Raw genomic sequence first — 144,179 nt, 5'->3', positions numbered from 1 at the left:
ACTACTTTTTCTTTGGAATGCTTTAGAAACCTCAAATGCATCCTTGTATTCCCTACTACTTGCATTATTTTGTTAGATATCTAATGTTTACCCAATCAATTATTAGCTTTTGTATTACATAATGTTTATATCCTTGAGGTTTCAAAATACACCAACAATTTTAATATACTAATGAGTAGCTGCTGATGAGGCTCAGAACACCACCACCCCAAACTATGACTGTAGATCTGAATAATCTGAATGGCGCACTCCAAATATGCCTTTTTCACCTAAGGCTTATTTTGAGCTGGTTACATTCAGAAAGTAGGCAGACACAGGCATAGCTCTTTAAAGTTACCTTTTTGTAAATGAAATTTATATCTGTAAAGTAAGTGTCCATTTGTAAGGGTATCTTCCTCTCTACACCAAGAAGAGAAGGAAGACTAAATCACTAGAGACTCCAGAATCAATGGAGAAGGCACCTGCATAACAAACCTTACCTTTCACTTCTCTTGCTCATCTTACCTTAGCTGGGCCTTTCCCCACACCCTTCGTTGTTTCAGAATATGGTGATATTTACGTCTGAAGTTTAAAATGCCTTCTTTGAGCTACATTCTTGAGACTTCTCATTTCAGTGGTTTTTCCCCAATGTATACATGAGGAATACATGTTAACTAACTTCTATTTTTTTTTCCTCTTTTTAATCTGTCTTTTGTTAGGAGGAGTCCCAGTTAAGAACTATGAAAGAGAGAGAGAAAATTATTTTTCTTCCCCTACACTGTATATTCTCTTAAAAAGAAATTTACAAATCTCTTGGCATATTCACATTATATCTGTGTCCTTGGTTCTGCCTATTGTTTGTCCCATTGGTGATGTAATGCCCTCAAACTGTAAATATGAGATTTTTTATATGGTGAGAGCTGCAAAAAGATAGATAAAAATTTACATAAAGCATTGTCCAAAGCAATCTTCTCTGAACAGAACACCCTGACTAAAGTGACAATGGAACTCATGTGGAAGAATGCTTCATTAGAAACACGAGAAGCCCAGGGCATATTTAGAGTACTCTTTAGAGTAACCTGAGGGAGTGGATGAAAACACAGGAGAAGATGAAGGGGCTAGAGGCATTGACATTCCATTTGAGTTTTCATTTATTCTGACTAATCTTTTGTTGTCTAGTTATTTATGTTGTATGAAAGTAATTTTATTGAACTCAATGCATTCACTGATTCAAAAAGCATAAAATACAAAGCAGTCTGCCCATATAACCCGAAGTTTATAATAATGCAACCTAATGGGGAAAATATCTGGAAAGGAAAAGATAAGTGTATTACATGGCATAAATAAGAAAAGGGAAAGACCAACAAATGAATCCTATTTGATTCATCCATACTGCAATCAATGAAAAGCCCTGGTCCACATCACTTTTCAGGATGCTTTACAGAAAAGGCAGAGTACATTTTCCACTTGGTAATGTATTACTGTATACTAATGAATGTTCACAACCCACCACTTCCTAGTCTTCTGGTTCATTAGAGAATGAACAGATGTCATTTTATGTCAGGGAAAATGCTAAATGTAAGAGTATTATCTGCTACAAAGCCTTTTATTGTATAACAGGGCTTGGAAAAAGTTTTCTATTAAGAGCCAGATAGTAAACACAAGATCAGGACTAAAGTGAGGCAAGTGAGGTATCTCAGTCACAAAATTTAAGGAAGCTGTCACTAATCCTGACCATAAGTAAATACTTTAGGCTTTGCAATAGAGTTAGTCTCTTACAACTACTCAGTTCTGCCATCGTAGCACTAAAGTAGCTAGAGATTATACTAACTGAATAGGTATGGCTATGTTCTAACAAAACTTTATTTACAACAATAGGCAAAGGGCCAGATTTGGCCTGAGGGTCATGGTTTACTGACCCTCGTTTTGTGACAATATGTAAAATAAATATAAATGTTTTATTATTTAATTTGTGCATAAAATGTCTTCAGTATGTAGAGAGTGTTTAGTGATGCCACCAAGCGATGTCGATATATATTTTTTAAAGTTTCTAGAACACTACTTAAACTTATATAACACTAGAAAGAAGCTTCCAGATTTGGGATCCAAAATGTCACTGATTCCTTTGATACTCTATGCATATATATGTTCACACCTTTTAAAAAATGTTTTCTTTCCTCACCCACCTACTTTCTAGTTCACCAGTCAAAAATACTACTCATTCTCGCAGTGGCTTCTGCCGGTAATCCCAGCACTTTGGGAGACTGAGGTGGGTGAATCACCTGAGGTCAGGAGTTTGAGACCAGCCTGGCCAACATTGTGAAACCCCCTCTTTACTAAAAATACAAAAATTACCCAGGCATGGTGGTGCGCTTCTATAGTCCCAGCTACTCAGAAGGCCGAGGCAGGAGAATTGCTTGAACCTGAGGTTGCAGTGAGCCGAGAACGCGCCACTGTACTCCAGCCTAGGTGACAGAGCAAGACTCTGTCTCAAAAAAAAAAGAAAAATTGCTCTCTCTAAAAAACTCTCTCTCTTTGCCTCATCTCCCCAAACACAAAATGACTCACACTTCCTCTTGATGATAGAGCCTTTGGTTCGGAATTCTATACTAAAAGTCTTCAAATTGTCTTGGGTTATAACTAACTATACATGTGTCTCTCTCCATATGGGACTATAAGGGCAGGGCTATCTTGCACTCACCTATTTTTTCTCAAATAATAAAGTATATTGGATTCTTGATGGTCTTTAAATATGTATTGAAATAAAATGAATTGACTTTTTTGGCAATGATTTTTTCTTTAGGTTTTATAAGGTGCCATTCTTAAATATCTTGCTCACACCACTGCACTTGAAAAAGAAGTGCCCTGAAGCCATGTGCGAAGCATGTGTGGCAGACTCTTGGCTCTAGACCATGATCACAGCTCATACTTTGTGTTTTAACAAGCTGATATACCACCCACCAGTTAATAATTACACTCTAATTTTCTGATGCTATGTAATTCATAATAAGAAACTCTAAGAGTCGAAACATGCTATCCTTTATTAGAAAAATATTCATTGCAAACTATTTTTCAAAGTTATTAAACCAAATACTATGATGTCTGGAATTTTCTTAATAATAAGCTAGTGGAGCAGGGGAAGAAGGAGCATAAATGAAATGAGAATAGTCATGAGCTGATTATTGCTATACTTAGGTGCTGAATACACTGGGGCTCATTTTACAATTCCCACCAGTTTGTGTATGTTCAAAATTTTCCAATAAAAATTAATAATAGTAATTACACTAAAACGTAGAATATTTTGAATTCTTCCTTTGCCTTTAGTGTGTACACACACACACACACACACACAAAAGGCCTTTGCCTTTAGTGTGTATGTATATATGTTTATATATATGTTTATATACACATACACTATATATAAACACCCACACATACATATACACACATATGCACACACACACACTAAAGGCAAAGGAAGAATTCTATATATAATTATATTTATATGTAATATAATTATATATCATATTTACTACCTTTATATATAATTATTTTATATGTACATATATTAAACAGGCCAATCCACAGGAAAATAAAAGGTTGGATAAACAGGCAAAACATTTTTCTTCTTTCTTTCTTTTTTTTTTTTTTTTTTTTGGAGAAGGAGTCTCCCTCTGTCGCCCAAGCTGGAGTGCAGTCATGCAATCTTGGCTCACTATGACCTCCAACTCCTGAGTTCAAGCCATTCTCCTGCCTCAGCCTCCCTAGTAATTGGGATTACAGGTGCACACCACCAAACTCAGCTAATTTTTTAGTTTTTTTTAGTAGAGACAGGGTTTCACTCGTTGGCCAGGCCCCTGACCTTAAAGTGATCCACCCACCTAGGCCTCCCAAAGTACTGGGATTACAGGCATGAGCCACCACGCCCAACCAAACATTTTTCATTTTTATACTTTTTCTAACTTTTGTCTTGCCTCAATTTTTTCTAGCCCTTCATTCATTGGTCAGGATTTATGTTTACAGCTCTGGTAATTTTCTCATTGTCTAGGGAAAGCCCAAAGCATAGTATTTTGGGATAATGGGGGTGAAAAAAAGAATTCTCTCATTAATAGTAACTAGCATTTATTCAGTGTGTGATATAGACCAAGCCCTCAAGTGCTAGGTGTTGATACACTTTATCCTCCTTGTACACCAGCTAATGAGTACACAGTCCTATTTATTACCCTGTTTTAGAGAAGACTTCATGTAACTTGACCAAGGACAAAAATTTGCCAATGGAAGATTGAGAATTAGAACCTATGTGTCTGGTCTCAAGAGCCCCTACTTATAACCACTTTGCTGTATAATATAAAAGACAACATTTGGCAAAATTTAAAGAATTTACCCAACCAAATTCATGTTCCCATTCTTTAGTGCCTGATCCTACTTCCCAGCTTCTAGTCACAATTCCTTTCTTAGATTATCATTTTTGCACTTTTGCAACTTTCTTCTTGGACTGCTTCTTGTCAATGAGTTGTTGGATCCTCTTTGTATGAATTTGCTGCAGTAACTAAATCTCTAAATTCTTACTGGCTTACAACAAAGGCATATTCCTTGCTCATGTTATGTTTCAGCTGCGGATTGACTGCACCCAAGCTGTAGGTCTGTTTCACATGTCTTCTCATTCAATGAAATAGATGAGAGAGGAAGCTTGATGGCACAGGAGAAGAGCAAGGGCTCTGTTGAAAATTTACGATGCTTCATAAGGTTTCTATGTGAAATTCATATTCCATTGGCCAAAGCACATTCCATGGTCAGGCTCAAAGTTGATAAGGTAGAATATTCACTCTTCTCCCAGGAAGCAAAGCAAGACATATGGGAATAGGAAGGAGTAATTGTTCTCTGATAAGAAAAAGATAATAAAAGTGTGAAAAGTGATTTAGTCTATCACCCTGTCTTTAATATCCATCTATTTCTCACATTATTTACTCCATACTCTTTGATCATTAGGTAATGATTTAACATGCCTCTACATTCTATCATTCTCCATTCCCTAGTTTAAGGTTTTCCTTGAATCGTACAAATACATGTCTTCAGGGTTCTTAAGTCCAACCTTCTCATCGTAGAGAAAATGGAACTTCTTGTCCATTCTTATTGTAAGAACACAGGTCTCCCAAAGTGTTATCTAGTGTACTGTCCATAGTTCTCGTCAGAATGGAGAAATAAAAGTCTACCAGCTCCCAGAACTTCGGTGACCAAGGTTACATTTGGAACTAAAAAAATATTGTTTAGGGTTTCATGCAAAACAAAGAACATAAACCCTATCTCATGGCCTTAAACATCTAAGGGCTCCGTTTTCCTCACATGATTAAAAACCCCCGTGTAGATTGTCCTGGACTAGTACAGTCAAGAACCCAAGTTCCTTCTAATTTTCTATATCACCTACTTAGGCAATGTTCTACTTCATACTTGTATGAAATAAACTACATCTCTGGCCCCATGTCTATGTTGTACACAGGAAAAAAGGTAAAAGAATGGAGGGTAATGCAATAGTCTGCCCTTCTTAAGTAAGATAAAGTGGCTCACCCAGGATCACCACCTGCTTATATCTCATTGGTCAAAATTAGTTTGCTAGGGAATCCTTACTTCCAAGGAATTCTCAGGTCAATATCTTTATTTTGTTTAAGTTTCTATGTTGAAATAATTACAGATTCACAAGAAGTTGCAAAAATTATACCAAAGATCCTATGTAGCCACGATGTTGCATCCCTCAAAGGTAACATCTTACGTAACTAGAGTACATCATCAAAATTAAATTTCCATCAATAGATCACAGTTAATTAGTCTGGATGACAGACCCTCCTAAGATTTCACCAGTTCTTGTGTACATTCAGTTTTCAGGTTCTTATATGTTCATGTATATAGTTCTGTGATGTTTTATCACCCGTATAGATCTCTATAACTGTGGTCACAGTAAAGATACAAAACAGTTATATTCTCACAAAGGAACTCCAGGCAATGGGTCTTTTTAACTACAAACATTACAGTCCTGAACATAATCAGAGATCCTGCTAGGAAGGAAGAAGGAGAAATGGATTTGGGATAGGCAACAAGCAGTAACTGCCACAAAGGACAGCTATTTTTAAGAGAAGGAGTTTTCCATGATCTTGGATGTATAAACAGAGTCCATCCACCCCCATCCTTCCTCCTGACACATACACTCCTTTTGTTCTTTAGAAACCTCTCAAACAAATGCCATACGATTTAACTTATCTCATGCTGTAAGGCTGTAATGACTCCAGTGAGATGTGGAATTCAAGATTTCAAGAAACAGTAAATATATGTCTGAGTTCGATACCACTAAAAACACCCAAGAGACCAATGAAGGAACAAAGGGTTTTTGTTGTTATTGTTCTAATGAGAATAATTCCTTGACACAGGACCAAAAATCAACAAGTGGAGGGAAATGGAAAACCCAGAGTGTGTCAAATTGCATCATGTTTGGGCAGGGGGTTGGGGGTAAGAATGACCTCTTAAACAGAGGTTCAACCATTATTTGCAGTCCAATTCCAGAATTGCCTGAATAAGATCCAGCAGTTTGCTTACCATAGGACCTGAGGAACATTCCATGTTGTTCTTGAACAAGAAGGTTCTTAAAGTGGCAATAATGAGGAGAAATGAATATGAAGGTACACATAGAGAATGTTCACATTCCTAGTGGTATAAATATATTTTCCAAAAGGTACAAACATATGTAAGAAAATAGAGTCATTTACTAAGTGGTCTTTGCTTAAATGTTGGACAGAACAAATGTTCTGTCAAAACAAGGGCAAGCTTGATCTGATTTGATTGATTTGACTGGTGACTAATAAAGGCAATCTCATGATGTTCTAATACTTTATACAAGATTTTTTTCTCCCTACAATTGTTAGCTATTAGTGAGTCTACTGCAAGCCCTGCTAATATAATCAGCAATAGGCTGATTCGACTGTGGGAAAAATGGCCCCAGCTCAAGTAATGAAATAGCTACAGAGAAAGCAGCTTGCCTTTTTGAGCACATCTTTTAAAACACTGCATTTTTCACCACACTTGAGGTAGTCTTCAGGATAATGATGCTCAAGATGAATGACATAAGACACCAGAGTAAGCAGTGTAAAAATAAGAGTCTGGGCCAGGCCCAGAGGCTCACGCGTGTAATCTCAGCATTTTGGAAGACTGAGGCAGGTGGATCACCTGAGGTCAGGATTTCAAGACCAGCCTGGCCAACCTGGTGAGACCCTGTCTCTACTAAAAATACAAAACTTAGCCAGGCATGGTGGTGGGCACCTGTAATCTCAGCTACTTGGGAGGCTGAGGCAGGAGAATCGCTTGAACCCAGGAGGCGGAGGCCACAGTGAGCCGAGATCATGCCACTGCACTCCAGCCTGGGTGACACAATGAGATTCCATCCCAAAAATAAAATAAAATAAAATAAAATAAGAGTCTGGATCGAAACCCTAGTGGTCAGACATCAAGACAGCCAGCAAAAGTAACCAGATGGTGACACACATTGTTATATTCCAGCTCTCCCACCATTGAGAGATGCGTACATCATTTCTCTCTTCCTTCAACTCACTGTGGCCCTAGTTCTAGAACCTACCCTCGAGAGCTAAGAGTGATACATTTTTTAACGCACTCATTTCCTTTTATGTTGGAGGTTAGCTTCTGAGCTCAAAGATGCTAAAGATCAGAGAAGGCCATAGAGCTAATGAGGCCTTCTCAAGTTCCAGGAGGTGGCTAAGCAAGCAATATACAAAAGCAAAGCAGATCAGTGTATCACAATAAGGAGTGGTAAGGACTATGCCTGAGTATCATGAATGCTGTACGCAAATACTTAAAACTCACAATAAAAACATAATACAGAAAACATCAACAAACCACAACAATGTGTTTGCTGGATATTCTGAGGGGCAAATTCAATCTGGGATCCTCCACTATGTGACTTCTACCAGGTATAAGGCAAATATGAGACCCATTGCATTCTCCCAAAACTTCTCACTTTTTCTTTATTGAATAGCTTAAATCCAATTTTCTGCCTTTCTCATAGTTCCTTCCAGTCATAAGCATTTTTGCAGTAGGTTTCAATGTTAATATTTTATTATCGGTCTCTAATACAGGTTATTCACATTTCAGTTGACATACAAAGCCTGAAAGTCAACATGCTAATTAATCTTACAGTTTGGATACTGAACTGTGATGACCGGAATCATCAAATGGCTTCTGGTAAGTAAGTAATTCTGCCTAAGCACAGAATTGTCAAGTTCTGAGGGCTTGAGTTTTCTTATGATCCAATTCTCAGAAGAGAAAATAGAGATTGCTGATCTTAAAAAGAAATCCTGTGTTTCACGATACAAAATAGGTTTTATTGATACTAAGAAAATATGAAATGATTAGTAGTACAGTGCTTTTTGTGATCAAAAGTCTTCAAATACAATTTTCTTCTAAAAGAATTTAAATTGTGTGCATCCTCATATTGAAGAGCTTCATCTAGCATCTCTATGTCACTGAAGAAGGAATACATACGATGATGCATATGATGATGTAGTGACCCATGTCTCAGACTGGACCAGGAAGGTATATTCTTGATATGGTAGATTAAAGATGGTTGCAAGTTCTTTATTCTCTTTCCATTGGGATGTGGAGTTTAATTCTTCCCCCTTTGAATCTGCATTGACCTTTATGTCTTGCTTGAACAATAGAATGCAGTGGAAGCTACATTCTGGAACTTCTAAGACCCGGTCTGAAAACACTTTGCTACTTCTACCTGGATCTCTGGGAATATCAACTCCCTAAGAAACTTGAGCCACTATATGAGGAGTCTAATTGCACTGAGGCTGCCCGGCTGGATAGGTCATGTGTAGGCACTTTCTTTTATAGTCTTAGCTGAGCCCAGACTTCAGACCAGACCAGCCACCAGATTAATACCACTGAGTGACCCTAGTCAGTGCTTTGAGCAGCAGAAAAATTGTTCATAGGAGGCCTGCCAAAGTTTTGACCTACACAATCATGAGTAGAAGTGCTTGCTTTTCAAAGCCACTAAATGTTAGACTAACTTTTATGGGGAATTGATGACTAGAACCCAGAATGATTTATAACATGGTTTAGTTCAAAGCTCACGGTAGAGCTACCTCTAAATAAGATAATGGCAATCACTAACATAATACTTATCATGTCCCTGGCACTGTGTTAAGCAGCACATTTGCTCCTCACAAAACTTCATAACTAAGTAGTAGTATAATTCATATGAGGAAACTGAGATACAGAGGATTATGTAGCATGTCCACAGTCACTCAGATAATAGGCAGCAAGGGTGAGATTCAAAGCCAGGCAACTTGGCTTCAGAATCTATGTTCTTAACACTTACATTGTAATTACAACACTCTTTTTAAGAAGTTAGTTTCCATTTACTCAACCCAAGCAAAGTTGTCCTAGTGTGCCCCATGAATCCTTTTTAAGAAGTCTGTTTAGGTTGACTCTTTGCTTTCTTTGCTTCACTTTGGACTATGCAATAAGCTTCATGAGTCAGCTGTGGTGGCTCTTGCCTATAACCCCAGTGCTTTGGCAGGCTAAGGCAGAAGGATCGCTTGAGGCCAGAAGTTTGAAACCAGCCAGGGCAACATAGCGAGACACCATTCCTGCAAAAAAAAAAAAAAAAAAAAAAAAAAAAAAAAAAAAATTCGCCAGGCATAATGGTGTGCACCATTATGCACACCATTATGGTACCAGCTACTTGGGAGGCTAAGGTGGGAGGATCACTTGAGCTTAGGAGTTCCAGGCTGCAGTGAGCTATGATTGTACTACGGCACTCCAGCCTGGGTGACAGAGAGAGACCGTGTTTCAAAAAAAAAGAAACAAAAACAAAAAACAAAAAACACCTTCACAAAGGGCCAGGCACCCTGGTGTGATGATGGAGGCAAAGGTCCCAGGATACCATACCACAGAGCCTGACTACACCACACAATACTCTATTTATAAGAATTCTCAGGGAAAAAAATTCCTTCCTGACATTTGGATCAGGAATAGTTACAATTGTTTCAAACAATTGGTTTGCTTCAAATAACTACTGGTACTTGGTTTAAAAATAAATATATGGTCTCACCGTATAGCATCTCAGATTATGGTTTTTTTTTTTTTTTTATTTCTCTTTACCTAGGCTCTGTATCATGACTCAACTCTTGCTTCCATTTTGATTTTGCTCTAAGTCTTTCTATGTAATATTCTAAGTCTATAATTTGTGAATAGTTATAAGTTTTTCTAAACACATTTTGGAGGAAAACAAGGTATATATATATAAAAAAATCAATGTTTTAAATGATGACTAACAAGATAGTTTTGAGTGCTTGTGCAAGTTGCAGAATTTACCTCTGGGTATTCTGATTTTGAATCTGAACTAGAAATGTGTGTGTGTGTGTACACATTATACCATTAGTCACCCAGCTAGAAATGCTTTCAAGTTTTAATATTAGATTACTTCAAAAAGTTCCTGGGAAAATATTCCACTAAGAGAAGATGACCCAGTGGAGAAGAAAAATGTTATAAACAACATTAGTTAGAATGCTCTTAGGTAAAAGAAACAAAAATACAACTAAGGAGGCCTATAATTCAAGGATATTAATTTTTATAAAACAAGAAAGTTGGAGGTAGACCCTTCTGGCGTTCACTCATCAGCTGCACCATGGTAGGGTAGAAACACATGTCTCTATCATTCTCCTGGCCGTTCCTTGGGATGACGAGGCAGCTGCTACCATTTCTGACAGAACTTCGTGTGACTGCTTCCAAGGGCAAAAAGCAGAGGGCAGCCAAAATGTCAAGAAAGCTCTCTTTAGTACCCTGCTGCTTTTATCACCAAAATATCATTTTTTATACTGGCTCCAGAAGACTGCCTCTTACTTATGTTTGTTCGAAACTGGGTTGCATGGCCGCTCTTGGCTGCAAGGGAAGCCAAGGAGGTCAGCACTGGCTTTTTCATACTCTTTGCATCCTTTAGTGGAAAACAAAAAAAGCCCAAATGAGGATGGAAATGGTTGTTAGGCAGCCAAATATTGCTTTCTTACACAATAATTCAATCAAAAACACAGGTGATATAAAACAGTTAAAAATGGGTTTGCCAGGGAAATAGCTCATCAGAATCAAGGTAACCTTGAACATCTGGTTAGACTGTCTTGGGGATGACCTGTTATATGTTAGTCTGGATTAGAAAACACATCCCCCCAAAATGTTAGTAAAATTCTCACAAGAATGTTCATGTTAACTTTTTAGTTCTTCCCAAGAGGAGATAGAAAAGCTATTGTTTAATCAAGTTTTGAGGACAGAGGAGTACTGGTTGTCAATAGTCCACAGGAATGGGTTACCTCTTAAGGTTGAAGGGCAGGCCAAGTACGCCAGTCTTGAGACTGACAACCTGTCTTTGTCAGAACAGCTCTGTTTTCTTCCCATGCTGGGTTTAAAAAAGCATTTAGCTGCTAGTGAAATATCTAATAAACATGAATAATTTGTTACAGCTCTAGTGTAGCGTTTCCCAAAGTGTCATTTGCATCAGAATCTCCTAAAATCTAAAATTCAGTTTCCTAGATCCTGCACCAGGCCCATAAACTAGATATTCTGATTCCTAGATTTTTGCTAGGGCCCACGTTTCTACATTTCAAGTAAGATTGCAAGGTTCGGCCGGGCAGGGTGACTCATGCCTGTAATTCCAGCACTCTAGGAGGCCGAGGCGGATGGATCAGGAGGTCAGGAGATGGAGACCATCCTGGCTAACACGATGAAACCCCGTCTCTACTAAAAAAATACAAAAAAATTAGCCGGGTGTGGTGGCGGGAGCCTGTAGTCTCAGCTACCGGGGAGGCTGAGGCAGGAGAATGGTGTGAACCCGGGAGGCGGAGCTTGCAGTGAGCCAAGATCACGCCACTGCACTCCAGCCTGGGCAACAGAGCAAGACTCCGTCTCAAAAAAAAAGATTGCAAGATTTCTCATAACCCATACTGCCCTAAAAAGACACCTCTTTAAATAATTAGGGATGTGTACAAAGATTAAGATATAAAGATGATTGGTTGTTTTAAATTATATGTTTTTTATTCTTCTTTTCCTCTAAATTCTTGTGTTTGACATTTGGCATTGAAATTCTCTTAGAGATTCTGAAATTACATTTCTGGTTTCTTGTTGCTTGTGTCTATATAAAGGGTAAAATATTCATTGAAAATGTTATGTATAATTCACTTCTTGGCCTTTGCCAGAAATATTTTATTCCTTTCAGCAATGAGGCAATATTTTAGAATAATTGTTTTAAATGCCTGATGTGGTTATTTTCCCCCAGGAATTTAATAAAAACAGGCAAGCACAGACAAATGCAAATGTTTTGTAAATGGCTGAAATTCAGGTACTCCTTTATTAGATCACAGCACTGTTAAACAGATTAAATTTCAAGCATGGAGACTTTCAACATTGTTCTTGTGATTGCAAAGCGTTCAAATGCATTCCTTTGCACTAATAATGACTCTCTCCATTAATGCAATTGTTCTAGAAATTCAACAGACAGATCCTAAGTAAATTATAGTTTCTTTTTGTTTCTCACAGTAGTCGAGAATAAACTGAAGATTAAACTCTCTCGCATTAGTTTTTATATGGTATTGATTTTCAATTCAGAGGTAAAACTTATCCTCTCATACTAAAAAGCCTGTTTATAAGATCATTTTAATCTTCTTCTGAAAAGGTTTAATTTATAATTGTGTGCTCCAGTTTAATTGATCATAACAAACGATGCAAATGCATAAGTTATGCTTCAAAAATGCCCTTCATTACATGAAAAATTGGGACTGAGAGAATTCTCATACATTGACTTTCGGTATGTTTCCATAAGTCTTCTGGAAATGGTATTATATTTGAATAAGTACCCTCTCCCATTACAATGGAAGCATTAAACAAAAGAATGTGAGTATGGATTTCTGTCACTGAGGAAAGTCCACTAGACTCAACATGACAATCAAGAGCAGCAGCTTTGATTAATGATGGACAATGATAATTCTGTTCAGGCTTCCTTTCCCCAGTCTTTGCCTTCTTCTGATCCCCTGCCTTTCTTTCCTCCTTTTCATTCCAATTACTTTTAATCTCTTGTCAATCTTTAGAATTCCTTATACTTTGTGAATTTTAGGAAAATATCAGATAAATAAGGGAAAAATAAAACTTGAAATGGGTAGTGAGTTGCAGTGCATTGCAAGTAAAACAAAACAAAACAAAACAAAAGTATCCCTAACTTACCAAACCAATTAACACCAAATGTTAGCAGCAAAAAAAAAAAAAAAGAGTATGTAAAGAAAAAGCAGTAAAGATAGTTCTTATCTTAATTCATTCTTTCACCATTAAAATAGAAGAGGCTCATTAACATGTAGAGATTCTGTACTTTAATTTTGTGTGTTCAGTTTGGGAATTTTCATTTGTTTCATTTTCATTTCCATTTGTATTTATATCCTAATAGAAAAAGCCAACATAATCCCAAATGGACCTGAAAGTCATGATGTAGAATGGAAACCATTGACAAAAGATAATCCTCCTTTTCTCCCAGCCTAGCGGGTACAAGCTGTGTGGATTAAACAGATTTAGACCAAACCAACAATGGTTTATAAAAGGTCAAACTGTGAGCTTGGCATCAGATCAGAAACCATTTTTTGGATGTTCTCCCCAAGGAATAAAGTCAAGCTTCTCTTTTCTAGCATGATTGAATCACTAAGGAAACCCAAGAATAAGAAATCTCACAAAATTCAGAGACCATAAACTGGCCTGTAGATATGTATTTGTCTCATGAAGATTTTAATTTTCAAAAATTCATTTCCAGCATTCGAAAGCATAAGATTGAACATTTAAAAAAGAAGGTAATTGATCTTTCTGGAGAAGTAAACATATCTGGCAACACCAAACCTGCATGTGGCATTGATTGGTGAATATGGAGCAGGTGCTACCTGCTTGGGACAGAATGTGGGCTGTCTGGTTTTTGCAGTCTCTACTCCTCCCTTTTGCTCAGCCTTTGCCATCTTCAGTCACAGTTATTACCTCCTGGCTTCTGTAGGGATGTTTGTGTCTTCTGATGTAGTCTAACATCTGCACTTTTTCATATGAGGAGATGCAGTTGTAAGAAACAAAAGCCTTGACTAAAGTTGCAAACCTACATTGGAATCAGCTGATCCCTCAGTGGGTAAAGGAAATTGTAACACAGTAAGTCAAACTGCTTTCCGCTGAAAAGATGATGTGGTAGCATTCCAGACACAAGTGAGCGAGAATCTCAGAGGGCAGGATGTGTGGACAGAATTCCTTACCTGGATATGCTTCTGCTTTCTTCCCAATAGACTTAAGAATTTCATACTGAAACTGAAGGTTAACCTGATTAGGCCTGCCAAACTTAACTTGCTTCATTTGTTTTTAGTCACTTGCTTTTAGTTGATTTTGAAACTCATATACCTAAAAGTCACACAGTTAAACAATATATATCTAAACTCCCACTAACTTTCTTATAGATAACATCACCAATGTTTGGGTCACCATGGTAACAATTGCTTAAGTTATTTTTCAGGGACTTGGGGTCAGTTCTTGTCCAGTTCGTATCAGCTAAGACCATTGACCCTTCAACTGGGCCTATGTGAATGTTTGATAGGTGACCTTTTGACTTCAAAGGGCAAATAACTCCACCTTCCAATCATGCTAACCACACCATTGTGTGAACATGAGTCCTGTGAAGAGCTATAAAACTTGACTACATTAGTGCAGATCACCAGTTGACTAATTTTTCTTTACCTCCAATCACTTTTCTCCATACCTTGGACCACTTTGCTCATCTATGCAATAAACATCCTTAAAACTCGTCTTTGGGCTGTGGATTTGTGATCTGTTCTCTTATCTCTTTACTTAGCTTCCCGGTGAATAAACCCTTTCTTTGCTACATAACTTGTCATCTTAGTGATTGGCACACCGAATGACAAGTAGAATAGGCCTGATTCAGTATCAATACTTAGGGATTTGAGATTTACTGTTACTATTATTAACAACAATATTAACCTTAATAAAAAGACAAAGCCTATTTCCCAGTTCCTGATTAGAGATGATTTAGCTCTACCCTCTAACTCAGATTTTCCAAGAATAGTGGCATTCCAAGGGTGGGGCTGCCAAAGTTGTCAACCTCACATGTAGCCAATAAGACAGACATAGTGCATATAGCAAATGATAAAGCAATAATAAAACTAACTAAAAGTCAGTCTACTTTATTAACCCTATGCATTAGTGGGGAGGCAGAGCAAGATGGAATAGAGAGCTCACCTGATTGCTCCCCTCAACCCCAGACATTAACACTAAGTTAACAATTTACCTTCACAGAAAAACACTTTCATAAGAACCAAAAATTAGATGAGCACTCATAGTACCTGGTTTAAAATTTATATCGTGGAAGAAGCACTGAAGAGATACAAAAAACAGTCCTGAATCACCAAGGCCACCTCTCCCCTATCCCCCTACAGCAGCAGCGTAATATAAAGAGCATCTCTGGGCACTGAGGGAAGGAGAACACAGCAATGTTGAGACAGTGAACTCAGTGCTGTCCTGTTAGAGCAGAGAGAAAAACCAGATCAAACTCAGCTGACGCCCACCCATGGAGGGAGCATTTAAAGCAGCCCAGGCCAGAGAGGAATTGTGGATCCTAGCAGTCTGAACTTGAGTGACCAAAAACCTCAACACTGATGGCCAAAGTGCTCTCAGTCTCCAAGTAAACTTGAAAGGTAGTCTCAGTTACAAGGATTGCAACTCATAGGCAACTACTAGGGCTGAAACAGACCCAAAGACAGGGCACTGGGGAGGCATGTGACATACTGAGACACCACCAGTTGGGCAGTCAAGAGAGAACTGGCATCACCCCTCCCCTAGCCCCAGGCTGCACGTTTCATGGCTCCCAAAGAAATCCCTTTCTTCTACTTCGGGAGAAGAGAGAGAAGAGTGAAGATAAATTTGTTTTACATCTTGATACCAGGTCTGCCACAGCAGGATAGGACACTCCCAGCTTTAGGTGGCTCAGAACAGAGAAAGAGAGACTTCATATGTTTGAGAGAAACTAAAGAATGAGACCAAGAGTCTCTGCCTGGGTAATGGAGAGAATTTTACCAGATTTTGTCCGAGACCATCAAGGCGATAGCTCTACAAGTCTGCAAGAACCACAGTGTTATTTGGCTTGGGATGGCCCCCAAAACAGAAACAGCTTAGGTCACAACACTCAAGTCCTTTCAAATATCTGGAAATCCTTCCCAAGAAGGGATGGCTACAAATAAGCCCAGACAGTGAAAACTATTATAAATATGTAACTCTTCAATGCCCCGACACCAGAGAACATCTACTAGCATCATCATCATCCAGAAAAACATGACCTCATCAAATGAACTAAATAAGGTACCAAGGACCAATCCTAGAGAAACAGACATATGTGAACTTTCAGAAAGGGAATTTAAAATAGCTGTGTTGAGGAAACTCAAAGAAATTCGAGATAGTACAGAAAAGGAATTCAGAATCCTATCAGATAAATTTAACAAAGAGATTGAAATAATTTAAAAGAATCAAGCAGAAACTCTGGAGCTCTAAAATGCAATTAGTATACTAAAAAATACATCAGAGTTCTTTAACAACAGAATGGAGCAAGCAGAAGAAATAATTAGTAAGCTTAAATACAGGCTATTTGAAAATACACAGAGGAGACAAAAGAAAAAAGTGTGATTTAACCCTGGGATGCAAGATAGTTCCTAGGCAAATCCATCAGTGTGATACATTATATCAACAGAATGAAAGACAAAAACCACACGATCATTTCAATTGATACTGAAAAAAGCATTTGACAAAAGTTAGCATCCTTCATGAAAAGAAAAAACCCTAAAAAACTGTGGATAGAAGAAACATACCTCAACATAATAAAAGCCATATACAACAGACCCACAGCTAGTATCATACTGAATGAGGAAAAACTGAAAGTCTTTTCTCTAAGATCTGGAACATGACAAGGACTCCCACTGTCATTACTGCTATTCAATATGGTACTAGAAGTCCTAATTAGAGCAATCAGACAGTAGAAAGATGTAAAGGGCATCCAAATTGAAAAGGAAGAAGTCAAATTATCCTCATTTACAGATTATATGATCCTATATTTGAAAAAACCTAAAGACTCCACAAGAAAACTACTAGAATTGACAAACGAATTCAGTAAAGTTGCAAGATACAAAATCAACATACAGAAATGAATAGCATTTCTATATGCCAACAGTGAACAATGTAAAAAAGAAATTTAAAAAATAATTTCATTTACAATAATCACACATAAAATTTAATACACAGGAATTAACTGAATAAGTGAAAGTTCTCTATAATGAAAACTATAAAACACTGATGAAGGAACTTGAAGAAGACACCAAAAAATGGAAATATATTCCATGTTCATGGATTGGAAGAATCAATATCGTTAACTTGTCCATACCACTCAAAGCAATCGACAGATTCAATGTAATTCCTATCAAAATATCAATGACATTCTTCACAGAAATAGAAAAAACAATTCTAAAATGTATAAATAGATTACAAAATACTCAGTATAGTTAAAGCTATCCTAAGCAAAAAGAACAAAACTAGAGGAATCACATTGCCTGACTTCAAACTATACTATAGAGCTATACTAACCAAAACAGCATAGTACTGGCATAAAAACAGATGCATAGACCAATGGATTAAAATAAAGAATCCAGAGACAAATCCACACACTTACAGTAAACTCATTTTTGACAAAGATGCCAAGAACATAGACTGAGGAAAAGACAGTCTCTTCAACAAATAGTGCTGGGAAAACTGGACAGACATATGAAAATAGAATGAAATTAGATTTCTGTCTCTTGCCATATACAAAAATCAAATCAAATGGGTTAAATACTTAAATGTAATACTTCAAATTATGGAACTACTACAGGCAAACTTTGGGGAAAGTCTCCAGGACAATGGTACTGTAGACTGGTCCTGACAATGGGCAAAGATTTTTTGAGCAATATCCCACAAACACAAGCAATCAAAGCAAAATTAGACAAATGAGATCACATCAAGTTAAAAATCTTTTTCACAGAAAAGGATAAAATCAACAAAGTGAAGAGATAACCCATAGAATGAGAGAAAATATTTGCAAATCACCCCTCTGACAAACAGTCAATAACTAGAATATATAAGGAGCTCAAATAATTCTGTAGAAAAAAAAAATCTAATAATCGATCAAAAAATAGGCAAAATATTTAAATAGACATTTCTCATAAGAAGATGTACAAATAGCAAACACGTGTATGAAAAGGTGCTCAACATCCTTGGTCATCAGACAAATGCAAATCAAAACTATAATGAGATACCATCCCACTCCAGTTGCATATGCACAAAGTAAAAATGGCTTATATTCAAAAGACAGGCAATAATAAACACTAGTGAGGATGTGGAGGAAAGGAAACCCTTGTACACTGTTAGTGGGAATGTGAATTAGTGCAACCACTATGAAGAACAGTTTGGAAGTTTCTCAAAAAACTAAAAATAAACCTACTATATGATCCAGCAATCCTACTGCTGGGTGGGTATATACCCAAAAGAAAGGAAGTCAGTGTATCAAAGAGATATCTGCCCTCTTATGTTTGTTGCAGCCTGTTTACAATAGCTAACATTGGGAAGCAACCTAAATGTCCATCAATAGATGAATGGATAAAAAAAAATGAACATATACATGATGGAGCACTATTCAGCCATAAAAATAATGAGATCTTGTCATTACAACAACACGAATGGAACTGGAAATCATCATGTTAAGTGGAATAAGCCAGGCACAGAAAGACAAACATCACATGTTCTCTCTTATTGGTGTGATCTAAAAATAAAATCAATTGAACTCATGGACATAGAGAGTAGAAGAATGGTTACCAGAGGCTGGGAAGTATAGTAGAGGGTTGAGGAGGAGGTGGTGATGGTTAATGTATACCAAAAGATAGAAAGAAAGAATAAGACATACCATTTGAAAGCACAATAGGGTGACTATAATCAATAATAATGTAATTATATATTTGAAAGTAACTTAAAGAAGATAGTGGATTGTTTGTAACTCAAAGAATAAATGCTTGAGAAGATGGATACTCCATTCTCCATGATGTGCTTATTTCACATTGCATGCCTGTATCAAAACATCTCATATACCCCATAAATATGTATACCTACTATGCACCCACAAAAATGTTTTAAAATAATAATTTAAAAAATACTATACACTAGCAAATCTGAATAATGTCAGTGACATAAAGATGTTCCTCTGTAAAAATCAAAATATGTTGTTAGTTTAAGCTCTAAACAATTGCTGTGGTTATAGTTGAATTTTAACCATATATATCTGTGTGTGTGTGTGTGTGTGTGTGTGTGTGTGTGTGTCTGTGTGTATCTGTGTGTGTGTGTGTCATTTTTTGTGCTGCTGAAAAGGACACCACAGACTGGGTAATTTATATTGAACAGAAACATATTGGCTCACAGTTTTGAAGGCTGGGCAGTCCGAGATCAAGGGGCTGGCATCTTGCAAAAGCCTTCATGCTATATTGTCCCATGGCAAAAGGGCAAAGAGAGGGCGAGAGAGAGAGAGAGTAAAAGGGTACCAAACTCTTCCTTCTATAACAAACCCATTCTCACGATAGTGAACTCACTTTTGCCATAATGGTATTAATCTATTTAATTTCCCCTTATGGCCTAATCATTCCTTATTAGGACCCACATTTCAACACTATTACATTGGAAATTAAACTTGGTGCCTGTGGCATAAGAGGCAGTACCATTAATCTCCAAAGTGGCTTCAGGGTCATTCTTCCAGTGTCTCATGACTAGCCTCTGACTTCATTCTATCTATACTAATCTCCTTATCAAATGGTCTCTTGGCTATACCCTTGGTTTCCCCTCCTGAAAATGTTCTTTCATTTTCTACCACAGGACCAGACTGAAAATCATTTAAATCCTAAACTAATGTCTAAAAACTTTCATACTTTTACTACAGTTCTCTTCTGAAACCTCACCAGAATCACTCTTTATGCCCTGTTTATGGCAATACAGCGTTTTTCTTGCCTGTTCCCCCAAATTCTTTCAACAGCTGCCCATTACCAATTCCAAAGAGGCTTCCACATTTTCAGGTATTTGATATGGTAACACCACACTTCACTAGTACCAACTTTCTTTGTCCATTTTGTGATGCTATAACAGAATACCACAGACTGGGTAATGTATAATGAACAAAAAGTTACTGGCTCATGGTTCTGTAGGCTGGAAAATCCAAGATCAAGGGGCCAGTATCTTGCAAGGACCTTCTTGCTATGTCATTTCATAGCAGAAGGGCAAAGAGAGGGTGAGAGAAAGAGTAAAAGGGGGCCAAATTCTCACTTTTATAATGAATGCACTTATATGATAATAAATGCACTCTTGTAATAATATGGGTTTTAATCCATTCACTCTACCCTCATGGCCTAATCACCTCTCATTAGGCCCGACCTCCTAACACTGTTGCATTGGGGATTAAGTTTCCAGCACATAATTTTGGGAGGAACACATTCAAGCCAACATAATATATAAGTAGCAAGTTAGCATATTTTATAATTTCTACATTAATACATTTTATATTCTACATGAAAATTGAGAGAATCTTTGGTGAGACAGCTTGACCCAGAATACCTAGGCTCAGCTATATAAACTCACTTTGAAAGGAAGTCTGTAACACTTTGAAATCCTTTGAGCTTGCTTCAGGCTAAAGTTCTGTTTCTGACTCCTACTGCATTACATATTCCTGTGTTTAGCAGTAGCTTTGAAGTAAACAATGACAGCACAGTGATTGCAAAGACAAGAAACATAATTTACGTGACTTTAATATGTCATTCTATGGTGTTATAATTTCTGTTTACAATTCTTCAAGAGCAGAAATATTTAGAGGTTTAAAATCAATTACCCTATCGAAGAAGAAACAAAGATATGGGTAGTGGCATTTTCTGAAATTTATTATAAAATGGAATTTTTATCATCTCTGCCAAACTTATCCTTATGTTTAAGACTTTACATAACTATTTTGTATATCTTGCTTCATGTTAAAGAAGTTGTCTGAAATGAAAGTTAATAAAATGTATTATTGGATCAACTGTGAATGAAATAGGTTAAAAGCCCTAACTAGACTATTTTTTCTGCAGGAGTATGATGAAGAAGATTAATTTTGATGAAGTCATCAACAATGACAGAAGTTAAGACTCAAAACCAAACTAATGTAATTATTCATTAGTATAAGTGACCAGTATAATGGTATACATATTCCCCTTTGTTCAAAGAATTCATTAAAATAATTAAAAATATTAATCTAATTATACTGTATTTCCTTTCTGGCCAGTTTTATTGTTATTTCTTTTACTTCAGGGTTAATATTGATAATGATTTTATCTTATAAAGAAGTGTGCTGTTAAGTAAGATAGAATCAGCTCTGGGTATCAATTACGCTAGATATTTTTTTGAGATGGAGTTTCGCTCTTGTTGCCCAGGTTGGAGTGCAGTGGCATGATTTCAGCTCACTGCCACCTCCGCCTCCCGGGTTCAAGTGATTCCCCAGCCTCAGCCTCCCGAGTAGCTGGGATTACAGGCATGCACCACCACTCCTGGTTGTTTTGTATTTTTAGTAGAAACAGGGTTTCTACATGTTGGTCAGGCTGGTCTTGAACTCCTGACCTCAACTGATTCCCCTGCCTTGGCCTCCCAAAGTGCTGGGATTACAGGCATGAGCCACCGCATCTGGCATGCTAGATCTTTTATAATGTTAAGCACTATCTTAACCCCAAACTATAATCCCATGATTTGTCAGATGCAGGTAGCAGATTTTCAACTGTGCTGGATCCGGACTGAATTCAGTGCCAGCTTATTATCTAAAATAAAATTCTTTGCACTGTGTTGTTTCCCCAGAGATCCCATTCCTAGAGAGGTAAAGAGTAATTCTCTCCTTGGTAGATCCCATAGCACTTTGTCCACAAATAACTATGTCATGAATAAATGTTTAGATGATTGACTTTCTTAGAAGACGTGAGCCCCTACAAAACATGGGATGTGTGTAATTAATTTCTACTACATTTCAGATACTCAATAAATTTCACTGAATAGATGAATAAATGCATGAATAAAAGAAGAGTGCTTTCATCTGTGATCATGAATACATGCAATTTACATACCTACTAAATTAAACAGATACATTTGAAAGGAATGGTACCTTTTCTTTCTTTCTTTTTTTTTTTTTTTTGAGACGGAGTCTCGCTCTGTCGCCCAGGCTGGAGTGCAGTGGCCAGATCTCAGCTCACTGCAAGCTCTGCCTCCCGGGTTTATGCCATTCTCCTGCCTCAGCCTCCCGAGTAGCTGGGACTACAGGCGCCCGCCACCTCGCCCAGCTAATTTTTTGTATTTTTTATTAGAGACGGGGTTTCACTGTGTTAGCCAGGATGGTCTCGATCTCCTGACCTCGTGATCCGCCCGTCTCGGCCTCCCAAAGTGCTGGGATTACAGGCTTGAGCCACCGCGCCCAGCCACCTTTTCTTTAAGAGCATATTCTAACCTAATATTATTGATATCACTGTAAAATCAAAACTTAACTTGTGTTTTATCAGTAAATCTGAACAAATTCTTTCAAAATTCTCAAATAACCAATCAATGAAATGAGGAGAGCCCAGAATAGTCTAGTTCCCCAAACATTAATCACTTCATGCCACTTCGCTTTTTAATTTCTATATGATTATTTAGTAAATATTTTTGCTCTAGCTATTTCTATTTAAAAAAACTTAAATACATACCTTATCCATGTTGTAAGAAAGAATATTCATGAATATTAAGGTTTTATGTGCCAATTACATTTTTTAATGCACACTAAAATAAGCACATAAATATTGGAATATATCATGTCTACTAAAAGCATGTTGTATATACCGTGAGAAATACCGGCAAAGTGGAATAAACATAGACTTGGGGGTAAGATGGACAGGTATTCATCTTTGCCACTTCCAAGGTAATATAACCTCTTTAAAAGTCAATGCTTCATATAAATATACAGATAAGAAGACTGGCCTCAGAGAGTTTTTGTGAAGGTTAAATATGTAAATCACCGAATGGAAGTCCTGCATAGATTATTCAGGTACTTGATAGTTACACCTGCTAAGATGATACATATGTCTCACCTTTTGAACAGACTGCATTCCCTCTTTCTCCACTTCTCACTTTCTCTAATAATCTGTTGGCCACTCTTATTCTAAATATAGCCTCACAGAAACAAGTGACCAGATCTTATGCTACACAGATATTACTCACAGCAGTTGCATAGGATAAAAATAAATAGGGACAATATAGTGTGAAAGCAACAGACAGAATGGAGGCTTCTTCTCCAGGCGCTGCCTCCATAAGTTATCCGCCACCTCAAATATAGCACTCTGGGCCTGTCCCTTTATTTAATAAAATTAAGGGAGAAAATTCCTTTTCTGTTTACAAAGTTGATGAAATATTCAATATTTGACATCCTTTTGCTTCTTGTTTTCTCTCTCTTACATTTTATTTTTCTTATTCTTACTGTGATAGTACATGTGGAGCAAGGTTCACTGTGAAATGAAAGGCCTTCTCCTGGAGTTTCAAAAAAGGGTTTTACAAGTTCAAACAAGTTTTAACTTCAGTTCTCTTAATCCTTCTCCTATTGAACCATCAACTCAGACCCTTATCAGGGTGTTCTAACCCCCTCCTCCTCTATCACCCAGGTGGCACTGACTTGCTCTTATTTATTCTTCTCTTGTTGGGGGACTTGCACTCTCAGAGAGAAAGTAAGTTAAAAATGAGCAGAAATCAATAGCTGGAATCTTAACAGTGGACAGGAATTTTAGTTTACTTTTTTTTTTCCCATAGGGAGAAGAGTGCTTAGAGTTTTGATTGTATGGTAGAGGCCTCTAAAGCATTTAATTAAGATGTCTGAAGCAGATAATAACAAATTCAGAGGTCTTCCTGGATGATCATCCAGCAGACATCCTGGAGACAAACACACACCAAAGCAAAAACACGTTTCTCCTTCTGCCTCTTCATCCTGTGGACTCAGCAGGCTGACCATGCATGTCCCCCAGAGGTCGGTCCCACTGTGGTTAGAAAAACATAGATTCTGCCTTAAGGCAGACCTGAGTAACTATCCTGGATCTACCATTATCAATAGTAAGACTAAAAGTTACTCAAGCTCTCTCCCTCCCAGTTTCCATCTATAAAAATTGAGATGAGAAATAAAAATAAGATCCCCGACCCCCCAGTCCACTGATCTGACTCCCTCTTGGCCAAGGCAATTCCATACACGAAAGCAAAAACATGTTTCTCCTTCTGCTCTTCATCCTGTGGACTCAGCAGGCTGACCATGCATGTCCCCCAGAGGTCAGTCCCACTGTGGTTAGAAAAACATAGATTCTGCCTTAAGGCAGACCTGAGTTACTATCCTGGATCTACCATTATCAATAGTAAGACTAAAAGTTACTTAAGCTCTCTCCCTCCCGGTTCCCATCTATAAAAATTGAGATGAGAAATAAAAATAAGATCCCCCACCCCCCAACCCACTAAACAGACTCTCTCTTGGCCAAGGTAACTCAAGAAACCTTCAAAACTGTGTTCCTGGCCATAACAGGACCAGAGGTTGGATATGCCTCAGTGTGCCCCTTCCTTGTTAAACTTTAACCAGAATTCTTTCCTAAGAAGTAAGCAGAAACAAACTCTGGAAAACTACCAATAAAGGATTCATTCCTTTATTGCCTTTAGTTAGTCATCTGAGGCTGCAACTGGACTCCCTCTCCCTCTTTGTGGTTTCAACAGGACAGCTCACCAGTTTCACAATGCATCCCTTCCTAAAAACTGACCGCCATCTTCAGACTGGTCTTGGCTGGCTCACAGAGAATGGACAGTGATGGTGTTCCTGTCCTCTGCTTCACCTTTTGCTGTCAGAGGGCCAACCCCACCACACCCTGGCCTGTGGATCATGCTAAGGCTGCTGTTTTTTGAACATGCAACCCATGAAGAGGCAGGAAGCTCAGTTGTGCGTGCCCTTGTTTCTCCTTTCGTGAAATACTCATGACTCCTCCTACAGGTTATTGACTGTGTAAATTCAGCCACTATGCTCGGCATAAATTCCTGTTCCCTTTAACCCTCCCTCAAAGTGCTTGTTCTCATATTTTGCCGGAAGTGAGGCTTCCCTGTAAGATGGCTAGCCTGCAGACTGCAAACCTTTACGAGAAATAATGCTCTCCTTTCCAAATTTATGAACGTCATCATTCTTCAGTTGACAGAGATGATGCAGAGTTTTATGGTTTACTAATCGAAACACTTTACTAATAAACTGTTTTGGTTATTTATTACTGCATAACAAACCACTTGGTGGTTTGTTATGAGTATGGTGTAACTTGGTGTAACAATGAGAATGTTATTATGCTCATGAATTTTGTGTGTGTCAGGAGTTCAGATGACATGGCCAACATGACTTGACTATACTCCACAATGTCTGGAACCTCAGCTTGGAAAACTCGAATGGCTGAGGTTGACTTGAATGGCTGGAGGCTAGAATTCTCCGGAGACTTCTTCACTTTCAGGTCTGATATCTGGGCCAGAGTGACTCATGGCTAAAGCTCATTGGCATCTCTCTCAAAGTAGTCTCAGGGCTTCTCTCGGTGATTTCTCCTCCAGGCCTCTCCATCATGGAGACATCAGGCTGCTCACACTTCTTATATAGAGCTCAGAATGCCTACAATGAGTGTTTCAGCAAAGAAGGTGGAAGCTGAACAGTCTTTAATAACCTAGCCTTGAAAATCACATGGCATCATTTTTACCATGCTCTCTGGGTCAGTGCATGTTCTGGCCCTGAGATTCAAGAGGGCACATAGATACTATATTTGAAAGCATCAGGCCCAATACAGACCTGGAATATTATTGGAGTTCCAGAAATGTTATAGATCATATTGCCATAAATCAATTCCCCATGGTAATAATACTGTAATAAATAAATCATAAAATATGTGAACACATACTTTGTAAGGCACTTTTACATTCACCAACTCATTGTGTCACAGTATCCTTCTCTAAGCCGGATAAATCTTTTTCCTTATTTTGGAAATAAAAAAAGTGAAATTCAGAGAGGTTAAATCAGTTTAGTAGAATCACAACAGCTAGTAAGTGGTACAGCTGAGTACAAAACCTAGGATTTCTGTGGCAGGGTGTGGTGACTCTTGCCTGTATGTGCAACAGTTTGGGAGGCCAAGGCAGGAGTACTGCTTGAGGCCAAGAGTTCGAGACTGGTCTGGGCAACATAGTCCGGAAACATTTTGTTTTTTTTTTTTTTTTTTTTTTTTTGAGACGGAGTCTTGCTCTGTCACCCAGGCTGGAGTGCAGTGGCCGGATCTCAGCTCACTGCAAGCTCCGCCTCCCGGGTTTACGTCATTCTCCTGCCTCAGCCTACCGAGTAGCTGGGACTACAGGCGCCCGCCACCTCGCCTGGCTATTTTTTTGTATTTTTTAGTAGAGACGGGGTTTCACCGTGTTAGCCGGGATCGTCTCTCGATCTCCTGACCTCGTGATCCGCCCATCTCGGCCTCCCAAAGTGCTGGGATTACAGGCTTGAGCCACCGCGCCCGGCCAGTCCGGAAACATTTTTAAAAACTTAGCCAGGCCTGGTGGCACACACCTGTAGTCCTAGCTACTTAGGAGGCAGAGGTGGGAGGATTGCTTGAACCCAGGAGTTTGAGGTTGCAGTGAGCTATGATCCTGCTACTGCAATCCAGCCTAGGCAACAGAATGAGATCCTACGTTAAAAATACCACCACCAAACACAACAACAACAACAACAACAACAACAAAAACAGGATTTCTAATTCATGATGCAATCTGCTTCACTTTATAGAGTGGATGGAAAATAAAAATACACGCAGATATCTAAGTATACACTTTCTTATATTAAGAGGATCTGGTAAGCTTTGACAATTTCAGCTCATCAACTATAAAACTTGTTCATATCTATGTGTGTGTATACTTACACATAATTCAACTCCTTTTTATTTATGTTTCTTTTTACTTAGTTGTTAGAAAAATAAAGAGGTAACAACTCACATTTGTTCTGTGTGACAATATTCTTTGGCTAAATCCTCTCCTTTTTGTATTATGAGAGATAAAAATTCCTGACAGACAGCCTTCCCAGAAACCATTAACGATAGTTTATATCTCAACGCAAATTAGTTTCTCAGACTTTCTCTGGCTGTGAGTTGTGTACCTTGAGGCTGACACCATATTCCACTTCTCCCTTGGTAAGAGCTGATCTTACACGAAGGTGTGAAACTGATGGGTCAACATTTAATCCCATCCTCCTTATTAAAGAAAGCTTCGGGAATGATGATATGACCACATTTTGGCCCAGAAGCAAGAGGAAGTTTGTTGGGGGCTTCTAAGAAGGTTTTCCTAACTCTTTTGAGAGACTCATAGGAATTTTTGTTTTCATTTTTTGAGACGAGTCACCCTGGCTGGAGTGCGGTGATGGATCTCAGCTCACTGCAACTTCCGCTTCTCAGGTTCAGGGGAATTCTCCTGCCTCAGCCTCCCAAGTAGCTAGGACTACAGGTGGGTACCACTACGTTCAGCTAATTTTTGTATTTTTAGTACAGATGGGGTTTCGCCATGTTGGCCAGGCTGGCCTCTAACTCCTGGCTTCATGTGATCTGCCCGCCTTGACTCCCAAAGTGCTGGGATTAGAGGAGTGAGCCACTGAGCCCCTGTGGACTCATAGGAAATTTAACACTTTGACTCCCCCAGGATCTGCATAAGAAAAGCAGGTTTTCCAGGGGAGAGGGGAAATGCTGAAGATAAAATCCATACACAGAGGAGGACATGTCCAAGAGAACCACAGAAAAAATGCAGCTGTATTGGATCCTGCGGGTGCCTTGCCCTGATCTCCTAATCAACTAAAGCATGCCACTGCTAATAGCTGTCCTTTCCTCCTAAGAATTTCTCCCTTCAGATGAGAAGCCCGACTCCCCTCTGCTGGAAGTTATGCACCTCTTTCATCCCTGAAGTAACCCTCAGCAAATGACTGACTGCCACAGGGGTACAGAAGACCACCTTCCTGCTTCAAGGCAGGACTGATTTTGTGGCGTAATTTCTGCCCAGAGTTCCCTGTGGGATTAGGCAGAAGCCAGTTCCAGCTGAAATCACATCTCTGCGTCGCTCCTCATCTGCCCCATCCTATTTTCCTCACTTCCTTTCTCCTGAAGGTTTTTCCTCCACAAACTACGTAGACCCAAATCCCTGTCCCAGATTCTACTTCTTGGGAACCCCAACCTAAGACAGTGCCTGAAACCATTATTAAGCCATGACCCCTGACCTGTCTGTGTTCTTCTAGTTGTGTGCATTAGCACAATTTATTGTGTTTGAATACACTACGTGTAAGGTTTTTCTGTTACTTGTAGCCTGAAGTTTCCTAAGGAATGATATAGAAGCTACTGGTCTTTGATTGGGAAATCTGAGTCAGAAAAGGTACATGGCATGAGCTAGGTATACAGGAAAGGAGTAGACGTTTAGTATAAGACAGAACAAAGGAATGTTGCACTCAGTGAAGGACAAGAGATGTTTCTGGGTTAAATATTATTGAAGATGTGCAAAGTTTGTGTGTCTGTGAGGTAGTATTTGCATATACACCTTAGGAATTCTAGGAAGTCAAGCCAAGTCATATTGACTAATAAAATTGTAAGACCACTGAGAGAAATGGAGGGGGAGGAGTTGAGTCAAATTACCAAATATCATTGCCACTATCACACATTACAATGAAGAAACAACTTAATCCCTAAAGGGGTTATTTGGGATATGGAATTTTACGAACTGATCTTGAGTCACGAGACCCATGTCCCCATCTTCAGGGCATAGATAGATATGGTAAGATCTGGGCCTGTGCTGACCAATACCATTGCCATTTCATCACAGGTAGCTATTGAGTACTTCAAACGTGACTTGTCTGAATTAACATGTACTGTAAATGTAAAATATAAAATGAAAATCAAAGACAGTACAAGAAAATTAAAATGTCTCTAAATGTTTTATTGATTTTGTTTTGAAATTTTTGGATATATTAGGCTAGATATTATTAAAAATAATCTTATGTTTCTTTTTATATTTTTTAATGTGGCGCTAGAAAATTTTAAATTACAACCATAGTTTACATTAAATGGCTATTAAACAGAACTGATTTGAATAGTTTAAGGCACAGGTCTGTGTCATGTCACTAACATGAAGTTCAGGTCCGCAGCAAGATACTAAAATTTCCTACAAAGAAGTCGGTTGAATTTATAGGTGATATTAGTATGAAGACATCATGATTATCTAGATAACTAAAAGCCAAACATCCAGGAAATCTAGTGAAGGTTAAATCATAATATGCTCAATTGAATACTTTACAAAATGACATGCAATAATTATAAATGGTTTTTTCCCATGGCATAGTAAAAATGGCTGAAATAACATCAAGGTACAATGTAGCAACAAATTAAAAAGCATTTGTCAGTAAACTTACTCAAAAATGCATAGAAGACATTGCTGGAGATATAAAAGAGACAAATGTTAGAGCAAATCACATAATGTAGAAAGGTGATTTATCAGCTGAATAAACATATAAATGTGTTAACTCATCTCAGCTTATGTTATTCGTTACATTTCCTTTGTGATGAAGCAATGACTGAAGAAATACATTTTGGAGATTGTTAAAATGAAAGATGTGCATAGAGGAAATAATATATTCTTAAGGATATTTTAGCAAAGAATTGTGGCTGCTTTGATGATTAATAGAAAAAACAAGATTCTGAAGCAAAATGGCAGAAACAGCATTCTCTTCTTCTGTGATATTTGTTGGGTGTGGTAGTGCGCCCAGCTAAAAGATTATATTCCCCAGTCTTCTTTACAATTGTGTTATGGTAAAGTGATTAGATTCTGAACAATTAGAAGTTATTGGATGGAACCTCTGGGAAGTCTCCTTAAAATGAGAAAACAATAGGATCCTTCTTGTTTTCCCTTCTTGGACCCAGATGTGATGATCAGGACTCCGGTTGCCATCTTCTCACTTAGAAGGTAGAAGCCACATGAGAGATATGGGGACAGAAAGATATAAGGAGCTTATGATATCATGGAGTCACCATATTGGCCATAACAGTCTCATTTTATATGAGAGAAAAATTTTTGTATTTTCCCTTTTTTTTTTTAATTGATAAAGGCATACAACCAAAAATCTTTGGAGATCCCTGGCCTGTGAGAAAGCATGGAGCACCCATGATTGGTGGTAAGGACTGGATACATATCCCAGCACTTTGGGAGGCCGAGACGGGCGGATCACAAGGTCAGCAGATCGAGACCATCCTGGCGAACCCGGTGAAACCCCGTCTCTACTAAAAAATACAAAAAACTAGCCTGGCGAGGTGGCGGGCGCCTGTAGTCCCAGCTACTCGGGAGGCTGAGGCAGGAGAATGGCGTGAACCCGGGAGGCGGAGCTTGCAGTGAGCTGAGATCCGGCCACTGCACTCCAGCCTGGGTGACAGAGCGAGACCCCGTCTCAAAAAAAAAAAAAAAAAAAAAAAAAAAAAAAAGACTAGGTACAGCAAAGAATGAGTAAACTAGGCCATATGGGAATAAGGAGAAGTTTAGGGAGGAAATCTCTTTTAGGACTGCACCAGGCTCCACTAAGGGAATAATTAAACCTGAAAACCAAGGAGCTCTCCTTTGCTTAGGTTCCATCAGAGGCACACTAGAGCTTTCTTGATAGAATAAACTTCTTTATTATCAGCCTTGGCTACACTCTATTCTCATTTCCTACCACTCCCCTTCCTCTCTTTTGCCCCACCATTTCTTTTGAAGACTTGTTCAAACATTAATTCTTTATCAAAAGGGCAAAGTCCAGCGGAAGAATCAGAGAGATAAAAGTAGATAGGCAGCATTAAAGTCATTAAACTACAAGTTATGAACAAGACCAAGTAGTCATTATTGCCTGATGGTTAAGTTTTTATTGTAGAAGGTTGTAAAACTCTCTTAAGAATCAAGGCAAGTTTTTATAAAGACAAATAGAAGAGTCTACTTGTTTCAAAGCATTGTGACGCTCACTTCAATAGCAGTCTCATGGCTATTGAACTCACTTTCAACATCATAGTCAAAGAATGAGTTTTTGCACCTTTCTCTCTATTCCTTGCCTGTTAATATATGGCATACGGATTTCAATTTTTGAACCAGAATATTTAAGTTGCATCTCCACTTCTTCATCTCCAATAAATAAATTTTTCCAAAAGCAGATTCTCCATGTAACAGTTTGACTTTGAGGTCTTTTTGAACTCCTTATGAAATCTTACCAAAAATCTTTGCCATATTTATTCATTCAACAAATGTAATGTCAAGATCTTAAAAGCTCAGACTTGTGTCTTCATAAAGAAAACACAAATTTCATAATCAGAAATATATATATATATAATACACACATAAATCATTTCACAAAAATACTTCATTGAAGGAAACTGAGCTCCAAGGACTATATGATTTAAGTTTACATAATGAATAGGAGTGTCATGAATGAAACACTGGCAATGAAACACTGATCTTGTTTCTTTTTAATACAAAGGATATGTATTTATACTCAAATCATGATTTGACTGACACCTAAAGACAAATGAATTATACATAGACCAAATTTTCTTTTTTCTTTTTTTTTAAGTTAATATTCACATTTGACCACTTCCTAAAATTCTTAAATGGTTTATACCAAGCAATGTAATATTAGGTATACAATTGTAATGCTTCAAGAATATAACTAAAAAGGTATATATGTAATAAGTGCTATTATTATTGCTAGATAATACAGACTGGAGTTTATATTTACATTATTTGCCAGTGTGATATTTTATCTAAAATAGATTTTAAGAAGTAATTAAGATTGTGTCAGTAAGGACTCCTTATATGCATGTTATAGAAAGCCCTATTCAGATTGATTAATATAAGGAAATGTATTGACTCATGAGGTTGAAAAGTTCAGAATTAGGGCAGGTTTTAAGTTTGATTCAAAGGTCCACAATGTCATCAGGTCTCATTTTCCTGCAATTCTCTTAGCTTTACTTCCTCTGTGTGTTTTCTTCATCCTTAAGCTGGCTTCCCTCCTGTAGGAATGATAAGAAGAAAGTTACCAGTGATTTCTACGACTCCGGACCTTCTTCTTCACTTCTAGGTGGAGGAGATTACTTTCATCTCAACCATTAATTAGAAATTCACATTGATTATATCATCCTTCGTCATATTATGATCTTCAAACTAAAAATGTCAGAAAAAAGGATGGAATTATCTTGATTGACTTGGGCCAATTGTGACTGCTAGAGCTAGGGGTTTAGTCAATCTCATACAAACCTTATGTCTGTTATTTGGGGTAAAGAGTGAAACAAATCCATAAGGGACCAGCAGAATGTTCCCTGCTAAGGGAGATAAAGCAGTATTTCTTTTTTTTTTTTTTCTTTTTTATTATACTTTAAGTTCTAGGGTACATGTGCACAACGTGCAGGTTTGTTACATATGTATACATGTGCCATGTTGGTTTGCTGCACCCATTAACTCGTCATTTACATTAGGTATATCTCCTAATGCTATCCTTCCCCACTCGCCCCACCCCACAACAGGCCCCAGTGTGTGATGTTCCCCTTCCTATGTCCAAGTGTTCTCATTGTTCAATTCCCACCTATGAGTGAGAACATGTGGTGTTTGATTTTCTGTTCTTGTGATAGTTTGCTGAGAATGATGGTTTCCAGCTGCATCCATGTCCCTACAAAGGACATGAATTCATCCTTTTTTATGGCTGCATAGTATTCCGTGGTGTATATGTACCACATTTTCTTAATCCAGTCTGTAATTAATGGACATTTGGGCTGGTTCCAAGTATTTGTTATTGTGAATAGTGCTGCAATAAACATACTTGTGCATGTGTCTTTATAGCAGCATGATTTATAATCCTTTGGGTTTATGTCCAGTAATGGGATGGCTGGGTCAAATGGTATTTCTAGTTCTAGATCCTTGAGGAATCGCCACACTGTCTTCCACAATGGTTGAACTAGTTTACAGTCCCACCAACAGTGTAAAAGTGTTCCTATGTCTCCACATCCTTTCCCACACCTGTTGTTTCCTGTATTTTTAATGATCACCATTCTAACTGGTGTGAGATGTTATCTCATTGTGGTTTTGATTCACATTTCTCTGATGGCTAGTGATGATGAGCATGTTTTCATGTGTCTGTTGGCTGCATAAATGTCTCCTTTTGAGAAGTGTCTGTTCAGATCCTTTGCCCACTTTTTGATGGGGTTGTTTGTTTTTTTCCTGTAAATTTGTTTGACTTCTTTGTAGGTTCTGGATATTAGCCCTTTGTCAGATGAGTAGATTGCAAAAATTTTTTGCCATTCTGTAGGTTGCCTGTTCACTGTGATGGTAGTTTCTTTTGCTGTGCAGAAGCTCTTTAGTTTAATTAGATCCCCTTTGTCAATTTTGGCTTTTGTTGCCATTGCTTTTGGTGTTTTAGACATGAAGTCCTTGCCCATGCATATGTCCTGAATGGTATTGCCTAGGTTTTCTTCTAGAGTTTTTATGGTTTTAGGTCTAACATTTAAGTCTCTAATTCATCTTGAATTAATTTTTGTATAAGGTTTAAGGAAGGGATCCAGTTTCAGCTTTCTACTTATGGCTAGCCAGGTTAAGCATACTGTTTACTTGCCCTAATATTATGTCCAGCCATATGAAAATATATGGTTCTTGTACTGGAAGAAATCACACATTAGACTGTATAAAATTTACCTATATGGCAATTATAGTCTAGGAAAGGAGATAGTGATGTGATGAATAAATGCAATATTGTGTGATAAGAATTGCATAATCAAAACATAATCTTGGAATTACATAGGGCTTGAATTCAAGCTCTGCTATACCGTACTTGTGAGGTCATAAACACATTCCTTGTGCTATGTTGGTGTTTGCCCTCAGTGTTACCTTCATGTTTGCTAGATGGCTACAGGGGATCCATCCATCTCCTCATACAGCCATGTCAGCAGACCTCAAAGGGAAAGTAAAGATGTTAATTATAGGGGACAGTGTGTGGGAGGTATATGGGAACTCTTTGTACTGTCTTTCCATTTTTCTATAAATCTATAACTGTTCTAAGCAATCAAGTATATTTTTGAAAAAAAAAAAAAAGAAAGTCATGCATCTCTTGTTAAGAGCAACAAAATTCTGTCAGAATCCACTCTTCTCCCATCTACCCACTATCAGCAAACTTCCTCTTATTTGGCCTGAATTGCCATGTCTTAACCTCTAGATGTGAAAGCTAGTAAAATGGCATGATTGGCCCAAACTAATTAATATTTATCCTCTGAAATGTTCAGGGAAGAGGCTCTTTTTCTAGGATATGTGGTTTTACAGTGAAAAAACACTTGAACAAAATATGGAAGGAAATCCAGAAAGGAAAATTATGTGAGGTTAAGGACAGGGGTGGGAATGGGTTAGATTCACTTGGGAAGGCAATCAAAATACCTTGTAAACCACCCTCACAGTTAGTGTATGAAAGGAGCTTAGTATAGTATATAGTAATGCAAGAGCTCAACAAATGGTTATTAATGTTATCTTAAAAATATTTAATTTGATCTGATCAGGACAGCTTTCCACAAGATGAGTCACTCTGACTGTTGAAGATAGAGGCAATGTGAAATTTCCCATTGAGAAATGACAAAGGAAGGAAGCCAGAGTTAGTGAGGGTGGGGAAGGTGGACAATTAAGGAGATGCTAAGTGCTCAATTTCCAGTTTGACACTGGGTATGGAAGAGCAGTCTAGAAAGACCTCAAGCTTGCTGGCATGATGGAACTAATGTCGGTAGATGTTCGCGTCATTTGTTAAGAAATGAATGCCAGAGAAATGTCTGATTTGATTGCAGAGGCAAAGATGCCAGTTCTGGGAGAAACATGATAAATTTGAGGTGTCTGCAGGACATTCTAGTGCAGATTTAATTGCAGTGCAAACTGCTATCACTTACTTAGTAGTATGGCATTCATTCAGTCAACAGATATTTGTTGTATACCTACTATGTACTTGGCACTAAGTTTAATCATTTATAAGCCTTCTCTTACGTAATCTTTGCTATAGTTGGTCAGTGATCTCCAGCCATCACTTTTGAGGCCAATTTTGGAATCCATTCGCTGCTGCATCATTGATAGTTAATTATCTTGTTGGCAGCAACATCCTCAAACACAAAGGCCATATTGTGTGTGTTAACCCAAGAGTGTTCTTATCTATTTCTCATTATAATTAGAATGAGGCCTGCACCCTCATTAACTATTTCTCTTTCCATGGACATTGCAGAACTCGGCAAACAAATGCTTGAAAATGCATTGAGTCCAATTGAATAATGAAATATCAGTTTCAAATACCTATAAAGAAAAAGTTTAATGTTATATATATATAAAACATATATATAAAACCTTTATGTTATATATATGTGCATGTATATATAACAACATGTATCTGTGCTTTATAAGTTATAGTTTTCATAGATATGATCACATTTGATTTTCAAGAAAACATTGACAGACAAGATTTTTAAATTAAACTTTTATTTTGAGATAGTCGTAGGTTCACATATAGTTATAAGAAACAATGCAGAGAGAGTCCATGTACCCCAATTGAGTTTTCCCTCAGTGATAACACTGCAAAAATGCAGCGCCATAGCACGCAGTGCCGAGATATTGGCATCGATACAGTCAAGATACGGAACACATCTGTCACCCCCAGCTTCCACACGTTGCCTCTTCATAGTCACACCTACTCCCTACTGCCTTGTCTCCTCCTTAACCCTTGACAACCACTAATGTGTTCTCTATTTCCATCATTTTGTAATTTCAAGAGTATTATAAATAGAAACATATAGCATGTAAGTTTTTGCCATCAACTTTATTCATTGGCGTATTTCTCTGGATATGTATCTGGGCTGCTGCATGTATCCAGGTAGTTCATTTTCTTTTATTGCTGAGTACCATTCCCATGGCATAAATGTATCACAGTTTGTTTAATCATTCACTAGTTGAATGACATCTGTGTTATTTCCAACTTGAGGCTATTAGAATTTATCTGGTATAAACATTCGTGTTCATTTTTTTGTGGGCACACACATCTTCATTTTTCTGGAATATGTATCCAGGGGTGAAATTGTTGGGTTACATGGAAATTGCATGTTTATTTTTAAAACTGCCAAACTGTTTTCTAAAATGGCTGTATTGTTTTACGTTTCCACCAACGATGTCTGAGTGAATCGATTTCTCTTTATTCTCTCTAGAATTTGATGTTATCATTACTTTTTTCAGATTTATTGAGGCATAATTGACAAATAAAAATTGTATACGTTTAAAGTATGCAACATGATGTTTTGGTATATGTACCACTACCAAGCTAATGAACATATTCATTACCTCACATAATTCCATTTGTGTGTGTGTGGTTGTGGTGAGAACATTTAAGATCTAGTCTCCTAGCAAATTTCAATATAAAATGCATTATTATTTCTTATAAACACCATGCTATACATTAGATCTCTAGAATTTATTTATCCTGCATAACTGAAACATTGTGCCTTTGACCAATATTTCTCCATTTCCCCCACTTTCAACCCCTGGCAATCACGATTGTACTCTCTGCTTCTATGAGTCCAAGTTTTTTAGATTTTACATAGAAGTGAGATTTACTGTAAGATCCAACAGTCCCACTTTTGGGTATATATCCAAAGGAAAGATGAAATCAGTATTCCAAAAAGATATTTTCACTCCTATGTTCATTACAGCATTATTCATAGTAGAAAAAAATATGACATCAGCCTAAATGTCCATTGACAGATGAATGGATGAATGGATAAACACATGCACACACACACACACACACACACATTTATGTGCACAATGAAATATTCTTCAGCTTTTAAAAAGAAGAAAATCCTGTTATATGTAACAACATGAATGAAACTGGAAGACACTCTACTAAGTGAAAAAAATCTAAGTACAGAAAGACAATGTTGTTACGTTTTATTTTAGCCATACTTGTAGGTATTTAGTGATACTTCATCATGGTTATAATTTGCAATTCTTTAAAGGCTAAAGATGTTGAACATCTTTTTATGTGCTTATTTGCTATTTGTATGTATTCTTTGGTGAAATGTACTCTTGTGTTTTTGGCCTATGTTTTAGTTTCATTATTTGCTTTGTACTACTGAGTTTTGAGAGTTCTTTTTATATTATAGATACTAGTCCTATATCACATATGTGGTTTGCAAATGTTTTCTCACATTCTATAGCTTGTCTTTTTTTTTCTTCTTAACAAGGTCTTCACAGAGCAAACTTTTAAATTATGAAATTTAATTTATTAATTTTTTTCTATTATGAATGTGCCTTTCTTCTCAAGACTATAAACTCTTTGCCTAAAGCTAGATTCCAAAGATTTATCCTCCTATGTTTATTTTCCTAAAACTCTAATAGCTGTACTTTCTACATTAAGTCTGTAATTCATTTTGAGTTAATTTTTGTATAAAATATGAGTTAGGTTGAGGGTTTGTGTGTGTGCATGTGTGTGTATGTGTGTGGGGTTTTTTGCATATGGAAATCCAAAGTCCAAATGGTCCAGCACCATTTGTTGAAAAGGCTATCTTTCCTCAATTAAATTGCTTTTGTATGTTAGTAAAAAACTATTTGGGCATATTTATGTGAGTCTACTTCTGGGCTTTATTTCTGGTCTTGATTACTGTAGCTTGAAGACTGATTTCTTTACCTCTATTATTTTCTTTCAAAATTGTTTTAGCTAATTTCTTTGCCTTTCCATATAAATTTTGGAATTCAATTTCTATTAATATTTTATATCTATAAAAATATTGCTGATATTTTGATAGGAAACACACTAAAGATGTCAATTCTTAAATTGACATCTTTAAGAACTGGCATCTTTTAAGAATTGACATCTTTACTATTTTGAGTATTACAATCTGTGGACATGACATATCTCTCCATTTATGATCTTTCTTAATTTCTTTCAGCAATGTTGTCTGGTTTTTAGCACACAAGTTCTATATGTTGTTCAATTTACACCCCAGTATTTCAGTTCATTTTTGAGGCACCTATTATTTCTTGGAGTTGTTTTTATTTTGTAGCTTGTCAATAACAAATTAGAACAGTTTTCACTTTTCCTTTCTGATCTGTATGCCATTTATTTATTTATTTATTTATTTATTTATTTATTTATTTATTTTTGCCTTTTTGCACTGGCTAAAAATCTAGCACTATGTTGAATAAGAATGGTGACAGTGGACACTCTTCCTTGTTTTTACAAGTTTTTTATGGATGCTCTTTATAAAGTTAAATAAGTTCTCCTACATTGCTATTTTTGAGAGTTTTTTAAAAATCAGAAGTGGATATTTACTTTTGTCAAATGCTTTTTCTATGTGAATTGATGTAATTATATAATTTCTATTTTGTAGCCTATTGATTTGATGGATTACATTAATCGATTTATGATATTGAACCATTTTGTGTTCATACATTTGGTCATGGTATTTCACTCATTTACTATGTTGTTGAATGACATTTGCTAATATTGCATTAAGGATTTTTGCATCTATATTCATAAGTGTATTAACCTTTAATTTTTTTGTACTGTCTTTGTCTGGTTTTTGTATTAGGACAATACCAGCTACAGTAAATGAACTGGAAAGTGCTCCCTCCTTTTCTGTTTTCCAGAATGGAGTGCATAGAATTGGTGTTAATTGTTTAAACTCTTGGTAGAATCCTTCAGTGAAACCATCTGGGACAGAAAATTCCTTTTTGGAGTTTTAAAATTACAAATTCACTTTGCTTAATAGTTATAGATCTATTCACATTATCTATTTTATGGTTAGTGGGTTGGGGCAGTTGATGCTTTTCAAGGAATTGATCCCTATTATCTAAGTTGTCAAATTATATGGGTAGAATTGTCCGTAGTGTTCCAATATCCTTTGATGTCTGCAGAGTCTGTGGTGGCATCCCCATTTCATCCTGATATTGGTAATTTGTGTTTTCACTCCATTTTTCTTTGTCAAGCTTGCTAGAGTTTTGTCAATTTTATCTATCTTTTCCAATAAACTGTTCTCTGTTTCACTGATTTTTTTCTATAGTTTTCTATTTTCAATTTTATTGATTTCTGTTGTTATCTTTATTGCATCATTTATTCTGCTTGCTCTGTATTTATTTGGTTTCTGTTTTTCAAGGTTCTTGAGGTGAAAGCTTAGATTATTTATTGGAGAATTTTCCTTTTTTCTAATTTATGTGTTTAGTACTATAAGTTTTCCTCTCAGCACTACTTTAACCGTGTCTCACAATTTTAACATGTTGTATTTTTACTTTTCTTCAGTTTAATGTATTATTTCATTTCCTTTTAGACTTCTTCTTTGATCTAATATAATTCAGAAGTATGTCATTTGGTTTCCAAGTGTTTGAAGATTTCTCTATTATCATTCTGTTATTGATATCTATTTGATTCTATTGTAGTCTCAAAATATACTTTGTATGATTTTGGATCTTTTAAATTTGTTGAGGTTTGTCTCATGACCCAGGATATTCTATCTTGGAAGAGGTTCTGTGGGCACTTCAAAAGAATCTATATCCTGCTGTTGTTTGGGGAAGTATTCTATAAATGTCTATTCATTCCTGTCAGTCAATGGCATTATTGTATTCTTCTCTATCCTTGCTGATTTTGTCTAGTTTTTCAATCAGTTAGTGAAAGAGATGTGTTAAAGTCTCTAACTATAATTATTGACTTATCTATTTCTCTTTTCAGTTCTATCCATTTTGGTTAACATACTTTGCAGATCTGTTGTTTGGTACATATACATTTAGGAGTGCTATGTCTTCTTGGTGAATTGATGGTATATTGTTATTTAATGTCTCTCTTTGTCTTTGGTAATTTTCTTTGCTCTGAAATCTACTTTATCAACTATTGGTATAACCACTCCTCCTTTTCTTTAATTAATATTTGCATGATACCTACATTTCTATAATTTTAGCTTCACCTGCCCATATCATTATATTGAAGTAGGTTTATTGTAGATAGGATGTAGTATGGTCATTTTTAACACACTCTTTCCAATATCTGTTTTTAAATTAGTATATTTAGACTATTTATATTCAATGTGATTATTGATAAGCTAGTACTTAAGTCTACTTTTGTTTTCCTATTTATTTCTTCTGATTATTGTTTTTTTGTTTACATTTTTCTGCCTTACTCAAACATTTTTTCCAAAAATTCTATTTTGCTTGGCCTATAGCATTTTGAGTACATTTCTTTGTACAGCTTATTTGTGGTTTTACTGGATATATACATAACTTATTGCAGTCTACTGGTGCCAATATTTTATCAATTTGAATTATATGCTGAACTATCACCTGTATTTTCATCTTTAACCCTCCTCCATTTATAATAATTATCTTAAATATTTCCTCTATATAGATTTAGAGCCACATCAGATGGTGCTATATAATAAAACATGATTTAGAAAATTCAAAAAGAGAAGGAAAATTTACTGTGTTCACTCATATTTTTACTCTTTGTATTGTACTTTTTCGCTTTCTGATTTCCGAGATTCTTTTATCATTCTCTTCCTGTTTAAAAAACATCTTTTAGGATAGGTCTTTGGGCAACAAATTCTCTTAATTATATTTCATCTGTGAATGACTTGAATTTCTTTTTTTTCTAAAGGATATTTTGTGTTAAATATAGGATTCTGGCTTTGCAGGGTTTTTTTTTTTTTTTTTCAGTGCCTGAACATATTATGCCACTTCATTTTTACCTTCGTAGTTAGGAAGATAAATTTGCCATCATCCTTATTTTTCATCTATAAGTAAAGTGTTTTACTCAGGCTGCTTCAATATTTTCTCTGTCATTAGCTTTGAAAATTTTAATTATCATGTATCTTGACATCAATTTATTTAGCCTTATTATTTTCAGGCTTTGTTCAGCCTCTTGAATCTATAAGTTTATGTCTTTTCCAAAATTGGGGAGTTTTCAGCCATTATTTCTTCAAGTATGTTTTCAGTTCTTCCCTCTTTCTCTCCTTTCAAGACTCTGGTATCATAAGTACTAGATATATTGTTATAGTCTCACAGATCCCTAAGACTGTGCTCTTTTTATCTGCCTATTTCTCTTTTTTGCTCAGATTGGACAATTTATATTGTGCTATCTTCCAGTTCCTTTATTCTTTCCTCAATCCTCTTCTACCTGTTTTTTATTCCATCAACTGAGATTCTTATTTCAGTTATTATATTTTTCATTTTAAATCTCCATGTGTTTCTTTTTTATACTTTCTATTTCTTTGCTGAGATTTTCTATTTCTTGGTTGAGACTTTGTAATTTTGTTCCTGGCATTGGTCCTAGTTGCTTGTTCAAACATTTTAATCATAGGTGCTTTAAAATTTTTAGCAGATAATTTTAACATTTCTGTTTTCTTGGTGTTGGCATTTATTGACTATCTTTTTTTCATTAAGTTTGAGATATTCCTGGTTCATGGCATGATGAATCATATTCTATTGAAACGTGGACATTTTTGCATCATGTTACATGATTTACAATCTTATTACAAAGCATTTGTTTTAACATTTTTGACCCTGCTTCACTGAGATGGTAGGCACCACCTTGTTACTGCTAGTAGTTACCACCTTGTTACTGCCAGAAGAGGTCTGGGTTCCCTCCTTTACCTCCAATGACACTTGTGTGGTAGAGGCAGTGGGGAGGGAAGCATCTCATTATTGCTGGGTGCAGGTTGGAGTTCCAGCTCCCCACGTGGTCTCCACTGATGTAGTAGTGGTCTCATTACTCTAGGCAATAAAGTCCTAAATTTCCAATAGGTCTCTTCTGATACCACCACAGTGAGGAAGGTTAGAGACACCTTGTTACTGCTGGATGTGGTCCAAGCTGCTCATGTGGTCTGCATTGCCATCACGAAAGCAGAGGGGAACAGAGTGGGGATATCATTACTGGCCAGCAGGGATGAAAATTCTTTCTTCTGACTTGGCCTTCTTTGAAGCTATCCTAGTAGAAGTGTTAGGGTTCCTCATTACAGACTCACAAGGGTGGAAATCTAGGCTCCACGTTCATCTTTTACTGGCATAGATAGGTCTGGGGCCACAGTATTTCATGTGGTATTTTGTTGGAGAACTTATTGTGTAAAATGTTTCTGTCTTGATAGGTTGCCTATTTCCTAATGTTCGGCTAGAGAGAAGAAGCTTTTGTTGGAGCTTAAATTTTATTTTCTCTTGCCTATTAGTGTTCATAGGTTTCCGGTTTCTTCAGCTTCCTGTCTGAGATATGTGAACCAAAAAGAAAGCCCATGACAATTACTGCCATGTGATTTCCCTAGGTCTAGGCATCCCGAACTGGCTTGTCTTTATCTTTTCTCCTTTTATAGTCTTCTTACATTTGCTTAATACATAATGTCTGGGGCGTTTATTGTACTTATCAATAGGAATAGGAAAACTGTGCCTAAGCCATATTCGTGGAAATGGAAGTCTGGAATGACTGTCAAAAATAAATTGGACTCAGGAATGTTGAATAAATTGTTCAGGGTCATCCAGTTAGAAAGTGAAAAATCAAGAAAGAACTGAGTCATAAGCACTTTAGAGTGAAATGGCCTGAGTCTGGTTTCTAGATCTATCACTCACTCTAAATATTATTAGAAAATTTTTATTTTATTTATTTATTTATTGTAACCACAGGCCCCTTTGAGAATATGATAAAAGCTAAAATCTTCTCTTCTGAAAAACACACTTATGTTTTTCATAGGCTGGGCACGGTGGCTCATGCCTATAATCCCAGCAGTTTGGGAGGCCAAGGTGGGTGAATCATGTGAGGTCAGGAGTTCGAGACCAGACTGGTCAACATGTTGAAACCCCTTCTCTACTAAAAATACAAAAATTAGCCGGGTGTGGTGGTGGGTGCCTGTAATCCCAGCTACTGGGGAGGCTGAGGCAGAAGAATCACTTGAACCCAGGAGGCGGAGGTTGCAGTGAGCTGAGATTGTGCCACTGCACCCCAGCCTAGGCAACAGGGTGTGACACTGTCTAAAAAAAGAAAAACAAAAAAAGAAGGGAAGAAAAGAAAAGAAAAACATACTTATGTAGATACATACAACAGTTTGTACTTCATTTGAGTTAATTCCATGAATTCTAGGTCAGGATCTCTTGTTGTGAAAAAAAGCATGTTGTAGGCTTGTATGTAGGGAAGAGAGAAGCCACATTTATAAGAACAGAGCAGAGAGTCACATTCTGAAAGGGAGTTTGCTGGTTCAAGCGTGGCTCTCAGAATGAAGAGGCTCTGAGGCCTTGAATGAGTAGAGGACAACCATAGGGGCATCATGGAGTGCCAAGAGCAGTGGTTTTACTAGAAGATGCCCATCCCCATCCCCACTCCCCTTAGGGATGACTCACTTGTGCAGGCAGCTCCTCCGGGCTCCTCTGTGTGTGAAGATACCGTCTGCTAACTGATGATCACCGTGCTGGATGTGCTATAGCAATGCCCTCAGGGCACTCTGGCTCCAGAGCACTTCTGGACCCTTTCTGGATTGAAAGCAAATGATATTGCTTGGACTTTGCAAATGGACTTAAGTACACCAGTGTACCCTGAGCTGGGGACAGAGGTAAAAGACAAGCATAGAGTCTGACATATAGGACAACAGAAAAGAAAGTTTAAGAAGGCTATAAGGGATACAGGAAAGAACAGTCAGATAATAAATTTGTATTTTGGCATTTACTAGCTAGGTAGCCTTGGATAAGTCACTAATGCCTTTGAATATCCGTGTCTTCATCTGTAAAATATTGACAATAACATAAACAATAATTATATATTAATAATTTCACATCATATTGTTTTTATGTATAGTGAAGAAGATCATACATGCAGAGACTCTTTGTGAATTGGAAAATACTGTACAAATATTATTTTCTAGGTCTAGCTAGAGATTGTATACTTCATCCAGGAGTAGAATTTTTATGTACATAATTGTTACCTTTTGTAAGATAATTATGTAAAGGATTAATATGAAAACATATAACAATTGTATGGTAAAACCATGATCTAGTTTTCTCTACTTGGAGAAAAATGTCCTAGGAAACATGGGTGCTCCCCATAGAGAAAAAATATGTTTCATTGGAGCTGATGGCTGAGGAGAAAAAAAAGTAGAGCATAATAAAAGGTATCTATAAAATTAGTCAAATAAAACACTAAGTGTTACAAAAATTGTTCAATGTTTTAACTGTCTTTTAGGGGTTTGTTTTACACGTGGAGGCAAAATTATAATGATAAATATCAAAGGCAACCTCCCTGAACTATTTTTTTCTGGAATTCTAAAGAACTGGTAGCATTCTGATAGCCTTTAGGTGAGGAATGACTAAGTGAGAAACAGATGGTCCAGTTTTTTATAACTTGGAGATAAGCATTTACCATGGCAATTCTAAACAATAACCAATGAGTCTATTGTCAGGTTCAGGAAGGAGGCAACCCTTTGAAATGCCTGAAGGCAAAAGTGGCACAGGGTGTTCAAATGATTCTGTGGGTTAATAATTAATATCCTCTGAAGACTTGCGCAAACGATTATGCAAGAGCACATAACACACTGTGCATTCCTAACCTCTGATACACTAAAGCATAAGTGTTTTGTTACCAAGTATTCTCTGCAATCTTTCTTAGCCATTAATCTGAAGTTTCTGCATTTACAGAGCTGTTGTGAATTGACCAAAGTCAATTTGTCATTGACAAATATTTAGTTAGGTTTGGTAGATGGGAGGAGTTAGAAATGGAGAAGAAATTCAAGGTCTCCCCACATCCTTGCTACCCAGGTAACACTTAACAATAAAAATAAATCTCAGATTGAATTCTTCTACATGTACAAATTTGTATTAGCCAACCCGCATGGAACTCTTCTGTAAACTAAGTGAAGACTTTGCTTTTGATCCTTCAGCATGCTGTGACAGCCTTTTGCAGGAAATTACCACTTTTAGAAAACTGTGAAAATGTTTGAGCAGTAGTATACAGTTAGTCTGAGATCAAATGGCAGAATATTACAAAAATGGCTTCAGACAGGACTGGATACGTAGGCCTAGGGCTCTACTCCAAAGGATGTAAGATTTTATGTCCTATTCATGTCACAGGAGGCATACCTGTAAAATCCCGCAAGCCAGTCTATATATTTTGAGCACAAATAATGGCCAAAATGAAAATGTATTTCTCACCTCCATTATGCGAATTCACAAAGCTTCTGGAGTTGAAAGAAGAAGAGGACGGGCTGAAGCAATTCCAGAAGCTTTCCAGGGGAGCAGTGTTTTAAGAAGACCTTCCCAAATGCTACAATATGTTTGAAATATTTGTTTTTTTATTAAGTTACAAAATTATTCTAGTAAATCTCAAGTATTTATTGAATATAATTAATGCACATACATTGTATATGTTTTAAGATGTGTAATACCATAAATTTGAAGTATATGCCCATGAAACATAACTCTTAAAATTGCTATTATCATCTTTTTTGTGATAGCAACTAAATAAATCCACCTTAAGGTAAATATTTTTAAGTCAATTAACCTGTATTGGTAAGTGGCTTTGTACTTTTGAGAAATGAATAATTGAAACAATTTGTTGTAATTAAAGAAATTAACTATGTTTGATGAGGTGTCTAGCTTCCAAGGTTTGTAGTATAGTCTGTTTAATAACTATTAAACAAAGTGATCGTGGCACTTGAAATATAATGGCCAAATAGAAGTGTCATCTAGTATTTTTAAGAAAGCACATATTGAGTTTGACAAAAAGATTTAAAACTGTTTAATTTTCCTTCTTAAAAAATAAAGAATTTGAGATGAATGTTTTACCAGGATGAAATTTATTAATGTAACTATAAAGGATATAAAGTCTCTCTCTGGAAATGAAATCTGTCTTCATTTGTTTGTACCATTTTCACTTTTACAAAGCATTTTTCATCATTTTAAGAGGAAGCTTTATGCAGGTGTTTAAATTCTATGATGAGCATTATGAACCTCATTTTGTGGTCAGGCGTGGTGGGAAATGCAGATTTTATTTCCTAAATTCACAACTTTCAAAGTTCCAGTTCTTAAATATTACAAATTACAGGGTTTATCCATTGAACCATCCTCTTATTCACTAGTATTCATTGAGCAAAAACTATGGATCAGGCACAAGAAACTAAAGATGCTAAAGACACAGTCCCTGCCTCAGCAAATCACAGTCTAGTGGGGAAGACTGAGAGGTGGCTGGTGTCATGCAGCAGATGACAGAGTGGCTTAGAGCCTGGGTTCTGCAGCCAGTCGTATTGAGCCAGAATTCCAACTCTGCCATCTCTTAACCTCTCTCTGGTTCAGTTTTCCTACCTATAAAATGACTATGTGTGATGCTATCATAGGATTGTTGTGAGGAGTAACATCATTTATTCACACAAACACTCTGAATGTTGTATGGCACGTAGAGATAAATATGCCAGATAATACATGTTGTCTAGAATTATCATGTTAAGTGTAGGTTGCTTTGAGAGCTGTCTCCTGCTAGAATATCTCTTTGTGTCACTCCATGTCAACTCACATACCAATTCCTACCAGATTGAGCTCTGTATTATCTTTTTAATCTATCGACTTCCCCCTATTCTCACGGTCATGACTTTGGTTTAGACTTTCGTTATTTCACACTTGTTTTTCTGACAGCCTTACGTCCTTGGATGCACTATCCAGACTTGCTAATCATTGGCTGAAAAATCTTATCTGATTATCCATTATCTCTCCCTTCCATGATCAAAATCTCCTTCAGTGCCTTTTTATTATCCTCATTCTGAAATGAAACACAGGGCCTCTCAGAGCTCAAATTATGCTGGGCCACTCTTGGGTGTTGAGATTCCTTATTAGTGTGTAAAAATAAATGCTAAAATAGAAATCACAATATGTTTTACATTTATGGGTTTGTAACACGGAATCACTTTAAACATATACAATATAGAAATGTATACAACTGTGCAATTCAAAGGTAACTAAAGAAACCATGCAATTGTCAATTAATAGTTGATGTGGCTATGTATTTGGTACACAGGTTAACAGCTTATGGTAACTGAAATGTCCTCCTCTTTCAATTTCATCAGTGGATTTCTCTGTATTAGAAATGATTTGGGCTGGAACTAACAGTTTATGCAATATCAATTAATTATTTCTCAATCTGCAAAATGGGGATCATCTTGCTGGTTCTACTCCCCCTGGTATTTGCTGAGGCTAGAAAATCCAAGATGGCTTCTTCACTCACATATCTAGTGCCTCAGGTAGGAGGGCTAGAATAGAGGGTAGCTGGCTGGGCATTTCTTTCTTTCTTTCTCCATGTGGCCTCTCAAATGGCTAGCTTGGGCTTCCACGAGGCGTGATAGACTCTGTCTTATGTGGTAATTGATTTTTTTTTTTTTTTTTGAGACAGAGTCTCGCTCTGTTGCCCAGGCTGGAGTGCAGTGGTGCGATCTTGGCTTACTGCAACCTCTGCCTCCTAGGTTCAAATGATTCTCCTGCCTCAGCCTCCTGAGTAGCTGGGACTACAGACGTGTGCTACCACACCCAGATAATTTTTTGTATTTTTTAGTAGAGATGGGGTTTCACTGTGTTAGCCAGGAAGGTCTTGATCTCCTGACCTCGTGATAAGTCCGCCTTGGCCTCCCAAAGTGCTGGGATTACAGGCGTGAGTCACTGCACCCAGTCCTGATTCTATTCTTTATTTTATTTTTTTTATTAGGTTTTTTAGAGACAGAGTCTCACTATGTTGCTGAGGCTGGACTCAAATTTCTGGGCTCAAGCAATCCTCCTGCTTAATAGCTCCCTAACGGCTGGGACTCCCTAGTCTCCCTAATGGCTGGGACTATAGATACACTCCACTGCATCTGGCAAAACCGGTTCCTCAGAGAGAGGAAGTCTCTTTTTGAGACCAGTCCCAGAATTGGCACTAATGGTCAGTGTCACTCCCACTATATTCTATTCTACTGGTGAAAGCAAGTTACAGAGCTAGCGCAGATTCAAGGAAAGGAAAAATACACTCCATCCCACCTCTTATTGTGCAGAATAATGTGTGAGTACAGTGAAAAAAAGGGGCGACAGTGGCCATCTTTACAGACTATCGACCATACTCAAATAATGTCTGCATTGAGGTAGTTGCTGATAATGATTCAGTGGTTCTACTCTGATACTTTTGGCCTTACTCTCATTGTTGAAAGGTGACTGGAGCATCTCCAACTGTTTTATCCTCTTCCAATTATGTTCAAAGATAGGAAACAGGTGAGTCCTTTTCCTCAGGCACTTCTTTGTTATCAGGTAGAAAAAAAATTTCCCACAAGCCCCCATCAGATTTCTTCTTGCAGCACTTTGACCGGAACTGGGTCACATACCCACCCTTAGACAAGGATGGGCCTTTTCCTTAAGAGGAGCTGCATCCAAATCCTAAACAAAATTAGTGAACTAATGGCAAGATGGGAGAGAAAGTGGATTTTAAGTAAACAAAGAATGGTGTTGGCAAATTTTTTTAATTTTTTTTTTTTTGAGATGGAGTCTCGCTCTGTTGCCCAGGCTAGAGTGCAATGGTGCGATCTCGGCTCACCGCAAGCTCCACCTCCCGGGTTCAAGCGATTCTCCTGCCTTAGCCTCCCGAGTAGCTGGGATTACAGGCATGCACCACCACACTCGGCTAATTTTTGTATTTTTAGTAGAGATGGGGTTTCACCATGTTGATCAGGCTGGTCTGGAAATTCTGACCTCATGATCTGCCCACCTCGGCCTCTCAAAGTGCTGGGATTACAGGCGTGAGCCAGCATGCCCGGCCCTTGTTTTTTAACTGTATGTTTTCTAGATGACCCTAAAAGTCTAAATTGGAGTCCTACTGCCTTCTTTATCTTCAGCTCCCATAACAAACCTCATGATAGTTTTTGTCTATAAGAACCCCTTTGTAGTTTTACCACCTGCAAATTATTTAACCTTGCTTTTCTATGATTCCTCGCCCTTCAGATCCCTTATATCTCTTAGCTATTGCCTCAAAAACTCTGGATAACAAACCAACCCCAATTTTTCCTTAAACAGCATTTACTTATTCTTACTCAGCCTCCTATGGATTGGCTAGAGGTAGGCTTGAGATTGGCTGATGGAGGTCTGGCTTAGATTCAATCAGGAGGTTGGTCCACATCTGTTCCACATGTCTCTCATCCTCCCTGCATTTGCTGGTCTTTAAGTGCCTTCAACTGAAAATAATCAGTATACCAAATCACCATATTTTGGAGTGGCATTTCCTGAAATCCTTCACTGGTCAGGTGGTGAAGATCAACCATCTATCCATTTGTTCTAGAGTATAGAACAAGTCTGGAACTAGACAGGACTAAGTTCAAATTTGGGCTCTGTCTTTTACTAGCTGCATGACCTTTGCCAAATACTTAATCTCTTTAATCCTCAAATTCTTCATTTGTAAAGGGAAGATTAGAATAGTACTGCAAAGACATGTTCCAAAATTTAACAAGGATTATCCTTGGATAATAGGGTTAAGAATCCTTTTAACTTGTGCCTTAAAAAAAAAATCTATATTTCCTACCTACAATGAACATATATTACACTTGTAATTTTTAAAAAGTTATTTTTTCAAAACATGCTGTTAATGCTTTCTGTAAACATGTGGCATAATTGCAGGTTCTATTAATATCTGTGAAGAACTGAAAATAAGAGAATGGATTAGGAAAACTGATATTCTTATTTTTTCTCTATTGAAGACAAGAAACACACATTGAATACTGATTATCTATAGAGCACAGAGTGTGGTTCTACGTTGAAAAAGGAATATTTTGTGTTTTCAAGAACTTTACAATTGGTAGGGTAGAATTCTAAAAAACAAATAAATAACAATAATGCACTCCATGTTAGAATGGGGCAAACATTTTTTTAAAAAAGGCTAAATAAACGAAATGCTCCCTGGGTTATCCCTGGGAGAAGAGTTGATCATACTAGGTGAAGCATCACAAAATATTTCTTGGAGGAGCTAGCATTATGGATGACCCACAAAGGGTGGATGACCCTCACAAATTAACTACAGTCTCAGTACTTATTGGTTTGCTTCACAATAAAAGGAAAACTGGTCAAGAGATAAGAGCTGAGAATGAGATTGGTTAATTTATAAGGAGAGGAATCTCCCTGTTATCTGCTCTAGCTGACAGTAACCTCAACAGCTGCATGTCAAAAAGTTCAGGGAAGTAGGAAGTTCTTCCCTCATCACAACTAAGAAATGTAAGGTTTAAATAAACCACAATTTGATTCAGTTCGTGTGTGTGTGTGTGTGTGTGTGTGTGTGTGTGTGTGTGTGTCTCACAGAGTTTGAAAAACTGGTAAAAAAAAAGATTGTCAACTTTTAAAATTTCTGTTCAAGTTGATATTTATTGTTTTTCAACTCATTAAGGGCTTAAAAATTACCTTTCTTGTTTTTTAAACCCTGAGTCGGGCTATTATTTTTTGCTCCCATTTGCAAATGGCCCAGTTTTTTACATGTATATATTAACTGCTTATGCAAATGCACAAAATATTATACTAAGAAAAGTATACAACTATGTGGGAAAACGATGTCTTGATTGAGTGTATCAGACATCCCTTTCAATAAGAATTTGAAAAGGAAGGACATCATGACAATTTTTTTTCTTTTTCTTTTTTCTATTTTTTTGTTTTTGAGACAGGGTCTCACTCTGTCTTCTAGGCTAAAGTGCAATGGCACAATCATGGCTCACTGCAACCTCAATCTCCTGGGCTCAAGTGATCCTCCCACCTCAGCCTCCTGAGTAGTTGGCACTATAGATACATGCCAACATGCCTGGCTATTTTTTTATTTTATTTTTAGTAAAGATGAAGTCTCGCTATGTTGTTTAGGCTGGTCTCGAACTCCTGGGCTTGAGCCCAGGAGTAATCCTCCTGTCCAGGCCTTCCAAAGTGCTGGGATTACAGGTGTGGACCACTGCACCCAGCCTGATGAATTTTTAAAATTATCAAACTGCAATATGCTGAGTTTACATCTCTATTATTTCTATTATGATGATTTTCAAAAGGCTAGCTTGCATTGGCAATGCTGAATTCTGATTCTTCTCAATTTCACAGGAGATTGAGGATTAAATCAGAAATGTTAAGGGCAAACAAAATTAAAATCAACATTAATGGTGTATGATGACAAAGACCACCAGTTAAACATTCGACCATGGATTCAAATACCTAGCCTCCAACAATGTAAAACATCTGTCTTTGTGATAATTAGGGAAAACAAAGCCTTTGGAATATATTGAACATTTATTTGCCACATTGTGTTTTGAGGAGAAAGAAAGTACATGTATGCTGTCCGGAGGAACTTGGGCAAATGTAAGGAAAAAAAAAAAAAAAACAAGAAGAAAGAAACCCACATACTTCTCCATTCTTAAGAAAAGGAAGTAGTGGTGACATCATTGTCGGCTAAAATGTAGTCTGTTTATATCTCAAATATTAGGTAACAATGTTTTCTCCAGAGTTATGAAGCAACTAGAATAATCAAGTACAATTTTCTTCTAAATCTTTATTGCCTGATTCATTCATTCATCCAATAAATATTTATTAAACATCGATTATGTGTTAGATGTTTGGGACACAATAGTAAGTGGAGGGAAAGATATATAATACCTGCCCTCAAGAAATTTGGAGTTGAGTGGAGGATAGGAATAGAAATTAAAGAATGACACAAATAATTATAAAGTTACAGCTGTTAAAAGAAAGGCATAGGGTGCCAAGAGAACCTATAATAAAAGATCGACTCATGGAGGTCAGTGAAAGCTTGCCCATCAAAGAAGTTATCATTCAATCCACGAAGACCAGGAGTTGGCTGGGTGAAGAAGAAAAGGTCAAAGGAAGGAAGTCCATACTGGGGAAGGAAGGCTCTGTGCATAAAGAATAGGGGGATTACAGAGGCACATTCACGAAATTTGGAGAAGGCTTTCAGCAAGCAAGGAGAAGCCACGTGAAAGTTTACAGGAGAGGTGGGGGCTTGAACCAGATCCACGTTCAAGGATCTGGTTTTTATCTTCTCTTTATCTCAAGAGCAGTGGGAAGCCATTAAATGATTTTAATCAGAGAGTTGGTATAACTAGTTTTGTATTTTGAAAAACTGAATTCAGCTCTCATTTGAGAAACTGAGTGAAACAGCCCGGAATGGCCGTGGCTGAGGGTGACCGGTGGGAGACTCCTACTCAAGCCACGGCAGTGGCATGGGCTGGTGGCAGGAGAGGGAACAGGGAGAAGAAGATTTGGAACTCAATCTTCCTCCATTGACAAAGTCACTGCAGCTTTGGCAAGGCAATTAATTGATGGGAAAGAAGATGCCTAGCCCTCCTGATTTCACTGCATTTTCTCCATCTTAAACATGAGTGCTGGGAAGTGGCAGAACATCTAGAGGCAGCTCGGGTGCTAGGTGGAGCAAGAGGTAAAATTCCAGGATGAAGCAAATGAACTCTTAGAATGACAGGAGAGATTTTGGGAGCTGGGTTTGGGGGAGTGCTATTTACCTTTATTCCCTGGAGGCCCTGGCCCAAACCCTTGCCTCTGCAATCTTTCTCTCAGGTAAAGGAATTCATTAAACGAATTGCTGGAAGATCTACTGACCAGAGGGCTGTGCAGAATCCTATCTTTGAGAGAGAGAAGTAGGTTGATCACATAGTTTATTATCCAATCAGGACATATCTGAAAGAGAAAAGGGGTTCTATTAATATTTAAACTACAAAACATGTACATCTGGAGTGTCTTGGGCAAATCTGGTTGCCCTAGCAAGAAAGGAAATTTGAAAGTTTATGCTGTTCTGCTCCCATGTTACCCCTTTTTCACATGAAAGGCTAAGCATTCTCTTCACCTGCATTAAGGGAATAAAAGCACAAGCATTCAGGTGACTCCCAAGCCACTTTTAATTTTACAGTTTCTGCTATACTCTATACATTCTGAAAATTACATTTTCCACCATTATCACTTCGTGATAGGTGATCATTTACAATTACTCACTGACTCAGTCCCCGGAAGAGGCGGTGCGAAATGGGAGGCTCTATCCAGGTGCTCATAAAAATGCAGAATCTCCGCCTGCCTCCTAGACCTACTGAATTAGAATCTGCATTTTTTAACAAGATTCCCAGGTGATCAATAAGTACATTAAAACTTGAGAAAAACTTCTAGACTTCGACCTAAAGAAAAAGCATTTTACCACTTGACAGTGTATGCACACACATACATGCATAAAGACACAACCGAAGCACAAGTTTAATGAAGTAAAATTTACCGTTACTATTTTATTTGGGACAGAAATGTGCTCACGACTCAATGGATTTGAGTATTCACTCCTGGATCTCAACGTGTAATTTGAAAACGCATCTCTAAAGCACCTAGGAATAATCTGAAGAAAGCTGAGGGGAGGCGGCAGATGTTCTGATCTACCAGAGAAAACGTGGACGTTTTCTGTTGTTACTTTGTGAACTGCGTGCACTTAGTCACTCTTGAGTAAATACGTGAAGCGAGGAACTCCTGAGTGGTGTGGGAGGGCGGTCAGGGGCAGCTGAAAGTCGGCCAAAGCGCTCGGAGGGGCTGGTCTAGGAAACATGATTGGCAGCTACGAGAGAGCTAGGGGCTGGACGTCGAGGAGAGGGAGAAGGCTCTCGGGCGGAGAGAGGTCCTGCCCAGCTGTTGGCGAGGAGTTTCCTGTTTCCCCCGCAGCGCTGAGTTGAAGTTGAGTGAGTCACTCGCGCGCACGGAGCGACGACACCCCCGCGCGTGCACCCGCTCGGGACAGGAGCCGGCCTCCTGTGCAGCTTCCCTCGGCCGCCGGGGGCCTCCCCGCGCCTCGCCGGCCTCCAGGCCCCCTCCTGGCTGGCGAGCGGGCGCCACATCTGGCCCGCACATCTGCGCGACCGGCCCGGCGCGGGGTCCGGAGAGGGCGCGGCGCGGAGGCGCAGCCAGGGGTCCGGGAAGGCGCCGTCCGCTGCGCTCGGGGCTCGGTCTATGACGAGCAGCGGGGTCTGCCATGGGTCGGGGGCTGCTCAGGGGCCTGTGGCCGCTGCACATCGTCCTGTGGACGCGTATCGCCAGCACGATCCCACCGCACGTTCAGAAGTCGGGTGAGTGGTCCCCAGCCTGGGCTTGGCGGGGCGCCGGGGGTCTTCCTGGGGTCCCCGCCTCTCCGCTGCGCTTGACAGTCGGCCCGGCAACCCGGCGCCCGGGCGGAAACGAGGAAAGTTTCCTCCGCGGCACTCTAGCAGCCCGACTCCCGTAGCTGCAGGGATGTGTGAGTTTTTCTTGAAAAAAAGATGGAAAGTTCACTTGCAAGGGGCGCGGGGCACGTTTGGTCCCCTTTGTGCGAGCAGGAAAGGCGTTGTGTTGGCCGCGTTCGAGGCGAGCCCCCACCCCCGGAAAGGGAAGTTTGAGAAGTTGGTTATCTGAAGGCGGCCGGGGAGCAGCGGCCCGGGGCGGCAGCCTGAGCTGCCAAAGCAGCCAGCACACCTGGGCCACTCAGCCCGTGGCAATGCCGCGTGCCCACCCAGCTCTTTCTGAGCCACCCGTTCAAAAGGCCAGCTCCTCAGTCCTTAGTTCCTGGACACAGCCACGCTTTCCCTCAGGCCGGCCTCTTGGCCCGGAGGTTTTGGATACAAGTTTCAAGAAAATAAGCGATTTCCAAAAGAAAGTTAGCTGGCTCCACTGACGCCTTGGCATGGATGGGAAGGGAGTGGAGATGCTCAGGTGAAACCGAGAATTCCTCACTGAATGCCCACTGGGTGCTAGGGGCTGTAGATTTTGCCTGGAACAAGACAGTCCTGTCTTCAGGGAGTTGATAGTTCTATGCAATTATCGTTTGTTGGAAACCGAAGGGTTAAAATCCTACCTAGGCTACCCACCTGATCCCTGTGTCTGAAGGTTTTTAAGGAAAAAAAAATATGTTTATATGTATGTGTGTGTCTGTGTGTGTGTGTGTGTGTGTGTGTGTATGTATATATATATATATATATATATATGCATGCAGGAATGGGGGTTCTTAATGATTTGTTATGGAAAGTGTAAACACCTGAGACTTCAAAAGTTAGATTTTTTTTTTTTTTTTTTTTTTTTTTTTTTTTGAGACGGAGTCTCATTCTGTCACCAGGCTGGAGTGCAGTGGTGCAATCTCGGCTCACTGCAACCTTTGCCTCATGGGTTCAAGCGATTCTCCTGCCTCAGCCTCCCGAGCAGTTGGGATTACAAGCACCCGCCACCACGCCCAGCTAATTTTTGTGTTTTTAGTAGATACAGGGTTTCACCATATTGGTCAGGATGGTCTCGATCTCTTGACCTCGTAATCCGCCCACCTTGGCCTCCCAAAGTGCTGGGATTATAGGCATGAGCCACCGCGCCCGGCCAAAAGTTAGACTTTTTGCAGCTGTGATCCAAATAACAGTATCTGCAGCTGTGGTCTGGGTAACCGAGTATTTGGGCAAGTCACAGAGCTTTTTCTGGGCCTTAGTTTCCTCATCTGTAAAATGGCAAGGTTGAATCTGGGTAATTTTACATCATCTTCGTGTTTAACATCTTACGTGCCGTGGCCCTCCCCTCCTTTCCCCTAGCTCTTCTGGTAACTTGGAGATGACCCATGTAGGCTCTGGATGAAATGTAGAGGAGTTGGCAGTCCACATCACCCTGACGCACTCTTTTTATTTATCCAGGGACATGGGCAGATTTACCTTTTGGTTTGTCTAGAAAAAACGCGCATCATGGTCAGTTGTAAATTTCAGAGTATTTGAAGTGGATTGGGAACTTTTTAAAAATTATGGCATACATTGAAGGTGGCATGGAGATGGAAGCTTTTAATCTAATTAGGAAGATGCACTATTGCAAGCAAAAAGTCTTAACACACTTTTGAGTCCTATGGTTTTAATAAAATCTTAGTGTTTCGTTCTTGGCGTTTTTCCTGCATTGCAGTACCAGAATGTTCAGTTGTCTCTCATTTTCCTCCAGACTCTTAAACCTAAGTTGTATTTTGCTAATAAATATTTAAAATGGCACCCTTAATTTTCTGTGGATGTTAAAAATCATTAAAACTTTTGTTCCAGATTATAGAAGAAGGAAATTAGCAGGCCCTGATGTTGTTAGGTTCTGTTTACAAGGATAAGATTTATGATTTGCAAATTCCAGACCCAATAGTTCATGAGTCACTTTCATTTCATCAATATACACACTTTTAAACAATTAGCATAAAAGCGTGGTGGCTTTTTGAGTATTTAGACAGTTTAACAAGGCCCACAGATTTCCTATTTTTATAGAATTGAAGTTTCAAAATGGTTGAATTAATGAATATTTTGAATTTGTATTCATTTGATTCAAATTAAATTTTCAAAGTTGGCCAAAGGTTGAAGATAGATATATTGAAGATGAGAAACCTAATTCTACTTACATTTTAATTTTTCATGTAAGTAAATGGTTTCAGAATTTTTCTAACATAACTGGTAAACTGAAAACATTTTTTCAAAATATCTTGATGCAAGATAATATATGAGGGAATGAGATTGTTTAATAAACAACAAGCTCCTTTTACGTCACATAGAAAAGCCCCAAAATCTGTCTTCTGTTTAGTAACTTCTGTACTTCTGTTTAGTAGTATGTAAAGGATTTAAATATAAGAACAAATTTCACTAAGAAATAGAAAGTTTTTTTTTCCCTTGTTTTTGACTTAGTACATTCACTCTTCCTAAATGATCAAAATTAAGAAATGACTCTTTGGGGGAAAACTGTAAAGTGTACAATAGCTCTTCAGGTCTGAAAAATATGACTTTTCAGATTCCTAAAAGTAGATTCTTATTGAGGACAAAGAATTTGTAAAAGTGTCATAGGGATACAGGTTCTTCAGATCTCTTTAATAACCTGCTTATTTTGTCAGGGTAAGAGACTAGACATCATTAGGCCCCAAATCTTATCTTTGGTCTACTTGTGCTTTTTTTTCGCCCTCATAAAAATACGTTTTTACCTTTAGGCCACTCCCTTTAACAACATCTTATTTTTAATGAGTTATGTTTTATACAAAATACTAATCACATTTTGAACTCATGCCTTCTTTGCAATGTAGCAATCCCTAATGATGACTCTCGTCTGTGTAGTCAATGTAACTACTACATGTTTTCTACTCAGTTATGAACATGACTTTTTAATTTTTTCAGTAAGGTTAGTTTTTAATTCTGGATCTCATTGATATCATTGCAAAAAGTGGGCATTTTTTTCTTCTACCTTTTCAACCATATTTATTGAGTATCTCTTGCCAGGCAGGACGCTCCGACCTGGGACACCATCCATAAGACAGACCTGGTCTTTGCCTTCATTGAATTTAACAGCTAGGAGCATGTTATATGTAAAGAAAAGGATACATGTTTTAACTCTTTATATTTGAAAGCATTATGGAATACTGGTGTTTTATTTTCTATACCTCATTTTCAAAAGCCTCATTTTTTGTTGTTGTATGCACTAGGAGGATGTGCATGTTGAATGTTTCCTTCTAGGTCCCATTGAATGTATTTTGAATCTCACTTTCCTATCCCTGCCTTATCACAGAGCCCCCGTTGGGCAGCCTTTAATTGCCTTCTCCATTCCATAGGCAGCATGATGGACCCAGTGCATTCATTTAGTGTTCTCTTTGAGGATAGGCTGGTGGTAGAAGAGTGTAGGGTATAAGCTTTGGAATCAGGCCGTCCTGGGTTCCAAACCCACTTCCCGTTTACTGGCTGTGTAGCCTGTTGTAGTTACTTTACCTACTGGTCATCCCTGGTCTCATTTGAAAAATGAGGATTATGGAGTTATGGTGAGGATTAAATAAAATATTGTTTTAAAGTATTTAACATGGTGCCTGCAACACAGTAAATGCTCAATAAATATCAGCTTCTGTTATTACTGTTAACTCCTTAATTGGTCTTACAAAGGGCCTCCGACGTGGTTCCCATTTGACTCTGCTGCTTCACATCCCACCACAGCCCACACTTTCCCAGTCTGTTGGTGTCACTACACATACACATGATGTGAGCAATTTAGGCAGCTGTGCCTTTGTTCAGGATGTCTGGAACTGCTGCTACCCGGCTAATTTTCACTCATCTTTTAAGACGTAGTTCAAGTGTCATCTTCTTGAGGAAAACCTGCATTGAATGCCCCAGTTTGAGGTAAATATCTCCTATGAGATACGGACCTCTCACTTAGATGGTAACGATACCAAGCCGAAGTCATATCTTTTCGTAACTCTCTTGCCCCATTAGACCTTTAATCCTCTCAATCTTATTCAGTTCTCTATCTCTGGGGTCTCTAGCAGTGCCTGACACATCATTTAGCACCCAGGAAGTGCTGAGCTGAGCCTCCACTTCATCCTACTGCATCTAGTGCAACTGAGGTCGAGCATTTAACTAAGCAGTGACTTGTTTGTTAGGTGTTTGGTCCGAATAGTAAAATCTTTACTTTCAGTTCAAATAGTTTTAGTTCTGATCACAATAAGCAATTTGACTCTTTTTGAAGTATGGAATTGCTTCTTGTATTCTCATGAAATATGGAAAAAGATGTTTCAACTTCTGACAAACATGATGGAAAGCTGCTAGAAGTTTTCATGCAATTCTTCTAGCCATAAATTTTGAACTAGTGTAGGGCCTTGAAAGCCACTGCAAAACTTTAAATAAAGTCACCAGAGAAATTATCCAGTAGGTACTGATACCTCTTTTTTTTTGTTTTTGTTTTTTTTTTCTAGGAGGGTGTTGGAAAGAGAATTTTATTAGGAATGAAGTGCTAAAATCTAAATTTAGTTTTTAAGTTTCTTTTTTCATCGGGTTTTATGTTTTGGTTTGTAAGGGTAAAGCGGCGTTGGTTGAAGGGAAGTGTGGTCCTGTAGCCACCACTGCCTACCCCAGGGTAGCGTGGATATTATTTAGGTCTGATGCAGACTACCAAAGCAGTTTTAAATAGGGTTCAGGGGAAACATGCTTCCTGGCTACAGCATGGCATTATTTGGCCAAGTTCCACATAAAAGCATAACTCTGTTACCTTGTTGGCTTCTACCCTCCAGGTCCTTATGTATAGCTTCCGCAGATTTAAGTTACGATTTTCAGTAGAACAGAGAGGCATTTGCAGCAAGAATGCTCACCGCTTATTTTGCACTCTCTACTTTCCTGATAATATTTTGCTCCACAGGTCCCTGTTGCTTGTGACTGAGGCAAGATAATGACTCGTTCTTCTTTGTTTGGCATGCCAAAAGGGTTTGGAATGCTGCACGGGCAAATTGGCTCATCTCAGGGAGAAGTCAGGGAGAAGGAAGAGAAAGAGAATTAACATTTGAGAACCTACCCTGAGCCAGCCACATGACGTTACGTATCTAATTTAATCCTAGGAAGAAATCTCCAAGATAAGTTTTATTATCTTTATTTTATAGATGGAAAGATGGATCCTGCTCTCTCTGGAGGGTCTCTCTCTCCAGGGTCTCTCTGGAGGTTTGCCTGGGTACATGTATGTGTGTGTGGCCCAAGTTTCTCATGCTTGCGTGCTGCTAGGCTCTTTTTTGTGGTCTCTATGTGTGTATGTGTGTGTTGGGAGGGAGGCTGAAGAGGGGTGAATGGATATCGGATTTGAGAGAGGGGAAGCTTACCATCTAATGTCATCAGTTCAGTCCTCCTGATTTAATTGATTTGCTTTGCTTGCATGATCTGCCTCCTTCCTGACTACATTTGTACCACAGAAAATCAAGATAAGGCAGAGTTTCTTTGCATAAGGAAACTCTACAACCCGCAGTTTGACAATGGTGCCTTAGTGGTAGGACTCATGGTGGGTGACCTGTGGTTTGGCCACTTATAGCAGTTTGCAAGGATGTGTATTGTAAACCCCAAATTCCAAGCGTGTAGGACAATCATTTGTGTACAGTCAATTGTGTACAACTGCTGATGAGGGCAAGAAGAGCCGACTTTATTCAACATAACAAAGAAGGGGACAGTTTGACTTTTTTTTTTTTTTTTTTTTTTCCGAGACAGAGTCTCGCTCTGTCGCCCAGGCTGGAGTGCAGCGGTGCAATCTCCACTCACTGCAAGCTCCACCTCCCGGGTTCATGCCATTCTCCTGCCTCAGCCTCCCGAGTAGCTGGCACTACAGGCGCCCGCCACCTCACCTGGCTAATTTTTTGTATTTTTTGTAGAGACTGGGTTTCACCGTGTTGGCCAGAATGGTCTCAATCTCCTGACCTTGTGATCCACCTGCCTTGGCCTCCCAAAGTGCTGGGATTACAGGTGTGAGCCACTGAGCCCGGCCCAGTTTGGCTTTTGAAGGGGACAATTTGAAAACTTATAGGGGGTAAGATTCTCTTCCTCGTCCATTACATCAGTATTACTTCTGCCTTTTACTTGCCAGTCAGCTTTTTAGGTCTTAGCACTCAACAAGGAGCAACTGTCCTCTTGGGTATAGTCAATGTAGTCTACTTATGGCCTCCTACTTAGACTCTTAAGGGTTCCCTAGCATCTGTGTTTTGTTTATAGATTTGAAGCTATCATCATTAGACGAGATTTAGTTTCAGGGCCCGTACCTATGACTGGGGAGATTCTATCTGGGAAAGGTCAAGACATGCAACTCTTTTTTTTTTTTTTTTCTCTTCTCTTTTCTGAGGGACTATTTTCCTCCAATTTTTTTTCAGCTCTACAACTAAAATATAGGTCTAGTATATGAACACAACTGGCCACTGTCCTGGGCCTTAGATGGCACTCTGCTGTCATTCTTCTCTGGTCAGAGCCATGCCTATGGGGTGAGGTGACTTTTGGGCCTTCCAGTCTTACTCTCTTTTCGTTTTTAGACCGCGATTTGGTTACCTGGGAACCCCAATTCACTGCCCAGAAGGCCCTGAACTGGTATCTGCAGTTGGCATGGATCCTTGAAGCCATCTTCCTGAAGGCCATCATTGCTACTGGTTGTGCAATCTCTGCCTGAGGGTCGGTCAAGGGATAGCTCTGTGTGTGTGTGTGTGTGTGTGTGTGTGTGTGTGTGTGTGTGAGAGAGAGAGAGAGAGAACTTGAGTGTCCACATATCACAAGGCCCCTCTTGATGTAGGATGCAGCAGGCAGGGGAGAGAAAGGCAAATTCATTACCAGGGCTCAGGATGATGTCTGTCTTCAAACCACCCATTTCTGAGGAAGGACTATGAATATTGTAGGAGTTTTAAAGTTGTACTTGGTCTTCCAAGACATTGGAAAGAGATATTTGTCAGTCAAGGTAGAAGGATGAATGAAACCTATTTTATTGAGCAGTTCGCCAGCTTGAGTTGTAACTTTAAATGTTTTGACTTATGGTACATGGGCCTCTATTTGCTTACTTGCCTTGGGCCTTCCCATGTTGGGGATGGGTCTGCAGCAGCAACATTCCTTTGCAGAGATGTTGGGTAGAAATTAGTTTTGGTTAATTGTATCATTTTTTTCCCTGGAACAGACAGCACTGAACATTAAAGAAAAAGATAAGAGTTACTCCGTAGACATAGTGCTGTATTTCCTTTGGGAAATGTACTTTTTCTTAGTTTGTGTTGTCCTAAAGTGAACTTCAGCTCTATACTTTTTTTTCTTTGTCTTTTATTTATTTATTTTTATTTTTAGATTTCCTAGTGCCCTAGTTGCATTTCTTCTGTGTATTGAGAGACCACCAGGGCAAGGCAAAGTTTATCTGAATGTTTTTTCCTCCTATTGTAAATATTTTATTTGAACCATCCATGGTTCAAATGAAAAAGAGGCTTGGTTCTTCTCAGGCCTGTTTAAAGAAAACAAGGAAAAAGACTTCCCAGTGCTTTAGAAGATATAAGATTGTTAAAACTTCATTTTAGAGAACTAGGGATTTGGCTGAACTAACATGAATGCCTTTGAAAGAAGATATGGGTTGGGTGCATATTTTCAGTATGTGCTGCAGCAGCTCTTTATTAAAGTGTAAATCATTACAAAGTCTTCATTTTGTATGGGGTGATAACACTGCTGCTTTGTGGATGACTACCTGTCATGCCCAAACCCTGCAAACTTTTCTACATAGGGAAATGGAATTGGGCTTATGCCGCCTGTAGCTTTTACTCAGGAGACTTCATGGACTGATTTCCCAATAATCATAGTAGCTACCACTTATTGAGGTCTTGCTACTACTTGGATCATGCTGAGTACTTCAAGTGTATTAACCCTCAAAAACAACTTTACAAGGTAGGTTATGTTATGCTTATTATAAATCCTCCAGAGTTAATAAATTTGCCTAAGTCCACCTAGTTAGAAAATGATTAGGCTGGGGTTGGAATCAAGATGGTCTGGTTTGGGGATCTCGACTCCTAATTGTTATACTGTACTGAGATTAGTCTGCCTTAATTGACATAAACTACTTGTCTGTTATAGCATGGGTATTGGAAGAGTAGGGGTTAAGAGAAATAATATCCAACATTTTTCTAGTGTTTTAGCATTCTTCATATATTATCCCACTGGATTTCCATAGTGTCATAAAATAACATTTGGTTTATAACCCAGGTAGTCAAACATCATGCCTGTCTTGTGATCTCAATGGGAAAATGAAGAATATACCTCGAGTGATATAGTCTTGGCTGAATCATGGAACAATTATGCCATGAGGGAGTTGAGGTATTCTGAGTAAAACAGGCACTTCATTTGAAAGGACTAGGAGACTTCACAGATGCATCAAATATGTTGAGGATATAAATGGCAGGCTCAGGTGGATTTACTGTGAAGTGCTTGAACTTAACCTTCAAGCTACCTATACCCTGGTATAGGTTCATCTCCTGACTTTAAGTGAGGCCCTGGAAATGTGGCTAACAAGTGTCATCAAGTCAAACACTACGAAATCTTGCAGTGCCCTGAATCTTACAGCTCACATGTAAAAGAAACCTGATAAAAGTTTTCCAAATTTGGAGTCAATCCGAAAAATTTATATGACATTACCTATAACGAATTATGAAGCTGAAAGGAACTTTTCCAAATTATTCAAGAATAAATTACAAATTCTGATCTACGGTTCTAAAGGGAAGACTGAATTATTTTTTTAGTCTCTCAATAGAGAATATTGCAAAATGTTATTGGAAGAGATGATCAAAGAGTATGCAACCAAAAAATATAGGAAAAGTATTTCAGAGGTATGGCAGTTAATAAAAATATTTGTTTTTTAACACTTCATATTTGTAGTATTTATAGCTTTTAAAAATTTGTTGTTTGTATGAGACTATTTAAATTTTTTTTTTCCAGAGATGAGATCTCATTCTGTCACTCAGTCTGGAAAGCAGTTGCGTGATCATAACTCATTGCAGCCTTGGATTCCTAGGCTCAAGCAATCCTCTAGAGTAGCTTGGACTAAAGGCATGCACCACCATGACTGGCCAGTTTTTTTGTTGTTGTTTTTTTTTTTAAATTTTTGTAGAGATGGTGTCTTACTATGTACCCAGGCTGGTCTTGAACTGTGGGGCTCAAAGGAACCTTTCCACTTCTGCCTCCCAAAGTGTTAGGATTACAGGTGTGAGCCACTGCACCCGGCCTGTATACTATTTCAATTCTAAATAAATATTCACTGTATTCTTAATTTTGTATTCACTTTATTCTTAATTTTATATTTTTCTTCTTAAAGAGTGTCCCTGAAATTTACAAGCTTCAGATTCCAAAGACCTGAGTCTTTGACTAATGGTAGGATTTGTTTGTTGGTTTGGAAAATAAATGTTAAAAATTGCCTCTTCCTCCTTCCCCCCGTTGCAAACAGAGACTGAAATCTGCATTGTTATTTCACAGAACGAAAATATTTTTCCTCCTGGTTTAGCTAAACCCTTCATCATTTTCCTGCTTTAGAGCCCCATGCCAAGTAGAAAAGAAGTTGCAAAGATGTAATTATCACAAACCTTCATCTTGGATGAAAGATCACCTAGCTTTGACCCTTAGTTTGAGATTAGAAAGACTCTACCTAGGAGACAGCTGGTAAAGACTAAGGTGTATTGCACCAGGAATCAAGTTGTCTGGGTGACTGGGCTGTCTTTCTTCCCATTGGGGTTCATTTTCCTTCTATACAGTGACAAGGATTGGACTAAATAAGATTTCCAGTATATTCTCTTCTGAAACATTTCATTCTTTGTTATCCCTCTACTATTTTGTTAGTAGAATAAATCATTGAAGTTGAGTTAGAAAATCTTTAGCTAATCAAAATAGAAAACTAACAAAAGTCATAACAGGTCAGAACTGAGAAATACCACAGACTTCCACTGGTGTTCGTTGGAGACGACTATTATTAAAAAAAATAAAAGAAAAAAAAAAACATAGCTATTTTGAAAATTTCCTACTACAGGTGTCTGAGCATACATCCTGACTAAATAGCATGTTTACTTCAGCTCGAGCTCACTGCTTCTTGCTAAATAAAAGGTTTACTTGGTTTTGGTGGTAATATTATTTCTCTTTGGTTAATTATGGTGTTTTCATTCTCCCCTTCCTCTGAATTAGTAAAAGTGTCTGAAAATTTTTCCTAAGGTAGAAAATTATGAAATGCTTTGCTATGCCTAGGAGAAGTAAAGCCTAAAGGAACTTTCATATTTTTTGGGGGGGGGAAAGGAAACTTGTCTAGATATAATTAGTGTTCTGTTGCCTTTCAAATATTTCTCTACCACTTTTCTTAAAATATTCTCAGAAAAGACAGAATTTGCAACAGATTGGCAGTTTTCAGACTGCTGTTTTAGGCAGGGGAGTAGCTGCTGCAACCTATAATTGCATTTCTGTAGAGTTTGCAGACACTTGTTAGAATAGACTAGGAATCTTTCAACTTTTGCTTTGAGTGACTACCTTGTTACTACATACCAGATTTGCATCTCATTCTCTAAAGCTCATAGTATTGGGGGAAAAAAAAAGACAATATAATTTGTCCTTCAAGTGTGTGAAAAATCTAATAATAACATTTTATATTCATTATTTTGGAATCCCTTAAATTATATCATTATAAAATAATCTAACAGTCTCAATCCCCCGGGGCACTCTTACTTTTATTTTTATAATTTATATGTTAGAATACATTTCTATTCTCTTAGGCCTTTGTTCATTCTACTTTCTCACTTCTTTAGGAGCCTCATTCCTTCCCGAATATTACATTTTATGACTTATCATATGCATCAAGGCTCATATCTTGTTCAGCATTCTGACCCTAAAAATGATGGTTTCCTATCATCTTCTGATAACAGCAACTGAAGGTGTTCTAATACCTTGCCGCTCATAGGAGGTCTGACATCACTGAGAATTTATTGGAAATGAGGACTGTGGGTCCTCTCCCCAGACCTACTGCAACAGAATGTGCACTTTTACAAGGTCCCCGGGTGATTCCTGTACACATTGCAGTTTGAGAAACACTGCTGTAATAGCATTAAAGCATGTTCCAAAGAGTAGCCAAATGATCTGCAGTGGTTTTAGTGGATCACATCAGGCTTGTTTCTGTCAGTAAAGAAGAGGAGAATTCAAGGAAGAGTTGCACTTAGTTTTATGAGAGTCTTGACTCCTCCTAAGCTGTTTTAACTGTGTGGTAACTATTGTAACATGCTAAAGCCAGCAGAAGACAGAAGGCACTGGTAGCAAGTCAACTAAATGAGTCCGTTTTTAACCAGTCTGTTTCCCCAATCATCCTTCATGAGTCTTTTATCCACTGATTGTCCCTCCCTTGATGATGGTGAACTGTAGAACCCAAGGACCCATTTCTTTTTTCTTTTTTTTTTATTTTTCTTTCTCTCTTTTTTTTTTTTTTTTTTTTTTTTTTGAGATGAAGTCTTGCTCTGTTGCCCAGGCTGGAGTGCAGCGGCGCAATCTTGGCTCACTGCAACCTCTGCCTCCTGGGTTCAAGTGATTCTCCTGCTTTAGACTCCTGAGTAGCTGGGATTAAAAGTGTGTGCCACCACCACCGGCTAATTTTTTTTTTTTTTTTTTTGGATTTTTAGTAGAGACGGGGTTTCACCATGTTGGTCAGGCTGGTCTCAAACTCCTGACCTCGTGATCGCCCACCTGCCTCCCAAAGTGCTGGGATTACAGGCGTGAGCCATCGCGCCTGGCCCCAAGCGCCCATTTCTATACTGAACTCACTGCATTAATCATGTTTACCTCATTAGGCATTTACTCACAGATTGCCTTGACATATGTAGGCCTTGATTCATTCTGGAGCTATTATACCTCAGCATTTCTTAAAATAGGTAGCACTCCACTCTATACAAAGTAGGTGCCCAATAAATTAATGATTCGATGACAGGTTTTCAGGAAGTGGTTTTACTCTTCAACATTTTTTAATCCTCTTTTGTCTTGAGGAACTTACTTGTCTGATGCTCAGTGAAGACTCAATACATTTTTCTTGAATTACTCAACATTTGTTTTAGACTGTCCTGAGGGTGCCACTGTAGGCATTTTCATTGATTTGCTTCTTTATTTTAATATCATAAGGCAGCTTTTTGTGCCTTAGTTACTTTTGTCTTCCAGAATTATGGGTCCCTGTCAGTTTTTAATGCTCTTAAGTAACATAGTAGCCACAATAAGCAATTCTTACAAGCAGTTTCTGATGTTTCCAAGTAATTTTATTTTCTGACTTTTTTTTCTTTGCCTTTGACATCTGAACTGTACTTGGCAAGAAAAAAAAAGAAAACTTTCCATTGCAACTCATATCTCATGGTGCTTCCTGTTGCATCAACTCTAAAGTTACTCATCAGAAAAGTTACGTAAAACGCATAACCATTTGGTTTTATTTTTGCCCTCGAATTACGCTACCATAACACAAACCTGAACTCTTATTTTTGTCATCTGTAAAAATCACCTAATTGGTCTCTGCTTATGGACACCCTTTGTTCTTTCTCTGTCGATAACACAGGCATTGCCATCAGTCAAATCTCCCCCCAGATGGCATTTTGAATAGCTGACCCCTGCTAGAAAGCCTTCCATGGATTTTATGAATCCTAGATCATCACATGACCTTCCCTTCCTCTTTGAGCATGGGGGCTGCCTCAGTGTCCCTGGGCTCCTAAGAGAATGCCTTGTGCCGATGGGACACAGGACCAGTTTGATGACTACGTGCACAGATGAAGCCAAACCTCTTGCCCATCATCTATTCCACCCTTCGCATCCCTCATGTCCTGGTTCCACTCGAACCCAGCTGCCTCACACATCCTTTTTGCTTACAAATTTCCTAGCTTGTGACCATTCTCCACCACCTTCCCCAAGTTTTACCATTCTCTATCTGTGCCCTACAACAGCTCCACCCTTTGAAATAATGCCTAGTCTAAATGTTACTTTTTCTATTGGGCCTTCCTTGATTATCCATCCCACTGCGATTCTTTCTCCTGCCCATAGCCTCTTTAACAAGCCTTGCATTGTCATTCATATGACCTTGTTTGCTAAGCTACCTGTGCTATCTCTGTGTGTTTTAAACTCTTTTACTAGAATGAAAACTCTTTGAGGGAGAAACTTCTGTCTGATTTTGCCATAGCTCTTAGCACACATTCTCACTAATTCTGTTTATGTGTTGTGTTTGTTGCTGTTTGGAATTCATTGCTTTTAAAGGCTGAGGAAACTTGCTTTTAGATTCAAGTCTGGGAGTGCTAATTTTTTTTCTCCTAGATGGCTTACCTCACCACCAAGTGTAAATGTCAATGGCTTAAAGCCACCTGTAGCATTGTTTGACAGAACCATAGGCTTGTGGAAAATCTCATATGATCTGCTTTGTGTAAACTGTTCTTTACAGTGGAGACTTGCTCTGTCTGCAGTCTTTAGTTTCTGTGAATTTTGGGGAGCTGTGCTGTGTGGGTGTTAAGGTTGATTTTCCATCCATCACCAGCTCCGCCTTTGATTCATTTATTCTCTCGTGTGTGAATCTTTTGCAGAAGGCTCAATGCATTATGACTATAGAGGCCAGACAAAGTCATAAAGTAAATCACACCATCTGACACAGGCCAATTTTTTGCCACTCCTGCCTTTCCTCTTTATGAATCAGAGATGATCTCAGTCATTGGGATTCCTGGAATAAGTATGGCTGAAGGGGTCTTGGTGAAATGGAGAGTGCCTGAAGATACTCTTCTACCTACCTGAGGGTAAATAATCCCATATTGCAAAGGTGACTCCTGGTTGTACTTTTTGGAAAGCCCTGTTAAAGTGACACATGCGAAGGAGACTTAAGCATGAGGCCTTTCTTACATGGGCGCTTAATAGGAGTGGGTTTCCAAGGAAGGTCTTGAATTTGGCCTTCAGCCTTCTCCTCCGCCATAGTCTCCATCCAACCTGAATAAACATGCAGTGTAGGTACCACGGGTAGTGATCTCTTGTGCAAGCACAGCTTCCAGATATGTCATCTGCCTTTCGGCCAGATCATCACCCATGTAGCCCCTCTTCTATGGGAATTCTGGAGCTACCAGTGACATCATAACATTACATAGATTTGGACTGGCAGTGCCCTACCTGCTCTATCTATAGAGCAAAAGGAGATGAAACAAGAATTTTAATATTCCTTTTTTTTTTTTTTTTTGAGACGGAGTTTTGCTCTTGTCACCCAGGCTGGAGTACAATGGCACGATCTCAGCTCACTGCAACCTCTGCTCCTGGGTTCAAGTGATTCTCCTGCCTCAGCCTCCCAAATAGCTGGGATTGTAGGTACCCACTACCACACCCGGCTAATTTTTGTATTTTTAGTAGAGACAGGGTTTTGCCATGTTGGCCATGCTGCTCTCGAACTTCTGACCTCAGGTGATCCTCCGCCCCGGCCTCCCAAAGTGCTGGGATTACAGGCATGAGCCACTGCAGCTGGCCAGAATTTTAATATTCTTAAGTCTAAATATTCTGTGGCACTTATTGGAAATGGTTGAAATACAATGCTTTTAATTTAGCATGTCATTGGTTAACTCTCAAAACTGGTGAAAATCACTTTCAAGATTTTAATGATGATGTTGGTGAGGATGTTTGTGGTAAGTAGATAATCACTTACATTTATACAGCACTTTACAAAGCATTTTCACAAACTCTGAGTACTGGTCTTTATCAGTTTGTTAATGAGATGCCTGTGATGTCTTCAGGGGACAGGAGAGAATATGTTAACTTCTTGAATAACTGCTACAGCTGTAGTTAGCCCCCTATGAGCCAAGCCTATTGGCTTTATCACTCCCAAGGTATAACTTATTTCATATATATAAGCAACTTGACTAAATATTAGATGTCTGTGTAAGCCATTTTCTGCCAGTCGAAACAATTTTGTTCTTCTTTATATCTTTCTTCAGACATACATCTTTAATAAGTTCTGGGAAAGGAAGTGGAAAACAATGCTTGACCTCTGATACAATGTACCATTTTGATTATTATCAGTACTGTAATAAAATTTATCATCAAGAAAGTCTTTGGAGTGAGCCCCTGAAAAGCTTGGGAAAGTGATTGATATGGTGTCACTTTTCTTGTATTATCTTCCTCCCATATTGCTTAAGATGACCAGGAAGGCTAACTTGGCTCTTGCGCTCTCTAAATTGAACTGTCCTGAAGTTTTAAGAAAATAAAGTGATCAGACTCAGCAGTTCAAGATTGTGTTGGTTGATAGCAGCCATGTAGACCTCAGTTCACTATGGGTTTCTGTGTACTTTATTGGCGGTCACCAAGAGGCAATGAAAGGTCCTGATTTTGTGAACATTTCTGCCCACACCCTTCTTTGGTGCATACCTTTTGGGAATATAGAAAATGTCTTTCATTGTTAAAATAGCTGTTAAACAATATTAAAAGCAAAAAAAAAAAAAATCATGAAAATAGTCATTTGCCTACTTCTTCAGTCAGATAGAAAACTAGTACCAGCCAGTGCGGTGGCTCAGGCCTGTAATCCCAGCACTTTGGGAGGCCGAGGCAGGCGATTCACGAGGTCAGGAGTTCGAGACCAACTTGACCAACATGGTGAAACCCTGTCTTTACTAAAAATACAAAAATTAGCTGGGCATGGTAGCGCATGCCTATAATCCCAGCTACTCAGGAGGCTGAACCAGGAGAATCACTTGAACCTGGGAGGTGGAGATTGCAGTGATCCAATATCGTGCCACTGCATTCCAGCCTGGGAGACAGGGTAAGACTTTGTCTCAAAAAAAAAAAAAAGAAAAAGAAAAAGAAAACGAGTACCAAGAAAACAGAAAAAAGAAGTGATATGAATAATCTTACTATGATTGAGACACATGGGTGAAAGAGCACCAGAGGGGAAAATGTCTAGTTTGATAACTTTGAAGAAAACATATTGACCGTGTCTAGTTATAATAATATTTTAATCTCACAGTAATAGAGAGCTTCATTATTTTCAAAACAGTTTCACTTTCATGTCATCTGTAATCTTAAAAACAACTCTGTGAGATGGATGTAATTATCCTGTTTTACAGATGTGGAAATGGAGGCCCAGAAAGGTGAAATGATCTGCCCCAGCTGTAATAGGACTGCCCATTCACTGAGACATAGTACAGTATCATTAATTAATCTTTCCATCATTTTTCTATTTTTAGTCGTTGTGCTCCCTCACTGCTTAATTTGTCAGTAAATGTAAGGTAAAAATCTGTAGTCTCCACGTATTTTCATATTTTCATAGCTACATTGTCAAAGAGGCGATGGCAGTGTAGTCATCAGGAGTCTTGTTCTTACCTTGAACATTAAAAGCCCTACTTAAGACTGGAGAATTTCTTCTTTGAGGGTTTTGTCCACCTGTCATAAGAGAGTTCAAAGTATGTAATGAGTCATTTTACCTTTCCCCTTTTCTTATGGGGACAGCTTCTCTTTTAGACACCGTGTGGTCTGCCCTCTTGGAGGTTGTGTCACCATTGTCAGTAGACAAATGCTGCCACGTGTAAAAGGCTATGCCAGGTCCTACAGTCCTGTAGTTTTGCCCTTCACTAGAACTTCAAGTTGCCTAACCTAATCGGGAATACGGGCATCTTTATATAGGAAGTGCGCTTCTTCATCATATAGACATGGAGGTCAGGTGTTATCATCTTTGGCTTCCTTTCTCAGAAATTCTTAAACATGAATGTCTGAATAAACATACAGAGAAGAAATTGGGTACAGTGGCTCATGCCTGAAATCCTAGCACTTTGTGAGGCCAAGGTGGGTGGATCACCTGAGGTCAAGAGCTCAAGACCAGCCTGACCAACATGGTGAAACCCCATCGCTACTAAAAAATACAAAAATTAGCCGGGCATGGTGGTGGGCACCTGTAATCACAGCTACTTGGGAGGCTGAGACTTGAACCCAGGAGGTGGAGGTTGCAGGGAGTCGAGATCATGCCACTTCACCCCAGCCTGGGCAACAGATCAAGATTCCATCTCAAAAAACAAACAAACAAACAAAATATAGAGAAACATAGAACAAGAACTGTTTTGAGTAGCAGAACGCGACTCTCACAGACATCTAATTTAGTCAAATTGCTTTTATATAAAAGAAGGTATTCATTGAAGAGTAACAGAGCCTACCTCTATGACTGATATTTTCAAAGAAAATGGCTAAGAATCACTTTGATGGCCAGGCATGGTGGCTCACACCTGTAATCCCAGCTCTTTGGGAGGCCGAGGAGAGCAGATCACGAGGTTAAGAGATTGAGACCATCCTGGCCAACATGGTGAAACCCCATCTCTACTAAAAATACAAAGATTAGCTGGATGTGGTGGTACGTGCCTCTAGTCCCAGCTACTCTGGAGGCTGAGGCAGGGGAGTCACTTGAACCTGGGAGGTGGAGGTTGCAGTGAGCCAAGATTGTGCCACCGCTCTCCAGCCTAGTGACAGAGCAAGACTCCATCTCAAAGGAAAAAAAAAAAATCACTTTGATTAGCAGAAACTGTGTTTCACTTGCCATCATAGAAAGCTAAGCTATGCTTCTGCTTTTCTACTGCTAGCTTTATATAAATGTTATTTTCCTTGCAACATAAAAGAAAAATTGAGTCATGTTGTTTTATTTAATTTTTGTTGAAGAACACATTAAATTAGCCCTCACACTGTGGTATGGACTTCTTTCTCTTTTCCACCAGTGTTCTTCAGGGTGATTTTTCCAGTGGGCTTGGTTGGGACTGTGTGGATCATTGTGATGCTTTGTTCTCAGTGGGGATTTTCCGGCAAAGATGAGCTTCATTAAACAATGACTGGGTTCATGGATTTATAACTGGGGTGATTCTCTTCAAACTGTAATACATTTCAGTGTTACCTTTTTCTGAACGCCCTTTTTAAAAGGGATTCCATAGCAAGTCTTCTGGAATAATACCTTTTATATAATTCTTCAAAAATTGTAATTTGTACATACTGATTCCTGTTAAGGCAGATGTTATTGTATCAAGAAAAGACTCAAATTTTGAACATATTGAAAATAGTGTTTCTTCAGATCTGGTGGATAGGTGATGCTCAATATATATTTGTTTAATGGAATAAAAAAGAAAAATATTAAAGAGCCTAGGAAGATAAATTAAGTTGCAAGGATATATTGTTTGCAAGGATATATGTCTGTTTAGCATTGCAATTTTCTGAAGGGAAGGCTATCCACAGCTGTCAATTCTGATCTAAGGAACTATTTGCCTTCTTAACTTCTTTGCTAGGTTATCTAAAGGGAGATATCCTTTCTCACATTTGTTTCCTTGAACTTACTTTTAATGTTGCCTTGTAGGGTCAAAACTTTAGAAATACAGCTTTCTCAGGAAACTTGCTCCTCAGATCCTTCAGACATATCTACCTTTAAGCTTATTGTCCCCTTGCGAATTGGCAAAGGATTACCACCCTTTAACTGGTAAAATCTACACTTAAAAATTAATCTAAAATTATTTTCAGGAAGAATTTATATAATGGCAACTAAATGCCCTGCAGCCAATTATGTTTATGATCCCTGCCTCATCTCCAAATGGTGTTAGAGTTTGAGTCACATGAGAAAATTAATTGAGTTGGGCTTGATTGTACAGGTATACGTATATACTAATGTTCTGGTTATAATGCAGTTTGCAGGTTTTCTAGTTACAGCTCAAGGCAAAGATGAGAAGCATCACTATGGGCCTGACTGCCTCTGTCCAGTACTGCCATACCCCATCTCTAACTACTACATTTTTTCCTATTGAGTTCTCCAATCCATGTAGGATAGATAAGTCCCTTCCTGAACTCAGTTTATTTTTCTAACCCTGGCTGCACGTTAGGATCACCTGCGAACTTCTAAAAGAATTCCAAAGCCCGAGCCAAACACCTAGAAGTTCTGACTCATTGCCCTGGGGTAGGACTTTGGCATCGTTATTGTTTTAAAAGATCCCCAGATGATTCTGATGTGGAACCATGTTGAGAAACACTAATCTAGCCTAACCCAGTGAGGTTACAAATGAAGAATTTCACCAGAGAGGTCAAAGTACTTGATTTCCCACAGCAAAGAAATGCCATTTACTGGGTTCAAAACTCCCATCTGTTGACTTAAAATCCAGCATAACAAATATGAGCAAGGTTTTAGAAGGTTTTGGAAACTCATCTGCAGAACAGAGCAAATACAGGCCTATCTAAAAGGATACTTCACAATAAAGATGGTTAAAAACCAAAACCGGAGGAGGCAGAGCACTGTTAGTGGGGCTGGTAGTGGGGGGAATGGATGGTTTTCCAAAAGAGAAAACACTTGACCTGGGTCTAAAAGGCTGGGTATGATTTAAGGCAGGCACCATTGTTCACTTGTTAGCCCCAGGGCCATGCTACTCCATTTCCTTCAAGGAAACAGAGGGAAGCTGGCAAGTGCCTGCCTGGGGTGTGTGTCTGCCCACCATGTAGAGGCAGTTCTTCAGCTCTGTCAGCCATGGCAAAAGCAGGCAACATTTGATGCACCTTGGACCACTCGTGAGGGGCAGCATCAGACACCAGGCATCCTTTCAGACACCATTCTTGGAGTCGCTTCCCTCCATCACGTAAACCTCCCAGCCAACAGTGAAGGCACTGAACTCCTTCCAGGGACTGGGCAGGCTGCCTTGGGGATGCTCTTCTTGACCTTAAAATCTACCTGATAGATCTGGTAGGGAGGTAGAAATTGTGGTGGTGGGAAAGCCAGCAGTTATCAGGTCAAAGGGTTTCTGATAAAAGAAGTTATTCAGCAGAAAGGTAATCAGATTATGGGAGCCTTAAGCACCAGTTTGGGCTAAATTCTCTGAGTCACTGGCAAATTGTAAGTAGGGGAATGACGTAATAAAACCACTGCAAAGCCAGAAGTTTGTGATGGGAAGATAGGAAATCCCTTTCTTTTTTTCCCATATGGGAAAAACAATCTAAAGATGTGTGGGGAAGCTCCTTAGAGTGCCAGGACTTTCAGTGTCCCCCAATTTATCATTAGATTCTGTCCAGACCTCGTTCTGCACACAGTAGCCTGGGGACACCACTGGAATAAGGTGTGACAAAAAAACAAGGAAATAAATTTATTAATTTTGGAAAATGCCTTTTTTCCCCCTGGAATTCACTCATAGGCATTTCCCGACTTCAGGTTTCACAAAGAGATGCACCATCCTTTGGAATTCTGAAGAAACTCAAGCTTCAATTGAGCTGAGTCTCAGTGGCATGCATTTTATTACATCGAATGCCATTTTAATGTGCTTGAAAATGGGGAGATAAGGGCAATTGGTACACATGTGTAAACCACTACAAAGAGATCACCTGAGTGTAGAAGGTAGCCAGTAGCCTAAAACCCCTGTGTTTTGGAGGCTGTTACTTCATACTCTCTATTATGAAAGTGGGAAAAATCATGTAATTATCTCTCTAAGATGGTCTTTCCACTGTTCAATAGCACTTTCTGCAGAGATGAAAATATCTTATACTTGGGCTGTGTTAAGGTTTAAGGACAGCACAGGTATGAGATATTTTCATCTCTGCAGAAAGTGCTATTGAACAGTGGATCTAAGACCATCTTAGATGATGCATGTGGCTTGAAATGTGGCAGGTGCAAATAAGGAACTGAATTTCAAATATAGATATATTTTTATTTCAGTTAACTTGAATTTAAATAGCCACAGGTGGCTCTTGGGTATCATCATGAATAGGGCAGTTACGGAGCATCATTAAAGTTCCTGTTCTTCTCAAGTCCCAAAGAGGTGCTTTCAGGTAATTTCTTAGCACCTATAATCACAGTGGGGCAGATTAAATTACTTGTACCTTTCCATTTCTGTGCTTTGGAATTATAGGCTGTTTCTTTGTCCTGGAAACCTGATAGTCTAATGTTGTGGAAATACTCTTTAGTAGTGCACTCTAATTATAATACTTTATTGTAGGAGGATGCAGCCAGGCCCTTTTTTTTTTTTATCATCTGTGTTTTTAGTTTTAATCTTAAAAGGATTATAAAAATAGTACTGTCTTGTGGGAGAAAAATATGCTTAAAGTCTATGAGCATGGAGTGGTAGGGATTATAAGCCGTTAAACTTCTGGAAATTCTGGGGAAAGGGAAGTTAAAGCAGCAGGTAGAAGTCTCCTAGGAGAAAACTTGCCCTGAAGGGATGCTTTAAATTGGGTTCAGTATTTATGAGAAGAACTCTGCAAAAGTGGTTTCCCTGAAGGCATTTGGATTTTCCCCTGTGAATAAATTTCACCCACCTTGGTCACCTCTGTGCCATATTCTCCTAGAAACTCACCTTTATTTGGCATGCTGTCACTTAAATCCCCCCTCAAAAAAAAAAAAACAACAACAACAACAAAAAAAAACCTTTGAAAAAGCCAGTGGTTTTTTTTTTTTTTTTTTTTTTCTGAAGTGTTAATTTCCTTTCTTTAGGCTTGTGTGGGCTTTGACTGGAAACTTAATCTGTGTGCCTGGGCTCTGCATTAGGTTTCAGTCATTGAAATGGGGCTTAATAAGAATTATTTGATACCTTAGGAGTCAGACGAGCCTTGCTTTTATCTTAGGCTGAGGGATTTGCATTTTGAGAGGTTGTGCCAGCTGACTTGAGCCTTTACAGGTTTCAGCTTGTTGCAAACCTAGTTGGGTCCATTTCTCTCACTTCTGAGACCTTTTGCTTCTGCCACTCATAGCTAACGTGTTTTCCATGGAACACTACTCCTTGTCCCTAATTGTGTTCTCTTCCTACCTCAGCAGTGACACTACAGACAGCCGATCATTTAATACTAGACACATTCCTTAAGAAGTTGGGATAGAACTTTAATTACACAAGGCTTCCAAGCCAGCAGTCAGGGCCCTTTCCAGCGCGATTACTTTTCAAGCTCTGCCCTGCTTCTCCTTCCAGTTCCCTCTGGACCTTCGTTTTCAGATCTCCTTAGAAGCTGAGGAACGCAGGTCCTTTTGAATTTCTTTAGATCAGTGTTGTCCTGTAGGACTTTCTGCAATGATGAAAGTACCCTGTCTATTCCTGGCCACATGTGGCTATTAAGCACTTGAAAATGGCTAGTCTGACTTGGAACTGAATACGTGATTTCATTTAACTTTAGTTAATTTAAATTTATAAATCCATGTGTCCATGGCTACTGTGCAACTCTAGATTATGCCCTTGACTTTAAAACAGTGTGTCTTGGGAGAGTTTTCTTGGCTCTGGCCCTCCACTTTCATGAACCAGCTCCTCCCAGAGGGGAAAGAACTCTCTTTGACTTCAAAACTGACTTCTTTTGATTGCTAATTTAGACAGGCTAAGCCTTGAGCTTAAAACTCTTTACCAACTGTTTATACCCTCCATACCTGGCTTCAACATGCTCTTTGTTCTCTGTGACTATATCCTTATTCTTTATCCAGCAACAGCAAATATGCATTAATTTTCTACAGATAAGAAGGTTTCCTTTGGAACTCAAGAATGAGGTATGAAACTTGGTTTCAAAGGACTTAGGGAAAGGAAAGCTATCAGCAAGTGTTTATAGAGTACCAACCACCGTGTGCCTGCCAATGTTTGAGATCTGGGGAATACAGAGTGAATTAAAGTCCATGTGTACAAGCTAATAAACAAGATTCTATCAATATGTCAGCAGATAAGTACAGCGCGAGGGTCTGAGAATAATGGTAGATGCTTGTAATTTTAGAAATGGTTGTCAAGAATGGCATCTTTGGTAAAGTGATATTTGAGCAGTAATTGGTATGAAATCGGGATGAAGAAGGCAGATCTCTGGGTTAAGCGCATTCTAGTTGGAGGGAACAGCAAGCACCGTGTCCTAAAAACAAACTGTTCCTGTCATTTCCTCCCCTCCTTCCCCATGGTTTCTCATTTTTGCTTCTCTTTCTAAGAGTTACATTTATAGGCATACATTTTGACACTGGACATCACAAGAAATTGAGCCAGTTCACAACTCCACTGGTGCTGGTAAAAAGATTATACTAAGATGGATAAAAGACTATGAAACATAGTCAAAATGCCCTTCTCAGTCACCTCTGGCGTAGGATTTTATACATCTGGGTTCTCACCCCAGATTGACATAGGTTTAATAGATAAGATTCAGTGTGGGGCAAATTTAAGGTGCCAAAGTGAGATACATACTAGAACTTTCATAAAGAATTGTCTTAAGAAATAGAAAACATCGTAGTTTGACATCCTAGCCAAAGGTCATTCAAAACATTTCAAAGTTTAGATTGCTTATTCCACTCTGATCTCTAGTACTAAATGTTATTTCAGCACACAAATGTGGTCATTCCCATGGATGGAAAGAGCCAGCTGTGTTCCAGAACTATGTTGGAAGATTGCACCTTGAAGACTGTGTGTTTGGTTCTCATTTTCCATCTTAAAATCACTGCTGGAATCTATCTTGACTTTTCCACAGCCCATTGACAATTGTCATTATGTAAATACTGTCCTTTTTTCTCACCAACTACTATGGCTGATGTCTCTCCCTTCCAAAATTTGTGTTGAAACTTAATCCCCATTGTGGTGGTATTGAGATGGAGATTTGGGGGAAGTGATTAAGTCATGAGTGGATTAGTCCTACGTAAAAGGGCTGGAGGTAACAGCCTGGGTCCTTTTGCCCTTCCATTTTCTGCCATGCGATGACACAGTACTAATCCTCTCTAGAGGACACAGCGACAAGGCGCCATCTTGGAAGCAGGAAAGGGAGCTCTCATCAGACATCAGACCTGCCAGTGCCTTGAATTTGGACTCGTCAGCCTCTAGAACTGTGAAAAATTTCTGTCCTTTATAAATTACCCAGTCACACATATTTCGTTATGGCAGCCAAACAGACTAAGTTACCAACCTTAGTGGGATTGGTAGGACTTGGAAGGGAGTAGACCTTTTTTTTTTTTTTTTAAATACAGTGTCTTGCTCTGTTGCCAGGCTGGAGTGTAGTGGAACAATCTCAGCTCTCTGCAACCTCTGTCTCCTGGGTTCAAGCGATTCTCCTGCCTCAGCTTCCTGAATAGCTGGGACTACAGGCACGCACCATCACGCCCTGGCTAATTTTTGTATTTTTAGTAGAGACGGTGTTTCGTCATGTTGGCCAGGATGGTCTCGATCTCTTGACCTTGTGATTCGCCCACCTCGGCCTCCCAACGTGCTGGGATTACAGGCATGAGCTACCGCGCCGGGCTGGGAGTAAATATTTTACTCACCAGGAGGGTAGCATCATAAACGTTGCAGCTACTCACCACAAGAGAGCCCTTTATGCTGTTTACTGCAAATAGCATCAAGGTCACGACAGCAATGAGTAATGCCCAGGAAAGGCAAAGATCAACCTTACACTTTTTCATCTAACTGGACTATGAGAAAACAAGCAAAATTGCCCAGTTTAAGGGCAGATTCTCAGATTTTGTTTCAAGTTTCCTGCCCTTTGTTGTCCTTTCTAGAAGCCTTAACAATATTTGAAACTTCTTTCTTTTTTTTTTTTTTTTTTACTTCCTCTGCTTGAAAAACATGAAGGGGGAAGTTTCAAAGTGTTTGGTGTTATCTTAGAAACCAAAGTGAATCTGAATGTGTCTTTCTGTCCTTCTTGTGTCATTTTTCGAAATGAAAGAGACGTGTAAGTTCATCATGTCCAACCCATTTGTTTGACTGGTTGGAGAACAGGCACAGAGAGTGGTTGGGTAGTTGCCCTTGAACTCAAAGTCAGCTCATGGTCGGTTCAGAGCCTTCTCCACTGCAGCCTGCTGCCATTCCCAGCATGATGAATTCTCCTCCAGTAGAAGTCATATAGCAATGTTTTATAATTAACTCTTACGTGAGCAAATGAGCTCAAGCAGAGAAGATTAAGGCATATTGCTTTCCATATATCTGGATGGCCCAGAACACTTTTTAACTAGGTACTTAAAAATGTAATACAGTTCTTGCCCATATTCTTCTGTAATTCTTTCATCAGCTGTGAATGAAAGTACACCAATTTTATTTCCTTGAAAAATAAGCCAAACATAATTTTATTTCAATATTTTAGAATTCCACAGTCTTAAGGTACATCATTGCCTCCCCATCTCTGCATGTCAAGCTTCCTAATTTTATTAGCATGTTGCGAAATAACACACTAAGTGTCTCAAAGCCAAGGTAGATCAGCTCTCGCCTGATAAATGTGCAGGAGTCAGCGGAGAATTTGGAAATTGAACTGGATTCTCAAGTTACTGCCTATTTGCCAGACCTATGCTGGTTATGAACAATATTTCAAAACCAGATTATTTGGTTCTACATCCTAAACACTCTTGGCAACTTTATTGTAACAATAATTGGTTCCATTATATATTTGAAAGCATCAGGGCACAGTGGTAACAAAAAAAATTGTTATATTTCAATTTGTCTATTCATTCAAATTTCCTGAAAGGTTTTTTAGAAGTCATCAAACTGCTACATTCTATTGATGAGTAGGAATAGATTTACCAAACTCTTACTTATCTTGTCATTTCTTTCCTGCAATTTTCTTCGGTGTGAGAGAGCATTGCATGGCCTGTTACCTTTCTAAGAAGTGAATGCTTGTGTGGCATTTTTTACCGTCTAGAGGATTTTCACATGTACTTCAAGCATGTTTGCTCTTCATCATGACCCTACAAGGTGCCATTTTATAAATCAGGAAATGGAGGTTTCAAGAAGTTAAGTGGCCCACAGCTAATACATGTAAGAGCCTGAACTCACACTCAGTTCAGGCTTAAAACTCTTTTACCTTAAAACTCTTGGACTTCACCAAGCTGACCTTATTATATATGTCTCCTAAAATAAGTGAAGTAATTACAAAGAACCAAAGCTCGTGTCTAGGAAACTTACTGCTTCCCCACCCCTTGTATACCCTCTTTAACTCCTAGCAGCCAACCCATGCCTTTGCTTTGTACCGGAATGTGTGTAAAGTTCTACTCTTGAACTTACTGATGGAATATCTATTTCACTGTGGAGGATCAGGAAGGATGTGGGCTTATTTGTCACCACTGGCTTTGTCTTTTATTCGCTGTCTCTCATTGACCTGTGATAAGTTATTTCATCTCCTTGACCCTTAATTTCTCCATCTAGAAAATATTAATGACAAAATTGCATGGGTGTGATAAGTAAATGAAATAATCATCACAATACTTAGTACTGGACTAAGCATTTGGTCTGCATTCAATGAGTTGTGATCATGGTAATAATAATTATTATTATCACATAGATCTGATTTCTAAAGTAGATAGCCTTTGGCCTTGAACTGAAATGTGATTATCCACATTAGAGAATTAAATGCATGTTAAAAATATTCATATTAGAGAGTTAAATCATGACTTTTCGCATTCTGGTTAAACCCTAATATTAGTAGAGAGAATTGAATGGGCAGGTGAAATAATCATTAACTGTAAAAATTCAGGTGGCCACAGGGGCCTGGCAGGGGAGTAGGTGACATGAAGGAGTGACAGGGAGGAGGCAAATTTGAGGACACAGACACTTTCTCAAGAGGAGCGTCATAGCTCACAGCCAGCTGACTGTTGTCATAGGATGATGTGGACCCGCTGTTGCCAAGTCTTCTTTATTTCTTTAAGTGGAATTAGAAAACCAGCTTTGCATGTGAAATCTCCAAATTTTAAAACTTGGTTTATAAAAAGAGAAGAGTTCAGGCCGAACAGAACACATCTGTGCTCTGTATCCAGCTCTCGTACCCACTGTAGCAATTTCTGCTTTAGCTTCTCAGCCTGTGCCCAAGTTATTTGGTTGTTAGAAACCAAGCGCCTTGGACCTCGTTATAGTACCTTTTAAAGGGATGCCTTTCCCAAATATGGTAGTACTCTGGCCCTTTTCCAGAGAAAATATGGAAATCATCTGTTTTCACCAATATTTTCACATGTTTAATAAAACTGTAATTGAAAAACCTTTCAGGCACCAGGCATGCACAAGAGCCCTGCGGCATATTTGGAAAAAATGGAGCAAAAGCCTCCACAGAGAAATTTATCAGTGAAAATTCTGCTCTCACAGGAAATTGATATTTGGACCAAATTCCATGCTTAGTTGAGGCAAATGGCTCATTTCAGGGGCTGATTTTTCTGATTCTCTAATAGTGACTACCTTTTAAAAATCTGTCCTTACCAGATTTTGTGTTAGTTTCTGCATTTTCCATTAAGCTGCCTCAGCACTTTGAGATAAAGAATTGTTTAAATCCTAAATGAATAACTTAATTAAAAAGCACATCTTCATTTAGACCTTTCTTATTTCCAAAGCTCTTTTGATGAAAATCATTTCATGCATTTCAAAAAATTCCTTAGAAGAACGTAAAGATCTTGAGGAAAGGACCATGTCTTATCCTGTCCTCCCTTCCCTCAAGGGTTTAACTATGAGGGCTCTCAGAGAGCAGCCCATTTTCGTTTATGTGGACTAATTTTGCTGGTAAGTAACAAATTATTTTAGTTGAATTGGAATGTTATAAAACTCCATCAGTCATTTATCATTATCTTGCCTCTATCAGACTGTGCTATTTACCAATGTTGTTTTGACTGTCACCAAGAGAGTTAATCATCTTTTATTTTCAATAATAAATTATTTCCTTGTTGCTACAGCCCACCAAGTCCTGTCAACTGAGGGAGAATTGTTTCCTCAGTTGCTATCACTTTAGGTAAAGTACCAATTTTAAAGCACTTCTCTGCAGAGGCATAACGTTATTATTTTGACAGTTCATGAAAGAGTGCTCCGTTCTACTCTTTAACTTGATCTAATAATACCATTTACATTTATATGGCTTAACTTTTTCAACTGGCTTCCTCTTTTTCTCAGCCCCAAACCCTACATTCTGGTTTTTGACTCATCTTATAGTCCCTGCCGTCAGTCTTTGCCAGGTAAATGCACTGTTAAAGTGAACTTTATCGATGAAAAACTGAAGAATTTCATGTATTGATGACAGTATTTACTATAACCAGCTTGCTTCTCCCCAGCTTTCAGAAATGTATTTTGTTCACATGAGTCCTATTAGAGCTGAAAGAGCATGATTGAGAAAGCTACAATTGTTTCAGCTTTTTGAATATGCCACAAGTGCTAGAATTCTGAAATACTGCCTTTGGCAATGATGTGTAGATATTTCCACCTGCAAGAGTCATTTTAAATGTTTAGGTTTTGTCTCCCGTTATGTGGCCTGTATCTCAGACAGGTCCCCTGCCTCTAAAAACAAAAACAAAAACAAACAAAAAAAGGAAAAATCAATGAAAATTCAGCAAGTGTTGGGGGACTCAAATTGTACTTCATTCTTCAATGATACAAGAAAGCAAGAAAACCGAGTATTCCTTTTTAGGATTTATTTGGAGTCATTGGGGTTAGTAAGTGTTAAACAGGAAAGGATGCAATTGAAATTCCAGCTCAGTTATTTTATGTTTGTCACTGGAGAAAGCCAATTATTTTTCCGTTCAGCTACAGCTTGTTTCATTCTGTAGAAGACTAAAAAAACTTCCTTGTAAATTACATTTAAAAAAATTTGAGTTTAAAGGTACAGCCAAGATTTCAATTTAAAGTACCTCATTGCATGAATTCCTTTGAGACACAAGTAATCATTCCTTAATCCCTTAATTTGTTTGGTAAATACAAATTTATGTTTATGCAGTTTTCTTAAAGCAATCATAGCAAACTACTAAATTCATGAGCCAAAATGTTGGTGAAACTCAAACCTACAAAGCTAAATTCCCTCAGTTGAACAAGTCCAAACGGGGAAATCACACACATAAATGCATAAAAACACACGCTCACACACACACTTCCTGTATCAGTTCTGTCTCCATTTGTGACCTCATGTTTGCATTTAAAGGCAAGTAACTGATTCACATGAGGTAGCAGTTGTTAATTTTGCCCCTCAGACTAGAATATAAGCCACAGGAGGGTAGGGACCAACCTGGTATTTGTTTTAGATCTCTTGTTGTGTGGAGAGTGTCCCAGACATTTGATATCCTTAATTGTTGGCCAGACGGTAGGTAATTTAAGTGTGGGGAAAAAAAAAAAAAAACCTATATATGTATGTGTGTGTGTGTGTGTATGTGTGTATACATATATATATATATATTTTCTTACTAGGTTTTTTACTAGAATTATTTCCTGCTCTTTCAATTTTAGAGTATTGATTATGTCATTTGTGAAAGGTTTTAAAAACATTATTAGTATTACAAACACATGTGCATGAAAAGGAAAATTGATGCTTTTGAGCTTATCTCTTTATTTTCTGCCCACATGGTCATCTCCCTATTAGGTATGGTTTCTCCACTTCTGATCCTGCTGCCCAGAGGCTCTGTAGGGCTGTCACTTGAATGAAAGCTGCATGCTTCTGCCATGACAGTATCTGCCTTGCATTTACTTATTTATAATGAAAACATTTTTTTAAGTACAGAAAAATAATAGAAAATTCAAAAATGACAGAAGGGTATGAAATAAAAAGTTGCTTCTCAACCTCAGTTTTCTACCCACTTATTTTCCTTTTATAGGGCCAAATAATGTTTGATTCTCATGTTCTTGCATCTACTCCCAGAGACAGTCTACATATATAAGCATGCGTGTGTGTGTGTGTGTGTGTGTGTGTGTGTGTGTATTGTCTTTAAAAAGCAATAACAACAAAGCAGAAATGGTGGTGTGTCAGCCAGGGTTCCAGTTGCAAACAGATGGCACCCTCAAATTAGGGAAATCTGAGGAGAGTTTAGTAAAAGAAGAACTTACAAAGGTATGGACAGAGTCAAGGGAAACCACTACAAAAGGGGAGAAAGCATAGTGCAGAAACTTGGGACTAGTAATTGCTATGTTGACTTGCTGGGCACAAAGGGGCAAGGAGAGGGAAGAAGTAAATCTTGGAAATGACCTTCCCAAGAGAACCTGTGACCTCCAAGTGAGGTACTGGAAACAATTCCACAGAATTTTCCACAGAGAGGGAGCCAGAGCACAAATACCCTAAATGTGCTCCTCATTGCTTCCCTTATATACTGCTGGGTCTACTCATTGGCCAAACTTAATGGAAGCTTGAGGGCAAGAGAGCTGGTTGATGTAGTCCATTAAGATGAGCCTCCTGGGGCAGAGAGTCCGGCGACCAAGGGTGGAGGACTAAGGGCAATAGAAGACACCCAGCCCAAGTAACTCTATACATTAATCTCTGCCTTGCTTTTTTTCTTGAATGTTATAGCCTGGGCTTCACTACTTATAAAGATAGCCACATGAAGCTGCCCCCTGCTTTTTAGTCATTGCATTGTATTCCTTGTTTGGATTTGTCTAATTTATTTTACTACTCTTCTCTTGATAAATGGTTAAAAAAAAAAAAAAACCTGTTTGTCCTTACGAACAACACTTCAGTGAATTTATCAATGAATATCATAAATTTTTAGAAGTGAAAGTGCTAGGCAAAAGGCTATTTGTGTTTGCAGTGCTGATTGATATCAATAACACGTACTCCTGAGATGTTATACCAGTTTACACTCCAGCATTATGAGAATGTTTGTTTCCCCATACTTTGCCCAGCTCACTGTGCTGTCTGACTTACTGATCTCTTTCAATATGCGTTAGGTGAAATATGGTATGCATTTCTCTTGTTAGCAAGGAGGTTGACATGCTTCACTTTTAGAGCTTATTCTCTGGTGGCATGGTCAGGAAGTAATACTTAAAGTAGCATTTTTTTAACACAATGTAGAGAACTTACATGATATGTTATTTGTTTCCAATAAGCATTAATAGTGATTTTAAATGGCATTAATTCTTCTGGCACTTATTGAGTACTTACTATTTAAAAGCAAGAATTGCAAGGCATTGTCATTTCACAGAGATTTTACAGTATTAATTACGTCATCCCTGAAAGGTTTTAAAGTACTATTACTACAAAAATATTTGCATAAGAAAGTGAATCGATGCCTTCAAGTCACTTGTCTCTGTTTTCTTCCTGCACACACTATAGTCTCCCTGTTAGCTAAATGATGGTTTCTCTAGTATTGGTACCCCAGAGACCATGTGGATTGTCACTTGAAGGAAAGCCCCACACCTCTCTTCTCTCAAGGTGTAATTAGATAAAGCATTAGGGTTCAAACACATTTTTAAAAACTAAAAAGAAGGTATTGTATTAGAAGTTCCAATCACAGAGTGCAATAGATTTTCAGCAAAAAGAAATATTTCTAAAATGTTCCTATCTTTGGCTTAATCACAAAGTATTTGTTTGTTTGGTTCGTTGGTTGTAGTAATTGGCCAAGGTATCTGATTGGCTTGGGGATGTCTTTCTTTCCTGAAGAATTATACAGGGAATCCTCCCAGATTGCTTGACTTGCTTCTTTGTTCTGGGTGGTAGGAAGTGTATGACTAGCCAATAGCCTTGTCCCACCTTGTCTCAAGGGTCAGAGCTGCTGTTGCCAGCATCACAGGCCACAGCGGCTTTCTGCCAGATGGCTGCCTCAGTATCTGACTCGGAAATGCTGCAGGCAATTAAAAACCTCCTTTCAGAGAACACGTCTTTCAATTCTGGGCCCATATGGTGATCAGGGCCTCTGGGTTTGCAATCATTTAAGAGGTCAGGCTCAAGAGAAAAGCATAGGGAAAGAACTGGAAGATGAGAAATGCCTGTAAAAAGGTGAAGAATAGGTATTTAATTTCACTAACTCCAAAATGAGCGGAGAAGGGGAAACAATTATTAAAAACTGGGTTCTCCACAGCCTTCCCATTCAAATGGGACATCACCCAGGGAGCAGCTCCCTTCCTATCCGTAAAGTCAGTTTTATGTGTACTTGGCTAGGTCCTGGGACCCACTAATCTCATTGTTGCTGTGAAGGTATGTTGTAGACGTGATTAACAGCTAAAATCATTTGACTTTAAGTAAAAGAAATTACTCTCTATAATGTGAGTGGGCTTCATCCAATCAATTGAACAGCCTTAAGAGCAAAAACTGAAGGTTCCCAGAGAAAAAATACTGCCTCAAAACTGCAGCATTGATTTTTGCCTGAGTTCCCAGGCTGCCAGTCTGCCCTATAAATTTCAGACTTGCCAGCCCCCCCAATACCACTATGCTACACCTGCAGGTTAAAAATATTCCCAAAGTACTTGTGTATTAATATTTGAGAAGCAGTACTCTAAAACAATAAATTCTATTCACCAGTTTCCATGGATGATTATTTGAGATGTTGCATTTAGTTGTGTCAATTTCAGTGGTCTTACAGTGAATATATAACACTAAGCAAGACATCCACAGGTGTTTGTAGAACAAATAAATTTCTAAGTTTCCCCCCACAAAAAATCATTCCAGAAAACAACAGTAGGTAGATACATGAATTCAGTGATACACAAATGCATGAATTCAATGATACGTGAATGCATTTCTGACAAGTGTTTATGATTATTGTTAAACCTTGAGATTTTACCTAATGGTTCAGCTAATAATAGGCACTATTTCAAAGATTTGGACTAAGGCCATATTCAGAATTTCTAATATTTATCTGAAATAAGTCTAAATCTTATTAGGCTGCTCATCTGACTCTCAAAGACGATAGTACAGTTCCAGAAATAGACACAGCTAAGCAGTCAATTCATATTCTCAAGACCTGGAACCTCTGTCTGTAGGCAGTGAGTGTGGGGAAAATGTGAGATAAAATGGGGAAGGTGGTATGACCTAGAGTGAAGGTTTTGATATTACTCATGGGCTTATTTGAAGAGAAGTGAAATATTATGGGCCATGTGATACTATCATATGCTGAGAGGTGCTACCCATGTTCACTTCCTTTAGTGGATGGCTTTCTAGGTGACAGATATTCTTATTGGAACTTCTTTTTGGAGAACTTTATGAATAACGAACTTGCCTGTTGGGGAAGAAAATTCTCTAAAGATGGTTAGCTGCTCACGGAGAGTCTATAGGAATGAATCGAAGTACCGTCATCTCTCAGTACCCATGGGGGATTGGTTCCAGGACTCCTCGAGGAGACCAAAATACACAGATGTTTAACTCCCTTATATAAAATTGTGTAATATTTATGTATAACCTATGCACATCCTCCCATATCCTTTAAATCATCTCTAGATTACTTATACCTAATACAATGTAAATTCTGTGTAAATAGTTGTTATACTGTATTGTTTAGGGAATAATGACAAGAAAAAAAGTCTGTACATATTCAGTACAGCTACAGCCATCTATTTTTATAAAAAAATATTTTCCATCCACAGTTGGTTGAAACCACAGATGTGGAACCCACAGATACAGAAGGCTGACTATATACTGCCTTCATATGAGAATATCTTAACTAAAGAGACTTAGACTAATTTAACAACCTGGATTAAAAGTAATGTTGAAGTCGGATTAGGGTTTGCTATAGGGTTAATTAGGTGGGTTTTGTATCATTGTTTAGAGGAGTACCTTTATTTCTAACTATGCACGTGTATATACTTACTCTCCTTCCCATTCCTTTGGCTTTGTAAACATTGTGTATTAAACATAAGGAGATGTTGTTTGATATGTGAGGTCATGACTGGTAACATCTTTTCCTGTGGTTTGGAGTGCACAGATGCAATGTCCCATGCAACAAATGACTGTTCCCCTCCCCTCCCACTGGCCCTCATCCCACTCTGACCAGCAGTATACTACTTAGCATGTTATTAGTGACTCTTGAGGATTCTGGGGTTGACTTGGGATGCCTTAACTGGATCCTATGGGCCTGAGAGAATCTGCGGACCTTCTCAGATGACCTACAAATTTTGTATTTATCTTCCCCCACTCCAAAATGTGTTCATAAGGCTTTTATCAAACTTAGGTGACCCCAGCAAAGGTTTAGAGTAGCTTTGCCTTCTGAACTTAACTACCTATTCCACCAGTACTGATGGTGTGCATAAAAGAACCTGAGGGCCTATATCATATAGAGGAAAAGAATACTGGTTTAAAACAAAGGTTGGAATGCATATGACCTCAAGGGCTGCCCGGAATTGTTAAGCTGGGGAGTCTCCTAGGGTTAACTAATAGGGAGTCGCTGGCTGGTGGTGAACATGTCCTGCATACAGGCTTTTGGGAAAAAATTCAGGTGAAGCTGAAGCAGTGGTAGCTTTTGGTAGCTTCTGCTGTAACAGGGAGAAAAATGTGGCATCCTGGCTGGATTCTTGTGAAGTGATATGATGTATCTTAGCCAACTTTCCTTGTATACAGTGGGTGCTCAGCATGTGCAAATTCTTATTGTGCACTGCCCCTCCCCACATCTGCCTGTGTCTGTATGCAATACAGTTGCTTGTTTGGCTTTTCTTCAAAATTCAATGGAGAGGCTTTCTCTTGGTGGGTCTACCCGTAAAGTAACATGTATTTTCTCTCTCCAGGAGACCCATTACCGTGGTGGACCTGGAGCTGTGCAAATTGGTGGACCTTCTCTCTCTCTCTGCCCAGTCTCTCCCTCTTTCTTTCCCCCTCTCCCTCCTTCAGTCCCTCCCTCCCTCCCTTCCTCTCCCTCTCCGTCCATCCTTCTTCCCTTTCTCTCCCTTTCTCTTTCTTTAAATGGTCCTTTTTTCTCTTCCCTGTTGATTGTGTTCTGCAAGCATCAGACTTAAACCACTTGCATTTGTCAACGCATCTGTGGCCACCACTGCTCCCAGCACCCATCTCATCTGTTTTCATTTCTGTCTTATCACCGCTCACTCCTGTCACTTTTCATGTTTCTAAGGTTTTGCTAGAAAAGGACTGGCCAGCACAGAGAAGAATTTCTCTCTATCCGAGGTGTGAAAGAGCTAATCACCTCTCCTTAGGGGCATGTTTTTCACAAGGGAACTTCTTCCAGCTTTATCCAGGTGCTGTCCCCTCAGCAGCATAAGTTGTATATGTGTTTGTGGTGCTGGGGTGGGGGTCGGGGTTGCTGTTTTGTTTTCTGCTTATTGTGTTTTTTTCAACTAATTATAGGTCAGGGTTCTCAACCTTGGTTCTACATTAGAATCATCTGGGCGGCTTCTGAAAATCCTGATGCCTCCGTTCCCTTCCAGAAAAATTAAATCAGACTATCTGGGAGTGGGACCCCTTCAGTATTTTTTAAATTTTCTCAGGTGATTGATTTCAACATGCTGTCCAAGTTGATAACCACCAATCTAAGCTAAAATTCTAAAATGTTGGAAGGCTGAATTTCAAGTCATGGAAATTTGATTTTATATTTACAAACAACAAACCTTCCTAATCAGCACATAGGTGCTTGTCCAAAACATACCCTATACAAAAAATATATACGTATGAAATAAACAAAATGTGGTTTCACTTTTTTTTTTGCTTTAACAATGTTAAAGAAACCTAAAGCATTATTAGTTGTTTCAAAAATTGATCCAAATATAACCATGTTAGAAAAAAATACATGTTCATTGTTGTGTTTCTCCCAAATTTCACACACAGTTCAGAGAGCATTTCTGCCTATATTTTTAGCTAAGCATAGAGCTCTTGGTCCGGGAGACACTGAGAATTTCAAAATAGCTTGTTACCTAAAAATATACTTCCTGAAATGAACTTGAGGCCCAAGAGGGATGAATGGCTTTATTTTTTTTTCTTCTATATTTACTGTTACCACAAGAAAGCAAATCTTAAATTTATATATCTTTATATTTTTAGAGACCCAGGAAACAGGTGCTATGCCCAAGCTACAAAGACAGTTGCAGGACAAAGTATCTAAGACAGAAACCTAAAATTCACAGGACAGAGAGTGACTGTGGAAGGGCATTGAACGTGTTCCTCTCTAGGCAAGAGAAGAGGGAACACGAGGCTTTGCTTAGGCCTTTCTAAGGGTTATGCCTTGGAAAAGTACCTCACAACTTTCTATGGCCCAGCAACTCCTCCAGTGCCCCATTTCGGTCTAAGTGCTTAATATTTATTAGTCTAGCATGTAAGTATTAATTCATGTTTGCTGGTTAAGTGCCTAGTAGCCTTGTCATACTTCACTGCCTGTCGAAACTAATGTCTTTAATTAACATGATCACCATCTCATTGAGGAAGAAAATGGGGATTAGGGTGTTATACCTTTATTTAAACTGCCCCTAGCTTGCAGTGTGTATTTTGCAAAGAAGAGTCTGTCTTCCATATTTTATTGAATAAACGTGAATGAGTATCACATTTATAATCACACTCCTCTCTAATCTGAGTGCAGAAGCTCTATATCCTATCCTACTTGGTATCAAGGGCTCCTTGTATTCATCCTGTGTTCACTCATTTATGCAATAAACATTTTTTATACCTTCTATGTGACAGGTTCTCTTCTTGGCACTGGAGATGTAGTAGGTAAATGAGGGGGAGAAAGTCTCATGGAGCTTACATATTTGTGGATAGATTATTAGCAAGTATGTGATGCGGATAGTTTGTGCAGACAATAAAACAGAGTCCTGTGGTAGTTACTTGCAGGTTGCTGTGTAGCATGAAGAGGTGGCATTTGATCAGAGACCAGAAAAGTGACAGGAAGCTAAACAAAGGTAATAGCAAGTGAAAGGCCTGAGGAGGGAATGAACTTGGCTTCTTCCCAGAAAGAGGCAGGAAGCTGGCCATGGTGGTGGTAAGGGAGAGGCACGGAAGGCAGATCCTTAGGTGGATTCAGCTTTTATTTGCTGTGATCATACTCCAAGGCCTCACCAATGCTTGGGATCGTGTCTAGGAGACACTCAGTAAGTGTTGGTTCATCAATTGATTTCCCTTAAACACAGAGAGAAGTCAGTAGAACTAGTCCCTTGAAAAGAAGACCCTTATAGCTCTTTCAGGAGTAGGTCAGGAAAATGGTGGTAAAGTCTTATGCCTCCACCAACAGTTCCTCCTTTTGTGTGGCACTTCATGACTCTGTGAGGTTGTAACCTCCCTGCCCAGCTGGGCGGTGATGCTCGCCTGGCTCCCACATCCTCTGCGCTGCCCTCTATTTTGGGTCACCCTGACTTGGTCTGTTTCCTGTCTTATTCACCCAGCTAAACTATAATTTCCTTAAGGGTACTTTTATTTGTGGGCCCAGCACTCCGTACTATGCAGGGGCCCATCTAGGGTTCTTTATTGAATGATAAGATTTTTGTAGAAAGTTGGCCTTACGACAACCGTTGACAAAAGCAAGTGGCTACTCAACCACCCCAACCCCTCCCCACCCCTCACCACCGTACAATGGATTTTATTACAAATTGCATACATGAGGGAGTTCTAATCTGATGTGAAGGAATTATTTTGCCTTTCTTCAGATTCATTCCATGACATCAAATTCATTTGAAATTGGGTAACATCTTCAGGAATTCATTGGCAGGCTGCCTGGCAGTTGGATAATGATTTAATATATCTTTCTCTCTCCTCAGTTAACAATGACATGATGGTCACTGACAACAATGGTGCAGTCAAGTTTCCACAACTGTGTAAATTTTGTGATGTGAGATTTTCCACCTGTGACAACCAGAAATCCTGCCTGAGCAACTGCAGCATCACCTCCATCTGTGAAAAGCCACAGGAAGTCTGTGTGGCTGTATGGTAAGAGAGCCTTTGAAGAAGTTATTCTTTCTTTTCCCCTTTTTACATAATGTATTCTCGTAGTACACACAGTCAGTGTATCTCTGTCCCTTAAGTGTAAACACCCGTTCCATTTCCCTTTCCTTTAGACCATCTCTCTTTCGATTATTAAATGTAGTTTCTAGGGTGTTCTCTGCATGTACGTGTACGTTTATATGGGTATGTCATGGTATATAAAACGATCTTTAATATAGTAAATCTGGAAACTCTTTCTTGTATCAAGAAGAGGGATTTGCCACTTAGTAGGCATTTAACCGACACCTCCTCAGTACCCCACAGTGAGACCAGGAGCTTTGTTCTCGTGAGGCAATCTCAGGTCTGGAAGAAGACGTGATGAAAGGTTGGCTGTTGGAAAAGACAACCACCTGCCAAAAATGGGGAATCTACTTGGAGAACCAGAAAAACAACCTATTTTTTTAGTCAGAAATCCTGGTTATATCATTCATATATATAACCATTGGGCTAGGTATGACTTATTTCTCGGCTCAGAACTACATATTTTTTCTTTTTTTTTTTTTTTTTTGAGATGGAGTCTTGCTCTATCACCCAGGCTGGAGTGCAGTGGCACATTCTTGGCTCACCACAACCTCCACCTCCCAGGTTCAAGTGATTCTTCTGCCTCAGCCTCTCAAGTAGCTGGGATTACAGGTGCCCGCTACCACGCCTGGCTAATTTTTGTATTTTTGGTAGAGACGGGGTTTCACCATGTTGGCCAGGCTGGTCTCGAACTCCCAACCTCAGGTGATCCGCTCGCCTCTGCCTCCCAAAGTGCTGGGATTACAGGCATGAGCCACCTTGCCCGACCAGAACTATATATTTTTATTGGATCACATTTTCTACTGTCTCTCTCTCTCTCTCTCATTACCTCCAACTCATATACACATCTCAAATAGTAATTATACATACACAGTGGATACTCATGAATCATCTGATTAATTCATGATTATAGATTGTGAGCATGAACAAGAAATAAACAACCTTGATCTTTAGAAGAGTTGCAATTTTGCAAAACTACATAAATTCATTAATGAGATATGACATTTTGCAGACTTATTCTGATGTTTTTAATTTATTGGCCATTTTTTAAAAAGTAACTTATGTGGCTCCTGGCTAGTTGACAAACAAGAATGTAAACCCAAATATCTCTCCCCCTTTTTTGGGAATAAGTCATTTGAGACCCCCAGACCTTGTAAAGCTAGCCTGATGATAGATCTGGAAACTTTACCAATTTCTGTACATACCAGGGGATGAACTGGTTTCTTAAGAAAAACTGAAGGAATGTTAACAGCAAAGACCTGTCATGACGTACTTGCCAATATGATGTGATACCTGTCCATGTCCACTTCTAGGTAATGCTGTCAGAGAAAGGATTTGGACAAAGAGTGTGTTCAGAGGAGAGGGACCAGTGTGGTTAGAGGCCTAGATATCATGCTGTCTGAGGAATGGCCTGGGCAATTACACGTGGTTAGTGCAGTGAAGAGAGATCATGGGTTCTGCTGATGAAATTGAAAGGCTCTCAGGTAGAAAATCTAATAAACATATTCTGCATAACTCTGAAGGGTAGAGGGAGGATCCGTAACATTGGCAAGAGGGCAGACTTGCGCTCAGCATAAGTTCAGACATTTTCACAATCATGGTTTCCCAACAGCAGAACAGGCTTCCTTTTCGGTAAGCACCAAGTGAAGTTCAGGAGGGGCTGGATGACCATGTGTCAAATAGAATGCAGGAAAGATTGAGACACCAGACTAGATGGCCTCAAAGCTTCCTTCCGTGGTTTCTCAAATATCTACGGTGGTGTGAGCGCTTAACTTCTGCCACCCAAAAAGGCTCTTTTAATTAAGATTTTTGTTTTTCTGACCAGTAATACAAGCCCAAATCATTGAATGTGAATCAAGTCTCTCTACAATAGAGGCTTTGCTAGCCTCAAAAAAGTGTGAGCATGTCGAAGAGAGGAGGCCTCCCTGTTTTTTCTGTGTCCCAGCTACAAAGGATAAATACAGTGAACATTATTTTGACCTGTCTTGGCCAAAGAAAGTTCTCCTGTGAAGCCAGGGCTGTTGCTAATGAGAAGGGGAAGTGTAGGGGATGCTATAGTGCCCTCCTTGATCCTCCTTCATGACCAAGGCACTCACTCCCTGGGAGTGTTGGCTGTTGAAGGTTCACTGCTGAGTCTTCCCTCCAGTGATGGGAGCTGCTTCATTCACGTTGGACACTTTCCATGGGTATCCAGCATCCCATGGCTAGTTGATGCAGAGAAACACATTCCTGGTTATTTTGCCGTAATGTGGGACATCTTTGAAGGACCATCTCACGTTCAGAGCTTCCAAGGCATTCACTGAGGCCTTTGCTGCAACCTGCATTATGGCTTAGCTTTTTCCTTCTGTGCAATACTGCTGCCTTTAGTCCCTTACAGATGCATCTCCAAAAACCTCCTGCTCAGAACTCACAGCCTCAAGGTCTGTTTCCAGGAAACCTAAACTAAGACAGGAGGCTACTGTAAAAATAGCCAGTGTGGAAACCGAAAGGCTCTACTATGATTGTAGATTTCCGTGGGTTTTTTTTTTTTTATCAGTGTTAGTGTTTTTTTCATTCATTCATTCATTCATTCATTCATTTAACTAATGTCAGTTGTGTGCCCATTCCATGTAAAATGCTTAAGCTTCTTCCAAGGATAGAAATATTTTATAACCAAAGTTATTATTATTATTATTATTATTGAGAGGGGGTCTCCCACTGTTGCCCTGACTGGAGTATAATAGCGTGATCTTGGCTCACAGCAACATCCGCCTTGTGGGTTCATGAGATTCTCCTGCCTCAGCTTCCCAAGTAGCTGGGATTACAGGCGCACACCACTATCACCCGGCTAATTTTTTTGTATTTTTAGTAGAGATGGGGTTTCACTGTGTTGGCCAGGCTGGTCTCCAACTCCTGACTGTGTGATCCACCTGCCTCGGCCTCCCAAAGTACTGCGATTACAGGCATGAGCCACCATGCTCAGCCTCCAAAATTAATTTTATCATGTTGGTTCTTCTTTCAGTGGAAATTGATAACCTCTTCAATGGCTAAGAGTAAATGTTGTGGGACAAAAAAAGTCCGTATTTACTTCTTTGTGTTTACCTTTCCTATGCTCAGCTGTATCCAAAAAGGGTTTGAAAAGTTAGCTGTGCCTGGCTGTTAAAACAGGAGTGAGTGGAGAAGGCAGTTAAGGACTTTACTGGGTCTCAAGTGTTACAGTTGTTTTCTCTCTGTGATTTTAGTTCTCTAAGTAGCTAAGAGGTGGAAAACCAGAGGCTCTGGAAGAGCTGCCCAATAATGATAGAGCAGCTTTCTTTCATGGCTCACGGTTCCTTCTTTGGCCTCTATAAGCATCACAAGGAAGAGGGACCATGACTTTCCCTGGGCACAGTGTACCTTCATTCTTCATTTTATTACCAAAACCAAAAACAACCTACACACACACACACACACACACACACACACACAAAAAAAAAAAAAAAAAAAAAAAAAAAAAAACTGTGGGGACAGGGAGGAAGGAATTCTTGTTCCATGACTACAGCTGATTTGAAGACTGCCCAGTAGCTTTGGGGTTTAGGATGGGTAGATTTCTAAATATACGTGATTTGTTGTTTGATTATGCCAACTTTCATTTAGTTTCATTTGGTCTCCTGATAGCCACCCTCAACCAATTATTCTGCTTGTCACTCTTCCTGTCACACCAGGGACCAACTTAGCAAAGCCTTGCTCCTCTTGTGTCTTTCGGAATTCTAGTTGAAGACCCCTTGAGCCCCTTCGCAAGCAAACACATGTACCTCCACTGGAGTCAACTGTGGGCTGCATGAATGTCAACACTGGCACCATTCCTGCCTGGGCTGTCCTCACCCATACCCTTGCCTGTATCTCTTTGTCAACAGATTGTCCCTTAGTGTCCTTGACTTAAGCACTAAAAAGGAAGTATTGGTCAAAGTTGCTCTTTCTCTCATGGGGATGGCCCCACATCTTTTACAGGTGCAAGCTGTGTCTTAGCTGCTTCTTGCTTCTAGCCTGCCTTCCATTTTCCTTGCTGTGAGCAGTGAGCCTTTGTGCATGGGGCAGGGAGGATTAGGGGAAAATTGGTGAGTGAGTACATGGCTCGCATTGGCTCATGTGTGCACTCAGAATTTCATAGAAGATTACTGTAGCAAAACTGACCGGTCCAAATTAGCCCTTCCTTCCACTCCCTCTCTAGACAGAATGCAATTCAAGACAGCAGGTATTTTGCATCTAAAAAGGACAGAGGTGAAAGGGAGGATGTCAGATTAACCTTGTTGGACAGTCATCCAAGATAGTATGTTCATGAGGGAGCAGAGGGAGCTGGATAGAGAGGTGATGCCCTTTTCCAAGAGAGCCAAAGTGTTCTTTTGTTCAATTATAATAGTGGGCATTAATCATGTTGTTTAAAAATCTAGTGTACCCTGAGAGCCAACTGAGCATTTCCTAGGACTCAGGGAAAATTCTGTGTGAGAAATTCTCTGAGCCCTGGGCTAAATTAGTCTTCAAATATGTGCTATGAAGGGATACTAAGTGTAAAAGTAGTTAGTTTATGACAGCATAAAATATTTCATTGAACTGTAAATGAAGAACACTCTGAAATCCTTTTCCGTTTCATGTATTTATTTATTTATTTATTTATTTATTTATTTTTCTGAATTGCTCCTTTCTGTAATTTGGGAAAGACTGCAATTCTTTATCTGGAATGTTTCTTCCCGTTTTTCTCAGCAGAACCAGCTGTTGACAAGGAGTATACCCTTTACACGCAAGGCTCTGGGGCCCAGCAAACAAAAAAAGAGGAACTGTGACTATTTCCCCAGGCATGCTCTTTGAAAACAGTATAGCTAGACAGGACAGATTTTGCCAGTTAAACTAGGGGTGTGATGTGAGGTTTGCATTACATTCAGGATGGAAGATTTAAAATTATCCTGAGTACCTAGGAATGTTCTTTTTTTCCATGTCTTCCCCTTTAATGATTTAATTAAGACTTAAGTGTGTAAAATTCTCCACCAGGACTGCCCCCATGGAACGCTGTCTGCTGCAGGTGATGTTTATAACCACAAATGGGTTCCAAGAATAAACAAAGGAAAAACAGAAAAAGGTAGAAAAACATAGGAGACTATAGGACAGCCTGCGAATGCTGGAGAACAGGAACCAGCTGCCGTTGTTAGGAACAACTTCATGAAGGAAAAGTATTCCAGATTGCCTTTCTGACCGGAGGCCAAATTATTCATTTATTCTCTTTCTCTTTCTCTCTCTCCCTCTCCCCTTGCTTCCAATGCATCTCTGCACTCTAGGAGAAAGAATGACGAGAACATAACACTAGAGACAGTTTGCCATGATCCCAAGCTCCCCTACCATGACTTTATTCTGGAAGATGCTGCTTCTCCAAAGTGCATTATGAAGGAAAAAAAAAAGCCTGGTGAGACTTTCTTCATGTGTTCCTGTAGCTCTGATGAGTGCAATGACAACATCATCTTCTCAGAAGGTGAGTTTTCTTCTCTTAAGGGTCTGGGATCTGACATCTGTGCCAATTTTTTGCATCCTTGGTCTGCAGTGTCATAGAGCACATTCCTCCTGTGGTGGATTCCATACAGTGGATTAGGAGCCCATTCAGCTGGTGGAAAGACGGGCTTAGGGAGTAGCAGGGTTTGTTCTGGTTCTCATCAAATATGGTTGACTGGGGCTAACATTATTATTTGTCTTTGACAAATAGTTTCTTTCACCTAGAGCAGTGGTTCTCGAAGTGCAGCCCCTTGAGCAGCCAGCATGAGTATCACCTGGGAACCTGTTATAAATGCAGATTCTCAGGCCCCACTAAATCAGAAACGTAGGGGGTGAATCACAGCTCTCCGTATTTTAACAAGCCCTCCCAGTAATTTGGTGCAGCTAAAATTTGGTAATCATTGTTCTAAAGATTTGGATGGGGTTGTTTAATCTTAGAGGAGGACTTTCTTTATAACTGACGCTGTTTCTTGTACATAGTCCCAGGATTTGTCTTTAGGGTACTTGTCATCGATCCCATATGAGAGAAAAATTGAAATACAGAGAGGAAACAATGAGCTTACTCTTGGATAAAGGGTAAAATAAAAAGTTTACCCTTGAAGCCAGGAGAAGAGTAGATTAGATACTAGCCTTCATCTTTGAAGTTCAGCGTTTACTCGGCTTGAAAGGAAGGCATAGACTATTCCCTCAATTTTTAATAAGAAGAGTATTCAGTGGCTTAATTATAAAAGTATTATATGCTCTTCATCAAAAATTTCAAACAATCCAACAGTGTGTGAAAATTAAAAATGAAAGTACATTTCCCTCATCCCCTCACTCCCACTGCAACAGATCATCTGTATTGACAATGTATTAGATGCACACATGTCTCTATCATTCATTCATATTATCTTCCACTCTGTCCTCTCTCCCAATCACTCCCTCTCTTCCTTTCTCCTTCCCTGCTTTCATCCATCTGTCCATCCTTCCATCCATTCCATCCAGTCATCCATCTTTCAGTGCAACTATTTGATCATACTATATTATTTTGCAACGTTTTTTAAACCCAACCACTTTTACAATTCCTTCTAAACAAGATAGAACACATAGATATACTGTATATCTTTTAATTTAGTCTCAAATGTCATATTATCTCCCATGGTGGATCTTACCATGTCTCTGTTGATGGATTATCTTCCGTTTTTCCACTTAATGCTACATTGAATAGCTTTGTAAAAATATCTCATGCATTTGTGCTAATATTTCTGCAAAGCACATTGCCAGAAGTGAAATTTCTAGATTACAAGTATGTGTATTTTAAATTTGAATAAGCACTATTAAACTATTCTCCTCCCAAAAAGGATGTGAACATATAGATTTCCATGTACCTTCTCCAGCACTGGGGATGGATAAGTCTTTCAATTTTTACCGACGTGATAGTGTAAATAAATATTAATAGTACTCTCATGGTTGTAGGAATGTAAATTCAGGAAAGGGAAAGGTTAGTTTAGTCAACAATAGGTCTGATTTAATGAAAAAATCTTTTTGAAACGCAAGTGCTGGCTCTACACCCTATCTCTGTGTCCGTGTGCATTCCACTTGCGAGAAGAGATGTGTCCTCGTGATTCGTGTTTGGTGCTTAGTAGCACTGCAGATCCAGCTTGTTCTCTTCCTGTGTCCTTCACCTACTGCCATTCTCCCTCTCTTCCTGTCCAGCTTCCCCCAGGCCAACTTCTCAGTGAACTGAAGGCAGGCATGCACATCTTGTCAGGGCAACACTTTCCAGGTTACTCTTCCTTCCTATGTTCTCGTCTTATAAATGGTCCATTTCTCTCCTTTTCTTTTCTTTTTCTTTTTTTTTTTTTTTTAAGATGGAATCTCATGCTGTCGCCCAGGCTGGAGTGCAATGGCACGATCTTGGCTCACTGCAACCTCTGCCTCCCAGGTTCAAGTGATCCTCCTGCCTCAGCCTCCTGAGTAGCTGGGACTGCAGGAGTGTGCCACCATGCCCAGCTAATTTTTGTATTTTTAGTAGAAAGAGGTTTCACCATGTTGGTCAGGCTGGTGTCGAACTCCTGACCTCAGGTGATCCACCTCCCTCGCACTCCCAAAGTGCTAGAATTACAGGCATGAGCCATTGTGCCTGGCCTCGTATTCTTTATGTGATTTGCGTTAGGACGGAAATCTAAATAGATTAAATCACACGAAATATGGTAGCACCTGATATTCTGACTTACCACGTCAGCTTTCTTCAAGTAGTTCACCTTTTAAAAGAAGGCCTAGCCTAAGCCAAAGGAATTAATCTTTAATAGCGGAATACCCAGGCACGTTTACTGGCATTGAAGAAACTTTTCTCTCCTTTTGTATACTGGCTTTTCTACAGTAGACAAGTTTATTTCCTCCAAAAGGACAAAAGTTGATAAATGGCCTACAAGTTGGATCTATATTTTATTATTGAATATCTTTGTCAAAATATCTCATGTGTTTTATATTTTACTATAAGCCTTGTAGATATTAATGACTTCCATTTTCAGAGTATTTCAACTTAGGTGATCGTCATGGGCATCCCTTGTATTTCCTCTTACTCTCAGACTTTCTTATGAAGTGAGATAATAAGCATAAAGACAGTTTCTCACTGTACAGTACAGGAAGCCTTTCACAGCTGATGACTCAAATGTCTGAGTGATTTCAGAGTCTTCTACAATGCTCCAGGAGGTGGGGGGCGGGGGCGGTGTTTGCTTTTTAAGCATCTCTCTTCTCTGTGGTGGGGTATTTCTTCCACCTCAAACAGCAGACATTAGGAGCAACATTTTGTATTCCATTTCTCCTCTTATTGCCACCATCTCTTCTTTCTATTGAGGAATGAAAACTTTTTTTTTTTTTTTCTTGAGACAGAGTCTCACTCTGTCACCCAGGCTGGAGTGCAATGGTGCAATCTTGGCTCACTGCAACTTCCGCCTCCTGGGTTCAAGTGATTCTCTTGCCTCAGCCTCTCAAGTAGCTGGGATTGCAGGCGTCTGCCACCACGCCTGGCTCATTTTTGTATTTTTAGTAGAGACAGGGTTTCAACATGTTGGTCAGGCTGGTTGCAAACTCTTGACCTCAGATGATCCATCTGCCTCAGCCTCCCAAAGTGCTGGGATTATAGGCATGAGCCACCGTGCCTGGCCAGAATGAAAACTCTTAATGTTGATTTCTCTACTCCAAGTCCAACAAGGTAGTGAACACAAAAGCTATGGCGTGCACTGTGGGTATATTATTAGTAGTACAGTACTCTTGCTGGCAAGTTCCTGATCTGCATCTACACAATGGATGATAATTATGTACATCTACCATTTTTAATATATAAGAAAAAAAAAGGTTGAGCCACAAGATTTTCTTTTAAAGTATGGATCTTTATTTCTAGTGATACTATCAATGATAGTTAATATTCAGAGAAAACATGCTGTTGCTATGCAGGGAGCTCAGCCCTTTCCAAGCATGACCTCATTTCATCTCATAGCCACCCCATGTGGGTAGGCACTGTTAATATCCCTATTTATGCATGAGAAAACCAGGCTTGGAGAAATTTAACACTTTGTCTATGATCGAACGAGTGAGTATCAAAGCTAGTTCTTCAGAGGACTGAGGTCATGGTTTTTAGAAAGAAAGAGTTAAAGAAACTTTGCTGTTTTTTTCTTTAAACCGGGTACCTACCCTTAACCCTGGAATCCCTCCGTGGGGCCTAGTGCCAGTTCCCATGCCTTCCTACAGTGACCAAGGGCAGGCCTGAGTCAAGAAACAACTAGAATGGGGCCGGATCTGCACTGCACAACTGTTCTCTCATATTCATGCTTCCCTCCCAGTCTCTGAGGATTCCCTCCTGCCAAAACATTTTGTGTAGAATTCCAGGGAAATCAGAGTCTATCCCTGTACTAACCAACATATAAAATTCCAATTAGAAGAGAAGTTGTTTGGATTGGTCATGATTGATGGCCTGGTGACAGCTGTCAGTCAGATGAGACCTGATGGGCACCAGGACTGAAGGCAGCACAGGAGGTAGGAGAGGAAGGAGTCCTGAGCAAATAGCCACCCTATTTACTTGCAGATGACATCCCCACTTTGCAAAGACATGATGTGGTTATTGATCTCTCACTGAACCTGTAAGAATCAAACACAACAACTCAGTTTTTTTCATTTCATAAATGGTTTCCAAGTGCAGTGAGACATTTAATTTGCAGAACACTGAGCGAAGAGGTGATTTCTGCTGGTTTAGGTAAGAGAGAAGCAATCTAGTGTAATACTCAAGAATGAGCCAGATCTTCTGGATTTAAGGCTTATTCTACAACTTATTAGTTCTGCTATGTTGGGCCAGTGACTTGACATCTCCATGCTTCAGTCTCTTCATCTGTAAAATGGAAATACAAAGCAGGTGGGAGGTGTTGTGAGGATTGAGTAGATAAATGCATGTAAAGTGCTTACAACATTGCCTGACATGTCACTGTTAGCTGTTAGCAGTAGTTGGGTTTTTTATAGAGGGCTGGTGACTTGTGCTTGTCTGAATGCAGGAAACCAGGCCTGTGTAGCCTTAGGTATGTTCTCACACTGAGGTTTTGTAGTTGAGTGCTGACTGTGGTGCATAAACCGAGCATTCGGATACCTACACATCACACCACAAGGTTTTGGAGGGGCTCACTCTGCTTTAATCCCTGTTTCATCCAGTTTCTCTTTTTCTCCACATGCCTTCACAGAGGCAAGGGGAGCATGCTGAGTCTAGAATTTCTAATCAAAGCTAACCACATCCCTGGCATTGTTGGATAATATTACAAATTAGGCACGTTGTTCCTGTTTTGACTCAGAATCACAGCAGGAAGCAGCTAAATAAAACTGAAACAACTCACAAGTGCCTTTCACATCAGTGATTAGGGTAATCGCAGTTCTGTACTTGCCAAAGGGATTCATTCCCTCTTCATTTTTTCCATGGAAAGCTTGCTTTGGGCCACAAGGCCTTCTCTTTGAATGACTGCACCATTATTGGCCAAGTAGTAATAACCTACGCTAAGACTACACAAGCCAAGGCGAGTCAACATCCATAATTGATCCAATAACTTGACCAACGGATTAATGGTACCTGTGGGTTGTTGTGGGATATAAGGAGATGTTGCTTGGGAGCGCCCAGCACAGTTGGTGGCATACAGTAGGTGCATCCTTTCTTACTCCTTCTCACCCTGATTAAGGAGAACACTCTATGCCAAGGCACATACCTCTTCTGAACGGTATAAACAGTTGCTACTGAAATTGTCTAGACCAGCAGCAGCAGGATCACCAGGGAGCTTATTAGAACTGCCAACCTTGGGCCCTCCGGGGCCTGTTGCATCAGCATCTGCCTATAACAAGGCCCTCAGTGATTTGTTTGCACACTGAAGTGTGAGAAGCACTGGTGTGAACTCACCAGGCAGGGATGGAACCAGAGATGGAGGTCTTATTAACTTCATGCTAGTAACTCCCTGAGCGAATGGGCCCATGAGGAATAAATTTGGTTTAAAGCCTGGTCATTTGGAAATGAGCTCAATATACTTTACTCAGTCAGCTTGTGTAACGGAACTCTCCAATGGCATGTGGGTGTTTTTCAGCAGTGACAATAAGGTTTATTTTTTAAATGTACTCCACAGACGTTGTTCTGGTGTGGATCTTAATGTGTAGAAAATCAGGCATCTTTTCAGTAGGCATTTCTTTTGTTTCTATGATCATGTTCATGTTAGTTTATAGTATTTGTATTAGTTTATCTGTGGGACTGTCCCTTAATATTTCCCAAAGCAAGAAGACATTTGTGAATGTTTTCAAGATGCATTGTACAAGATACTGTTTTGAATTGGATCTACAGAGGAGATGTTTGGTGGCCTTGGAAAGCCCTGGAGAGTAATAGTGTGGTGCTAAGAAGAGTTGGTCTGAATCAGTTCATTCCTGGGTTGTTTGCTAAGATTATCTGCTGAAGGTGGGTACATGGAAAACAAGATGGTAAGCCAAGGAGGATGAAGGGAGGCATGCTGCTGGACCACTTCCAGCTTCCAAATGTCTGGATCTTGGCCATCCTGCTTTTCCTGCTAACTTAGAACTGAACTGCTTATTCTAGGAAATGAGAGGCACTGGGGCCATGTAGGAAAGGACCCAAGTCCTAGACTTTCAGTAGTTTGCAGGAACAGGGTCCCACCCCTTTTCCAATTGAAATGTAGGCAAGGTGGTGGCAAGCCCATGGCCTAGGCTGTGGGAACTCATAGAACAACCATAGTAATGATTGCTGCCTTGGATTGCAGCCTACTCTGAATATGTGCACCTGTGCTAACTACTTTCAGGTGTGTTGTCTTGTTTCATAGAATCATTACATTTCTATGATGAAGTGAAACCTGTGAATTGGCTCCTCCAGACTTTTCATTTTAATGACAAAAAAGTGGGTCTCTAGAGAGGAGCTGGGATTTTTCCAAGATCTCATAGTTTGTTCCTCACTTTTTGTCCATAGGAGAGTCATAGAAGAACCAGATAATCTTGTCTCTTATAGAAGGAATAGCCTTACCCTTCCACATTTCCGTGGTGGTGGCGTGTTTGCTTTTTATCAGTCTTAACCCGTGGGAGGCTGCACACCTTATGTAAGAGGCTACCTGTTCTGTTTGCGGAACAGCAGCCCAGACCCACCACTCAGCATGTCCTTGGCAAGAAGCACAACCTCAGGCTGACACTGTTTCCATGTCCATGAGAAACGGTGTGTATAAACGATGACCAGTTAGATGCTCATCTGTTGGGAAGACAACAGAGGGCAGAACTGAGCAAACGGCTTCCCTGCTGAAATTACTTGTGTTCAGATCCTAGCTCAGCCTTGTATAAGCTCTTGGTTCTTGGGAGAACTACTTCACCTGTTTTCCTCTCTGAAAAATGGGAGTAGAAATAATGAATACTTTTAATAGGATTATTTTGAGGATAAATGTATTTATTTATGTAGAGAACTTGGCACAGAGCAAGCACTTAATAAATTTTGACTGTAAATAGTTATTACTGTTCCACTAGATTCAAATTTCTTATCTTTGGCTTTAGCCAGATGAGTGAGGAGCTTTGTACTAAAGTCATGTATTCTCCTCCTCCCTGAAAATTCCTCCACCTGAGTCCTATTGAGGTGCTCTCCATTATAAGAGTCCTGTGAATCAATGTGATCTGTTTACTGTAAAGAATGCGGAGGATGCGGTTCACTGCATTGTTGTGTTATCTTCATGAGGAAGCCAGGAGACATTTATTTTGGCTCTCTGTTTTAGAAAGGTGTTCTCCTCATGAGGACCTGTTTGCCTCTGATCTTTTTTTTTTTTTTTTTTTTTTTTTTTTTTTTTTTTTTTGAGACGGAGTCTCACTCTGTCGCCCAGGCTGGAGTGCAGTGGCCGGATCTCAGCCACCGCAAGCTCCGCCTCCCGGGTTCACGCCATTCTCCTGCCTCAGCCTCCCGAGTAGCTGGGACTACAGGCGCCTGCCACCTCGCCCGGCTAGTTTTTTTGTATTTTTTAGTAGAGACAGGGTTTCACGGGGTTAGCCAGGATGGTCTCAATCTCCTGATCTCGTGATCCGCCCATCTCGGCCTCCCAAAGTGCTGGGATTACAGGCTTGAGCCACCGCGCCCGGCCTGCCTCTGATCTTAAGGACGCTTTGAAGCACACCGAGCAGGGGTCTGCAAACTTCTTTGATAAAGGGCAAGATAGTAAATATTTTCAGCTTTGCAGGGCAGAGTCTCTCTCGCAGCTACTCAACTCTTCTGTGGTAGCAGCCACAGACAGTGTGTAAGCGACTGGACGTGGCTGTGTTCCAGTACAACTTCATTTACAAAAACAGGTCTCAGGCCAACCCCCAATAGAGATATTCATGGTTTTTGTGTTTCTCTCTCAAATGCTAACTATCAGAAAAGCTTAGAGTCAAATCTGAATCCTGCTTCTAGCAAATATGTACCTACACATTTAGTGTACTAATATCACCCTTGCTTACCAGTTTTTACCCTGTGTTCACATGTTTCTATTCCATTTGTCATAATTTTAGCTCCTATCTTGACTTTATCTTCTTTCACTGTTTGTTGTTGTTGTTGTTTTGTTTTTGTTTTTGGAATGGGATAGGACTGTAAGTAAATAAATTGATTATATCTTGCTAGCTTAGAAATCAGGACTTGAGAAACCACTTCTGACTCAAAGTTCAATCTATGTGGTTAAATAGGGAAGCAGACCATGAGATGTACGCCCAGTGGTGCACGTTGCTGACTCGCCAGCTATGTGCAGGCTTTAGCAGTTAGTGTGGTGATGTGTGCTCTCTAACCTGAGATGTTGAGAGAAGGGCAGAGAAGAGGACTTCTTGTAGCCACAAAGTTTCATTCCTTCCTCTATCATTGTTGGAGCATTTCTTTTAAGTGAAAACAGCCTTTTTGGTTTGCAAGCCTAACTCTGGCAGGAAGACAAATTATTTTTTTTACAGTATCAGACACGCTGTTTCCTGTCTATGTTTAACTTGCTAGCAGAACATCTCAGCCAGCTGGTTCCCTCTGGACCCATTGTGTCCTTTTGTCGTTGCTTTACGCCATCCAGCAAACCCACTCTGTGTATTGATCACATGCCTTGAGCATTTTGTTGACTTCCGTTGCTTTCTGAGTAAGGCAGGTCTTAGAAATGCTGCCCTCTTTCTCCCAAATCTCATTTTGTGTTTGTTCAGCTCCAGCACCAGGGAGCTGGCTTCATGGGGAAATGATTAGCTCTTGCATGTAAGAAATGAAAAGAGTAAATGGTGTTTTGGTAGCTCTGGGGGATTTTGGGTATCCTGCCTTGGAACTGTGCACTCACGCCTCAAAATAGCTGGCTTTCCAGCTGTGCATTTTTGTTTCCAAAGAAACAAACCAGATTTACTTTCTGGTCTCAATGCAGAAGGAAAACTAAGTGTGGAAATATGGTTGAGAAAAGTTGTTACAAGAGGAAGAAAATTATGGATTCAAGTTGCTAGTCTCATTCCTGAGAAGAGAAATCAGTTATTTGAGGTGATGACTCAGAGCTGAAGTAGCCTTTGGTTGTGAACCTTGGTTAGAAAGCACACTTGGAATTCATCAATATGGCCCTGTGTCTGGCCAAGGAAATAATAAAGATTTGCATGCTAGAGGACACTGTGATTCAGTTGAAGGAAGCTTAGAATGTATTTGAACTGAATTAAGGCAAAAGCAACTCACTTTTCAAGATTTTTTTTTTCTCAAGTAGCAAAGTAAACAAAGCTGCACTGAGGCCAGATGTGATTTCTGGTTGTGAATATTTGTACTCTAGAACTTCATTCTGATATGAATCAGCAGAGTGGAATCTAGTATGGACACAGGCCGTCTCAAATTCCATCCACTGGCTGTGAGTGACCAAGAAAGCAATCGGACCCGTACTGCTGGTGCTGTAGCAAGGTTCTGGTGGTTCCTCTGCAGCCTCAGGTCTCTCCCACTGCAGCCTCCATGTGTTCCATAAACTCCACTCCCATGAGTAATGGCAAGAAGGGTGCACCGAGCCTTTTTGCTGCTTTGCACGTGTCTCAGTGTCCCACCAGGGGGAAAAAAAGGCTCAAGGAGTTAGCTAACCACTGTGAAATTGACTTTTATTTCCACCCACATATACTCCAGAGGCTATATTCACCACCGTTTGGACATCTGGATGACTTGCCTTTGGAAAGTCTTTTTTTATTCTAAATCACTCCTGCATGTTACCTGTTATGGAAAATATCAATTTTGCCATTACAAGTTATGCTTTTTTAAAAAAACAAAATAGTCACTTTTAGAGAAAAAATTTATATTTGCTTATCTACTTTTAAAGATATACATATATATGACTTTTGTTGCCTAATTAGAGGATATAGTTGGTTCCAATGTCAAGAATAATTTATCTGAAATTTAGTCATTAAAATTATTTTCATGTCTTCCATTTTCCAGGCCCCATTCTATTCAAAATACCTGTTTCTTCCACCAGGCTGATGTAGTCATTCTCAGCCTTGGCTGCACATTGGAAACACCTGAGGAGCTTTAAAAACTACTCATTAACTGGGTCTTACTCCTGCTGTTTCTGACTTAATTGGTCTGGGGCCTGGTATCAGGAATTATTTTTTAATTCTTCAAGGTATTTTAATATGCAGCCAACATTGGGAACCACTGGACTCAAGACAGTTTGTTCTGCCAAATCTTTTTATATTTTTCATCACGTTCCCCATGTAACCTGGAAAGGGCTGGTAACAATTAAAGAATGGCAAGTACCACAGGAAGGAGCCAAAATTCTGCCTTCGAAGGTTAGAGGAGAAGAAAAACCAACACCTGTTTTACCCCATCCACGGAGGAATCACAAGACTTTTTAAGTGGGGGTATTATTTTTTTTCTATAACAATTTACAAGCAATTGCTTTAGAACAAGGTCAAGGGCCTGATTGGGAATAGGCATCTTAGCTTTTAAAACTGATTAAACTATACATTAAAGGAAAGCACATTTTAAACCTTCATGTATCCAAAAGGTTGGATGGCAAGGTTTGGGTGCCACTGCCTTGTCAGAGACAAGGCAGGGACCAGGAAGGCTGTGTGCGTGATTTTAGGAGGTAAAGAAACTCAGGTGGGAAGGAATTGCAGAAGCCTGTGGTTCACCTGGAAAGCCAGAGAGAGAGAGGATGTATTTTGGTGACCTAACAGGTATTGTGAATAATGAATATGCTTTTCCAAAGCGATCTGGTCTCCCTGTTGGAGGGGATCCTGAAATAACTTAAGAAATGCATCTTGCTTTCAGGTTTCCTGAGAACATGAGGGCCCCTAGACAGAATACAAGGTATAATTCAGACGGTCAGCCAGAAAAAGAATTAAAGAATCAGGGCAGGTGTGGGGATCCTAACACAGCCTCAGCTTTTAGTAGTCAGAAGACTTTTCTGTGTAATAACACAGAGAAGAAAATGAAAAAAAAAAAATCTTGCTCCAAAGAACATATATGAGGTGTGAAGCTCTCTCTGTGGAGGGACAGATGTGTCATCATTTCTTGGACAAAGCCTGGTACGTTGTAGGTACCCTCCTGATGTTCGTTGCCCTCCTTTTAAAGTCAGAGCAAGAGAGGTAGCAAGAATCTATATCCTAAGGAGGAACATAAAGGATGAAAATCACAGTGGAAGGGATGCCTAAAAGAGCAAAGGCTGAATCAGGGTTTTAATTGCCCGAAATGACCAGTTTTCCAAAACTTATCAGGTAGGTGTAAAATCAGACATACAGGTTCAAACAATCAATTGCAAAGGAGCACTTATCAAAACAGTGGCTGGGGATCTGCCCCTGTGATGAAGACCCCAGGGTGTAGAGGTAAGTTAAGGTCATTCTGAAATCTGGATGATCTTGCCGAAAGGGTCAAAACAAAACAGAAAGAACAAACCATCAAGAGCCTTAAACTCCACTCGCTGGAAGAGGAGGTGAGAGTCCTGCTGTAATCTTTGCTACACAGATTACATTCCAAGTATTATATCTGTGTTTAGCAAAACACACGATGAAGGATCTTAAATAGCCAAGCGTGGTTTTGGAGAATAGATCACTTTATCCGTAGAAAAAAGGTCCTGGCATTTATTGGATGCTATATGCTGGGCAGGCTGATTTTAGGGTCTGATAAATATGTCAGACTTTAGAGTCTCATAAATATATATCTTGAAAAGTAACCGAAGAAAACATGGCTGTTCAACCTGAAAAGGAAGTGATTTAGGGGATATGAGTTTAATGTCCAGCAGGAGTTTTAAGTGTTCTCATCCCATAGAAAATGGATTCATTTTGTTGCTTTTTGCTTTAGAGAACAGCAGAAAGGCCAGTAATAGAAGTACACAGAGGCTCCATTTGACTTAATGTAAAGAATAATTTTAAAAATGTCCCAATATTTAGTCTTTATCCCAATATATCTACAGTTAGAAATATTGTGATTTGATTAAGGAATGATAACAAAGGAGTGGTGTCCTTCTACCGTAACATTTTCAGGCAGAGGTTTTACCTTTACCTCTCATGGGAATTCTAAAAGACGTTATCATACTGGATTAGAATACATGCAAGGCTTTTCCATCTGGGAGAGAGATAAGAAGGAAATAATACAAAGGAGACTGTGCCATGGGATAGGACAGATGGAGAATAGCTTTGTTCTGAAATATGTGCAGTTGGAATAAAACAACCACATTGATTGGAGAGAATGCTTCTTTCATCATTTGGGGAAAAAATACTCTCAAACTATATCCAGAATGTCAAACAGTGCTGTCAATAGCTAGAAGTTAAATTAAATCCTGCCTTGCTAGTGAGCTTACTGTCCTTTCATTGTTTAATTAAAATGACTTTTTATTGTTTGCTTAAATTGGTGTGCTTTTTACTGGGATGATGGATGGGGAAGCATATCTCATTCTACATTCCTCCACCAGTTAATTGACTAGAAAATTATCATGGACCATTTTCTCATTGGCTAGTGCTGAATACAACCATACCAGAGCTTTGCAAGTAATTCCACTATGAAAAATTTTTGTAGGAGGAAAGCATCTCTATGGCAGAGTACCAAAGAACTTAATTTTTGCTAAACTCTTTAGCAAAAATAAAATTTACCTCTGAAACTTGAATGCGTAAATGAATCACTGCAAGAACTTTTAAATGCAGATTCTGATTCAGTTAGTTGAGGACAGCGCTAAGACTCTGCATTTCCAGTAAGTTCCCAGGGGATGCTGATGGCTGCTGGTCTGGGGACACACTTGGAATAACAAGGTGACAAGTTATTCTGTATGTAACATGTCAACAAAATTTTTAAAGGTGCAGAAAATGATGGCAGGATCTTTGAACTCTGCAGTTAAAGTATATATGTGAGTGCTTAGCTTTTGCTTTCTTTCTGTGTGTGTGTGTACAGACACTCAGACACAGATACCTTCGCCTATATACATCTGAATATATATGCATTCCAGTCCGAATTCAAATCTCTTCAAGGTTATGGATCTGTTGTTTAAATTCAGCATCCAGTCAAGGACAACACATTAGAATTGATTGTTTTGCCTCTACAGCGTGTTTTGGGTTTTCATGACATTGACTTTGATTTGACTAGGTCATTTCCTTTATAAAGGCACTTTCTAGATTTGTCTGATGATTTGATTAATTCAGATTAAACATTTCTGTAAAGAGTCTACTGGTGTTTTTATTGTAGGAAGTTTTTTTTAAAACAGTAATTCTGCAAAAAAAACAAGGTTTTGCATTTATATTCAGTCATATTAGTATCAAGATGACTGCAGATGCATACTTGGATGATAAAACCACTCAGAAAACTCAAGAAAATGGTAACTATAAAAGTCAGGAATAGTGATTACTTTTTAGAGGAAGGGAGGGATCTCCGATTGAGTTGGGGAACATGAACAGACTTCTGGGATGGCCAGCAAAATTATATTTTCTGACCTGACCAGTGGTTACAAGAGTGTTGACTTTATAATAATTCACTAAGCCAGACACTTGTTTTATGTACTTTTCTCTATCTGTGTTTCATTTTGGAATGAATTCTTTTTCATAAGAGAGAAATCAGAGTAATTTCTCTGATTCTGAAGTCCATACCGTGCTCTTGGGCTAAGTATATTTATTTTAAATTACCCTTAGGAGAAAGGAAAGAGAAAGAGAAGGCTAACTTTTTTTTTTTTTTTGAGACAGGGTCTCGTTCTGTTGCCCAGGCTAAAATGCAGTGGTGCCGTTATAGCTCACTCTAGTCTCGAACTTCTGGGCTCAAGTGATCCTCTTGCCGCAGCCTTTTAAGTAGCACAGATTATATGCCCATACCACCACATCCAGCTAATTTTTTTTAATTTTTAATTTTTATACAGACAGAGTCTCACTATATTGCCCAGACTGGTCTCAAACTCCCTGGGCTCAAGTGATCTTCCCACCTCAACTTCGCAAAGTGCTGGGATTACAGGTGTGAGCTACCATGTCTGCCCCCATTTTTGTTTTTTTAATCATCTGAGTGGTTTCAAAGCTTTTGTTCTTTCCATACCACCAAGCTGTCTCCTTAACAATGAACTCTGAGATCCATTTAATAATTCTGAAAATTTCCAGTCACTTCTGTCACACATAGAGGCCAGACTTGGTTGCAAATAAGGAGCCATTTGCAAATGTCAGAGTCTTGTTACATAAATATTTTTTTAAAGACAAATGTCAAATTCTTTTTTTATCTGTCTTCCAAAGATAAGTGTTAATATGCCATAAAAAAATACGAACTGGCAGAAAACCTCAAGGGGAAATCCTGTGGTATACTTTCCTTTGGAGTGATTGAAAAGTAAACAATTTGTCTTATAACTTTAATTTGCATGTGCGCACACACGCACATGCGCATGCACGCACACACACGTTGCTCTCAGCCTCTTTTAAATCCTTTGTTATGCCGACACTAGTTCCTAAAAGGAACTTAAAACTGAACCTCCCTAATTCACTATTTTAAATAAAAGTCACTTGGTTAAAAAAATAAAAACATTAAATTAAGGCCAACTTGGTAAGTAAAATCCTCTGTGGATCAGTTAATGTGTCCTGATAAAAAGCAAATCAACATAGCTGAATCTGGGAGATAGGCTCCTACTTTAATACTTGAAGTAGTTTGGCAATTCCTCCACTCCATAAAGGAGTTTAGGGCATAAATTTAGTGGGATACGTGGATGATAGTTTTTCACCCACCTTGGTGTATTAGTACACTACTGAGCTCAGATGCCAAGAGAGATTTTTGTGAAGTTGGCAGTGAAGCTCTAACCACAAGAATGTTCACATGCCAGCATGTTCACCTAAAGCAAGAGTATATATACAACTGGCTGAGATCCAAAGAAGGAAACTATGCTAAAGAGAGATAGCTGAGGGGAAGGCAGAACTTCCTGTCTCAAGTCATGTTAATTATAACATTAAAAGGACAGCATTCATTTATTGAGTACTTACCAGGAACGGCTTTTACTTAGCAAGAATACTTATTTACTAAGTAGACAAAAATGTTGTAGAAGCAACCAAGGCTCAGTATCCTCCTCTGTAAAACAGGGATAAGAGAATCTAACTCATATATTGGGTTGTTGGAGAAATAAAGTAGATCATGTTTACAAAATAAATTGCCCAGTGCCTAACCCAACAAAGCACATCATATATGAGTTATCTTTCTTATTGTTACAAGATTTCGAAGTAGGGCTTCTCCTCATTCTCCACTGCGGAGCTGCCTTCGCACTCCACAGAAGCTGTGACAGCACCCACCGTTGTCCATGTGCAGCACAACAAATCAAGCCGGGCAGATCTACCATTGGCACTAGTTACCAACTTCCTAGAGAGACCCATCAGTCCCAAAATCCCCGCTCTAGGAGTCCTGGAGAAGAGACTAACGCCCAAATGCCTTCACTCTGCCAAAGGAGCTTCCCTTTTGTGTGTGTGTGCGCCATGGACTTCTTGAAGTAAGGAAGCCTGTGGACCTCTTCTCACTGTGATATTTTTTAAATGCATAAAATAGAACACGGAGTATGTCAAAGAAAACCAATTACACTGACATACAATGATCAAATATTTTAAAAATGAATTTGTGTTACAGTAATATGTGTTTCTATAGTAATGCTTTTAAATACCAATAGCAGCAGATCTAAACAACTGAAGTGTCTAAATGATGAGCGTAAGTCACATGCTGAGATGTCTGCAACGACAAAGTCATAGGTACAGCTAATACTAGGAAATATTAATTTTTCATTAAAGGTTAGAGAAAATAAAAAAGATGCAATTTTTGCCCATTCAGATTCACAGACCCACTGAACCCTATTTACCGAGCCCAGGCTAAAAATGTTTACTATTATAGCCTCATTTTTGTATGGGCCTTGGAGAAATTCCACCCTTATTTTTCATGCCCTTCAGAGCTAGATCTAGTTCGATGTTATTACTATTCACGGAATGTCCTAATAGTGCAACAATTATGCTTTGAGCTCTGCTAAGGTCTAGGCCATGACAATAGGCTCTGAGAAAAGAAAAAGATTTTGGGGTTCTCCTTCACATAAAACTTTTTATTTCCTGGCAGGAAAAGGATGCATATTTATAGAGACACTGCTAAACTGTGGTTCTTAGTTCAGAGGAAAGGAAATAGTCCCTATACCCAAAATATAGTCCTTTAGACACATTATACAAGAATTGCCAGCGTCGCTCGGTGGATGGCTGTAAAATCACTTAGTCCAGGCTACACTAAAGAAAAACACTTCATCAAATTGGGACCCCCCACCCCCCCCCGCCCGCACACACACAGGGTCTTGCTCTGTTACCCAGGCTGGAATGCAGTGGTAGGATCCTAGTGTGCTGCAGCCTTGAACACCTGCCTCAAGTAAAGTAATCCTCCTGCCTCAGCTGCCCTAGTAGCTGGGACTACAGGAAGCACCACAGTGCCTGGCTAATTTTTTTTTTTTTTTTTTTTTTTTTTTCCAGTTTGTGTAGAGACAGTCTCACGATGTTGCCCAGGCTGGTCTCGAACTCCTGGGCTCAAGTGATCCTCCCGCCAAAGTGCTAGGATTTCAGGCATGAGCCACCACACCCAGCCTAAAGTCATTGTCATTCTTAGTTGGCTCTCACCAATATGAAGTTAAGAGATCAGGCATGGGGTTGAGATCAGGAAAGTCTCTCCAGTCAGGCAGTGCTCATTTTAAATACCAGCTTTGCTGTGGCCTAAATTTATCATCTTGGAAAATTACTTAAACTGTCTGACCTTTAGCTTCCCTATCTGTAAAATGGGGTTTATAATAATAGCAGTTTCTATCTCATAGGGTTTTTCTGGCAATTAAATTTAAATGTTTTATAAAATCCTTAGCACACAGCCAGGAACTTAGTAAGTGTTCAGATACGAGTTTCTCTGTAACTGGAGGCTGATGAAAAGAAACATTTCCTGTTGGTCTCCGAGTAAAGGAGATGCTGGCTTGTACCTACACCTAGAGCTGTTGGGTTTTCTAGTAGCAACCCAAGGGTTCATACTGCCCGAGGGTGTGGGTGGCTTCTGTTTAGATAAAGCCACATCCCAAAGCTTCCTTCCAACCTTGGTTGCTATTGTTAGAGTTTTTCACCACCTCTTTGAAGTTTCAAGATTGACAGATGTTATTCGAGAATTCCTCCTCCCGCCAAAAGTTTTTTAAGTGTAAGTTTTCTAAAGAAATAACAGGGAATTTTAGGAGAAAGTAAAACTTTGGTTTCTGACATTGAACTGGGGATTTCTAGAATCTTCCTCAGTCAGTGCTGCACATACACTTAAGGGGATTTCTGTTTTTGTGTTTCCTTTAGGCTAAAAAGGAATTGAAATGAGCAAAGAAGACTGTTTTTATAGATAGTTAGGAATTATAAATTAAAGGTAGCCATGATGAATCAACATTCCATTTGGACATTTTAGTGAATTAAGGACACAGCTAAGTAATGATGCAGTTAATATTTAAATTTTTCCAAATTTCATTTTCTCATATGTGAAAAAAAATTGACTACATATTCACATTTGGCCAAAGTGAAGTCTCTCGAGATTCTGCCAATGAGGTTATTAAAGTGACACCTCTAGAACAGGGGTCAGCAAAGTTTTTCTGTGAAGGGCCAGACAGTAAATATTTTAGGCTTTCTGGGCCAGATAAGATCTCTGTTGCACGAACTTCTTAGTTTTATTGTTTTTTAAACAACTGTTAAAAATGCGGGGAAAATCATTCTTAGGTCATAGGACTATACAAAAGCAGGCCATGGGCTCTTGAGCCATAGTTTGTCAAACCTTGCTATAAAATATTAGAAATTTGAGAAATATCATTCCACATAAGTTATCATTCAGTTTCTAAAACACGTTTGTTGAATACCATAAATTGCCCCATTCTGCCCCGGGTACTGGGTATAGCATGGTGACCAAATAGATCTGGCCACTACCCTGCTTTGTCAGGGAGAAGCAATCAGATAATCAAGTGGATTTATGATTATAAGACATTCCATGTAGTTACAGACACAGAGAATGGAGACAAGTGGGTACTTCAAGCAAACACATTCATTGGATACCACAGATAATAGAGGTGGAGTTTCAGGGAGGGAACATTGTGGAAGTGGTAAGTCTAAGTGGAAATGCCGACTGCTGGATCGGCTGTTGTGGTTGAACATTAGTTCATCTGCCCCCTTAATTTTGTTCTCCAGGTTTATACTTTGCTGGACAACAGGGACAGTCCATACATCTCCACAAGAGCATCTTTTTTTCTTTTGCATTTGAATCGTTCTGGAATTGCTTTGTCCCACCCCATTTCTGCCCTACTCTTGCCTGTTCTTTATCCCAACCCAAGCCTCCCAGTGTGAGTAAGAATTTATGTTTTTAAGGGCCAGTCACCAAATTTTCTCACTTTCCCTATATTTTTTAAATGCATTCATGTATCTTTCCAAAAAATGTTAATTTTTTTTCTCTTGGTTTCTGGAATTCTGATATATTGGGGTTACTTCTCTGGTTACTAGACCCAAGATTTTCATTTAGAATATACCGTCAGTGGAAGTTGGCATTTCTACTTAGACTTACCTTAAGAACAAATAATCATATTAAACCTTAAAAATTGATATATACTAGCTTCATTTCTCACTGTGTTTTGTTAAATGAAAGTATCAGATTCTGGGCCAGGTGCAGTGGCTCACGCCTGTAATCCCAGCACTTTGGGAGGCCAAGGCGGGCAGATCATGAGGTCAGGAGTTCGAGACCAGCCTGGCCAACATGGTGAAACCCCGTCTCTACTAAAAATACAAAAAAAAAAAAAAAAAAAAAAAAAATTAGCTGGGCGTAATGGTGCACGTCTGTAATCCCAGCTACTTGGGAGGCTGAGGCAGGAGGTGAGGTTGCAGTGAGCAGAGATCGCACCATTGCACTCCAGCCTGGGTGACAGAGCAAGACTCCATCTTCAGGAAAAAAAAAAAAAAAAAAAAAAACACGAAAGTATCAGATGCTGTATATAACCTGGCGTTCATCATCGTGAGCCAGGAAAATTTAGGACATGAACACACACGAGTTTAGGAGAGGAGTTTAATAAGCAGAAGAGAAGAGAAGGAGAAACAACTCCCTATAGAGAAAGGAGTCTCCAAGCAGAAACGACGGGCTGGCGGTGAATGTGCTGGATTTTATAGTCCGGTTTGAGGAGGTGGTGTCTGATTTACATAGGGCTCACAGATTGGTTCATTCAGGTATGACGTTTACATAGTGCATGGGGAGGACTGGTCACCCCACCCTAATCTTATGCAAATGGACTTTCCAGTTGATCAGCACCATCTTGTCTGCTCTTTACTGTACACATGGCTGACAGAGAAGGGAAGATGGAGCCACCGTCTTGAACATGTCCTTACTTCCTGCCGGCATTCACCCGTGCAAGCTCCCAGCTTGCCTGTGTCTGAAGCTCGACTTTACAGGCTGCTGTTTGTTAGCAAATGATTTGGGGCTGCTTTTCATTAAAACGAAAAGCCTTACCTTGGACTCCCATACCCTTACTATCGGCCCAAGTAATTTCTTCTTAACTCCTTTATCAATACCATTTAGGTAATAGGTTCCCCTCGAGAGAATTTGGTTATATCCTCATTCCACCTGGACTATATTCTCATCACTTCTTTTTTTTTTCTCTTCAAACACCTACTGTAGGTGAAAACGGACAATTGAATAATCAAAAGATCCTTCTCTGACATGGAGTTTGTTTCCCTACCACCTACCCGTTTTTTCCTTTCTATTCCCCAGGTGCAGGGTGGTCAGTATGGGAGAATTGCTCTTCCTTAGATAGATCATATATTCTTTCTCCTGAACAGAGCACTCTTTCCACTCATCACTGACTTTTCCCATTCTTCAGAGACCAACTTAAAGGCAATTTTTTGCTACTGTGCCTTCCATGTTTCTCTAAACTCTTCCACATTCCACTAACATATAGATTGCATTGTACATTTAGCCCCTATCCCAGATGCCATATATTCCTTATTTGTATATATGCCCTAAGTCCTCTATTGGGTACTCTGAGGGCAGTGCCATGCCCAACGTAGACACTCAGTAGTGATATATTTAACGAATGATTCTAGGATCTGAGCATGATTAATGGGTACTTTGGAGGGCGGATAGATGACACATAAAGCAGTAGAATTCTGGCATGTTTGCCCAATGAAAACAGCCCAGCACAAGCTCCCATTGAACTAGAGCTGCCTTTTGCTGTCTCCTGTCCACTGTCTGTTTCTATTCATGTCCTTCTTCCAAAGAGGAAAACTGTTTCACCAGAGCCAACAAGGCCAGCATATGAACCAAAGTTTGAAGCACAAGATATTATAGTTAGATATCTGGTGCTAAGGACTCTATTCATCAGCTCACAGGGGCCTGCTCCAGAATTCCAAGTCATAAAACTGCAACGTTTCCATTGTTAACTGATCTTACCTTTGTGGCAATGTTTCCATCGTTGCTATTAAATATTTCAGTTCCATGAAACTACAATTTACATGCACACTGAAAAGAGAAATGGTGGGTGGTGTAAGATACCTGTCCAAAGAGATCCTTTCCACGGACTCCTCTCCCTGTCACCCATAGGCCTAGGGTAGCCTGAATGCTGATCAGGGCAGAACAAGTTGGAGCTTGAAAAAGAGCAAAGATTTTGGTGGAAACCGTGGCATGCTCTGTGTTTTTACCAGATATCATACATGCAAATTTTTTGAAGGCAGAAGCTGTGTCATTTTTTTTCCACGTTCCCAATGTTCTGAGCTTCGATAACACTCAATAAATGCTTTGTCTTTTTATTTGGCAGTATTGAGGATCTGCCGTGTGCTACGTGCAGTTTACTGTAGTGAAGAAGACATGGTCCCTGCCAGCATGGAGTTCCCTGTCTGTGGGGGATGGGGAAAGTGGGGAAAGACAGACGTGAAATCAAGAGGTGGAGTCATAGGTCATTTAATTTAAGTTGCACTGAATTGTTACCTAGGAAAGGTATAAGATGCAATGAAAATGTATAAAATAAGACAATTTTCCAAGTTTTTCTAGGTCTCTCTTAAGGAGTGACATTTAAGCTGAAATTTGAAGGAAGAGTAGGAGATGTCAAATAGATGGCCAGAGGCAGGGAAGACTGAACAAGTGTGCACTGGCATCCCTGAAATAAAAATTAACAATGTAGTATCTACAAAAACTATACAGATGCTAAAATCTATAGATGCTCGGGCATGAACCCGCTTCCTGACAGTACATACCTACCACATCCAACTCCTTCTCTCCTTGTTTTGTTTCCCCATCAGAATACAACACCAGCAATCCTGACTTGTTGCTAGTCATATTTCAAGTGACAGGCATCAGCCTCCTGCCACCACTGGGAGTTGCCATATCTGTCATCATCATCTTCTACTGCTACCGCGTTAACCGGCAGCAGAAGCTGAGCTCATCCTGGGAAGCTGGCAAGCCACGGAAGCTCATGGACTTCAGCGAGCACTGTGCCATCATCCTGGAAGACGACCGCTCCGACATCAGCTCCACATGCGCCAACAACATCAACCACAACACAGAGCTGCTGCCCATTGAACTGGACACCCTGGTGGGGAAAGGTCGCTTTGCTGAGGTCTATAAGGCCAAGCTGAAGCAGAACACTTCAGAGCAGTTTGAGACAGTGGCAGTCAAGATCTTTCCCTATGAGGAGTATGCCTCTTGGAAGACGGAGAAGGACATCTTCTCAGACATCAACCTGAAGCATGAGAACATACTCCAGTTCCTGACAGCTGAGGAGCGTAAGACGGAGTTGGGGAAACAGTACTGGCTGATCACTGCCTTCCATGCCAAGGGCAACCTACAGGAGTACCTGACGCGGCATGTCATCAGCTGGGAGGACCTGCGCAAACTGGGCAGCTCCCTCGCCCGGGGCATTGCCCACCTCCACAGTGATCACACTCCGTGCGGGAGGCCCAAGATGCCCATCGTGCACAGGGACCTCAAGAGCTCCAATATCCTCGTGAAGAACGACCTGACCTGCTGCCTGTGTGACTTTGGGCTTTCCCTGCGTCTGGACCCTACTCTGTCTGTGGATGACCTGGCTAACAGCGGGCAGGTAAGTTAGAGATAGTGCTAGATTCCCTTTACCTTGAGCCTGGCCTCACCCTACCTCTTGATCCGTATCTCCTGGCTCTTATCTCAAACAGCCCTATACTCTGGACGCTGGTTTAGAGAATCTAGCCAAAGTACCGAGTCTGCCTTGAGCATGCTCTGCTCTCTCCTGCCTGAGCATTTTTGCTAATGGACAGCATTTCTCCTCCTGTCTTCAAATCCCTCCCAATTCAGCACATTTTTTCCTCCTGGATCAATTCTCATTTCTCTTCCAGCAAATGCTTTTTCCTTTTTTCAAGCACTGTCAGTACTTTACCTCTATTTTTTCCCCTCTCTTATGGTTGTACTCAGTCCTTTCTAGAACTCTATATTAGCTGTAGTTGTGTTGGTTTCTTTGTATGATTCTTTGTATTAATAGGGTCGTGGAAGGCCTATTAATAATGTCATGGATCTCCCTGAAGTCCAAATCTACATCCACATGGTCACCCAAGATACCTAGCACAATGCCTCGAACATTGAAAGTAAAATAAGTACTTGTCAACTGAGTGAGCGCTTCCGCTCTTGAAGCACTCTCACAGATTAAAATGGAAATGTTTTTGGCTAAGAAACTATCGGAAGGTGATTAGAAATCACCACAACATCTTATAAATGACAAGCCCAGTGTTTTCACACAGTGGAGTCTGTGGAGAGCAGCACTGTCTTCTTTAGCCAGGTGGCAGGACACACTCTGAAGCATATGGTTACTGCTCAGTCAGCCCTGTGTCCATGGCAGCACACACAGTGTTGAGGTAAACATCGAAACATGGGCAGCCTAATGTGCCAGAGTAATGAGCCATGCAATGACCTCTTGAGAAGAAAAACTGTTTCTAATACATGCCAATGAGAAACATTCCTTGGAATGATAATATCAACTCACTCGGCTTCCCTAGATCCTTGGGAAGGCAGGACTTTATTGTTATTTAGTCAGTCTATACATACTACAATACTAAATATTTAAGTGATCCATTCCCTGGAATATTTTTTTCCTTTTTCATATGGATCCCACGTTTGCATATTATCAGTCATAGAGATTAGCACAGGCCTAAAAGTCAAAATAAAACTACATGGCCCACACGTGAAAATTATAAAGTGATCCAGATTTGGTCTTTTACTGTGAAAATGCTTTTATACAATTTAATTTAGTACAGATGATATGCAATGGTACTATATCCTTTGCACACTGGAATGTGCCATGGGATAAATAAAGATTAAGACTCAGTCCTGAAGTGATCAAAACTGATAGCAATTATTATTTTTACCATAAGTCGTGGAGCTTCAGGAATAAAAAAATAAACTTAATTTTGAAAAGCAAAAATAAACATTTAAAATATCACAAATGTTGTCTCTCAGGTTATCTGTAAGGATGTTACTGAAAAATGTGATGACACAAGTCATGGGGTTAGATAAGGCAGCTCTGGGGTTTGGCACTTGCCTATTTTGGCATGCTTTGTTTATAGTCTTTAGAGCGTTTTCAGGGAGAGAACATCTCTTAAAAAATAACCATCTACCTGTACCTTTCTGTGCATTTCTCATTCTTTAAAACAGCCCTGTGATTTTTGTAAAAAAAATCCTTTGCACATGTCAGGAGCCACTATCAGCTATATTGTGAAAATAAAAATGCAGCTGGAATTAAATGATGGGCCTCACTGTCTGTTTTTGCTATAGGTGGGAACTGCAAGATACATGGCTCCAGAAGTCCTAGAATCCAGGATGAATTTGGAGAATGTAGAGTCCTTTAAGCAGACCGATGTCTACTCCATGGCTCTGGTGCTCTGGGAAATGACATCGCGCTGTAATGCGGTGGGAGGTAGGTATGGACCAGCATCACTGTGTAGTGGTAAACTTGTCTTCAAAATAAGATCATGTGTTGGCCGGGCGCGGTGGCTCACGCCTGTAATCCCAGCACTTTGGGAGGCCAAGACAGGCAGATCACGAGGTCAGGAGATCGAGACCATCCTGGCTAACGCTGTGAAACCCTGTCTCTACTAAAAATAAAAAAAAAAAAATTAGCCAGGCGCGGTGGCAGGCGCCTGTAGTCCCAGCTACTCGGGAGGCTGAGGCAGGAGAATGGCGTGAACCCGGGAGGCGGAGCTTGCAGTGAGTGGAGATCCGGCCACTGCACTCCAGCCTGGGCGACAGAGCGAGATTCCATCTCAAAAAAAAAAAAAAAAAAAAGATCCTGTGTTGCTTCATTATTCCAGGGGTTACAAAGCAGTTATTAGAGCTACTTGAGATCTGATATTATGCAACCATCCCAGAACTATTTGGGGTTGTGCTAAACAGCCTAGGTTTTTAAACCGAAAGCCACATTTAGAGCATAAAGCTTTGTATCTCCTTTTATAAAGCTTTGTATAATTACTCTTCTCTTGACACATCTCTTCACAATTATTTAAATATCTGGCAAGAGATGAATACTAATAAAATGTGTAAGAATTACCTCTAATGATCATAGGATGATATTCAGATAAGCATCTGATTTCTTTTACTTTGTGTTTTAAGGTTTTTCAGAATTATGTCTGGGAAAAGGATTTGATTCAAAATTTAGTTTTATGGACATGACATTCTTTTATTGGGCAAAAAAAGAAAATCATTGTTTGAGATATTTGTTTAGGTTTTGAAAATTCTAGTGAAGAGGTTATTGAGGAAAGCTGTCCTTTCGCTGCTTAAGCCTGCAAGACTGATTGGGAGGCCTACTTTTCTCCTGAAAAGCCCAAGGTGTCCAGCTGGCTTGCTCTTTTTCTCCCCAAGTTCAGCCACCTACTGTTTGTTTTTCTATTAGGATCATTTTTCCCTGAACACACTGTCATAGCCTCCCAGATGCCCTCTGCTATGTCTTCTTTGCAGGTTGTATGCTGAGTCCTTTTCACTTTAGAGGCTGTTACTACTATTGACCGTGAACCTGTAGATAGGATGAGCAACAAACATCTGGGGTGCCAGGGTGAGGCTATTCTAGGAAGTGTTGTCCCCTAGTGTCCAAGAGACAAGAACAGTTAAGGTGTACATTACTATACCCTTTCCTGACTCTTCTCAGTACCGTGGAGGGCAGATGAATGACACATAAAGCAACAGAATTCTGGCATGCTTGTCCAATGAAAGCAGCCCAGCACAAGCTTTCATTGAACTAGAACTGCCTTTTGCTGTCTCCTGTCCACTGTGTGTTTCTATTCATGTCCTTCTTTATTTCTCAGGTGAGAAAGGGTCTTAGGTCTCACCTGAGAAATCTGTGCACCCAAGTTCATCCTGGTTGGCTGCCAAATGAAGCCAAACTAACTCCATTCCTTTTTTTTTTTTTTTTTTTTTTTTTTTTTTTAAAGACAGAGTCTCATTCTGTCACCCAGGCTGGAATGCAGTGGCTCAGTCTTGGCTCACTGCAACCTCCGCCTCCTGGGTTCAAGTGATTCTCCTGGCTCAGCCTCCTGAGTAGCTGAGATTATAGACACACACCACCACACCCAGCTAATTTTTGTATTTTTAGTAGAGATAGGGTTTCACCATGTTGATCAGGCTGGCATCGAACTTTTGACCTCATGATCTGCCTGCCTTGACTTCCCAAAGTGCTGAGATTACAGGCGTGAGCCACCGTGCCCGGCCTCCATTCCATTTTTAACTTTTTGTTTTGTAATAATTTTAGACTTACAAAATAGTTGCAAAACTAGTGGAGTTTCTATATACTCTTCACTCAACTTTGCCTGTTGTTAATATCTAACCTAAACCATAGTATGGCTGTCAAAAACAGCAAATTAGCCTGGGTTCAGTGTTCTTAATTAATCCATATACCTATCTGTACTTCCAAGTCCCCAGTAATGTTCTTTTCTGAAACAGGGTCCAGTCTAGGATCCCGCATTGATCTAATGTGCACGCCTCCTTAGTCTCCTTGACCTTGTGACAGTTCCTCAGTCTATTTTTGTCTTTTATGACCTTGACACTTGTGAAAAGTTTAAAACAGTTATTTAGACTGTCTCTCACTTTGGGTTTCACTGATGTTTTCTCATGATTTGTTGAGATTACATATTTTGGGCAAAATTACCACAGAAACGATAGTGTGCCTGTCTTCAGTGTGTCATATCAGGGGGAGTAAGATGTCCATGTGTCTGATGACTAATGTTAAATTTGGTCTCTTGGTTAAAGTGGGACCTGCTGGTTTCTCCTCTGTAAAAAATACTATTTGTCCATTTGTAAGTAATACATCCCTTTGACCTGTTTCTAAAGATACTATATACCTGTTTAGCAAACTTAAGCAAAATTTAGCAAAATTTAAAATTTTAGCAAAATTTAGCAAGTACTAAATACCTATTTAGAACTTTCTTATTCATAATTTACCCACTAATTTGACGATCTATGACTAATTCATGCCTATAATAATTATTACTATAATGCTTGCTTAAGGAAGATTTTCTATTTTTCTTGTTTCTTCTACATTTATTAATATGCATTCTACTTTAAGAAAGATCTGCCTCTTCTGTCACCATCCCCTGTTCTTTGTTTACTAATTATGTATTTATATCAGCAGGGGATTTTGGATGTTTATTTTATTATATGGATATCCAGTATTGTCATTATTTATTTTGTTGCTCAGGTTGCCACAGCTTGGGTCACTGGTCCAAACTACCCAGCATTTTTCAGTTGGCACCACTGCTGGCTCTGATTCTTCATCCTGTTCAGAATATGCAGAGCCAATTCTCCAGCGTGGGTCTAGGTCACCCCCTCCCATCCTGCCTGCTGCTGAACCTCATGTGCTTTCCTGAGACCCCGGCATGGGGATGGCACTTCCTATCTAGCTGACATAGTTATTTTCTAGTTTCTTGACCAAGGTTTCTTCCCCCAAAACACTTCCAAAAGTTAACTTTGTTTTTCCTTGCACAGTGAAATTTGTTTAACCAAGTTTCAGCCACTGAGAATAATTTTCTGCTTGAAAGCTCTGACAGTTCCAAAATGAATCTTAAGCCGGGTATGAGTTGTGTCAGAGACAATGCTGTTGTCACTGTCAGAATAAATTTACCTAGATTTCAGTATCGTTCCCTATCCTTTCAACCCTGTTATTCTATAAACATGAGCGGGAGATTGTGTCTCTGTCTTTCCCTCTGTCAGTGCAGCCAGCTTATTAAGGCCCTAGGTGAGCTCCCAGCTTTCATTGTTATCACTGACTAAAACCCTTGCCTGTTGATATTTGCTGAGTGTGGAAAAATTTAAGCTAATGAGGAAGAAGTTCACCAACTTTTACGAGGTCTAAAAACAGTTACAGTATAAACAAGTTTTCCCAAGGAAGGAACAGGATCTGGTTTATTCAGCTAGTCTCAAAAAATCTTTTATAACCTTAGGATAAGAACAGACAGCCCTGGGGAACCGGAAAGAGGCCATCCCAGTTCTCATTTCCTTTGATCTTAAGCCCACAGTCCTGTTTCTCCCATCTTCGCTCAGGCTGCAGACACCAGGGTTATTTATCCATCCTCATGTTCGTCCTGACACAAAGCCCTTCGCTTGATTAAGTATGTGAACTCACGTAGTAAGCTCCTTCTCCCACCTTGACTTCTTCTTTTAAAAGCATTAGTGATTTTTGTTTGTTGCTTTCTTTTTGGTGTGTCTCAAAAACCTTAAAGACATATTTTCAGTCTAGTCTTAGTTTCAGGGGCTTTTCTTTTACATTCAAAAAGTCCTCTGGAAAGTATACGAAGCCTGAAGACAGATGGATTCCCTCCAACTGCATGCATCTTGATGTTGTCCCAACTGTAGCTTTTGTAGAAACATAGATGGAAGGACAGGTTTTGACCTCAAGAGGCTTACAGTCTACAGGAAATAGTTGTTTGTTTCTTCTCCCTTCTTTTTCAAAAACTTACACATGCAGATAAGTTTCTTACCTTACAAATTAAATAAATAATGAATCCCCCTGTTTGATGTTAGACTTTAATTTTAAGATACAAGGAAGAGGGAAGGATGTAAAAGGTCTTTCCTTAAGCTTGAACTTCTGCAGTTTGCAGTACAACATATGTAATTACCACTTTTTAAAAAATCAGCAGTCTTATTTCAAAAAAGGAAATGTGGAATATGCTTACCTTTGTATGATGAATCATAGATGGACAGTAAAGGGAACCAGATCTCCAGGGTCATCTTCTCTGTAGGCTCTGAGTCTGTGTGCTGCGGGATCATGGATCGGGGCCACTTCTGTGACACAAAAGGCTTATGATCTGGCCCATCGAGCCAGCTACCAAGCACCTACAGGGAAGCCTACTCAAGAGGTATGATCCACCTCAACTGTGTGCAGAAGGATGGTGGGATCCAAGTCTCCAGTGAAAACAGATAATCCACATGGCAAGTGTAGTGGATCTACCCGCTGAAGGAGGGTAAATGAGCCTCCTTGAATTTCTTAGGATGACTGCCATTGGTAATATGGATATAGCACCCCATCCGATACTGAGAGAGTCCCCAGTTGTACTGATACTTTTTTAAGCTATGGAACATTAACCTCTCCATTATCAATTGTTAATGAGCTGTTGCAGAAGTGACTATTTGTTTTACTTTCTTGGATGTTGACATTACACTATTCACTACTTGAAGAAAAATGTTCTAAGTAGTAGAAGATCTAACTGAATGAAGTAGGATACAAGGATTAGGGACAATTTCACAGAAAACTGTGAAGTCCCGTGTCTCCTGCCTTTAAGTGACTCATAAACATGGATATTAAGGCTCCAAGCTCACCTCCACGCCACATTCTCATTCTGTGTGCATCAGTTCATCGTGATGAAAGTCTTTTAGGTCTCACCTCCAGGCTTTGTCTCATGCTATTTACTGGCACTGGAACACTTAACTAGACTGTTTTTAACAGGCAAGTGTGGTTCAGTTGTGATAAATGCTTAGGAAGGGAAAGCAGTGAGCTCAAGGGACTGAACGCCCAGGTTGGCTACAGGGAGTGCAGTGTTAGGGTCAGGGAATGAGAGTTAGGTCAGTTCTTGAAGGAAGAGGAAGACTCTGGAACATCCTTCTGAGTTACTTCTTTATCAGCCAATCACTCCTCACTGCAAGGGAGCACAGGGAAAACAGAAAGAACAGCACTACACTGGAGAAGCCTCACTTTTATCAGATGAGAAAACATAAACAGATGATAATAGAGCTCTTCAAAAGCCAGGTGGTACAGCTTCATTTAGCACAAAATTCTACCAGGGAGCTCGGGAGATGTGCTGCAGTTAGGTAAAGAGGCTGGTCAGAGAGAACGGCTTCATGTTGAAAGTACATTTGGTCCAGATAAAGCCATAAAGGAATAACCACCACTTCTTGAGCACTTGCTCCAGACATCAACTCATTTAATCTACCAAAACTCTTTTAGGTGTGTACTGTTACGAATCCCATTTTACAACAAGAAAACTGAGGGCTCAGGAAGTGCGAAAGTTGTGGAGCCAGGAATCAAAGCCCTGTTGTCTGACTCTGTAGCTCACTGGCCGTAGTATTGCAGGTATACTGCTAGCCTGGCCAATGCAGAACATGTTTTAAAAATAGTAGCTATGGCTGGGTGCAGTGGCTCACGCCTGTAATCCCAGTACTTGGGGAGGCCAAGGCGGGCAGATCATGAGGTCAGGAGTTTAAGAGCAGACTGGCCAAGATAGTGAAACGCCATCTCTACTAAAAATACAAATATTAGCCGGGCATGGTGGCAGGCGCCTGTAGTCGCAGCTACTCAAGAGGCTGAGGCAGAGAATTGCTTGAACCTAGATCACGCCGCTGCACTCTAGCGACAGAGCGAGACTCCGTCCCCAGCCCTGCCCCTAAAAATAGTAGCTATGATTCCTATGAGCAGTGTGGATAGGATAGTCAGAGCTACTCTGTGCATCCTGGCAGTTGATACGAAGCCTTTCCAGCAGAAGCTGAGGAGACAATCACATGTTTGAGGAACATTCAGTGATAGCCTCACTTCTCTGGGTGAATCCCTGTTAACAGACCCCAAGGCTGTTAATCTGTGTAGCATGTCACAGTATTGATGCCTTAAAATTTGAGATAACTGCTTTGCCTTTATTTCCCTAAAGATACATTTATTCATTCATTCACTCAAAAATTATTCACTGAGTACCTCTTGTGTCGCAGGCATTATTTAAAATGCCAGGGATACTGTAGTTTAAAAAGCAGTATCTTTCTTCGAGAGACAGGAAGTCTAGTGAAGAGCCAGTATTTTAGTGACAGGTAATGAACAAAGAGGTACGTAATATAATGTTGGAGTTGGGTGGGGTGGGTGGGATGATTTTAGAAAGAAAAATAGACTTGGGGGATAGAAAATGAAAGAGGCTGTCATTTCAGACATTGTAATCCTCTGAAAGAATACAAAAGAAAGAAAAGAACACAAATCTTTCAGAATTGTTTGAAGTCAGAACAAGACAGGAGGAGGTGACTGGTGTGTTACTGTTTTATGAAGAAGGAGAAAAGCTTCTTCATGAAGTCGCCGTTCAGCAAGAACAGAACTGGAGAGGGGTTCTCTTACAAAGAAGCCCCTGTCCCAGGCTTTCAGTCTGTCTGGTGTTCATACAAGTGTTTGTGTGTTGTGTGGAAGGCGCGTGAAGGTGCTCCCGTTCAGGACCCCTTTGGTGAACACAGCAGGCACAATACTCTCGTCATCCCCAGCCAAACTGGCCCACAAGCACACTGACTTCCACATCCCTGGCATTGAGGCCTTCGAATAGAAGCTGACACATAGCAGCCAGCTAAGCAAGTATTTAACGAGGAGTAACACAACTCCAAGAAGGGCTCCTTAGCCTATTGTCAAGTTGCTGAGTCTTGTAAGATGGAAAAAAAAAAAAAAGAAGTGCAAATGAACCAAAAAGAAAGGGAAGGGGGAGGGGCAAGAAAGAGAGAGAGAAAAAAAGGAGGCGTTGGAAAGAGGGCTGAGGAGAGACCAGGATTGAAACACTTCATTTTCCTGGATTTTCGAGGGAGCACAGTTTGGAAAGCAGATATGAAGACTCGGGGGGTACTGCTTTGGAGAAAAGCATCAACCACTTTGCTGCCCTGTTACGCTGGGACTACAGTCGAAACAACAGCTGTGCACCAGATGCTGACTTTCCGAGGAATACCGTTGCTGTCCCAGAGACCTGCTCTCTGAGTGTTGCGGAACTGGGAAGAGACAGGCAAGCATGGTTTTCTCTTAGGAGCCTTTTGAGACAAATTAAAAGAAGCTGCGAGGGCCAGGCAGTTGTGGGTGGCTTCCGTCAGCGAAAGGGCTGCAGGGAGAGGTGGCAGGAGGGAGATGGAAGGAAGAGAAAGTTGTTCTCAAGCAGTGAAATAAAGAGGTTTTTTTTTTAGAAAAGATGCTGTTTGAGGCACTCAGGGAAATTCTGAGGTGTTCAGCCCTGTCCGTCTGGCTTCAGAAACAGTCTGAGGGTGAGACAAAGGCTTGGTTTGATGAACTAATTCTGCTGTGTAGGCATATGTCTTGGGTGGAGTGCCTCCGACCCTGGAACAAGAATTTGAGTGCAAGTAGTTTAGTTGGGAAGAGATTGCAGGAAATGCCAGTAAGAGAATGAGGAAATGAGTCAGGAGAGGGAAGGAAACCAGTAAAGGATATCTTATCAAGTGAGTTACCACTGTGGGCAACTGGAGTATAACTACGGGCGGTATAGAACACACACCTCAGTGTCATACCACCTGACTTAAAGGAAGCTGGGTGTTTATCTTTCCAACTCCCATCAGTCTTTGCTGGAGGGCTGCTCCAGGCCGAGCTGGGAGGGTTCACTCCCCAGCCCTCCTCGCCTGTTCTTCCTGGAGCTGGGCCAGCCTAACCAGAAGGGCCATTGCGATGGGGTTGGGAGGTGGTGGTGCAGCTGGCCTTGCAGCATCACACTGAATAACGTTGGGGGGCACATGTGACTCTTCTTATTTTGTGGATATAGGAAGTGAGGCACAAACTCTTGACATCTCTTTTCAAAGTCCTCATATCTACTTTTTAAAGGAGTCAGTGCAACAACAACAAAATAATACTTGCAATGCATATTGTTAGCTCTTCCACTTTTTAAGTGCTAAACTCAGTCATTACTCTCTAAGCCCTTCACTTTTTTCTTAGAGGCAATTCCAATTTTTTTAAAAAAGTGGTTCTTATTATAGGTTAGCCAGGTATAACATTTTCTCTGGACTCATCTCACATGCTCCTGAACTTGCTGTCTATGCAGTTCTTCACAAGAGAGAGGCCCAAGGTCAAACATCATTTGATCAAATGTGCAAAGAGGAACTGCATTAATTCTATTGCCAACTATGCCCTGATCTGATGCCTGTGGTTAAAATGAGATTCTCATCCTTACCTCACCTCCGCCACCAGTCACATCTACTTCCCTAAACCCAGAAAGGACAAGTGTTTGGGTTTAATGTGGGTACATAACACCAGCTAAGGAGAGGGCTGCTCTTTGTCATTGTTTTTTTGCATAGCTTGTTTAGAAATTACAAATAACCATCCGGCAGACCCCATAAGGTTCCCCTTCTCAAGGTTATATGCTAAAGAGGGCCCCATCAAGGCAGGGAGGGGCACCCTTGTCACATTTGGGAAGGGCGTGTTCATACCAGGGACTGCCCCAGCTGTACTTGCTCTGGTTAGGGGAGAAATCTCTGAAATGCTTGGCAGAGATGAGCAAGCATGAAAGCTTCCTAAAAAGGCAAAGGCAAATTTCTTCAGAGTAACAGTAATACAGTGTGCAATTCTAAATGCTCTTCCTGGAATCCAGTGCGCTCTTTGGGCCTCAGTTTTCTCAACTGTAACATGAGGATGTTGGATCCCGTCTTTGAAGACTTTTTCAGTAATCTTTCTCTGACTCATTTGAAACCCTTAAAATACATTTAATAACTTGTATTCATTTCTCCGGTGTCAAAATGCATCTCACATTTCTTAGGAAGCATTTAAAGCAATGTTGCCCCACATGTGGTCTTTGGAAGGTGCTGGTCCTCAAACTCTCTGTTTCAGATTTGCAATATAAGGACAGAAACCAAGATGTGTTTAGTGCCTTTAATAGCAGTTTGATGTTGCCACAACACTCAAGTGGGATTCATTTTTCTTGTAATTCATTTCTACTGTATTTTACCAAAGCCTTTATTCCCAATGAAGTGAGGGCAAAACATCTGGGCTTTTATAAAAAATAGATTGAGAAGTGCTCATTTGCCAGAGTGGATTAAACATCCCAGTCCCAGCTGCCTGAAACCCTGGGGAAAAAGTTGGAGTGTCCAAGGTCTCAGGCCATCAACTCGTTGCCAATCACCAGCTCTGTCCAGTTCCCCAGGACTGCCTGGGTTCTGTTACAGGAGGTCTCATCCTAGGAAAGACCATTGGTACCCACCTGACTGACAGAGGACTTTCTGCTTTCTCCCTCCTCTCACAGGGTTCAGGCTGGCTCTGGCCACCCTCTCCCCCTTCTTCTGCTGAGTCAAAGCAAATATCCGAGGCATTCTGAGGGACACTTAGAACTGAGGAGCAATTAAGAAATGCCCTCCAGGAGGGAATGGCCTCCATGTTACATGGTCATCCTACAAGTCCTAATGGAGGCCCTGAGAATGGCATTGCCTTGATGGCCATAGAAGGAAAAACGAGCAACGTTGCCTGATCACTGCAATTGAATATCAAAGATGTTAACTGAGAGCCACATGTATACACACTGCTAAACATTAAACCGTCTTCCTACACATTGCAGGACATGAGAAAAAAAAAATGGGGCTTAGGAGTAGGATGTCCAAAATGAGAGAGAAGGGTAAAGAAAGAAGAATTGAAAAAATCCATAATTAGAAAGAAAAAAGCAAACATGCGTTTAGCTGTTTTGGTAAATCTATATTACACAAATAGGACATTTTTCAGAAGTTAAAGAAAGGTCAGCCTAAATCATGCACACACTGCATATCCCCATCCCTACTCCTAATCTGAAAAACTAATATTAAAGGATTAGAGTATGACAGTTTGGGTCAAATGATGATCGTCCCTCCCCAGACTTGTCTATTTTAAGCTTAGGAGGAATCAGAAGAGCCATAAATTCTCTCAGTGGGGCACAAGGAGCCAGTCCCTTTGCCAGCACCTCTCAGACTACCCATGACCTCCCTTCCTTGTGAAATTTACCCATAACTCAAAGATGGGAAGCAGGCCTTGTATCCCTTGGGAATATTAGGGAATCTCACAACTTTCCAAGATTTTAGGAAAAATAGGAAGTAACCTATTTATAAGTCTCTTCGTTCTGGGAAGGGATTATTGCCTTTGTCTTCCTTTCTAAAATAGCATTCATTAATTGTTCTCTAAGTAAAAATACGCCTAGTGCCATCTTCTCTCATTCCCCATGGAAACTTGCTTTGGTCCACAGAGTACCTATAAAAAAATTACAATAAATTCTATAGTTTATGTAACTTGGAAGATTAGGACTTGAAAGGAATTGGCTCTGGGTTTCTAGTCTCAAGGACAAAGACTTTTTCTTTGTTCTCAAGGACTGTCAGCCATGAGATTGACAGCTGGGGTCTATTCTGATCTCAACATTTTCCTCCTCTGGTGTTCGTTATGTCCTCCTCTGTCACTTCTGACCATGAGTATAGGGATTGTTGTTGATAGTCAGAGGAGAAAGAACTCTCTGAAATGCTTCGTAGAAAGGAAAAAGCATGAAAGCTTCCTGGAAAGGCAAAGGAGTTTCATCAGAGTAACAGTAATACAATGTGAGATTCAGAATGTTCTTCCTGGTTTAGTAATTTCACCTTCACAAGAAGGAGCTACATCAAGGCTTCCCCAGGGTAGCTTTGCAACTACAGTCAGATGGTGCAGATTCACTGAGACAAAGGCCTAGGGAGAGAGGAGAAAGCTGTATCGGACCAGCTTTACTAGAAGTGGAGTCTGACACACTTTTGTGCAATGATTTATTGAGGATAAGCTCTCACGAGACAGAAGTAAGAGAAGCAGGAAGAAGCATGGAAGGAGTTAAGTGAACTTGTAGTTCAAGAGAGGTCTAACCTCAGCTTGATCTCATAGAAAGCTCTGGAAAGCGTGAATTGCACCGTAGTTACCCACCAAGAGCCAAGAGAATTGGACTGTTAAACTTCAACATTAATTTGTCATTGGCTATACGCTGCCTCTGAGAGTAAGGCGGTCATGTCCAGGAATCTCCAGGATAGGCAACTCCCATTGGCCAAGGGCAATCCCCCAGAAAAGGGTGAAGGTGTGAGCCCTTATGAACCAACACCTGTGGCAACTATGGGCTGCTGGCCCTAGCTTGGTGAAGGGGACCTCGGCAGGCACCAACTACAACTGCTACAGAAGCCAAAACAATTGAAGATGGAAGGTCTATGGACTGTACCTTATCTAAAGAACAATTTATATCATATTCAAATCCTATCCTTTACTATTATATGGTAGTACATATATCTCAAGGTATGTATCAAAGAGGCATCACATTTGATTAGGTTGGATTACAAGATAAATCTGAAGAGGAGGTAGCTCAGTTCAGTCTATTCATTTTATAGAAGAGAAGAAGTACGTGAGAGTAAACACTTACTGGGAACTAGATCTGATTCTCAGTTTTCTCTTTTGCTTGAATTCAACCCACCTCATATTTATTAAATTCTTACTACGTATAAGGCACAGTTTTAGGCACTGAGCAGATAACTGAAAGACATCAAATTCAGCCACTGCCTTGTGCCTTAGGCATTTACAGTCTGGTTGAAGATAGGGAATGAAAGAAAAAAATAAGAGTGTAAATACTATGCAAATCACAGTTCGGATCTCATCCAAGAGCAGTGTGGATTAAGTGCTTGGGCACTTGAAGGCGAAAGCATGACACACAGGAGGATAGTTTGTGGTTTGTCTTAATATGATGGGAGGCCTTCATCCCACATTCCCCTGTATTTAAAACTATAAAAAAGAAAATGTCCTGGCAGCTCTACTATTTGGGTGAAGCTGAAAAAGATAAATATTCAAGCAGAGTTCTGGAAAAGGGGAAAAAAGAAAATGAAACAAAGAACAAAAACAAGCCATCCCTTTTCAAAATGTCATCCTGCCATGAAAGCTTCTTCGTTACCTAAAAGTGCAAATTTATTGAAACTTTTACTCATTACATAAGATTATTTTGAAGCTAAAGGCCAAAGATCCAACTTACTTTGGAGAAAAGTGTTGAATTCAGCCCAGTCTCTCCTTTCAGCCCAGACATGTTTTAGTGCTGCGATGTTTTCTGTCTTTTTAACTGTCCTGTGCTCTGTTTACACTATATTAATCTGCTCATTTAAATTGGTGTTTTGTTTTAATATTCGGCCAGAGTTTATGCACTGCCACTTTGGAGAGAATCTTAAGATTCATTCATTCATTCATTCACTCACTCAACAAAGCATCTGTTGACAGCCTTTTGGCATGGGATACCCTTTCAATTGGCACCAAGAATGCAAGAATGAGAAAGGGACTCAACTTGCACCCAAATGCTCACAGTCCAGTTAGGTGAGAAAAATAAGCAGGTGAATATATTAAATAAAATAGGGTACATGCAACAATAGAGCCCTGCCCAGGATATTTAACCAAGATTGATTCTAAGGATGTTCAAGGAAGTTTTCATAAAGAATTTGACCTTAGTTGAAGCCTGAAGCCCTGGTGAAGGGTTACCTCCTCCTTTATCATTTTCTTTGTTGAATATACCATCTGAGGAAAATTTTTAAATTTTAAAATTTTTAAAAATCTTTTTAAAATGTTGTTAACGTTGTTAATCTGTCCCTTGTCTTCCCACTAAAACAGCATTTCTCAACCTTTTTTAAAATCAGTGATATCATAAGGAGCCTTTTTAAACAACTTTTTTTGTTTGCTTGTTTTGTTTTTTATCTTGTATAGATAGAGGATCTCACTATGTTGTCCAGGTTGGTCTCAAACTCCTGGACTCAAGAAATCCTCCTTCAGCCTCCTAAAGTACTGGGATTACAGACACGAGCCACAGCACCTGGCCTATAGACAACTTTTTTCTAATCACTACTCTCCATGATGTTTTTCTGTAGCAAAATAGACATAATATAAAATTTACCATCTTAACCATGTTTAAGGGTTCAATTTACTGGCATTAAGTACATTCACAGTGCTCTACAACCATCACCATTATTCATTTTTCTGTAACTTTTTCATTTGCTCAACTGAAATTCTTTAGAGGATAACTTCTCATACCCCCTTCTTCCCAGGTTGCCCCCTGGACAACCACCATTATACTATCTCTGAATATACCTGTTCAAGGTACTTCATATAAGAGGAATCATACAATATTTATCCTTTTGTGTCTAGCTTATTTCACTTAGCATAATGTCTTCAAGGTTCATCCATGTTGTAGCATGTGCCAGAGTTTCATTCCTTTTTATGCCTCAATACCTGCATGAAATTTAATACCACATTTTAAATCTCTCTGTATACTCTGAGCCTTTGGAGGCTTACAAACTGTTGTAATACATAAGATTTTTCCACTTCCCAAGAACCAATTTCACCCTTTTGGTGCCGTATCACCCTGTAGAGAATGCCTGTGTTAAAACGTAAGCTCCGTGACCCTCTCTATTTTGTTGTCCACTCTGTCCCCCAGCATAACACCTAGCACATTTTAAGTTATCAGCAATCATTTATTGAATACTTCTCTAGCCCCTCCCCTAACCACTCCTTCCTTCTTATCTTAATCCATTATTATTAAATATTGCTCTTAGAGTAATCACAGAGGTATTTGTTACTTAGTCCTTCATGCTCCCCAGTCAGGCATCTCACCATGCTCATTTCCTTTGGCTGCACACACCATTCTCAGTGACCCTGTGTTGCTGGCTTTTCTTCACAGAAGTAAAAGATTATGAGCCTCCATTTGGTTCCAAGGTGCGGGAGCACCCCTGTGTCGAAAGCATGAAGGACAACGTGTTGAGAGATCGAGGACGACCAGAAATTCCCAGCTTCTGGCTCAACCACCAGGTAAGGAGTGAGTGTTTACAAAGGTCAGTAAGATTCAACCAAAGTTGCCTCTTAGGTGGCAGAAAATTCTGGAATATTGAGCTTAAATCTGAGGGAAGATCCCGTTGTGTTCTATGGCCCTGTTAAATTTTGTTTGTAAAGAAAATTTCAATAAAGAGGATGACCCAATTATTATACGTTCCAACCACCTGATATATACTCTTGAGAGCTCACGAATAGACATTTGGAGGGCATTTGTCACATTTTCCAAGCCCCCTTGGTCCTCGGTTAAAACATTTTGTTTGCAGCCTTTGCTTCTTACTCCTGGGCCTTCACGTCAGGAGTTTACATTTCATTCCCTCTGGATTCCAAATGTTTTCTTCTGGGAATCTTCAGTTCCATAAGGAAATACTTAGCACGTGCCAAACAAGCAGGGTTTGTCAGGCAACTGTACTGAGAAGTGACTGTGGCATGCAGAGGGCTGTGTACAGGTGTTTGCAGACTGTGCTCACAGACTTGGGAGAGGTCTGAGTGAGCACGCATGGGAAAGAGGAGACTGACTCCTCACTCTGGAATTAAGGAAAGCAAAGAAGAGGAGTATGCCCAGGAAGGAACGAGAAATCTGTCTGTTGGGAACATCCTAATGGCCCCTTACTTTTTCTTGTTAAGAAATGGTAGCTAAGGCTGTCCATAGCAGGGCAGTCGTTCTGGACTTATAAAGAGGCTGATCCAGATTGTTTGTGTGGGGGCACTTTGACGAGGGCAATGGTCAGAGAAAAAAGAAAACAATAAGTTGTGAGTGAGTCAGAACCAGCCATATGTCTGACATACCCAGAAAGGAGCCCTTAGTGAAGAATGGGAGAGAACTGTGTGACCCTATCTCACTGAGAAAACTGTTCTTTCTACTGACTAAAACCTTTTATTGCCTCTTTTGGATGAATTCCCTCAACCATGAAGGCTGAGGCTAAGTTGTAGGTTTCCCTAAGGGCAAGGCAAATTCAGATAAGAAACAGAAACAACAAATCAGGCACAATCGGGAAGACAAATGGAGCAGGAAGCCTGGTCTGTGCCAGTCCTGGCGCAGAGCCACTTCAGCAGACAGACCTTAATAAAGTCCCTCATAAAGGAGGGGGCGGGGGTGAACCAGGCTGTGGTGGGTCACGGGCTTCGCTGGAGTTTTGGGCAAATCCTCTTTGACACTAAAACTGTAAGAATGTTTTGCATAAATTCTGAAATCAGAATGTACTGGAGTGTTATGTTTCTTTCAAACTCTGTTGCCTCCTCTGCTTTATAGTTCTCGTAATGAAGCCATTATTCATGATGATAAAATTCTGAAAAGAATTTGCATAATACATTTTTTCTCATAATGAGATTTGTTGCCCTATTGATTTCAAGTTAATGCTTAATATTTAATTTAATTTACTGCCTGTAATTACAGTGCCAGAATAAAATAAATGTTACTTGTGTACCAACAATAGTACTCTACTCTTAACAGGGCCATCTGTCAATACTGTCAATTAGGCGAATTATGCAATTAATTTAACATCATGAACTCATGGTGTCGGGAGGGAAAGAGAGAGGTTCCTAGGTGTGTTTGGAAAGTTGTTCGTATTAGAAAGCAAGTAGAGAAAGTGCCAGCTCTCCCAGGTAGGTTGGAGATGTATCCATCCCACTCCCAGCCACCTGTGTGATGGATCCCCATTAGCAATGTTGATCTTATAATTGGGAGGAGCACGCTCTATTTCCACCTATCAGACCATTTGCTTAACTCCTGCCTGCTTTATTTCCAAAAAGGATTTGAAATGATACCAAAAATACTTGCAATGCGAAATAAAAATTAAGCCAGTGAGAGAAAACTCTTGCCACCTTCCTGGGCAGGATCTTCTGGATGGGCTCCTTGGATGGGGCCTTGGTTCAGTTAGGGTGAACCCTGTGAAATGGCAGAGTTAAGCATGCCTGACCCTCAAAGGCAGCTGTTTCACAGGGTCCAACCTTATGTTGTTGGAGAGGAATGGGGCATCCCAGAGGTCATCCTTGGCAGCTCGTAGAAGCTGCTACTGAATCACTCTACCAAATGAGTGGCCTATGGAAAATGAAACCACGCTAATGCCTGCATACAACTCCGACTGGGGTAATCAGCCCTGTTAAAATAGAACAGTGTATATATGACCCAGCTATATGACACTCCGGAAAAGGCAAAAACTACAGAGACAGTAAAAGATCAGTGGCTGCCAGAAATGTAGGGGAATGGAGGGAGGGACGAGTAAGTGGAATGCAGGTGATTTGAGGGGCAGAGAAACTATTCTGCATGATACTATAATGGTCGATACCTGTCTTTATACATTTGTCAAAACCCATAGAATATACAACACCGAGAGTGAACCCTAATGTAAACTATGCATTTGATTGATAATGATGTGTCAGTGTTAGTTCATCAGTTCGAACAAATGTAGCACACAGACGGATGATACCGAGGTGGAGAAGGCTGTGCCTGTATGGGGAAGGGGTTTTGTGAAAACTCTCTGTACTTTCCACTCAATTTTGCTGTGAACCAAGAACTTCTCTAAATAGAAAGGCGTTAAAATGGTATTAGGGGCCACTGCATGGGGAATTTTCAGGTGTTGGGAGTGTTAGTGTACCCCAGAAGCCCAGCAGAGGATCATTGTGCTGTCAGGACCTATTGTGATCAGATAGCACCAGAGCCAAAAAAGTATGGTAGGTTTCGAGCACAGCCGCCCCCAGCACAATCTCCACTTTCCACATGGAACTGGCTGGCCCCCAGCGGCGGGCACTCAGTCAGCGCATGTTAAATGCACAGGTACTTTTGAACCCTGCTTGCACTCACTATAGCAACAGGTCAGCAGGCCACTTTGCCTTCCGCGGAGCCCACCAACTAATGGTGCCCTTTGGATCTCTTTCCCACTACAGGGCATCCAGATGGTGTGTGAGACGTTGACTGAGTGCTGGGACCACGACCCAGAGGCCCGCCTCACAGCCCAGTGTGTGGCAGAACGCTTCAGTGAGCTGGAGCACCTGGACAGGCTCTCGGGGAGGAGCTGCTCCGAGGAGAAGATTCCCGAAGACGGCTCCCTAAACACTACCAAATAGCTCTTCTGGGGCAGGCTGGGCCATGTCCAAAGAGGCTGCCCCTCTCACCAAAGAACAGAGGCAGCAGGAAGCTGCCGCTGAACTGATGCTTCCTGGAAAACCAAGGGGGTCACTCCCCTCCCTGTAAGCTGTGGGGATAAGCAGAAACAACAGCAGCAGGGAGTAGGTGACATCGAGCATTCTATGCCTTTGACATTGTCATAGGATAAGCTGTGTTAGCACTTCCTCAGGAAATGAGATTAATTTTTACAACAGCCAATAACATTTGCACTTTATTAATGCCTGTATATAAATATGAATAGCTATGTTATATATATATATATATCTATATATCTATATATGTCTATATCTCTCTATATATAGCCATACCTTGAAAAGAGACAAGGAAAAAGATCAAGTATTCCCAGGAAATTGGTTTTATTGGAGAGCTCCAGAACCAAGTAGAGAAGGAAGGGACCCATGACAGCATTAGCATTTGACAATCACACATGCAGTGGTTCTCCGACTGTGTAACAGGGAACTTTGCATGAGGCAAGAGGCTGCACGTCTCACAGCCAGCTATGACCACATTGCAGTTGCTTTTGCAAAATAATCATTCCCTGCCTAGCAGTTCTCTTCTGGCCATGGAACTAAGTACAGTGGCACTGTTTGGGAACCAGTGTTCCCGGGGTTCCTGTGTGCCCTTGTTTCTCCTGGACTTTTCATTTAAGCTGCAAGCAGCACATCTGCGGGGGCTAGTTTAGAAATTTCCCTCAACCTAGTTTAGAAACTCTACCCTGTCTTTACTACCTTGAATGTTTTGAGCCCCACTTTTTACCCTCATGAGTTGCACAAAAGTCAGAACAGATTTCCCCATCCGTGCGATTGCCCCGCCATCTACTAATGAAAAGTTGTTCTTTTTTTTTTCATCTTTCCCCTGCACTTACGTTACTATTATCTGCTCCCAGCCTTCATCCTTTTCTAAAAAGGAGCAAATCCCCACTCTACGCTTTATCATGTTTACTTTTTCATTACTCTTGACTTGATTCTCTAGTTTTCTATACAAACACCAATAGGTTCCATCTTTCTGGGCTCCTGATTGCTCAAGCACAGTTTGGCCTAATGAAGGGGATTTCAACTACACAATCCTATCATTGTCAGGACTATGACCTTGGGCACTCTAAACATATGTTTTGTTTGGTCAGCACAGCGTTTCAAAAAGTGAAGCCACTTTATAAATACGTGGAGATTTTGCAGGAAAATCTGGATCCCCAGGTAAGGAGAGCAGATGGCTTTCAGTGATCTCCAGTCCATGTTCACAAAATGTGAAGGTGTGGAGATATTTAAAAGCTGCCTCACTTCTCACTGTAAACATTAGCTCTTTCCACTGCCTACCTGGACCCCAGTCTAGGAATTAAATCTCCACCTAACCAAGGTCCCTTGTAAGAAATGTCCATGCAAGCAGTCATTCTCTGGGTATATAGTATGATTTTGACTACCTTATCTGGTGTTAAGATTTGAAGTTGGCCTTTTATTGGACTAAAGGGGAACTCCTTTAAGGGTCTGTTAGCCCAAGTTTCTTTTGCTTATATGTTAATAGTTTTACCCTCTGCATTGGAGAGAAGAGCGCTTTACTCCCAGAAGCTTTCCTCATGGTTCCTGTTGTCTCCATCATGCCAGCCTTCCCAACCTTTGCAGAAATGACTAGAGAGGACTTAAATGTGGGACACAGAAATCCCATTTGCAGTTAGGAAATTTGTGTCCACAAGGACAAGAACAAAGTATGAGCTTTGAAACTCCATAGGAAACATGTTAATCAGCAAAGAAGTGTTAATGCTGCAAGTAATCTCTTTTTTTAAAACTGTTTTTGAAGCTACTTATTTTCAGCCAAATAGGAATATTAGAGAGGGACTGGCAGTGAGAATATCAGCTCTGTTTGGATGTTGGAAAGTCTCATTTTATTGAGATTTTTAGGATACATGCAGAAGTTTGGAATTAGGCAGAACCTCTGGGCACCTTACTCAGTGTGGGTGGGCTGAGAGTTAGACAGTGTGGCTGCAGGAGCATAGAGGCGCCTAGAAATTCCACTCGCACCGTAGGGCATGCCGATACCATCCCAATCGCTGTTGCTCATTGACCTCTAGTGGTGAGTTTCTAGAATACTGGTCCATTCATGAGATATTCAAGATTCAAGAGTATTCTCACTTCTGGGTTATCAGCATAAACTGGAATGTAGTGTCAGACGATACTGTGGCTTGTTTTGTTTATGTTTTTTTTTTTTTCTTATTCAAGAAAAAAGACCAAGGAATAACATTCTGTAGTTCCTAAAAATACTGACTTTTTTCACTACTATACATAAAGGGAAAGTTTTATTCTCTTATGGAACACTTCAGCTGTACTCATTTATTAAAATAGGAATGTGAATGCTATATACTCTTTTTATATCAAAAGTCTCAAGCACTTATTTTCATTCTATGCATTGTTTGTCTTTTATATAAATAAAATGTTTATTAGATTGAATAAAGCAAAATACTCAGGTGAGCATCCTGCCTCCTGTTCCCATTTCTAGTAACTAAATCCATTTGCCTCATTTGGTTATTTTGCAATTTATGCAGAAAACGTCACCAGATAAATCATCTCCAACTTTTTCATACTGTCTTCCTCAACTGACAGTCTCACACCCCTTAAAAAAAAAAAAAAAAAAAAAAAAAAAAAAAGTCACAGAAGCTCAGTAATATGAGATGAAGCCCATGCTGCTCATGGCCTGCCCGCCATGCTGGCGTCCTGGCATGATGTCCCTCTGAATGCCCAGAAGACCTCTTCCCACGGTCTCAGGAGCCGCCTCTATCCACATGGCTGTTTCTTACAGGGATTGTCACAGCCAGTGTTTCTACCGCTGCTTCTATTTTCTCCATTCCTCAGACTAGCAAGCTGTTGGCTGTCTTCTTGGCTCTTGGCATATTCCATGCTTCCCTTTTCTACCCAGATACCACATCCATTTGGTGCTTTTAATCGACTTAATGAATGGTGGGATGAATATGCCTTAGGAAATTGGCTCCTGGTCATTTCTTGTGACAAAGTGCACAAAATTTTCTGCCTGAACTTCGTGCTACCTGTTTTGGAATCTGAGAGATTCTGTAGCTTCTTCTTAGTTATCAACTGGGTTCTAAATAGTTAATGTCACAGTGCCTGCACAGGGTGTTTCAGCCTTAGCACTGCTGACTTATTTTTGCCTCGGATAATTGGGAGGGAGGGAAGCCGTCCTGTGCACTGTGGGATGTTTAGCAGCATCCCTGACCTCCACCCACTAGATACCAGTAGCACACACCCCACAGCTGTGACAACCACAACTTTCTCCAGACATTGCCAAATGTCCCCTGAAAGACAAAGTCCCTCTCAGTGGAGAATCACTGAGCTAGATGATGTGGTCCTACTGGGGGCCTTAGTTATAGTCTTGTCTTTAGTAGTAGCAATTTTAGTGGTTACTAATTGTAGAGGTTACCTGCTCCTCCATTTGCCAGCTTTGTGATCTGGGCAAATTACTTAACCTCTCCATGCCTCAGTTTCATCATGTGTAAAATGAGATTTTACAAGCCTCATCCTATACAAGATAAAATTGTGGTAAGAAGACACATTAGGCCTTTGAAGATGGGTCTTGAATTTTTTGGAAAGCCTTCACTACATGCTGGCCAATGTTAAATTGGTTTAGTACGCTAAGGGCTGCTTAGGCAAAGAAGCAGATTTTTAGGGAAAAACCTAGAGAGCCTTTACAACAGAGGAGAATGGGCATATTCCCCAGGTCTGCAGGACAGGAAATGTGAGTCCTGTGTGAGCACTAATCATTTGAAGAGAATGCTCATTCACTGAATACTCACTATGTCGTCGGATTGAATCCTCCACTAGCTCGGTGAGGTACATACTATGCCCATTTAGCAGATGAGGAAACAGATGGTCAGAGAGCTCAGATAAGAAGCCCAGGGTCTCACCATGTAGAATCTGGATGCAAGGCCAACTTGTCTTGGAACTGGAATTTGGAACACCTGACATGCTTGGTTCTTCCTGCTGTTTCCTGAGGGAACTGACCTGCCCAAGCAGGACCAAAAGGCTACCTCATGAAGAAAAGCCCTGCTACTGGGTCATTGTTCTCATCTCTCTCTGGGTCTCTGTTCAGTGGAGGCAGAAAAGATGCTTTTCCACTTCTATTGTCTGACTTCCTCTCCAGTCACGTGGTAAGTTTTGTCTAGATGCTTGCTGAGAGAACAACTGGAAGACGAGTGAATGTGTGTAGACTGTGTTTCCTCATGTGTAAAATGTGTACTGATAGATGATTTAAGATTGTGCCACGTTTATAAAAGTAGATCCACCTTTATTTTAGTGGATCATTAACATGTATTAGAAAAAAATCATTAACGCAGCCTGGACTTTCACAAATAATATTGCTTGAAATATGGCTGAGTTTAAAAACTTGAATGGATTTTTAAAGTACATTAAGTAGACGATACTTATTCATGACAACTATAGGAGATGTGAATACGAATAATTGAAGTTAGGGAGCTCTACCCAAGGAGGCAAATTCATATTAATTCCTAACATTTATTGAGTACTTGGTAAGCTTCAAGCACTATTCTCTGTTTTACCTTCTTTATCTGCTTGAATCCTCTCAACAACCCTGTGAACTATCTTTCCTCCATTTTATAGAGGAGGAAACTGAGGCAGAGAGCAAGGTCTAGCTAAGGGTCGCAATCATTAGCATGAGAATTTGAACTGAAGCAGTTGGACTCCAGAGCTCAAACCCCCACCTTGAACACAAGATAAAGCTGGAGTTGGGGGATAACAACGTGGAGCCTCTGGAGAGCCCAAGGGTTTGATTCAACAGTCCAAAATAAGGAGGACGCAGATGCAGTTAGCACTGGAGAAGAGGGAGTTACCCATGAGGGAACCCAGGGAGAAAAAGTTATTCCTCAAATGCACATGGGCTCTGGGCTCCGGCCCAAGAGCTTCAGCCAAAACAGGAGCCAAGGTCTTCTAACCCCTCTCCCTTCTTCCACGCTCTGTTTTGCTGGGGTTATTTTAGTTCTTGCTACTGCAAGGTCAGGAACATTCCCAACTGGCAATTAGTCTGCAAGTGCCCTCAGCACGGACTCAGTCCTTTGCACCAATCAGCATCCTTTGAATTCAGTCTATATTTGTGCCCAGGAGTTTCTATTTGTGGTGGCTGTTTTTGTTTTAAGCTCTCTATGCAAATGACACGCTAATGGTCTGGTCCTTAGGGAAATTCTGTCTTCAGGTGACAGAGAACTTTTCATTTAAATAAGTGTATCTATCCTTTTTCACTAAAGCCACTACAGTTGGCGTCTGCTCATTTTGTTCATTTTCCTCCTGAAATAGACTAGCTAATCATTGCTTATCACATTTCCAATTAGTTTCTTTTTTTTTTTTACTTGAATAATTATAGCTCCACACTCTATGGGTTTGGGGCCATGCCCTTCAGGCCTACTTTGCAAACTGTGCTGATAAACACAAGATGGTGAACTTGCCCACATTACACGGGCTGCCAATCAGCCTCACACGGTGTAATTTAATTCTAATATACCTCCTGATCTTTGGTGCATTTAAAAATAACTTGTTAATAGTCTTCCTATTCTAATTAAGCTAA

The 144,179-nt window shown here is 39.8% G+C and overlaps 1 protein-coding gene and 2 long non-coding RNA genes across 7 annotated transcripts in view; all 3 read left to right on the top strand.

Moving 5' to 3' along the window:
- Nucleotides 1-21,355, top strand: part of LOC105470964 (uncharacterized) — a 52,080-nt gene extending 30,725 nt beyond the window's left edge. Inside the window, exons 3-4 of the long non-coding RNA XR_980893.2 lie at nucleotides 8,131-8,220; nucleotides 21,231-21,355. This is a non-coding gene — a long non-coding RNA (uncharacterized lncRNA). The remainder of the gene's footprint in view (nucleotides 1-8,130; nucleotides 8,221-21,230) is intronic.
- A 32,391-nt stretch (nucleotides 21,356-53,746) lies between these two features.
- LOC105470963 (transforming growth factor beta receptor 2) lies at nucleotides 53,747-140,811 on the top strand. Of its 5 annotated transcripts, XM_071090770.1 has the most exons (9): nucleotides 54,120-54,314; nucleotides 70,571-70,645; nucleotides 91,769-91,937; nucleotides 97,301-97,491; nucleotides 108,714-108,821; nucleotides 118,734-119,533; nucleotides 121,234-121,375; nucleotides 135,330-135,457; nucleotides 138,365-140,811. In XM_071090770.1, exons 1-9 carry the CDS (start codon nucleotides 54,221-54,223, stop codon nucleotides 138,542-138,544), a joined length of 1,887 nt encoding a protein of 628 aa, XP_070946871.1. In that variant the 5' UTR covers nucleotides 54,120-54,220; the 3' UTR covers nucleotides 138,545-140,811. The 5 variants fall into 5 exon arrangements, with proteins under 5 accessions (XP_011721633.2, XP_011721634.1, XP_070946871.1 ...); XM_011723331.3 differs by lacking the exon at nucleotides 108,714-108,821 and having other exon boundaries at nucleotides 53,747-54,314; XM_071090771.1 differs by lacking the exon at nucleotides 70,571-70,645 and having other exon boundaries at nucleotides 54,123-54,314.
- LOC139361847 (uncharacterized) lies at nucleotides 61,218-70,312 on the top strand. Its single transcript, XR_011619590.1, has 2 exons — nucleotides 61,218-63,325; nucleotides 63,435-70,312. It is a non-coding gene; the product is annotated as an uncharacterized lncRNA (long non-coding RNA).
- Nucleotides 140,812-144,179: the final 3,368 nt, after the last annotated feature.

The sequence above is a fragment of the Macaca nemestrina genome, chromosome 2 (assembly GCF_043159975.1).
Source record: "Macaca nemestrina isolate mMacNem1 chromosome 2, mMacNem.hap1, whole genome shotgun sequence".
Taxonomy (NCBI): Eukaryota; Metazoa; Chordata; class Mammalia; order Primates; family Cercopithecidae; genus Macaca; species Macaca nemestrina.
Note: the sequence above shows the minus strand (reverse complement) of the source record. Positions and strands in the feature narration are given on the sequence as shown.

Excerpts from the sequence above, each read along its gene's own strand:
- LOC105470963 (XM_071090770.1), top strand. The coding sequence starts at position 54,221 with ATGGGTCGGGGGCTGCTCAGGGGCCTGTGGCCGCTGCACATCGTCCTG. Across the intron at positions 108,822-118,733 it reads GAAGACCCCAGGGTGTAGAG|AATACAACACCAGCAATCCT; the intron begins GTAAGTTAAGGT and ends TTTCCCCATCAG. Across the intron at positions 121,376-135,329 it reads GCGCTGTAATGCGGTGGGAG|AAGTAAAAGATTATGAGCCT; the intron begins GTAGGTATGGAC and ends TTTTCTTCACAG.